The sequence below is a fragment of the Hemibagrus wyckioides genome, linkage group LG18, assembly GCF_019097595.1.
Source record: "Hemibagrus wyckioides isolate EC202008001 linkage group LG18, SWU_Hwy_1.0, whole genome shotgun sequence".
Taxonomy (NCBI): Eukaryota; Metazoa; Chordata; class Actinopteri; order Siluriformes; family Bagridae; genus Hemibagrus; species Hemibagrus wyckioides.
Genome location: NC_080727.1, coordinates 10,272,896 through 10,412,927, shown reverse-complemented (window position 1 = coordinate 10,412,927; position 140,032 = coordinate 10,272,896). Strand labels below are relative to the sequence as shown.

The 140,032-nt window shown below is 38.6% G+C and overlaps 2 protein-coding genes across 3 annotated transcripts; one reads left to right on the top strand and one right to left on the bottom strand.

Annotated features, from left to right (window-relative positions):
* The first annotated feature begins 3,587 nt into the window (after positions 1-3,587).
* Positions 3,588-13,587, top strand: fpgs (folylpolyglutamate synthase). Its single transcript, XM_058415305.1, has 15 exons — positions 3,588-4,174; positions 4,956-5,084; positions 5,328-5,381; positions 6,016-6,080; positions 6,663-6,777; positions 7,140-7,217; positions 7,789-7,850; positions 9,318-9,420; positions 9,513-9,590; positions 10,215-10,359; positions 10,771-10,851; positions 11,344-11,494; positions 11,782-11,857; positions 12,473-12,539; positions 12,640-13,587. The coding sequence occupies exons 1-15, from the start codon at positions 4,028-4,030 to the stop codon at positions 13,023-13,025; spliced, it is 1,737 nt and encodes a 578-aa protein (XP_058271288.1). The 5' UTR covers positions 3,588-4,027; the 3' UTR covers positions 13,026-13,587.
* Positions 13,588-19,629: 6,042 nt separating this feature from the next.
* col5a1 (procollagen, type V, alpha 1) lies at positions 19,630-104,015 on the bottom strand. Of its 2 annotated transcripts, none has more exons than XM_058415303.1 (66): positions 103,565-104,015; positions 82,303-82,470; positions 77,542-77,755; positions 75,758-75,920; positions 71,102-71,233; positions 67,609-67,740; positions 66,709-67,290; positions 66,006-66,422; positions 65,176-65,232; positions 62,920-62,961; positions 62,431-62,493; positions 62,157-62,231; positions 59,323-59,415; positions 59,036-59,092; positions 58,873-58,926; positions 58,730-58,783; positions 47,576-47,629; positions 46,920-46,973; positions 46,695-46,748; positions 46,520-46,564; positions 44,620-44,673; positions 44,409-44,453; positions 44,204-44,257; positions 43,812-43,856; positions 43,632-43,685; positions 42,735-42,779; positions 42,585-42,638; positions 41,878-41,922; positions 41,715-41,768; positions 41,083-41,190; positions 40,723-40,776; positions 40,580-40,633; positions 40,389-40,433; positions 40,213-40,266; positions 39,154-39,198; positions 38,709-38,762; positions 38,564-38,617; positions 38,161-38,214; positions 37,705-37,812; positions 36,546-36,635; positions 35,733-35,786; positions 35,199-35,306; positions 34,769-34,876; positions 34,607-34,660; positions 34,421-34,474; positions 33,222-33,329; positions 33,020-33,073; positions 32,705-32,812; positions 32,487-32,540; positions 32,226-32,333; positions 31,963-32,016; positions 31,805-31,858; positions 31,625-31,678; positions 31,440-31,493; positions 31,228-31,335; positions 30,979-31,032; positions 30,786-30,839; positions 28,858-28,965; positions 28,452-28,505; positions 28,308-28,343; positions 28,128-28,181; positions 27,633-27,894; positions 27,246-27,358; positions 25,692-25,760; positions 23,644-23,877; positions 19,630-22,006 (listed from the first exon to the last, which is right to left on the bottom strand). In XM_058415303.1, exons 1-66 carry the CDS (start codon positions 103,674-103,676, stop codon positions 21,860-21,862), a joined length of 6,111 nt encoding a protein of 2,036 aa, XP_058271286.1. In that variant the 5' UTR covers positions 103,677-104,015; the 3' UTR covers positions 19,630-21,859. The 2 variants fall into 2 exon arrangements, with proteins under 2 accessions (XP_058271286.1, XP_058271287.1); XM_058415304.1 differs by lacking the exon at positions 25,692-25,760 and adding an exon at positions 25,558-25,626.
* Between the last annotated feature and the right edge of the window lie 36,017 nt (positions 104,016-140,032).

Here is a 140,032-nt window from a genome sequence, read left to right as displayed (position 1 = left end):
TGTTCAGATAAACCTACCACTAAAATTATAGACTGATCATTTCTGTAATGATCATGTCAGTGGGCAAATTTTTTCCCTAACTGTAGGTGTAAGAATATGAAAATATAGGTGCAAGTAGATAAATAAATAAATATATATATATACACTATATTGCCAAAAGTATTCGCTCACCTGCCTTGACTCGCATATGAACTTAAGTGACATCCCATTCCTAATCCATAGGGTTCAATATGATGTCGGTCCACCCTTTGCAGCTATAATAGCTTCAACTCTTCTAGGAAGGCTGTCCACAAGGTTTAGGAGTGTGTTTATGGGAATTTTTGACCATTCTTCCAGAAGCGCATTTGTGAGGTCACACACTGATGTTGGACGAGAAGGCCTGGCTCTCAGTCTCCACTCTAATTCATCCCAAAGGTGTTCTATTGGGTTGAGGTCAGGACTCTGTGCAGGCCAGTCAAGTTCATCCACACCAGACTCTGTCATCCATGTCTTTATGGACCTTGCTTTGTGCACTGGTGCACAGTCATGCTGGAAGAGGTAGGGGCCAGCTCCAAACTGTTCCCACAAATACAAAATGTCTTGGTATGCTGAAGCATTCAGAGTTCCTTTCACTGGAACTAAGGGGCCAAGCCCAGCTCCTGAAAAACAACCCCACACCATAATCCCCCCCTCCACCAAACTTTACACTTGGCACAATGCAGTCAGACAAGTACCGTTCTCCTGGCAACTGCCAAACCCAGACTCGTCCATCAGATTGCCAGATGGAGAAGCGTGATTCGTCACTCCAGAGAACGTGTCTCCACTGCTCTAGAGTCCAGTGGCGGCGTGCTTTACACCACTGCATCCGACGCTTTGCATTGCACTTGGTGATGCATGGCTTGGATGCAGCTGCTCGGCCACGGAAACCCATTCCATGAAGCTCCCTGCGCACTGTTCTTGAGCTAATCTGAAGGTCACATGAAGTTTGGAGGTCTGTAGCGATTGACAGAAAGTTGGCGACCTCTTCGCACTATGCGCCTCAGCATCCGCTGACCCCGCTCCGTCAGTTTACGTGGCCTACCACTTCGTGGCTGAGTTGCTGTCGTTCCCAAACACTTCCACGTTCTTATAATACAGCTGACAGTTGACTGTGGAATATTTAGGAGTGAGGAAATTTCACGACTGGATTTGTTGCACAGGTGGCATCCTATCACAGTTCCACGCTGGAATTCACTGAGCTCCTGAGAGCGACCCATTCTTTCACAAATGTTTGTAAAAAACAGTCTGCATGCCTAGGTGCTTGATTTTATACACCTGTGGTCATGGAAGTGATTGGAACACCTGATTCTGATTATTTGGATGGGTGAGCGAATACTTTTGGCAATATAGTGTATATATATACACTAACAAAGTGGTATATACACATATATACACAGAAATGCAGACATGAACATGAAGGGATGTATGTGTATATGGCATATATTGAGGTGATCCAGTGTTTATCATTAAAGTGTCCATGTGCTGGAATAATTGTATAAAGTAACTTGTGCCAGTCCAGTGTCAAAGTGTCAGTTTGTGCAAATGTGCGAGGTTGTGCAAAGTGATGAAAAGTGATGAAAAAAAGCAGACAGAGTCCCCGTATCCGTATCAGGTTCTAGGTGTTTCCTGGTTCAGACTCCGAATGGCCAGCGGGAAGAAGCTCCTCCTCATTCTCTCTGTGTTTGACTTCATGGAGCGGAAGCGCTTCCCTGAACGTAACAGAGAAAAGAGTCCATTGTTGGGATGGCTGAGGTCCTTCACAATCTTCCTGGTTCTGATCCGGCACTGCTTGTTGTAGATGTCCTGCAGGTCAGGGAGCTCGGTGTGGATGGTACGTTCAGCTCCACTCTCTGGAGGGCTCGCCTGTCCTGCATGGTGCTGTTCCCGAACCAGGAAGTGATGCTACCTGTCAGGACACTCTCAATGGTGCAGGTGTAAAAAGTCTTTAGCACCTGAGAGGGAAGTTTAAAGTCCCTAAAGCATCTCAGGTGGTATAGACGCTGCCGGGCCTTCTTCACCAGGGTGTTGGTATGACAGAACCAAGTCAAGTCCTGCGTGATGTGAACACCTAGGTACCGGAAGCTGTCCACTCTCTCCACTGGGGTTCCGCTGATCGTGAACATTGCCTGGAGCATAACACTGCCTCCATGGCTTGCTTTCTTTCCATAGTAAATCTTAGTGCCATCACCTTCCAGTATTCTGCTTAAATTCTGCTGTCCACTGAAAGGCAAAAAGCTTTAGTTATTAACTGTGTTGTGTGGCTCAATAATTTCCATTGCTCAGTTGTACCAGATGTGGCAGTGTGACTGACTCTCTCTGTCTCTCTCTCTCTCTTCTTTTGTTTATCAGATAAACTTTAATATCTATTACAACACAGAGACAGCTCAAGTGTTCTATAGAAAGTTGATTAGAGCAAGTCTCTTGGGCTCAGGTTAATAAGGACAGTATGGGAAGATGCAACACAATATTTTTAATGCAACACTATTGCCCACTGTGTCTGTAATTTCAGTGAGGTTTAAATCAGAAACTGTCAAGTCAAGTTTTTCAAAGTCTTGGAATGGGGGGGATCTAAATAAGTAAATCAGTTAAAACATGTTAAATGTTAATTATATGCTTTTGGTTCTAGAACAGAACTATGTTTTTTGTATGTGTCTTATGTTCTGTAAAGCTGCTTTGAGACAATGTCGATTGTTAAAAGCACTATACAAATAGAATTGAATTGAATGTTTTAGAGCCTTTCTGTAGTGTGCACACTGTGGTATGTCAGGCAGGAGGGGATATGTAGAATAAAGCCTTATAGTCCATTTATATATAATTATGACCCATCGACAGACATAGACTTGTATGTAAAGAAATGCAGAATGTAAGCAAATATATATACTGGATGTTTCATCTGTATATATTTGAAATTGCTAATGAATATTTTTTAACTAATGGAATTAATGAAAGTGCATTATGTTTTCCAATGAGACAAAATTCTTTTAAATATGTCTGAACCTTGCACATTTCTGTGATTTTTGATATTCTGGCATTATTCTGGCTAGCCTGCACTTGTCATCTGCTGCTACCTAGTGGATGGACCAAGGTACAATAGCACAAACATCAGGATCTGAACTCTTACAGAAACAAAAATGTGTTCATTTCAGCAGGTTTTGCTTGTATCTGTTGTCCATAGTAATTACTTCACAGTGCGTTCAAGCTCTGCAAACACAATAGGAATAGGAAATCATTAAAAATAAATCCTACATACATGGAAAAGATGATTTATGGTTGAACATAAATGACTACATCCAAACTTCAGGACTAAATCGTTGCAGTGTTTTGCATTTCAGCTTGTTCCACTATAAGAACAGAGACACGTCCTCCATCTGGTCTCCAAGTATTCACAAAACACCTGAGGAAGGTCAGGTGATGAAGAGCAGCACGGTTAATGATCCTGCATTAACATTAGGGAGAACCTGGCCTGTTTGATACTGTGTAATGAATATCCTGGCCAATAGGTGGCGATGTTGGGCTCGATGTTCGTTTATAAGACGCGATAATAAATAAAGCTGTAGAAGAAGTCATTGGTACGCGTGAGGTAGCATTGCATGTCAGATGCAGACCGTTTTTTAAAAACACAGGGCTTATTTTTGCAAATAATCATTACTATTAGATATAAAACATTATTGATTTGTCGATCTAAAGGGCAACTGCGTAAATGATTAAAGGAATCGCGCTGCACAAAACAGTTAACTTTTCAGGACAAGTTCATTTGCAAATGCTGTGATTATTACACAGCTTTTTTATTTTTATTTATGTTTTGTAAAAGATGAGTGTTATCGGTGATATTTACAACAAAATTAATTTAATGGATTCCAAAACATTTAGGTCTAGGTTCTGTTATGGTGTTTTTTGCTGAAGGAGGCGTGGCATGCCGGTAGCAGACTGTTACTAACAGGAGGACGCCCCCTTCACCAAATTTGGCCATTTCTTCTCCCAGTTTCCGGCGCTCACGCGGCCGTTCGTCATGACGGCGCTGTTGGCGCGAGCGCGCGGGCAACTTACTGCTTTTCGTAGGTTTCCGCAGAGTGCAAAGTGGTCAAATATCACGGAAATCCCCCTGAGGTCATCCAGCACTAAAGCTGCCCCGAGCTACCGGAGAATGGACTATCAGGTAAGTCATTAGCTGGAAAAAAAAAATGGCATAGTCCATCGATGAGTGCTAGAAATTAAGGAGCGCGCGTAAAGCGAGTTTCATGTAGTCGTGCGTGTTTGTAAACCTCTTGTTTATTGATATGCACGGGACATTTTTATTTTTTATTCATTTTTCTTTAGCACGTGAAAATCCAAAGCTAAAATGCCGTAATGTTGCGTCAGCCAAGTATAATTACGCTTTGAACACCATGTGGTGTTAGGTGACAGACTGCTTGCTGAAGATATCGTGAGCCATGAGAAGAATCACTTCACATCACATTTCAGTCCTTAGATAAGTTTAGAGAAAACAATCAGGTCTCACACTTTACCTCAACCACGTGCTTGTCGAGGCTGTGAAATTGGCCAAGCGCCAGCGAATTCAAAACAAGCCAACTTCGTGTAATTGTTAAAGCAAAAGGAAGGAATGCATCAATGAGAAATAACTGAAAGCCTCAGTTATTCATTTTATGGCCAGTGCACCTATATTACTATGTTATCAAGGCAGCTAAGTTGTCTAATTTTGCTGGTGTTTAGTGTACAGTACACTGTAGGTAAAAATACACTGATGGTTGTGTATAGCAGGTTATAATTGGAGAAGAAACAGCACCTTAAAAGTGACTCATTTTTTTCTTTTTAAACTGAAGGCACATTGTACATCTTTTGTGTATTTCTATATATTATGGATATATATTAATGGGGGTGTGATGTTTAGATGATGTACAATGATGTTCTGCCCCCCCCCTTCTCTTTCCCTCCTGAAGGATGCCATTTGCACCCTGAACACACTACAGACCAATGCCAGTGCGCTGGAGCAGGTGCGCCGAGAGCGAGCTCACCCCCAAGTCCAGCTGCAGGCCATGAGGAGCTTCTTGCAGCGTTCAGGCCTTACGGTTTGTGCACTCAATGCATCCCATAAGATCAAATCTTTGTTATGCAGTGTATTGCAACAGTTAACATGCACACTAATTTCAGTGCTTTATTGCATGTTTGCTTAAGTTCCATAAACCTTAAACAACCGTAATTCTTTTTAAAGGCAACACCATAACAGATTGTGAAATGAAAAGGTTATAATCATAAACCCATATACACATGTTCTCATATTAAGACTGCTCTTTATTTATTTTTTTTTCCAGGTGGAGGAACTTGATCATCTCAACATCATACATGTAACTGGAACAAAGGGAAAGGTAAAAAAAAAAAAAAAAAAGTTTGTGCACATTTGTTTTTGTTTCTTCATGAGTTTATCCTTTTGTAAGGACCAAAGTGAATAGCCTTATAGGATTATGTCACAGATGATAGGTGCTGATAAGATGAATATCACTGTCATAAGATGTGGTCATAAACAAATAGTATCCCAGAGTCAGTCCAGGACAGAGCATGCCAGGATCTATTCAGAATATATCAGCCAGAATTTGGTGCCATCAGCATGATTCAATTTGCCTTGTGTGAACACACCAGGCTGATAGAGGTGGTATAGGGAATGTTTTCTTGACACACTTTAAGCCAATGAATACTGATCAATGCCACAGACATTTTGAGTATTGTTGCTGACCATGTGCATTCCTTTTTGGCCACAATTTACCATCTTCTAACGGTTACTTCCAGAAAAGTCATCTCAAACTATTTTCCTGAATGTAACAATAACTTCACTGATCTTCAGTAGCCTTCCCAGCCAGTATTTTAAATCCTAGCCAGTATCTGTATAATTGTTCCTAAAAGTGCTCCATGATTGTTTCATCACACTGTGATGAATGATTAGTGGTAGTGATGAAATGTGCAGATTCTGTGGTAAATAATCGCCCTTCGTGATTGTCTTGTCAGGGTTCAACATGTGCCTTCACAGAGAAGATTCTGAGGAGCTATGGCTTCCGCACTGGATTTTACAGGTATCACAATTATGTGTGTGATTTTTTTGTGTTTGTGTTCTTGTGTTAAATTGAACATGGTCTCCCGTTTTAGTGATTGTTTGATTAGGTAATGTGAGGAGAGGAGATTTGTGATTGTCTATCAGTTTGTAAGCTGCAGTCAGCAAATGGTATTGCTGTATCATTCCAGTGATTGTGTGTGTGTGTGTGTACTTGCTTGTTTGTTTTTGTGTCTGTTGACAAAGGCCAGATTATGGAAGTTTAGAGCACAGTTGTGCAATATAACCCTTTGTAACTCCATTGGACTTCAGACTCGAATGAGCGACACCAGTGTACAGGTGTATGTAGGTGATTTTATTCTAAATTAGTTAAGTGTGAGGAGGTATGTTTATGTCCACAGTATACAGTATGTTCAATAATCTTTGAAACTGAAAGTCAGTGAGATTATTTGGCCTTATTTTTTTTGGCATGCTTTCTGATGTGTGTATAATATATAATAAAATTAGTTGTCATAAAACACATGGATGGAAACACCACTCTTTTATTGAAGTTGCAGTTTTGTTTTCCTGTTTGAACTGATGGTGTGTGTTTGTCCGATTTCAGCTCCCCACACCTAGTACAGGTCAGAGAGAGGATACGTGTGAATGGCTCCCCTATTGGAAGAGACATTTTCACCAAATACTTTTGGCAAGTGTACAGCCGGCTGGAGGAAACTAAGGTATGTGTGTTTATAACTTGATGGGGGGCCAAATGGCCACACAATGATAGAAATATCTGATGATTTTGATGATGTGGGGATATTCGTGGTTAAATTTTAGTTTTAATTAGATACAGTAATCAAAATTGGAAGACATTATAAGGATAGGAAGATGTGTATGTGTAATGTGTATTTGTCTCTCACTCACATAACATACATGCTTCTGTCATTATGGAACAGAAGGTTTCCTATTTTTATCAATTAAAGCAGACAGCACATGGAACACACAGCAGGCTTTATACACACACACAGGCAAAAAGTTATACTGGGAGTTATACTGACAGAAATCGGACTAAATTATTTGATTCCCTGTTGAACTTTAGGATGCACATGGTGGCAGTATGCCAGCATATTTCCGCTTCCTGACTATCCTTGCCTTTCACGTATTCCTGCAGGAGAAGGTGAGTGACTTCATAATCCATACCACTTTAAGTAGTTTGTTGTCTACTGTACCAGTTTATCTTTGTGATTAAGTTCCTGTTTTGTTTTGTTTATAATTTTCTGGAACAGTATAAAAATGTCTGGTGTGGTAAACCGAAAGCAATGTCTTCTCCTTACTTACGTAGCATTTCCTTGTAGCTGTGTAGTTGGTCAGTCATCCTTATTGATGATTCGGTCCTATCCATGTCACATAACTTAGCTAAGCCATAGGTCTATATAACAAGTGTATGCAATTTAATATAGTAAGGATCATAATTATCTTCTAACATTCTAACAATAATTACATGATTTTAACAAAATGCTAGTAAATGAAGTAAAAGAAAAAAATGGGCTGGACAGAATTTTGTGAAATTTTGTACACCCAGCATGTGCATTCTTCATATTGCAACATGTTGGATTGTTATGAACCTTCAACACTGCCTTGGGCCACTGACCAGATTCTTTGCCTTGCAAACATGACCTTTGTCTGTCCCTGTATGCACAGATAACCTTTAATCTGATCATGTGTTTGTGTGCGTGTGCATTGTAAAGGTGGACGTAGCAATCATTGAGGTGGGAATAGGTGGTGCCTATGACTGCACCAACATAATTAGGTAAGAAAACATTCAGTTTAGTGTATAAAATTTTTTTTTTTTTTTACGTCTGCCCCAGTGTGCGCATGTGTGAATGTGGGTATGGTGTCCTTCTAACAACCACAGTACAGCATTTCTGATTTGATCTGCTTCTGTGTCTGCACTTCATTTGGCTTTTATGCTTGCATTAACTCACGTCAATCATTCACTGGTTTTAATCCAATCAAAATTCTTTTCAAGATTCTAAATCCTCTGCTTATACAGTTTAGAATCACAGATGGCATGTTATGATGGTAAGCTATATATTAAACATACAGCATTATGAGGGTTCATATGCAGATGCACTATATTGCAGAAAGTTTTGGGAAACCCCCCTCCAAATAATTGAATTCAGGTGTTGTTTTTCAGGGGTTGGGCTTGGTTCCAGTGAAAAGAACTCTTAATGCTTCAACATACCAAGACATTTTGGACAATTTCATGCTGCCAACTTTGTGGGAACAGTTTGGGGATGACCCCTTCCTGTTCCAACATGACTGCACACCAGTGCACAAAGCAAGGTCCATAAAGACATGGATGAGTGAGTTTGGTATGGAGGAACTTGACTGAGTCCTTTCACTGGAACTAAGGGGCCAAGCCCAACCCCTGAAAAACAACACCTGAATTCACTGATTTTTGGCTAAATGTCTCCTGTTTCTTGAAATAATTTTTTTCCTCTTCCAATAGACTGCATTAGAACTTAAATGAGCCTTTACTTCTGTGTTGTCTTATGTAGCTCTGTGTTTTTATGTAGCATCAGGTTCCTGGAGGAATGTTTCATTTCACTGTGTACTGCACCAGCTATATATGGTTTAAATGACAAAAAAAGCTTCTTCACTTATATTAGTCATAAAAGTAAACAATCCTGAACCATTTTTCAGTTATTAAAGAAAGATAAAAGTCTAATTTATTCTGGATCATGAAACACAATTTAAATGCATTTCTTTTGCAAACCTCTGAAGTCACTTGTCACTGTAGTTTTTAAAATGAAGTCACTGGTTGGAAAATAAGCATTAATAGTCATGGAAACACTTCATGGAATCAGATTAGATAAAAAAGAAATCTTAATATTGCAGTGAATTATTTGTCTGCTGAAATATACTGGAGTAAATAAAGTACAAAAAACCTATCGAAAGTTGACTGAAATTCATGTGTGACTAACAGAAATGTTCTCAAAAGTTACTCGAGTAAATGGACATGTTGAATGGTGTTCTTTGATACAAACATACTGCTTGTAGAGCATGACATGTAAACCATTTAAACTTTAGCCAAGAAACTTTCCTCTATCTTAGAGTTAATAGTTAAGAAACACGTTCTACTAACTAACTAAAGTCATGTTAGCATATGAACATACAAGTATTAAGTAAATGAATAAATTTGTTGTTTTTAAGATACCACTTTATTTTATTGAATTAGAATTTTTTGTGGCCCTGTGTATGTGTATGCCCGCAGGAGGCCATGGGTGTGTGGCATTTCCTCACTGGGCATTGACCACACCAGCATTCTTGGGGATACCATTGAGAAGATTGCCTGGCAGAAGGGAGGAATATTTAAGGTGTGTGTATATGTCGTATACAATAGTGGTTACGTCATTAAGGTTTTGGTACGATGCCTTTTTAAGATGTTTGTGTGCGTGTCTGGTCACAGCCTGGGGTTCCAGCCTTCATCGTCAAGCAAACAGAGGGACCAATGACTGTTCTTCAGGAGAGAGCCGAAGAGATTGGGGTAAGAAGCAAACATTAACATGCACCCCTCATTCGAAAACCATGCACACTACTGCAGTGTTATTCAGACTTTTTTTTAAATAAAAGCTTACAGATCATTCTCTGCAAATAGTTTTTGGGAAATCGTAATGTGTATTCCATAAAAAAAAAATAGCCACTGAACATAGATGGCTTGTCAATGTTTACTCATAGTCGTTTTTATTAATTGGGGAAAGAACTGCAACGGACATGACAGTTGTGAAAGTGCCACATATAAGTTAAGGGAAATTGGCTGTGAAACCTTTTGATGTTCTTATCATTATGTATAAGGACTGCAAAAGGCTGCTTTTTCAAATACTTTTATTTCCTGCATAGATTGGTTCAAACAGCTCTGTACAAGCTTGCGGCGCCATCTAGTGGCTTTCTCGCAGACACGCTTAGCATCTCGGCTACTTAAGTTTGGCAGAATAATTTTTTTTGCAGCTGTACAGAAAATACAGAAAACATGAAACATGTCATGGTAAAAGAGAGATCAGTTGAGAGTAGAGTAAGTAAAGAAGGAAGACCATGTGTTTTATGATTCTTAACATCAAGTCCTCAGAAGTAAAATAAACCATCATTCTCTGGTGGATGTGTGTGTCTGTAGTGCCCATTGTTTTTGTGCCCGGAGTTGGATCAGTACCAGAGCTCTGAGGAGGTGAAATTGGGTTTGGCCGGACAGCACCAGTGCTCCAACGCCTCGCTTGCATTACAGCTCACACACTGCTGGCTCCAGAGGCGCTGCAGCACAGGTAAGTGTCTGGGTGTTCCTGTATTTCTACAAGATGTCATAATATATGAAATATTATTATAACATAGTTAGGTCTAACTTATTGTGAGGTTTTACAGTGTCCAGTGTTAGAATATAGTTTTGGACTGTTTTCTGATATTGATGAAGCTTTAATAAATTATTATTAACACATTAGATCAAAAAGGTTTAAGTTACTATTGTGTGTCTAATTCTGATTTGCCTTATAATTTGTGTGTGCTTTTTCCTGTAAATACAGCTTACTGATGATATTGAGATAAAAATAAATAGATAAATTAGATACTACTTGGGTACTACCATTACAGTATTCATGCTGCTGTGGGCTTTTTTATTGATTGGTATTCTCTCTCTCTCTCTCTCTCTCTCTCTCTCTCTCTCTCTCTCTTTATAAAAGATCCAGCAGTTACTTCTGTGTCAGGTTTTACTGGCCTTCATACGGCTTCGGTTTTTGAGCCAAGTCCTCAGATGCTGAAAGGTGAGAGCAGTCTATTCGTACATATCGATCATTTCTGTTACTAATATGTTTGAGCTTTGTATTAAGATGCTTTGCACTGCTGCTTCCCTTTTTTCTTCTTTCTTCTTCTTGTGTTTGATAATTGAGCATATCTTTGTTTTTTTCCTCATTCTGCTAACTTTATTTTTTTAAACACAGCCTGAAATGCTGAACAGACTTTATTTTGTGCAACAGATCATTTCTATAACATGTAACATGTCTAATATTTACCAATGAAATATAGTGACAGTGTATTTGTACATTTTGAATTAATTCTGATTTACTGGTAGGTGGGCTTATTTTTAAATATCAGGGCACGTTATCAAGTTGTGGAAAACTATTAACATTCAGTGTTTCACCCAGAAATTCAAAACAAGATTTATGTCTTTGACTTTGGGTGCCATTATATACAATGTACTTGCAGTTGATTTTGTGTGTGTGTGTGTGTGTGTGTGTGTGTGTGTGTGTGTGTAGGCCTGGCTGAGACTGAGTGGCTGGGCAGGAATCAGACCCTAAAGCGTGGCAGTGTCACATACTTCCTGGATGGCGCTCACACCACACGCAGCATGCAGGCATGTGTCAACTGGTTCAGTGAGGTGGCCGCACAACACGAGAAAAATGCTACGTATGTTCCCTTTGTTTAATTGTATTTTTAGTTTTCTGATCTCTTTATTGCCATTGAGAGGAAAACAGTATGAAAAAAATGACCGTATAAATAATGAGTGGGCTAAAATTAAATTCCCATCACCTCACACTCTCAACTTGTGAGAGAATAATGAAATGTGTGAGCACTGGCATCATATTGATAGAAATTGTGAAATGCATTGAATTGATGAAATAAGTAAAAGGAATGATGTATAATAGTTGACAGTAATTCTGTTCTTACTGTGAAAATGTATTTGTGTGTGTAAGGGGTTCGGTGGTACGAGTGCTGCTGTTTAATGCTACTGGAGAACGCGATTGTGGTGCTATGCTCAAGTTGCTCGTGGTAAGACTCCAGCATTAGTAATTAGAATGGTATTGGAAAATGTATTATTAGTGTCATATAATATTGAGTTTGATGTACAGTCCCCTCTAAAAGTATTGGAATGGCAAGGTCAACACAGTGTATATTTACACTGTTCTCCTATGGTATTGAGACAACGATAGCCTCCATGGGGCAGAGGCGAAGGTATCACAGCCCACCGTTCGAAGAAGACTGTAAGGACAAATATATAAAAGCCAATACCATAGCATACAAACCATAGCTTTTTAGTAACAATAGGAAGGTCAGATTGGTGTCTAGTAACAGTATTTAGCCTTAACCTTTATATATTTGTCCTGGCAGTCTTTTCCAAATGGTGGATGCCGATACATTCAGACATTCCCTTATATTGTTCACATTTCACAAAAAGAAAAATGACCCCCTCCCCCAAATTTCACATTTTATTTAAAAGAATGAGGAAATATTGAATTGTAAACCCATTATCATGAAACAACCAAACTAGTAGGTTTAATCTGATCGGGCCAATGGTGGGGACTCCTAATAAACAGGCCAATGAATTTGTAGAAGGCTGACAGTTATACAATACTGATTATTCCTTGTATTTTTGTTATTTTGCAGCCGTGTCATTTTGACTTTGCAGTTTTCTGTCCGAACATCACTGAGGCCATTGCTGACTGCAATGCAGGTCAGTAGACACTGACGCAACATTTACATTTTTCTTTTATTTCGGGTTGATTAGCTGCTCAACTGTATTCCCCTTTCCATCCTTTTATCTATTTATTCAGACCAACAGAACTTCAACGTGTCTGTAGAGCACATGCTCATGCGTTGCCTGGATAATCAGCAGAGCTGGCGCGTTCTCAGTGGTATTGAGGAAGAGGGGCCTGAATCAGAGCTTCTAATTGGGGGTGGTGTCCATCTGCCTCGGAGAGTGGAGAGACATGGTGCCTCATTGGTTTTCCCCTGTATCTTGAGTGCTCTTCAGTGGATCACACAGGGACGAGACCCAGTCGTGTCCAATTCCACCAAACACATCATGCCTGTCAAAGCTAGTGTCGATGCTAAAGCAGTGCCACTAAGAGAGGCTGCTAATGTGCATGTGCTGATCACAGGTAGCTTGCACCTGGTAGGAGGAACCCTAAAACACCTGGTACCAGCCCTGTCATCCTAACACAATATTTTGTTTGTGTATGTGACAATACACACCCTGGTGGGAGTGTGTATTCGGTTTGTTTTTGCACGCTCACTGTAATATGAAAATTGGTGCAGCTAAATTAAGCTTTATTTAAGATTTGACAATTTCTGAATATTCCTGCTAAGTACAAAGCAGGAGACTAAAGCACTTACTTTTTCACCTGTGCCTTCCTTCTGTAGGAAAAGTTCACAGAGCCTATTTAAACACAGTTTAACCCTAGTCTTAGGCCCCCTTCAGTTGTCTTAAATTTCAAAGTCTTAAATACCATGGGACTGAGCTTAATCTGTTTAGGATACACAGATGCTGGGATCTTCATATATATTAACACTGAATATTATGAAAGGCCTGCAGCCAAAACTGCATACATTATGCTGTCAAATGTTTATGCATTACATTTCATATACTGCTCTGTTCCCAGTTTACATTATTTATGTGCTACAAATCATGGTATTCATTTTTGAAATACTGTTTGGTTTGACATGATTGACATGAATTCTTTGAGTTACGCACAAAAATTATATAACACACTGTGAATGTACTATGTTGCTATTTCATAAGTACATACAATGCCCTTCAAAATAAGAATGAGTAAAATTTTTAGATAATGTATACAAGTTCAAAGTTTCCTCACCAAATCATCTGAGAAACTGTTAAGCTTTGAAATAAAACATTGTATTAGAATTAGTTTTAAGAATAATGTTAGTTTTTCAATAACACTATTCTTAAGAATAGTTTGCTTCAATTCCTAAAACTCCTTATATTTTGAATATAAACTGTTATATGCTGTTATGGCAATTTTTATTTTTTATTTGCTCTCAAATGAATTGTTTGGTCTTGATCAAGGACTTTGTGCCCTGGGGTATACATACCTGGTGGATTTTACATTTGAAATCCTTTTGCACTCACTTACCTTGGGGAAATAAAAAAATTTAAAAAAAGAGGGAGAGAAAGAAGATTGTTGATCTGCCAAAATCTTGTAATGAATATTAAAATACAACGCTAAACTACAACAGTTGGAAATGTGCCAGTAAATAACATTATCTTGCAACAAATGCACCTGTCAAAGGGTAGGATATATTAGGAATTATCTGAGCTGTCAATTCTCAAAATTACTATATACAAGTGAAAGTGTCTAAGTTACTTGGGACTAGGGTTGCACAATTCTGGGAATTTTCAAGGCTGGAATCTGTCCATGGGAATTAACAGGAATTAATGGGAATAAACTGGGAATTTGCAAAATTGCAGATTAGCCTATAACAGGGAACTTAAATGTAGTTGAAAAATATCTTGCAGCATAATCTTGGTTGAAACAACCAGTATGCAATGCAATTTCAGTTAAAATTTCTACCCTGTATATTGCTCAGTCACATGCCCACAGCACTGCAGGGCTATTGAGGCCACACCTCCACATGCACTGTGCATTCCTCCATAACATGCGCTGGTCATTTCTTGAATCCTGCACACAAAATAATTTCAAAAAATGTCCTTCTTGGTGAGTAGTCATGTAAATTACAGCAATATTACATACATTTATATTTAAACATTTTTTTATATTGACTGAGCAAATATTTTGTTGAGATAAAAAAAAACCTGTCTAAATAAGACCCCCCCACACACACACACACACAATCCCCCTTTTTATGGGGGGATGCTTTCATTCTACAGCAAACATAAGGAAATATGTTTGGGTTTTTTTTTTTACATTCAACATTTATTCATATATTGTGTTGTTCAATGGAAGAATGAATTAAAGTTCTACTTACAATTAAATCAAACTCAAAAAATCTAATTTATGCATTAGTTGTCACCTTATGGCCAAACATTGTTTGTTTGTATATACAGTTTATATAAATTTCCCCACATTTCTGAATAATTTAAATAAGTTCCCATTAATTCCCATAAATTTCTGTTAAGTTTCCAACTTTGAATATTTCCAAAATTCCAAAAGTTCCGATGGAAATTTTCCAGAAATTAACAAGGACCAAATTGTGATGTATAGATGACTGGATCAGAGCATCTTCAAAACATCAGGTCATGTGTTGTGTTCCTGGAATGCAGAGATTAGTACCTACCAAAACGTGTTCAAGGAAAGACATCCAGTGACCATGGCATTGGGCGCAAGGCTCATCACAGCGTACTGCATAGAGTCAAAGTGCCCGTGCTGACACCTACACCTACAATAGGCATGTGAGCTACAAAACCTGATTATGGAGCAATAGAAGAAGCTGGCCTGGTCTGATGAATCACATTCTCTTATAGATCATGTAGATGGCCAGGTGTGTGTCACACTTTCCTGGCGAAGAGATGGTTTCTGGATGATGTTCAGTTATAGTTTTAGGAACAGCACAATGAAGTGAAGCACGTTTTCATGAAAGGTATTGATGATTGTGTGGTACTGTATTAGTAAACAGTTGGGATGGTTGAAGAGATGTGTTTAAATAGGTTATTTAACAGAAAAGTGCTCTTCTTCTTGTCTGTCCATGGAGTTTTAGACTGATGTTATTCGGGTAGTCCATTACCTAGTGAACTAGTGTGGATTTATTCATTGAGGGAGACTTCAAAATAAGTCACTCTGGGTAAGCGTCTCCCAAATGCCATCAAAATGTGTTCTGCGTACCTGTCATTCAGTTTTTTCTAATCCTGTGATGTTAATTCAAAATTTTCTTTGGTTAAGTGACATTTGCCATTAGTGAATTTGATTGACCAAGTGTTAGAACTTTTAGAACTGGATCTCTTAGGTTTCCAGTGTACAAATACTAGCTAGTAAACATATCTTGCACACACAAAGACACAACTTGAGAGAGTTTTCTTGAACTGTCCTCATCTTTCTTAGTTTCTCACTAAAAAAGATGTACTTTAACCAATATAAGCTAAACTGTAGCTTGTATTTGCCCTTCTGTAATCCAGAGCACCTTTAATTTAGGAGTAATACTTGGCTGTTGATTGGAAATGTTGCAATAATCTCAACATGCCTGGGAAATCTATCATCCTAGAAAAAAAAATGCAGTGAGGTTATTCAGCAGAAATGTTGACAACATTGTAAGCAAGCCTTACACTGTGTAGAAAGTTGTGTTTAGGCTCAGGTTTGTACATCTGATCTGCCTTCATTAATAGTGAATTGCTTTTCCCTGTTGATATTTTAAGGCGCCATTAAGAGAATGAAAAACTTTCATCATTTTCATGAATACAGAAAGGCTTTAATGCTTCAGAAGACATACAAGAGTGCGAAAGTTGTACAACTAACAGTTGAGCGTTTTCTATATTTATAAATAACACTGTATTTGCTCATTGGATTTGCCGCTGCATCAAGTGTCCTTAAGAGGTTAAGTGGTGGACGCACCAGCCATCTTGCCCGATTTACTGCACATTTTCTGGCACCAATTTTCGCAAGATGGTGACCCACAAAAAGGTTCCAGAAGTGCACAATGGATGTGACTGAATGTTGTCTACTCATATATACAGTCATTACTGTGGATTAATAAGAATACATTATTTGGAAAGTTTGAACAGAGAATGCATCCTTAACAAATGAGTGGATGTGACAAACTGATTTCAACTTGGAGAATCATCCTTTTACTTTGAATAATTAAGTCTGGAAAATTTGACACTAAGCTCAGGCCTTGCAAAGATGGAATATTGAAAAAAAAAAACTGATTTCTGTAGTTATAAAGATACCAAGCACTCCTTAATATCAGACTGGCTGACTCGGCAGACTTCATCCCTAAAACAGCCACAGCCTACAAATATCCAGCACCCAGAACACGCATGCACTTTCCTATTTATTGTCTCCTTCCTACTGATCACACACCTGTTCACAATCACACAGTAACATGTATGTATTCCTATTCATATCTGTGTATTTTTTCAGTTACTGTATCATTTATTTATTTATTTATTTTTAAATATTTTGACATCTTCCTCTGGCCAATCCACTCGATTTTGCACAGCTAATAGCACTGTACCGTATTTTATTTGATCTCTTTTATTCAGTTACTTTTTCTTTTATTTCTATTTCTATTTTGTTTTAATTTTTAAAATAAAAACATCACTGTAAAAAAAAATAAAAAATCAGTCATACTGTGTACGTTTGTTTATGTGACCAATAAAATGTTGAATTTAGTTACAGCTGAGGCACTAGGGACTGTTTTACCCAGAAAGTCACAAAGTACAGACTACACTTTACTCCTGATGTTACCAAGTCTTTGCATTGTGTTTAATTGCCTAGTTTTGACTTTTTTTTGCCACTGTTTGCTGATCACCTGGCCTGTACTTGTTTCTGACTTTGCCTAACATTTTCAGTGTATGTAATTTCTTCATGACAATGCTGCCTTACCAATGCATCCTCTCAGACTTTCATTATCTGCCCTTTTTCATTCTTTGTCATGATATAAAAGAAATACCATATCATATTACTCTATTGGAAAGTTCCATCCTTAGGACGTGCAAGTTAATTTCACTAATGTGATACTGAATTGAACTTAATTGGCAAATTGATTGAGGTCTCTGGGACAAGCTCCATTGAGCAAAGCTTTGGCCAACTGTCTTCTATATTCTATCTATGAAAACAACATTGTAGATAAATATCATGAATTGATGTGCTGTCTTTATAGCAGATCTTCTTCAGGGATTAGATGGCCATATAAATGTTAATATGGAAGGCTTAGCCCTTTTGAGTCCTTATATTTTTGTAAATGTGCCTTATATACACAATGAGCTTTAAATCCCCAGATAAAGAGCATAGTCTTTCAAACACAGACATTAAAAACAGACTCTGAAATATATAAATGAGTTTACATGTATTTTAGATTTTTAGGGAATAGCTACACCTAGATATATAAAATGACCAGTAATTATATATTTTAATAGAACCTACCTATCCACATAATTATTAAGAGCAATAAATACATTTTTTTTTTTTTCATTTCTTTCTCACATCAAGTGTATCTGCCAAAGAGTAATAAATTCTGAAAAATGGGAGAAGGAAGATAAGGTATGAGAGTGATATACACTCACCTTCGACTTTATTAGGACTACCTGTTCACCTGCCTTTATCCAGTCAGCCACTTGTGCAAGCAACATGGTGCATACAACCCTGCAGATATAAGTAAATACCTTGATATTCACATTAAACATGTTATTTGTGACTTGGAACATGTCAGATGGGCTGGTTTGAGTATTTCAGAATTGCTGGGATTTTCAGGTACATCAATCTGTAGAGTTTGAACAGAAAGATATGAAAATCAACAACAACAACAACAAAACATCTAGTTAGCTGGTCTGTGGGTGGAAACAACGATTTGATGAGAGAGGTCAGATCAACACTACAAAATTGCCAAACTGGTTTAAGTAAAAGAACGCCTTTGGTAACTCAAACAAGCACTCATTACAACTGAGCAAAACATTTTAGAATGCATAACATATTGAACCTTGAGGTTTTAACAAAATGTGAAATGTAAACACTAAAAGTGTTTTTAGGGACATCCAGTCCAGTTCAGAGCGAAATCCAGTACAGCACAATAATGTATACAATAAACACAATAAGCTGCATTAGAAAATGAAAGACACTGTATCATCCTCTACACTACAAAGTTGGAATGGACGTGGCTCTGATGCCCTGAGGATCATTTTCCTTTACTGCATATAGGATGTGTACATTTAAGCATTCAAAAAAATTTCATTCCCTTAAATACATGTGCACCCCCCCCCCCATTTTTAATCTCCATTCCACATGATAAACAATATTACATCAAATTTGTATATCACAAATCTCATCTTCTTTATAGATCTCTCTATATCTCTGTCTTTATAACTCATTATGTGGGGGTGGAAAATACTTTAGTAATTGTACTTTGTTAAATACTTGTTTCTTGAGTGGTATAGAATTTTTTGAATACTTGTAAACAATGACATTTCCTAGCAGAAAAACCTTTTACTCCTTACATATTTATTTAGCACTCTAAAAATCTCAGATGTCTACTAGAATTGGATGTTACATTTCAATTGAATAGGCTTCTCTCAAATTTTTTTTGGTCTAAAAAATCTACTTAACCATGCATAACCAAAACATTTTAAACTTTTTACACTTTAAAATTTGAGGAACATTTAAAAGTAGCAACTTTCTGTCTTTAATCCAAGTAAATTGTTTTGGCTGGACCACATTAATTTAAAGTAAGAGTTCACTTCAATACAATTCCTTAGCACTTTTCCCACCCCTAAAGATGTCATAGATGGATCGCAAGAGAAAGCTGTCATCAGTAACCGAACATGAAAGCAAAATGAACCTTCTGCTAGCTGTGCTAGCAATAAATAATTCTGTGTCAGTGATAAAGAGTGGGGGCCATGGTAACACTAATGGTATCAATTAACATTTATTATTTTTTTTTTAAATAATACAATAAATATACTACAAATGAACATCATCTTTGGTAGAGTTACAACATCCTGGCTCTGTCACCATTTCACAATTAAGGACATGCCTTTATTCATCTGAGCATTCGAAATGTATATCAAGGCAATAAAGAGGCGATTGGAAATCCATTTCAGTTTGGTATAACATTAAGAGAATGAAAAACTTTCATCATTTTCATGCATACAGAAAGGCTTTAATGCTTCAAAAGACATACAAGGGTGCGTGGCCACAGTAAATTTGAATTTATTGACACAAAATAACAATATATCTTCTATCCTCTCTTACACAGGTTTAACAAGACCTTAAAACAGACAAGACAACACAAGACAAATATTACAAAAACCAAACAAAACAGAATTCGTTTATTGGCAGCGTGATGGCTTTTCTTCTTTTTTTTTTTTTCTTTTTGGAAATTTACAAAAATGATTATTTTCCTAAACATGATATTTTTTTAATCTTTGTCATGAATTAGTTTTTAAAAAGAAGTTCAAGTCATATCTCAAATTAATAGAATGCAAAGGTTTGTAGCAAAGTAGCTGGCATAGTGGTGTAAGATGTTGAGTGCATTAGGGACTAGTGGCAAAGAAATGCAGGGAAAACAGGGAAATAAAGACAAGAAAACGGATTTGCTTTCTATACCAAGGATTAAGAATTATAATAAACTGGAAATCTATCTACCCCACAGGTGCACAATCTTATATAAAGTGACTTTTTTTGGTCATTGAACGTATTTGATGAAGCCTAAAGCTGTGAGAATATCTTTGGCCTGAGAATCTGAGGACAGTAGATTAGTTGGTCCTCTGTATTTGGCTCTGGTAACAGAGGTCAAGTTCTTCCCTGTACAAAAAAATAAAAAACAAAAACCAAAAAAAACAAAAAACCAAAAAAAAAACAAAAAAACACACGTCTCGACTAAAGATTTTATGGACTTCTGACTGCTTGAGGTGAACTGATTGCACTCATGTCCACTGTAAAGCTCTAGGTCCACAGACACCGTAAAACATTTACTACCTTTATAAAAATTACTACTACATTTTAAATTGATGGGAATAAATGTGCTATGGAGGACTATGCAAAAGTACATAAATAATCTCCAGGTAAAGAGCCACTTTACAGTTTGCATACTGCACATTCAACAACAGTGTGTAGGGTGACGTCAAAGAGACAAATTTGTTAGGTACTTTTGGTTTATGAATGAATATGATGGATTGGCATGCATAAGAATATTTCCCAACATAAAACACAGGACCCACTACCCAGAAAAATGTGATGAAAGAAATGGAAGATGCATCATCATTGGTGAATCATTTTAAACAAATAAACAAATAAAAATTGGAAAAAATATATGTATATAGCACCACAGGCAGAAGGAAATAGCACCTAGTTTACTGATATAGTGTTTCCTCAATGAAACGGTCTTTCATTATGTGTGCTTTCTGATAGATCTCAAGCACAAGGTTTGATAGAAAAAGGATAAAGGATGGAATCATTCAGATGCCCTGTGATAGTAGCAATCCACAATACCAAAATCAGTTGATATGAACTTGCTGTTATCGCGTATACTAAATATTATTTTCATTCGTTCGCGTGAAATTACACAAAAAGATGTGGGTCACACCTACAACAGGACATAATGATTTCTTCTTGGTGTTTCTGCCACTTTATTTTATTTTATTTATTTATTCATTTATTGCTATCCAATTTTCTCTAGCAGGGCTGTTATTGTTGAAATTAATTTTTTTAATTTACTGTAATAACCACCATCTCTGCGGTCCTTCTTGCTCAATGGTTCACATGCATGTTTTGAAGCACACACAAAAAAAGAAATAGGAAAAAAACAGAGAAATATACAGAAAGTACTTACAAACATACAAAAAATATTTATATATATTTATATATAAGCACCATTCCAGGGAATGGGAAAACAAATATGCACAAAATAGAGTTCATTGAAGTACTGGTCAGAAAGTGAAACACTGAATAAATGCAAGAAGAAACCAGACAGAGCTAAAACCAGGTGGAGTGTGTGAGGAGGTTTCCACCCGCAGGAAGTGCATCAAAGATGGAGGAATACTGTTGCTATTTCCTACACCGATACAGCATGGGTGGTAAGATGCATTAAGAACGTGGCAATTAAAGCACAGGGTTAGCTACCTAGCATTCGGCTAATCCAGTTTCAAAACTTGCATGTGACAGAGACAGGTACACTGAGGTCAAAAAAAATGTGTTTTTATTTCCATTCTTTATTTTATTAAATTTCTTTTATCCTTTCTATGCGAAGTTGGTGTTTTATTTGGGAAACACAAATCTTTATAAAATATGTTGTCCTATTCCTTTCTTTGGTTTCTGAGAAAATGAAAATTGTTTATTATTTATTTTCTGGTGTGCTCAGTGAACAGTCTTAGCCAATAAAGCAGGCTGGGCCAACCTCAAAGCCAAACTTCTGCGTTGCTCCACCAAAATCGTTGAACATGATGTCAACATATGGTATCTGCTCCACTTTTGGTGTGTTGATCTCTAGAATAGTCTTTTCATACCCCTTTTTCAACTGCAAAAAAAAGTGAGGCAAGAGAAAGGGACAAAGGAGAGGGACAAGAAAAAAAAATTGGTGAAATTTTTGCCAAGAATAGAATTCAGCCCCCTCTAAAAGTACTGGAACAACAAGGCTTAAAGATAAATAAAAAAAATTCAGCTTCATTTCCTGATATTTACATCTAGATGTGTTAAACAACTTAGAACATGGTGCCTTTGGTGGCAGACTACTCAATTTTTTTGGATGAAAAAAGTATTGGAACAGTTGTCCTCAAGGACAACGAAGTAACCAACACTTGCTAATATTTGTGCTCTTTGTCATTGTCCTGCTGTATGATGAAGTTTCTCCCAATTTGGCCGGATTCATTTCTTTAGAAATTGCCAGACAGAATGTTTCTGTAGACTTCTTCATTCTGCTGCTACACTCATGAGTTACAACATCAATAAAGATGAGTCTGTTCCAGAAGGAGCCATAAAAACCCAAGCCATGACACTATGCTTGATTGATGAGCTTATATTATGAGCAGAATGTTTCTTTGTCTACACTTTCCAGCAGTGTAGTAAAAGTTAATCTTCGTTCCAGATCTTTTGTGGCTCATCTCTGTATTTCATTGTAAAATCTGATCTGGGTCCCTGTATGATGATGAGAGTTTTTCATCTCTTGGTATTGGTATCTTTTTTGCACCTAGACTGGTAGCATGTACATTATACATGATTTTATACTTGGCCATATCACACAGCAATTGCATGAACATTATTTGGACCATACCAGTAGGAATGCCCTCAGTGTCCATGTAAGAGAGCAGTAACTGCTGAAAGAATTGGGTCCAGCTAGCAGCTCAGGGTATAACACGTTCATTTGTATATTATATATCACAGACTTTTAGTTGGCTGTAAGAATACATTCAAAAGCAATGTGGATTAAAAATTTCTAAACCCTCACGCTCTGGAGAGAATCCATTTCCCATAAGGTGTGTACATTTTAGAAGGGGGTTAAATTTATAAGTGAACAGTGGTTTGTGTATCTTCACTCCTGCCCTGTGAAGGTTTTTGGTGATGTCACTGACTTGTTTTGGGGTTTTTGTTCTCACAAAGTTTCAATCATCCAACCTGTTTAACCTGTAGTTGTTAGTTCAGCATCGGTTCTTTCTTTTTCAGGACATATCAAACTATGCCCACAGGTTGTGCAATGGTTTTGGTGGATTTTCAAAATGGGTGGCTTTTTCTCCTATAGACAGCTCTCTGGTTTTCATGTTGGTTTATCGTTTTTAGGAACAAATGCAGTTTTCAAGGCAAAACACAGGGATCAAACCAAGAGCAGAAAATCACGTACATTCATTATTTAAACAGTAAATCTAACGGGACAGACCTAAACAAAAATGCCTGGCATTTTCAAAATTTTTTATCAAATGGTTCAAATGAAAAGCAACTTGTTGTAACTCATCTAGATGTAAATATCAGGAAATAAAAAATGAATTGCTGATATCTTGTCTGATATTCATTTTCTGAACTTTACCCTAAATATCTTCAGTATACAGCAAAAACTAATGTATTGGTCTTGGTGTTCCAATACTTTTGGATGGTACTACACATAAAATACTACAACAGCTTTTCTAACACTATGTGAGGATTAAGTTTAGCATTTTTGCTCACCGCACATCCATCCATGATGGCACTAATGTATGGATTGTTGTCATGGGACATCTCTTCATCATTGGAGCCCAGGAAGCGGATGGCCTTGTCGTGAGAGTTTAGTTCCTGGTCATGCCAGGCCACAGACTGGTAGCAGTTATATGTGAGGTTCTGCCGTGCTGAGGCACTTAGCAAGCGCATGAACGTCATTTGGACCACACCAATTGGATTGCCCTCAGCATCCATGTAAGAGAGCTGTAAGTGCAGAATGAAACTGAGGGTCCAGCTAGCAAGACAGAATGCCTCTAGTGGTTCATTTCAATATTACACATCACACCTTTATAACTAGTAAATATTTGACAGACTTTCAGAAGCAAAGTGGATTACAGTTTATTGAGGCTAATGAGACTTAGACAACCTTAACCCTCATGTTTTGTTGCCAACCAATTTCCCCAAAGTATGTAAATTTCCAAAAGTGGTTAATAATCCTAAATGTCCAATAAACAGTATTACTACACACAAAAACATTTATAAACTATATTAATTAAACATTTAAAAAACTGAGTCAGGAACAATCAATGGAGAAGTTCAGAATTTCAGTGGAGAACACATCAAAACTGTGTTTATATGGCATTGTCATCAAATTAGGCATCACACCAACAAAACAATGAAAAGTAGGCTGTTAAAGTGGGTCTGAGGATTTTCTGTTCTCTAATCTGCATTGAGAAACATTAATACTTAAAGACAAAGAACAGTAATGATAAATAAAAGCTTATTTATTCTCTCTCTGGTGTGATGTAACATTCGCATTTTAAGAATATGCAAATGTCTGTTTTCTTCATACCAACCCTTGTAAGTTAGAACACGCCATTTCCTCCTTTTACGTCTTACACACACATGACCTTGACTGACAGCAAAGCACAAAAAAATAAACATGCTATGCATGCAAACATACACACTGTACTTACGTGTTGTTCTTATCATACATTCATAAACACTGATCTCACACATGCAAGTTGATATGAACTTCCATACTAACACACAAACACATAGACTGGAGTTATTTATGCACAGGTAAACTAGAATAATTTTCTTTTGTGGTCAAATAGAACTGACTAAAAAAAATCACTACACATCCAGTCAATGTCTGTGTGTGTCTGTATATTGTCCATGGATTTTTCTGCTTTGTGTGGACTACAAGCACATGGAAACATTACCTTGTCCAACAAGATGTTCACAGCCACATAGTGGCTGTACCCAGAAGCTATGCGAGAAGAAGTGACCATGAGCCTCAAAGCCAAAATACTGGGTCTGTTTCCACCAGGCTTGCCAGTAATGATGAGAAACAGCCATTTAATCAACATGCAAGGGTCCAGAACACCCTTAGAACGAGTGTACTGTGAAAGTGTTTATATAGAATGTTTATAGACACTGAGGATGAAGATAGAGCTTTTCAGTCAAAATCAACTACAGACAAACTACAGCTGAATTTAGGCAATTTCACCAATTTCCCAAGATACTATGAGTGTGTTGTTATTTTTAAATTGAGAAACAATGTTGAGCATCACTTCAACCTTCATATCTCAGATTGGCCATAAGCCTGAGGACACTGTTGCTGTCATATTACAGAAATGCTCATGCAATACCATGCACAGACATGACCCCATGAGCTCCATCTGCAGAGCTAGAACCATGCAGAACCACAAGTTTCCAAGAGATGGAACCTCAGAACTACGGCACCTTGGAACCTAGGAACTTAGGACCTTCAGACCTTTGGCTTCTCAGAACATAAGAACTTCAGTACCACACAACTGTGGGAACCTCAGAACTTTTGAACTGAGTAACCTCAGACCTTCAGAACCTTAAGGCCTTGGAAAAGGAACCTCAGAACCAAAGTCCTCTCTCTTGGATCCCATCTTGGGCCTTTCTACTTACCATGGACCCCCGTTTGTAGCGACTATACCAAGTGCCTGGGCTGTCTTTGGGCCAGCGAGCCATTTTGCTCTGTAAAATAACAAGAGTGGTTCAGGAGATGGAAGGTGGATGGAGGGTCACGGAGGTGCTCTTACCAGTTTACCACGTTTGAATTCACTGTACCAGGAGCCTGGAGTCTCCTTCACCCAGGAGGTTAGCCTAGTCTGAGACACCAGAGCAAGAGAAAGAATGGGAGTTTAAAAAACTGGGAACATGACCAAGATAAATAGGGAAAAGTAGAAGAAGAAGAAGAAGAAGAAGAAGAAGAAGAATATGAAGAAGAAGAAGAAGAACCCAAGCAAGAACAAGAAGAGTAACAGTAAGACAAGATATAGAGAGAGGGAGGAATATGAGAGGCAGAGTTTAAGAAAAAATATAAACAGAACAAGAACATGAAATGAAAGAAAAGGCAAAAAAAGTTCAAGGAATTAAAAATGGTTTGTAGAACTGCAACTTATAAACGAAGAAAATACCAATTATACTAGTTAATTAGATCATTTTAAATCAGAACATAGATCCTGAGGCAAATAGACCTATGTTCTCCCAGTCTTCTCTACTAGCTCATAATACAATTGAAGCAAGCAGTCAAGAATATTAAATATATGGTACAGGTGTGTTGGATCTAGGAAAGAGCAAAAAAACGGACCCTGATGAATAGTTTGGCAAACAATGATTCAAGTTATGAAAAAATAATTTGCCTTATTAAATAGTATGATAAGCTATGCCACATGGTTGCGTTATTTATTTATTACACAAAAGTTTGAATAGCTAGATATCACCAACTATCATTTATGATACTATCATTGTTCAGTGCATCAATAGTACTTTAATATTTCAATTGGTTAATCATCATTACCGTCAGCAGTCAGAACACAGCTCCAGTGTGTTAATCATGCTTCTGATGTTTTCAACAAAGCAAATATAAAGCAAAGCATTAATTATTAATTATGATGTTTGACTTCTGCATGTTTGAAATCAAGATTAAATATTAGGGAGAACATTTCAACTCTTTGCACAGAACACTGTATAACTTCGATTATGTAAGTAATGGCCTGAATAGTGTTTAAGGATTTGTATTGTTTCCTGAAAATTTGATTCCAGGGAAGAACGTCTTATTTTTATTTGTTCAAGAGTTATTAAAATCAAAGTGCATTCATATATCTGTATCAAATGCAATGGCAATACATAGCAAATGAAAGAGTGTCACAAAAATATAGAATCTGTGGCTAACGTGGCCAACCACACAAGCTCTCACTTTGCAGAAATTTGACACCTGAACTAACTAAAGACAAATTTATATTCACACAGGTAAATATTAGCCAACAGTAATAATCAGTAAGAAAACAGGCGGAAAGAAGGTACAGTGTGGCTTCACAAACTTCACGTTGACTGGGGAAGGAATGGCTTAATCAGTGCTTCATAAAATGTGGCTTATATAGGACCAGATTTTCCACATGTATGTGACTACTACTCCTAATACAATTAATAATGTTTTTGTTCTGGAGCACATGCAGCACAGCAGTGTTTATGGCTTGATAGTGTGCAGCAGCGCTATTTCCACCCGCAGGCTGTTTTTGTGTTAAATGTTATCTATGTTGTGACCACAGATTTGTGACCACGGCCCAGCGGGTATTGTTGTGAATACTCACCCCTTCACTCTTTTTATCTGGGAAGATACAACTCTCTCCTCCAGCTGTGAAGTTGCAGTAAACCTTGAAAGAATCTCGTGAGCAGCCCTGGTTTGGATCAATCCAGTACTCGCCTTTAAAAAGGAAAGGAAACAAAACAAAGGTTCACAACAATCTTACATTGTTGTTTGCTACTATGGGTTTGCAAATATTCTAGAGAGGTGCAACAATAAAATTTTATAATGGGAAGAATATTATCAATTTTTAAACTAAATCATTCACCCTTCGTACATCTCTTCACTTACATTTTGGACCATGACCTTAGTGGCCCTGTATAATATTGAGATTATTTACATAAAATGGGATTTTAAAAAGTGTGTTTGTGTGTGTGTGTGTGCGCCCACCCACCATCAGGGAAGTCAGGGTGGCAGAGTTGCAGGTCTTTGCAGGTGCGTGCTGGGTTGCCCTTGGTGCCCAGTGGGTGCTTCATCTGTTCAATCTCCTGCTTTAGGGAGTTGAGTGATCCAAAGATCTCCTCCATACCATCCTCATAATCCTTGTAGTTAGCATCAGGTGCATCATCCACCAATTGGCTAGCATCAATGCTTCGCCGTGCTCTTTTTGGGCTTGAATGGATGGGCAGTGGGTGGATGACATCACCTGGTGGACCCTTCAAGTGTGCATTGGGAGGCAGTGTTATTAGTGATCAAGCTATTCACAACTACAAATCCATACAAGCTGTCTTCATAAATGGTACAAGATGGATTTGTGATTTTATTGGTATGAAATAAAGCAAAAACATATAAATTGCAGAAATGTGTTCAGTTTATACGATACTTGAATACATGTCAATTTAAATATTTAATATCTATAAAGTTAGATTTTGTTGATGCCCGCACTGACCGGAGGACCTGGAGTCCCTGGTACTCCTGGTTCTCCCTTTGGTCCTGTTTGACCCTACAGAAGAAGAAAAAGACAGAGACAAATGCCAATTAAAAACACAAAGAAAAACAAGCATTTTTAAAAAAATATGATTTATGGTTGAGAGAGAGAGAGAGAGAGAGAGAGAGAGAGAGAACTTACTGATGATCCTTTAGCTCCTTTTGGACCAGGAGGGCCCTGCATAAGAAACACACAAAAAGAAATCATTCATATGTGAGTACATGTGAAATAAAAACAGTAGGATTGAACAAAATGGTGCTGAATGTTTGTTTGCTGAAAACATACAGGCAATCCTGGAGGTCCAATAGGTCCCAGAGGTCCAGCAGGGCCAGCAATGCCCTGTGCAGTGAGAGAGAGAGAGAGAGAGAGAGAGAGCAGTGTCACTAAATGTTCAGGAAATTCTAAATAACATTGCTAGTCATAACTCTAAACAATTACGAGAGAAACAAAAAAACAAAACAAAATAGAGAGCATTAGTCAATAACATGTTAAGGACTCTGTGGGAATAAGCATGTGCATAATTTTTCTTTATGTCTGTTATTTCCAAATACAATATATGACCAGTATAGCATATATAGTGTACATAGTACTAGTAAAAGGAAATTGTAAAGCATAGTTTAGGGATGGCTCACATATGGATGTGTGTAGTGTTGTGAATGTGTGTATGTGTTTATGTGTGTGTGCATCATACATTGTCTCCTTTAGGTCCAGATGCTCCCTGTGGTCCTGGCAGTCCTCTGTCTCCTTTCTCTCCCTGCTCTCCAGGAGGCCCAATCAAACCAATTAGACCTGGATGACCCTGAAATGCACACAATTCACAGACTAAACAACAAGGAAAACATACATAGACACATCAAAGAAATAATTTGTTGGCATGGTTTGGGTATACCTCTCCTCATGTAATATCAAACTCTTAACAGTGGCTATAAATTAATATAAAGGCACATATTCTGGCTCATCATTTTGATTCAATAACGGAACATTTCTGTCCTGATGGATCAGATGGATCTCTTGCAGAATGGTCCCACCCTCATCCACAGTGCACAGGGGCTGACATATTAATTTAGGATAAAAATTATACAAATCCTAAGCTATGGGCTTCACATACACTATATTGCCAAAAGTATTCGCTCACCTGCCTTGACTCGCATATGAACTTAAGTGACATCCCAATTCCTAATCCATAGGGTTCAATATGACGTCGGTCCACCCTTTGCAGCTATAATAGTTTCAACTCTTCTGGGAAGGCTGTCCACAAGGTTTAGGAGTGTGTTTAGGGGAATTTTTGACCATTCTTCCAGAAGTGCATTTGTGAGGTCACACACTGATGTTGGACGAGAAGGCCTGGCTCTCAGTCTCCGCTCTAATTCATCCCAAAGGTGTTCTATCGGGTTGAGGTCAGGACTCTGTGCAGACCAGTCAAGTTCATCCACACCAGACTCTGTCATCCATGTCTTTATGGACCTTGCTTTGTGCACTGGTGCACAGTCATGTTGGAAGAGGAAGGGGCCAGCTCCAAACTGTTCCCACAAAGTTGGGAGCATGGAATTGTCCAAAATGTCTTGGTATGCTGAAGCATTCAGAGTTCCTTTCACTGGAACTAAGGGGCCAAGCCCAGCTCCTGAAAAATAACCCCACACCATAATCCCCCCTCCACCAAACTTTACACTTGGCACAATGCAGTCAGACAAGTACCGTTCTCCTGGCAACCGCCAAACCCAGACTCGTCCATCAGATTGCCAGATGGAGAAGTGCGATTCGTCACTCCAGAGAACGCGTCTTCACTGCTCTAGAGTCCAGTGGCGGCGTGCTTTACACCACTGCATCCGACGCTTTGCATTGCACTTGGTGATGTATGGCTTGGATGCAGCTGCTCGGCCATGGAAACCCATTCCATGAAGCTCTCTGCGCACTGTTCTTGAGCTAATCTGAAGGTCACATGAAGTTTGGAGGTCTGTAGCGATTGACAGAAAGTTGGCGACCTCTTCGCACTATGCGCCTCAGCATCCACTGACCCCACTCCGTCAGTTTACGTGGCCTACCACTTCGTGGCTGAGTTGCTGTCGTTCCCAAACACTTCCACGTTCTTATAATACAGCTGACAGTTGACTGTGGAATATTTAGGAGCGAGGAAATTTCACGACTGGATTTGTTGCACAGGTGGCATCCTATCACAGTTCCACGCTGGAATTCACTGAGCTCCTGAGAGCGACCCATTCTTTCACAAATGTTTGTAAAAACAGTCTGCATGCCTAGGTGCTTGATTTTATACACCTGTGGCCATGGAAGTGATTGGAACACCTGATTCTGATTATTTGGATGGGTGAGCGAATACTTTTGGCAATATAGTGTATCTCAACCCCGTTTATCATCTATGGGAAATCAATCAGACAGTATTAGTACTGGTGTCCACCGCTGGTCATCTATCCATCAACCGAGGGAATATCATTTGGAAGAATGGCGTTCATCACTCCTGTACTGATCCAGAGACTATACCAGGGTACACAGTTGCTGATCTGGCACATGTTGCAGCTTATGGTGGCCCCAGACATATTATGTTGTTTTTTCCTTTAATTTGTCACCTACTTGAATGGTTCATCCTCAGAAAGGAGACCTTACCTTTTCTCCTTTAACTCCAGTGTCTCCTTTCAGTCCAGGCAGTCCAGGAGGACCCTGAGAGAGAGAGCGAGAGAGAGAGAGAGAGAGAGAGAGAGAGTGAGTGAGTGAGAGGGGAGGGAGAGAATGTCATTTGTTATTTGCAGACTCTTTTGCAGGAATTTAAATGTAATAGTTTGGTGTTTTGACAGGGTACCATAGGTCCTGGGGGTCCATCAGGTCCAGGAGATCCAGGCAGACCTTGTTCTCCCTAAAACAGACAACTGAATTATATTCCTGAAATATACTAGTCCTTTATTTCTGCCTCAGCTTTGCATATACTCTGCCAAACAATGATGTGACTACAACTGTGAGATTGTTGAAATCTGCTGGGATTTCATTAATATAAATATTTGGCAATACTGCACAATCATGTGTGTATGTGTGTGTGTGTTCTGTAACTCACTACTGGGCCAGGGATTCCTCGCAATCCTTCAGAACCAGGCTTGCCAGGAGCACCTTGGGGTCCAACAGGCCCTGTCTTACCCTGTGGACCTTCGAGACCGGGTTCTCCCTAAGAAATAAAAATAAAGACAAAAATAGTTAGGTACCACATCTAGTAAAGCAAATATAATGTTTAAAATTTTAATGTTTTGAGTATGTGTTGCTGTCCTTTACCTTAGCTCCTTTCTCTCCCTGTCGTCCCTCAGGTCCTGCCGCTCCTGGAGGACCCTAAACATAGATAAATGCATTGAAACAGAGAATGAAATATAAATGCTGATACACAGATAGACAGGCAGACAATAACAGATAGATAGATATGATTCATACAGAGAATTACAAATGGGCAGAAGAGAACTTACTCTCTTTCCTGGAGGTCCAGTTGGTCCAGATTCACCAGTTGGTCCTGGAGATCCCTGACACAAACAAATAATCAAATTTTATACAATCAGTACACCATACCTTTCTCCATCACGAATAAATAAAAGAAAAATTAACTAGAATTAGAAATTGAGAAATGAATGATTGACGGGTTAACTCACCGGTTGACCAGGCTCTCCATCATCACCTTTGTCACCAGGAGGACCATCCAAACCCTGAAAAAATACTTTTTGTCATGTCACTTTTCAAATGTTTGTTTACATTAAATTACTAACACATAATAACAAATAAATATACGTATCAATAAAATAAAACATACAGGTGGACCAGGCTCTCCAGGAGGTCCAGGGTCACCAGGAAAACCACTTGGACCCTAAAAAATAAAATAATTGCTTTTAAATCAAATTATAAATTCACAAGATATCAATTTGAATGTGTTTAGTATTAAGTGATGACTGAGTAAAGGTGGCTTATTCTTTTTTAATTCTTTGTTGTTTTTTATGACATTATTAAATAAAAAAATGATTAAATATAAAGAATTTTTAATTGTAATTCTGATATATATTAAGGGTCAGAACTCACTGGACTTCCTTTAGGACCATCATCACCAGGAGGGCCCTTAGGTCCTGGTGGACCAGCAGAGCCAGCAGGACCAGCTTCTCCTTTCTCTCCTCGCTCTCCTCTTGGTCCCTGTGACAAAGCACACACACACACACAGAAAAAGTCAGGCAAATCCTCAAATTAAAGTAATACAGCTTTATGTTCTGATATTTGCCATCATTAGACTATGCAGTGTAATGATGGTACTTTTACAAATAATGGATTTAGATCAGTGTATCTTACCGGGGGACCAACGTCGCCTTGCAGACCGGGCTCTCCAGCCTCACCTGGATCTCCCTAGAGAGAGAGAGACAGAGAGAGAGAGAGAGAGAGAGAGAGAGAAGAGAAGTGTCAGTAAATGTCACAATGTTATTCTAAATAACAGCATTAGTTATAACTCTAAATGAACTTCCATTTAGACGTCTACATTTCCGTTTACAATGGACACTCAGTTTTCAAACCTTCTCTCCCACAGCTCCAGGGTTTCCAATGCCTCCAGGGGGCCCCTGGGGTCCATCGGCTCCTGGAGGTCCAGAGGGGCCTCGGGGACCTGGAGGACCAGGTGGACCCTGTGAGAGAGAGAGAGAAAGAGAGAGAGAGAGATTTCAATTAATTTATGTGTAATAAAAAGGAAATATTTTGTTTTTTCAGCACTCTTGTTGTATTGTACATATCCGCTGCTAAGTATTAAAAAGCATTTAAAATAAATAATCTTAAGATGCTAAACCAATATATACAATATTACAAAATTATCAGAAATTGAGTGCTTCTCTTACCATGTGACCAACATCTCCAGTTTCTCCTTTCTCACCAGGGGGTCCAGGCAAACCCTGTGGACAGAAGAACACAGAAGTTAATAACAAATGCCTTCATTTTTTACTGAAAGTTTGCTCTTATTTATTACAAGCAGTCAGAACGGTAACCAATATTAAGTGTTAGTTGCCACGATACGAATAGTATGTTTGAGTACATTCCCACCTGAAGGCCAACAGGCCCTGGTGGTCCAGGGAATCCTCGTGGCCCCTCATCTCCCTTTTGCCCAAACAAACCCTGCTGTCCTCGCGGACCAGGCTCTCCATCAGCTCCCTAAAGATGACAAGAAGAAGAAAGAGGAAAAATAGGAAATTGGAAAAATTGTAAGATCTGTCAATATAGATCTGGTTTAATGTCAATGAAAAAGAGAAGCAAGGCATTACAAATAAAGGTTTTTTTGGTTAACTAAGCAAGTGTGCGTAAATAGCTACGTAGTGTAGCTATGTAGGATGTTCAAAACATTTTTAAAACCTTTTTGGTTATCTACAATACCAGTTACAGTTTTGGACAACTCTGGACACTAGAATATCTAATCAATAAGACAACTGGTTTATACAATTTGGTATGTTTATATGTATATTTCTAAAATGAATGTAAACATTAAAGTTAGGTACATGCACATATATACATTTCTCAGTCAAAAACCTATTTTTAGTAACTTTTACTATAGTCTATTTGGATCAAATTCTCCCATAAGAAATACTGGGTAGAATTTAAAATATAAAATAGTTCAATCTAAATTCTTTTATATAGTTTTATATTTTTAACATTTTACATGGTCAATGTATAAGCCTATAGGTGTGTACCACATCACATGCTTATGAGCTATTCTACGCAATATTATAGGATATATGACACACTTATTATATTGAAAAACAACAAAATGAATTGTCTGAATTGTTGTTGTGTTTTTGGATTTGTAATTATGTTTTCTAATTTGTAATTGTGTTTTCTAATTTGTAATTGTGTTTTCTAATTTGTAATTGTGTTTTCTGATTTGTAATTGTGTTTTCTAATTTGTAATTGTGTTTTCTGATTTGTAATTGTGTTTTCTGATTTGTAATTGTGTTTTCTAATTTGTAATTGTGTTTTCTGATTTGTAATTGTGTTTTCTGATTTGTAATTGTGTTTTCTAATTTGTAATTGTGTTTTCTAATTTGTAATTGTGTTTTCTGATTTGTAATTGTGTTTTCTAATTTGTAATTGTGTTTTCTAATTTGTAATTGTGTTTTCTGATTTGTTTTTGTGTTTTTGGATTGTTAATAAAAGCATTCTGACTAACATATAACATTCTAAACACATGACATGTACATGATTTTTAAGAAGATGCTGCAATATGTAAGAAATAGATGAATAATACTCACAGCAGGACCAGGTGCACCAATTGGTCCTTGGGGGCCAGTTGGCCCAGGAGGACCCTGAAAAAAAGAGAACGGAAAAACACAAATATGTGTAATTGGAAACAAAGTTTAGGTTTAATCAATATTTTTGATTTGTTTAGGTTGTTTCATTTGCATTCATATTTGTAACCACTCTTCACAAAGACTCACCTGCTCTCCTTTATCTCCTTTGCTACCTTTTTGACCAGGCTCACCAATCTCGCCCTGTCAAATAAAAGATATCTCTACAGTTTACGGCGACCAATGACAATAAATTAAAGAAAGATGTAAAAAGAATAGTAAGTAAATGATTAGTTCTTTAGAGCACCATACCTTATCTCCATCTTCTCCTGGAGGTCCAAGAGGTCCAGCAGGACCAGGTAAACCAACAGGTCCCTGAATTCCATCTCTACCAGCAGGGCCTTGAGGTCCTTTTTCTCCCTGAAAACATAAACAGCGGCATTTAAACATCTACAACTACTAAGGAATTAAATTTTAGGTTTGGGATTATGGTTAGAATCAGGAGTCAGAATCTGTTTTATGATAAGATTTAGAAAATATAAATCCAGAAATAGGAATTAAGCTTTCAGGGCTTATGGATCTGGGAGTAAGGCATCAGGGTAAGGAGTGAGGATTTAGAAATTATGCAGTAGGGATCATAACATCAAGGTAGGAGTATGCCATAAGATAAGGAGTTAACTATTAGACTGGTTAACCGTTAGAAGTTTAATTTGCACAGAAGAATAAGACAAGTGCTACTCACTGGTCCACCTTTCTCTCCAGCAGGCCCCGGGGGTCCTTGAGGTCCTGGACGTCCAGGTGGTCCAGTGGGACCTGTCGGACCAGCAGGACCACGTTCACCGGGTGAACCCTGAGAGAAAAAAGACAAGGATAGAAAGGGAATTGTAACTGGCAATACATATCAGTAAAACAGCAATTGCTAGAAAAGTCTTTGATTATAATTGAACATTATTATGATATAAATGTATAGCTTTTCCACATTAACCAGTGCTTACTGTCCATGGCATATGTGTTGAGTGAAAAATATTGATTTAAAAACAGAAAGAGAGAGAGAGAGAGAGAGAGAAAGATAGAGAGAGAACAACAGACAAACCTGTATATCTACTTACTGAAGAGCCACTGTGTAGCGCAAAAAAGACAAAAAAGGAAACAGGAAATAAAACAAGTGAATATAAAAGAGCCACTGGAAATAGAGAGAAAGACACAGACAGAGAAAGAGGAGCAAAGAGGGAGAGAGAAAACGAAAGATGGATTGAGAGGTATAGATTTTACTCACAGCAGGTCCAGGTGGACCTGGTGGTCCTTCATTTCCTTTCAAACCTGCAGTTCCCTGAAGAAAATAAATAAATATATGCATGTAAGAAATGTTTGTTTGCACTAGTTTAGCATAGTTATAAAAAATGATCAACTGATGCTAATTTGGTGCGTTTGGATTATTTTCTATCATTACTAAAAAATGACACTTCCTTTCAAGTTGAATGTGTGTTTATATACAAATACAAGTTAAGAAATTCTATATTATGAAATAGTTTTAATATTTTTATTAATCATAATTATTATTCCATAATTATTAAGTTGGGGTAATTATTGTGTGGAGGTTCCCTCTGATTGATAATTGCTTACAATGGTATAATATTATTTTAAAAATGCTTTTTTGTTAACAATAAAATTATTATTTTTTTCATCATAAAACTTTGATTTTAGTAACAAACTTCCGAAAAAGGGGTTGCTCAGTGATTAAGGCATTTGGCATACTGATCAGAGGATCCAGCACCTTCAAGCTGTTATATGTCTAATCTGCTTTGGATAAAGGCACCAGAAAAATGATGTAAATTAAAAAATGCCTGGTATTTGAAGATCAAAAACCATTTTTTTCAATGAATGTCACATTTTCTCTATTGTTTACACTCACACACATACAGACACACATCGAATTATCAATGCTACCCAAGCATGTGTGTGTCTATTCCCATTGACACGGTTTATAATGTCTACATAAACTGTACTTATTATAAAAAACTTATGGTGTGTTTAGAATTGCATTTTAGACACTAGCTATTTTAAGATGCTGCTATTGAATGTCACTCACAAGAGGCCCAGGAAGCCCTCTCTCTCCAGGAAAACCTCGCAGTCCTTGAGGTCCATCTTTACCAGCAGGGCCTGCTGGACCTGGATCTCCCTAAATATGCCCAAAACCACACACACACACACAAACACACACACACACACACACACACAGGGAATCAGGTATAAAATGTAAAGCATACAAATTAAAAATAAGATTTATTTGTCTTCTGCTTGACTGAAAAAACCTTGAAAAAACCTCTGGCTTGACTACCAAGAACTATGTCCACACAATCAATCGTTCATTGATTATTTCCTAGTTGTTCATGTAAATTACTTTTAATTTTTTTTATTTAAAAAAAAAATTACACCACTGTTATACTGTTGAACACTGTTAAGGCAAAAAAAAAACCCTGCCCTTGACTGAAATCAGTATTCATGATGGTGTATAGTGTATAGTAAATACGTACTAAATTAGTCAGTACAATATATTATTCACTAATATATATAGTGTTGCCGTAACAGTGTTTAAAGAGTATCTATTTGATTTAAAATATGTGGTGTTAATTATAAGGTAAAATAATATGAATGATGGAAGGAGTATATACTGTTATACTCGATAGCTAAAAGAAAGCTTGTCTAAATGCATAAATTATTATTTTTGATTAGAAAATAACTAGAATGTTGAATTTAAATTTGATTCCAATGAAATAAAATCAGCGCTTGGTGGGAAATCGGAATTTGCAATTACACGGTATGCATTAAATTTGTAACTTGTAAATCTGTAGAAATTTCATTCATTCATTCATCTTCACTAAGTGCTTTTTCAATGTCAGGGTTATGGGGGATCCAGAGTTTATCTGAGGAACACTGGGTATGAGACTGGGAAAAAAACCCTGAATGGGATGCCAATACATTGGAGGGCACTATGCACTTTTAGCCAATCTGGTATAGACAATCCACATACGGCCATTTTTGGAAAGTTTAAAATATACCAGAGAACACAGAGGAAATCTATACAAACATGGAGAAAACAAATTTGTACATCCTAATATTTAGAAAAGGTTATGAGTTGAAGTTATGGTTAGAAATGGGACTAGAATTTATATCTTAATTGTACATCGTATTAAGCATTAATTCTTATGAATGAGTGCAGTTGTACAGATGCAAGTATGTGTTCTCACCTTGGCTCCCTCTTTACCAGCAGGTCCAGGCAAGCCTTGTTCACCTGGTGGTCCTGGAGGTCCGGGATGGCCTCGTTCTCCCATTGGTCCAGTTTCACCTGTTGGTCCCTACACATTGAGAAATGGGTAATGAATGATGTAATTATGGGTAATGTGGTATTAAACATTAGCTTCAGTGCTCACAAAATTGCTCACACTTGACAAATCTCACAAGATTATACCAGATGAACTAGAGGATTAGAGTAATTTTTGGGTACTCATATTTCAATTCATACTATATGTGGTGCTCTGAATAACAAGTTTTTTACTGTAAGATAATGAATAGAGGGGGAGGACTCACTAGCAGGACATGGAAGCTGTACTTGACAGATTTAGTTTTATCAAATGTTATTAAAAAGGTTCCTATAGATCAGAATGCATTTTTGTTTGTGTGTGTTTGTGTGTGTCTACACTCACCTGAGGTCCCAGCACACCTGGGGGTCCAGGAGGTCCAGTCTTTCCTTGGAAACCCTGAGCAGAGAGAACAAGTATATGAGTGAGGAATTAAAAAATTGGCAGTACAGGTGATTGAACAGTGGGGGCACAAATCTTTGGAGAATTATAACGTTTGGAGGACAGGCGGGTGACAAGTGTAGGAATAAACAGAGAGTAGCTCAAGAGAGTAGCTACAAAGACAGGGTGGATGAATGGAATAACTGTCTTGTAAAATGGGTGGGATTTAAGACATGGTTAGGTAAGTTAAATTAAACTTTATTTTAAAAAAAACATCTAAATAATACATCAAAAATAAAGAATACATCTTCTTTTGCTCGTGTGTGTGTGCGTGTGTAAGTGTGTGTATGTGTATAGCATGGCTCACCGTCTCTCCTCTCTGGCCGGGGTGCCCAGGCAGTCCATCTTTTCCAGGTGGTCCCTGAAATACGGAGATAGTGGAAATATGAGAGGAAAAAAAAACAGAAATAGAAATAGAAATAGAAATCATTTCTACTGCAAATGTCACTCACAGGAGGCCCTTTAGGTCCAGGGAATCCAGTTGATCCTTGTGGTCCTGGCAGACCCTGCAGAACACACAGACACACACACACATTTATTAAACCTTATCAATTGTTTTAAGCATCTGGACATGCACAACAGCTGAGTAATCCTCCCCACTAGCAGAGGTCACTATAGATCCAAACAACTATTCATTTCCTGTTTACTTTATGGTTTTGCTCTATGGGGGCATGTGGTCTAAGTCTTGCCAATGTCTTGCCAAACAGCCTCCCTAATATGGCTTGGATTCTGGGTTGTGTTTTAATAGACTCTGATCATGGATGCTCACTCTTCTACAATGCATAATGTAAAATAATTTTGAGTAAACTTATAGGTATAATAATTGGACTAAATGAAGCTTGAGACTAAATGAAGCTATTGTTGATCAAAAATCTGTTAAATCTGTTAAATTCATACCCGTTCACCAGGTGGTCCTGGGGGCCCATCGCTTCCTGAGTTGCCCTATGGAGGAGCAGAAAGGAATGATGAAGGGAACATTGTAAGCCATTTATTTTTGTTTTCTGGTATTTGGTAGCACTACCCATGTTTTCTGTACAACTGTTTCACAAATTCTAAGCAAAGGTTAAAAAAAGCAAAACATTGTGTGATTTCATTAAATACAAGTCTAACATGGAGCCACAAGATCACATAACACAGAACAGAGAGAGTTATATAGGCTCAAGCTCAACCCCTGTACTACTGTACTTCCTAGTATGTAATACTTGTACATGAAAACTAGTATGTTTGACCCCTACAGTACATATGAATCATTAAGCAATGGACAGCACAAAACACTTCACCAGTTACCACCACAACTGTGGCTACATAAAAAAAACTGTGGCTACATAAAAAAAATCATATAATTACATTAAAAAATGCATAAAGCACATTGCCATACATCACCATAATGACAGACTCTCTGAGGTTTTCATATTAGGACACGTCCAAAGTATATCCAGTCAAATATTTCACTACAGCTTTTTCAATGTACTCTAAGCAAGCCTGGCAGGATGTAACCATAACAAACATCACAAAAAAACATCATACAGCTGACCTGTATTCACATGTGGATCTTAACATTGCCTTTAATTAATTTAGAAACGGAAAAAGTAGAATAAGAGGTTGCTCAGTTAGTGCTGTTATGTGCATCACCCTCGGTGTGTAGTCTTTCACCAGCAGTGAAAATTTTATTTAATTTCTATTTGGCTTCTGCTTTGCATGAGCTACGTAGCAACAATGAAAATTAATGTGTACTAGAAAATGCAGAAAATTAAAAAAAAATTCATTTACTGCATGAAGCCTTGTTAAAGTTGCAGTTTAACCAAGACTCACATAAACACAAGATAAACTGAAAAGTGTGAGATATCATTTTCTGCCATTTTTAAATTTTATTCTCTGACTTTTTTATCCGTGTATTGTTCTACCCATACACAATTAGAAAATGGTGAATGAAAATGTTTTACACTTCATTGGTACCTTTGGTCCAGCTTTTCCTGTGGGTCCCCTTGGGCCTCTTTCTCCACGAGGACCCTGAAGAGAAAGAGAGAGAGAGAGAGTCAGAAGGATAAGAATGCTTTTACCAGTTTCCTTGGTTTCATTTATTTTCAACATCCATCTGTATGCGTGTGCTGCTGGAGGAAGAAAAATCTTACGGTTGGTCCTCGCTGTCCTCGTGGTCCAGGCTTTCCAGCTGTTCCCTATAGAAAGATAGACATAAACACAAACAGATAAAAACAGTTATTAATCATTATTAGTCACATTGTTTGTTTTAGTTTATATGATTGCATTGGTTTGGCATTTTAAGAGTGTGTGAGTGTGTAGAGTAATGATCATACTATCATACCCTTGCTCCCTTTTCTCCATTGGCTCCTGGGAAGCCTTGGAATCCTTGAGAACCCTATAAAATAAAGAGAGAGAAAATGAGAAAGAAATGTCTGTTATGATGAAGAAAAAGAGATGAGAGGCAATGAGTGCCATAAAACGTACCTTTGGCCCTTGTCTTCCAGGATAACCTGGCAATCCTGGAACACCAAGCTTGCCCTAAATCAATTTAGAAAGATAAACATTTAAAATCAGGAGTGCAGCCACAGTCAGATTATACACAGGTACATCATGATGTATAATGATATTGTTATGTGAATAGCCTACATTATTATATATACAGTATATTAAATATAGAACTAAGTATATTCGGCCATTCTGATTATCACTGAGAAACTATTCAAGAGAATTGTGGTGCATCTAAAAAGTGATCCCTTATTATTACCTGAAGAGAGAAACAAAGATACTATTTTCTCTCTCTCTCTCTCTCTCTCTCTCTCTCTCCACACACACACACACACACACCTTCTCTCCATTTGGTCCCAGAGGTCCAGCATCTCCAGGTAAACCAGAGCGTCCTTTAGGTCCCTCAGGGCCGTCCTCTCCTCTGGGTCCTGCGGCTCCGATCTCACCCTGAGTCACACACACACACACACACACATTACTGTAGTTGAGTTGATAGAAACATTTAATGTCACTATGATGAAAACCCAAAAATCTAGTAAAGAGATATGCTGTGGTCAAAAAAGTGACACTGATAAAGGGCAAGTTGATCATTAAAATGTGGAGCAAAATATTTTTAGTATTTAGTCATGTCTAGCACATGAACCACTACCTGACATGCTACTATGCCACTGTTACTGGGCAAAATGTTCTACCATCCTAACAATATTTGGTCAGTTAAACCTTTAACTGGTTTAATGTTCATAACTCAAGAAGTCTGGCACTGAGACACACATTTCCAAACCCTATGAGGTTATTTCACCCAATAAAAGAAGCAAACGAATGTAGGTAGGGTACAAGGTAAACTGGATTTCCAATTTATGAGGTTTCAGTTTATTAGGTTCATCTGTCCTGTAAATTTCTGTGTGCTTCGGTACGCTTAATTAAAAGCAACAACATATCAGACATGAACATCATAATAACTAACAACTTACCCGATCACCCTTGATACCCATGTCTCCTTTAAACCCAGGGAAACCATCTTCTCCCTGAAGGGAAGGAGTAAAAGAGGGAAGATATTTTTTTAAATATGAAAAATGACAAATTAATGACCTATTGGATTAACTGCATAAGACCTGACATGAATGTACACTGTACCTTTTCACCCTTGTTTCCTTTTAACCCCCGAACTCCATCAGCACCCTAAACAGAGTGAGAGAGAGAGAGAGAGAGAGAGAGTAAGAGAGAGAGAGAGTGATAGATTAAGATTAAATAATATAGAATATGCAGTTGAAGCTCCTAGTCAATGCAAAAGCCTTACAAACTAATCCATGTCCAGACCCATAGTTTAATTAACTGGTTTTAAATCTTAGGACAAAAGTAATGAGTAAAAAAACACTAAAGATGCTGTTGTAGGAAAAGAATTACAGTGAGGATGGTTTGATGTGATTCTTATGTAATAGAAAACACACAAATTGGACCTTACATAAGTTGAAACTAAATTTTTCCTTACAGAAAACTTCACTAAATTAGCAAGTAACCATCTCATTATTATAATCCTTCGATTGTGTAGACCGTCATACAAGTCACTGTGTGATAAATGTCATCGAAGGCATAAAGTCTTGTTAAAGTAGCAATGAGCCATGATTTATACACATTTGACTAGAAAAAGTGCATTAATATTAATCAGTTCACCTGCTTCCAGCACTACTGTCAGTACTATAATTAATCAACACCTTCTTGTCAATAATTTCAAACATCTACATGGTCGTGCCTGAACAAAAACAAGAATCCTTAGGTTTGTACAGACAGCTCAGTAAAAGTTATTTTTACTGAGCTGGAAGAGAGCACATTGGAGCACTTACCTTCACACCTCTAGGACCAGGATAGCCGATCGGCCCTTGTGCACCAGGTGGTCCCTGAAAAAGAGAGAAAGAAATAATAATAAGCGATCATATCAGACTTTGGTTCACCAAATCACAAAAATATAGCAAAATAAATATCATTTTTCTTACCTGGTGACCTTTCTCTCCAGATGGACCTTCCTTTCCTGGGTGACCCTGTGTGTGTGTAAATGGTGAGAGATTAATGATTAGACAAATAAAATCACTGTGATATATATAAACCATAAACCTTTCAAACATGATATATATGCATCTTATACTGTTAAAATCTTGTAACACATGGTTTATATATTGTATATTGTACAATTGTATATTGTAATATTTATATATCTTCTAATTCCATGGTCTTTCCTGATGTTTATTTCTTTCTACATTGTAAAACAATGCTGAAGGTGGCCGAAATACACAATAATGTCCTTTGAACAGTTGATATTGAGATATGTCTGCTACTGATGCTCTGTAAAGCCTTCATAACGGCTCTAATCTGAGGTGCTGTTAATCTGAGGCACTAAATGATCTTCCCCTCTGCAGCAGAGGTAAATTTTGGTCTTGCTTTACTGGGATGGTCTTCATGTGAGCCAGTTTCATCATGGTGCTTGATGGGTTTTGCAAATGCACTTGACAATACTGTTCTTGCAAGAACTATTCCAGAACACCTGACCTTCGTGTCTTAAAATAACAACTGACTGTTTTTTGTCATTACATATGGATTACATAAATCCATGTGTGTTATTTCATAGTTTTGAAATCTCCAGTATTGTTCTAGATTGTAGAAAATAAGTCACTAAACAAAAAACAGTAAATTAGAAGGTGTGTCCAAACTTTTGACTGGTAGTGTATATAATGTTAAAACATATTCACATTAAAATGTCCATTCTTTTCGTTCTATATTATGTTGTTAATGTTAATTTGTTATAGGTCATCCCCAGCTGTACAGTTGTACATTATGTGACGCTAGACCTTCCTTTCATGGGTGACCCTGACGGTGTGTGTGCGTGTCACACTAACCGGTGGTCCATCGGCTCCTGGCATTCCCGGTAATCCTGGTTTCCCTGTTGGACCCTGTAAAGATGCAGAAATACACCAATGACGATCTGTGCTTATACTCTACATTCATTCTATTCACACAATGTTTATACATGAAAACCCCCACAGACAAATACATAAACACATAAGCACACACTTTACCTTCTCTCCTGGTGGTCCGATGGCTCCTTGAGGTCCTGGAAGTCCCTGTAAAAACAATTCCAAGTTTGATCTCATTTCATTAAAAATTTTTCTATTGCATTTATCACTTTAGAGATGTCAGTTGTAAAACAGAGTTTAGAGACTGTGGGGTATGGATGATCAACTTCTAATAGTGGCCAGTTAGGATATAAAAAGCAACAAACATAAGAGAACATAAGAGTATGAGCTGGGCTGTAAGGATGGAGATGCTTTTAGATATGGATAGGCGAGACCCATTTCCAGTTTAGAGATTACAAATGATACAGCTACTGGATTTCAATCTGGCTAACATGAGACAAAAAGTGAAAATGCATTTTATTAAAACTATTATCTGGTAAGTATCCCATGCTTACCTGAGCACCAGGGTTGCCTTGCTGTCCTGGAGGACCAGGTTCACCTTGAGGTCCCTGAGAGGAAAATAGAGTCAATGTATAATTCTATAAAGATAACTACTATATATTCAGAGACAAAAAGTGTGTTGATGTGAGACATCTAAATTGCTTGGTGGTGCTTCTGCTAGTATGTGTGTGTGTGTTTGTGTATGAGAGACACACTCACAATGTTTCCTTTTGGACCAGGATGGCCATCCATCCCTGTCACGCCCTGTGGACATACAGTTCATCCACATTATAAGAAGCTATAATTAGACCAAGCTGCAATATTCATTGCTTTATCTTCAGTAAGCACTTTATCCTGACCAATGTTGTAGTAGTTATAATTATAATACAGTATACCGTTTAGAAATATATAGAAATAGAAATAGACTTACAGGAGATCCAGGAGGTCCCTGAGGTCCTTTGGGTCCTAACAAGCCACGAGGACCCTGAAATAAACATTTTGATCATTACTAACAGTGTACACTAATCTAAACTGTGTGTTTAAAATAATAACACAATATTGCAAAAAAGGGACATTATTAAACACTGTGGCTTTCCTCTTTCCAGCAAGTTTGACAGGTTCTGTTCTCATGATGAATATTCAACATAACTTTTGCTCAATTTTTTTTTAAACCAAATATCAATGATATAATTCCAAAAGATTTATTTGTTATTGGCAGGGTTAGACATGGCATTATTCACCTAGAGCAACACATAAGTCAACACAGTACAGTGTGTGATGGAGAGAGAGACAGAGAGAGAGAGGGATCATTACAAGCTATACAGTGTGACTGGAGCATCCCCTGCTGGTTGTTACAGAGAATTAGAAATTACTGTTGTAATTAGTTATGGATGTGTATTTCAGCTTATACTAGTGTTGCAATCATGGAACTAGGCCCTGGTCAAGCGCTGGTTTGTAAATGCAGGGAGGTGCTGGATAAGGTAAGGTAAGGATTATACACACCTGCGAGAAATTTTGCTAATGAATGTTCTGTGTTTCAGTAAACAGTCATAGTGTTAAGGAGGGGCGAGACAAGTCTTGTTTTGAGTTTAATGTTTTGAGTTGTCCCTTACTATAGAATCAGACAATGTATTATAAACATGTTATAGTCTTGTGCTTATTCCAGGACTTTTCACAATCTGTTCATAATGAAGATCGTTAGTACTGTCTGACTTCACTGGAATGATTTATAATCACATTGTAATCCAGTGTCACCCAGGAAGGAAGGTGAGTATTTGTAACAAAATATTACTAAAGACTTGCAATTTCTGTCTGCTCTCTACTTTAAACAAGTTTCAGTGATGGCGGAATCTGTCTCTGCTTTGTGTAACTGACATTAAGGACATCACTCACTAGTTAAATGTTTAGCATGCAGACATGGCAGGGAACTCTCTGTATGAGGTGACAACCCATTACAAGGCACAATCACACACACATTGTCACACACAAATCCACACACTAAAAAAAAAATTTGAGATGCCAACCAGCCTATAACATGTGTTTGGATTTGGGGAATGTGGGAGCTTAGTCGAGCGCTGGTTTTTGAATGGAAAGCGAGGGAAGTGAGTGGCAAGGATCAAACACCTGTGCTTTGCCAAACCTTCTGAGCTCGCTACACTGGTGTCAAAACCCTGGAAAGTGCAGAGATACGTTGTCATGGAGTCCTCCCCACTGGGCAAACTAGTCAAGACCCTGGCAGGCATCCACCAGACATAATACTTGCAATGCTTCTGAAGTTGTTGAAATTCCAGGCTCTGATCCAAGTACAGGCAGAAGATCGGCCACACCCCAGAACCCATCTCCGTTTGGGTTACACCAATTTGTGACTCTTCCTTGTGGTTTGTTTGGAGCCCCGGCAATGTTCCAGTGCTGCAGCATCTGGGGGCTTTACTGAGATCACTGAGATAGGTTGGACTCACAGCAAGCCCAGAGAAGTGTGCGATTCAATGAGTGTAAGTATGTAAGTATCTGGGCTTCCAATTGGCCAATGGGCAGGTGCGTTCCAAATTGATAAAACCACAGCAGTTGTGTCCTGCTCTAGACCTAAGACCCAGAAGGGTGTGAGACACTTCCTGGGGCTGGCTGGCTATTATTGTGGGTTTGTGCCTATTTGGTTGTCACCAGCCCTATTGGAGTCTGTTGGAATTTGTTTAGATTATAGCAACCATAATAAATGGGGTACAGTACACTGTAATATTGTAATAACCTATCTTTCCCTTGTTCTTTGTTTTTCTTGTGTGTGTGTGGTTTCTGTGTGTGTGTGGTTTCTGTGTGTTTGGATTGGAACTCACCGGTTCACCGGGCAGACCCCTAGGTCCAACCTCACCATCATCCCCCTGGCAAATAAAAAATGACATGAATTTTAAGAAAATTGCAGCAGTGAGAGATACATGAGTGAATGAAGAAAAGATGCGGTAGAGGGCAGAAAACGAGAAAAAACATGAATCTAAAGCATAAATTTCTCACTCTTTCTCCGTCCTCTCCGGGGGGTCCAGGGGGTCCCTGAGGTCCTGACTCACCCTAAATTACAAACACAAAAACACACTTACAAACTTGTGTGTGATGGAACCTGTTGAGTTTTAGAACAAGTTATTAAAATGTTATAAAATGAGTAAATAATAATAATAATAATAATAATAATAATAATAAAAATGAACACATTATAATATAAAACAATTTCTTGTCACTTACCCTGTGTCCCTTTTCTCCAGGTAATCCAGCCAGGCCATCGAAACCTCTGTCTCCCTGCATAACACAAAGTTACAACATGTAATTCCTCACCTACAACTTGCAATTTCTTGCAACTTGTCAATTTGGAGTAGTTTTCTAAACTACCAGATCCTTGATCATTTAGTTATGTCCCTCTACTCTACTTTAAAATAAAAAAGGGCAATATTGACTTTAGCTTAGTTCATATATGTAGACAGTGTTTGATTAAATCTAACACTGACCAAACTAATCACTGTTATGAAAACATAGTTCTCAACATTACAGGCATCACTAACATTAGCCGACCAGCTTATTGCTAATGCTACTCACTATTGTCTGCTGGCTAACTTTTTATAAGCTCTGAGCGCTCTGATAGAGCATTTCACACATTGAACATATTAAGATGAGACATTTTTTGTAATGTAAATTCATTGTAATGAATTTTATAAATTAGACGTGTGTGTGTGTGTGTGTGTATGACCTGCTTAACACATGTAAATGCATTTGTGTATTTCTATTAAGTTTAAACCTGTGGATTTGCAAGCTGTACATATTATATTGTATTATATGAGATTGTGTGTGTGTAAGTGTATATTAATATGTGTATGTAATGTAAAAATGTAATGGTATGTGTTTACCTTTGGTCCAGTTTGTCCAGGCATGCCTCTGGCTCCATCTGCTCCAGGACGACCCTGAAACCACAAACAGACACACATAAGACACAGACACACACACATACAAACACATATACACTTGGCAACACCCACCCACAGCATACATACATTAAAATGCACCCATTTTAAGCAATGAAGACAATTAATGTGATTTTACTTTCACATCTTAACCAGAACACATACTTGTTTCACTGGCAAAATACAAAAACACATTCACACATCTAAACAAAACACACACATACAGAAACGTATAACACACACAATAAGGTGTACACAGGACACTTCATTAAGTAAACAATTACATCAATCAAAATGGACCAAAATGTACATCATTCTACATTCACATTAGTGTTTGTGTGTGAGGGATATTAGTGTTTGTGTGTGTAAGGGATATTAGTGTTTGTGTGTGAGGGATATTAGTGTTTGTGTGTGTAAGGGATATTAGTGTTTGTGTGTGAGGGATATTAGTGTTTGTGTGTGTGAGGGGTATTAGTGTTTGTGTGTGAGGGATATTAGTGTTTGTGTGTGAGGGATATTAGTGTTTGTGTGTGAGGGATATTAGTGTTTGTGTGTGTAAGGGATATTAGTGTTTGTGTGCGTAAGGGATATTAGTGTTTGTGTGTGAGGGATATTAGTGTTTGTGTGTGAGGGATATTAGTGTTTGTGTGTGTGAGGGGTATTAGTGTTTGTGTGTGAGGGATATTAGTGTTTGTGTGTGAGGGATATTAGTGTTTGTGTGTGAGGGATATTAGTGTTTGTGTGTGTAAGGGATATTAGTGTTTGTGTGTGAGGGATATTAGTGTTTGTGTGTGAGGGATATTAGTGTTTGTGTGTGTAAGGGATATTAGTGTTTGTGTGTGAGGGATATTAGTGTTTGTGTGTGTGAGGGGTATTAGTGTTTGTGTGTGAGGGATATTAGTGTTTGTGTGTGAGGGATATTAGTGTTTGTGTGTGAGGGATATTAGTGTTTGTGTGTGTAAGGGATATTAGTGTTTGTTTGTGAGGGATATTAGTGTTTGTGTGTGTGAGGGGTATTAGTGTTTGTGTGTGAGGGATATTAGTGTTTGTGTGTGAGGGATATTAGTGTTTGTGTGTGAGGGATATTAGTGTTTGTGTGTGTAAGGGATATTAGTGTTTGTGTGTGTGAGGGGTATTAGTGTTTGTGTGTGAGGGATATTAGTGTTTGTGTGTGAGGGATATTAGTGTTTGTGTGTGAGGGATATTAGTGTTTGTGTGTGTAAGGGATATTAGTGTTTGTGTGTGTAAGGGATATTAGTGTTTGTGTGTGAGGGATATTAGTGTTTGTGTGTGAGGGATATTAGTGTTTGTGTGTGAGGGATATTAGTGTTTGTGTGTGTAAGGGATATTAGTGTTTGTGTGTGTAAGGGATATTAGTGTTTGTGTGTGAGGGATATTAGTGTTTGTGTGTGAGGGATATTAGTGTTTGTGTGTGAGGGATATTAGTGTTTGTGTGTGAGGGATATTAGTGTTTGTGTGTGAGGGATATTAGTGTTTGTGTGTGAGGGATATTAGTGTTTGTGTGTGAGGGATATTAGTGTTTGTGTGTGAGGGATATTAGTGTTTGTGTGTGTGAGGGGTATTAGTGTTTGTGTGTGAGGGATATTAGTGTTTGTGTGTGAGGGATATTAGTGTTTGTGTGTGTAAGGGATATTAGTGTTTGTGTGTGAGGGATATTAGTGTTTGTGTGTGTAAGGGATATTAGTGTTTGTGTGTGAGGGATATTAGTGTTTGTGTGTGTGAGGGGTATTAGTGTTTGTGTGTGAGGGATATTAGTGTTTGTGTGTGAGGGATATTAGTGTTTGTGTGTGAGGGATATTAGTGTTTGTGTGTGTAAGGGATATTAGTGTTTGTGTGTGAGGGATATTAGTGTTTGTGTGTGTGAGGGGTATTAGTGTTTGTGTGTGAAGGATATTAGTGTTTGTGTGTGAGGGATATTAGTGTTTGTGTGTGAGGGATATTAGTGTTTGTGTGTGAGGGATATTAGTGTTTGTGTGTGAGGGATATTAGTGTTTGTGTGTGTAAGGGATATTAGTGTTTGTGTGTGTAAGGGATATTAGTGTTTGTGTGTGAGGGATATTAGTGTTTGTGTGTGTGAGGGGTATTAGTGTTTGTGTGTGTAAGGGATATTAGTGTTTGTGTGTGTAAGGGATATTAGTGTTTGTGTGTGAGGGATATTAGTGTTTGTGTGTGTGAGGGGTATTAGTGTTTGTGTGTGTAAGGGATATTAGTGTTTGTGTGTGTAAGGGATATTAGTGTTTGTGTGTGAGGGATATTAGTGTTTGTGTGTGTAAGGGATATTAGTGTTTGTGTGTGTGAGGGATATTAGTGTTTGTGTGTGTGAGGGATATTAGTGTTTGTGTGTGTAAGGGATATTAGTGTTTGTGTGTGTAAGGGATATTAGTGTTTGTGTGTGAGGGATATTAGTGACTGTGTGTGAGGGATATTAGTGACTGTGTGTGAGGGACATTAGTGACTGGGTGTGAGGGACATTAGTGTTTGTGTGTGAGGGATATTAGTGTTTGTGTGTGAAGGATATTAGTGTTTGTGTGTGTGAGGGATATTAGTGTTTGTGTGTGTAAGGGATATTAGTGTTTGTGTGTGAGGGATATTAGTCTTTGTGTGTGTAAGGGATATTTGTGTTTGTGTGTGAGGGATATTAGTGACTGTGTGTGAGGGATATTAGTGTTTGTGTGTGAGGGATATTAGTGTTTGTGTGTGAGGGATATTAGTGTTTGTGTGTGAGGGATATTAGTGTTTGTGTGTGAGGGATATTAGTGTTTGTGTGTGAGGGATATTTGTGTTTGTGTGTGAGGGATATTAGTGTTTGTGTGTGAGGGATATTAGTGTTTGTGTGTGAGGGACATTAGTGTTTGTGTGTGAGGGATATTAGTGACTGTGTGTTAGGGATATTAGTGACTGTGTGTGAGGGATATTAGTGTTTGTGTGTGTGAGGGATATTAGTGTTTGTGTGTGTAAGGGATATTAGTGTTTGTGTGTGTAAGGGATATTAGTGTTTGTGTGTGAGGGATATTAGTGTTTGTGTGTGAGGGATATTAGTGAATGTGTATGAGGGACGTTAGTGTTTGTGTGTGTGAGGGACATTAGTGTTTGTGTGTGTGAGGGATATTAGTGAATGTGTATGAGGGACGTTAGTGTTTGTGTGTGTGAGGGACATTAGTGTTTGTGTGTGAGGGACATTAGTGTTTGTGTGTGAGGGACATTAGTGTTTGTGTGTGTGAGGGATATTAGTGAATGTGTATGAGGGACATTAGTGTTTGTGTGTGAGGGACATTAGTGTTTATGTTTGTGTGAGGGACATTAGTGTCTGTGTGTAAGGGATATTAGTGTTTGTGTGTGAGGGACATTAGTGTTTGTGTGTGTGAGGGAAATTAGTGAATGTGAATGAGGGACATTAGTGTTTGTGTGTGAGGGACATTAGTGTTTGTGTGTGTGAGGGAAATTAGTGAATGTGAATGAGGGACATTAGTGTTTGTGTGTGAGGGACATTAGTGTTTATGTGTGTGTGAGGGACATTAGTGTCTGTGTGTAAGGGATATTAGTGTTTGTGTGTGAGGGACATTAGTGTTTGTGTGTGTGTGAGGGATATTAGTGTTTGTGTGTGTGTGTGTGTGAGGGACATTAGTGTTTGTGTGTTAGGGATATTAGTGTTTGTGTGTATAAGGGATATTAGTGTTTGTGTGTATGAGGTTATATTAGTGAATGTGTGTGTGTGAGGGACATTAGTGTTTGTGTGTGTGAGGGATATTAGTGTTTGTGTGTAAGGGATATATATTAGTGTTTGTGGGTGTGTGAGGGATATTAGTCACTGCGTGTGAGGGACATTAGTGTTTGTGAGTGTGAGGGATATTAGTGTTTTTGTGTGAGGGATATTAGTGTTTGTGTGTGAGGGATATTAGTGGGAGTGTATGGGATATTAATGTTTGTGTGTGAGGGATATTAGTGTTTGTGTGAGTGAGGGATATTAGTGTTTGTGTGTGTGAGGGATATTAGTGTTTGTGTGTGAGGGATATTAGTGGGAGTGTAAGGGATATTAGTGTTTGTGTGTGAGGGATATTAGTGTTTGTGTGTGTGAGGGATATTAGTGTTTGTGTGTGTGAGGGATATTAGTGTTTGTGTGTGAGGGATATTAGTGTTTGTGTGTGAGGGATATTAGTGTGTGTTTGTAAGGGATATTAGTGCTTGTGTGTGAGGGGTATTAGTGTTCGTGTGTAAGGGATATTAGTGTTTGTGTGTGAGGGATATTAGTGTTTGTGTGTGAGGGATATTAGTGTGTGTGTGTAAGGGATATTAGTGTTTGTGTGTAAGGGATATTAGTGTGTGTTTGTAAGGGATATTAGTGCTTGTGTGTGAGGGATATTAGTGTTCGTGTGTAAGGAATATTAGTGTTTGTGTGTAAGGGATATTAGTGTGTGTTTGTAAGGGATATTAGTGTTTGTGTGTAAGGGATATTAGTGTGTGTGTGTGTAAGGGATATTAGTGTTTGTGTGTAAGGGATATTATTGTTTGTGTGTGAGGGATATTAGTGTGTGTGTGTAAGGGATATTAGTGTTTGGGTGTGAGGGATATTAGTGTGTGTGTGTAAGGGATATTATTGATTGTGTGTGTAAGGGATATTAGTGTGTGTTTGTAAGGGATATTAGTGTTTGTGTGTAAGGGATATTAGTGTTTGTGTGTGAGGGATATTAGTGTTTGTGTGTGAGGGATATTAGTGTGTGTGTGTGTAAGGGATATTAGTGTTTGTGTGTAAGGGATATTATTGTTTGTGTATGAGGGATATTAGTGTGTGTGTGTAAGGGATATTAGTGTTTGGGTGTGAGGGATATTAGTGTGTGTGTGTAAGGGATATTACTGATTGTGTGTGTAAGGGATATTAGTGTGTGTGTGTGTGTGTGTGTGTGTAAGGGATATTAGTGATTATGTGCGTAAGGGATATTAGTGTGTGTGTGTGTGTGTGTGTGTGTGTAAGGGATATTAGTGATTATGTGCGTAAGGGATATTAGTGTTTGTGTGTAAGGGATATTAGTGTTTGTGTGTGAGGGATATTAGTGTGTGTGTAAGGGATATTAGTGTGTTTGTAAGGGATATTAGTGTTTGTGTGTAAGGGATATTAGTGTGTGTGTGTAAGGGATAATAGTGTTTGTGTGTGTAAGGGATATTAGTGTTTGTGTGTAAGGGATCTTAGTGTGTGTTTGTAAGGGATATTAGTGTTTGTGTGTAAGGGATATTAGTGTTTGTGTGTAAGGGATATTAGTGTGTGTGTGTAAGGGATAATAGTGTTTGTGTGTGTAAGGGATATTAGTGTTTGTGTGTAAGGGATATTAGTGTTTGTGTGTAAGGGATATTAGTGTTTGTGTGTAAGGGATATTAGTGTGTGTGTGTAAGGGATATTAGTGTTTGTGTGTAAGGGATATTAGTGTTTGTGTGTAAGGGATATTAGTGTGTGTGTGTAAGGGATATTAGTGATTATGTGCGTAAGGGATATTAGTGTGTGTGTGTGTGTAAGGGATATTAGTGATTATGTGCATAAGGGATATTAGTGTTTGTGTGTAAGGGATATTAGTGTTTGTGTGTGAGGGATATTAGTGTGTGTGTAAGGGATATTAGTGTGTTTGTAAGGGATATTAGTGTTTGTGTGTAAGGGATATTAGTGTGTGTGTGTAAGGGATAATAGTGTTTGTGTGTGTAAGGGATATTAGTGTTTGTGTGTAAGGGATATTAGTGTGTGTTTGTAAGGGATATTAGTGTTTGTGTGTAAGGGATATTAGTGTTTGTGTGTAAGGGATATTAGTGTGTGTGTGTAAGGGATAATAGTGTTTGTGTGTGTAAGGGATATTAGTGTTTGTGTGTAAGGGATATTAGTGTTTGTGTGTAAGGGATATTAGTGTTTGTGTGTAAGGGATATTAGTGTGTGTGTGTAAGGGATATTAGTGTTTGTGTGTGTAAGGGATATTAGTGTTTGTGTGTGTAAGGGATATTAGTGTTTGTGTGTAAGGGATATTAGTGTGTGTTTGTAAGGGATATTAGTGTTTGTGTGTAAGGGATATTAGTGTTTGTGTGTGAGGGATATTAGTGTGTGTGTTTAAGGGATATTAGTGTTTGTGTGTGTAAGGGATATTAGTGTTTAAGTGTAAAGGATATTAGTGTTTGTGTGTAAGGGATATTAGTGTTTGTGTGTGAGGGATATTAGTGTGTGTGTTTAAGGGATATTAGTGTTTGTGTGTGAGGGATATTAGTGTGTGTGTTTAAGGGATAATAGTGTTCGTGTGTGTAAGGGATATTAGTGTTTGTGTGTGATGGATATTACTGTGTGTGTAAAGGATATTAGTGTTTATGTGTAAAGGATATTAGTGTTTGTGTGTAAGGGATATTAGTGTTTGTGTGTGAGGGATATTAGTGTGTGTGCTTAAGGGATATTAGTGTTTGTGTGTAAGGGATATTAGTGTTTGTGTGTGAGGGATATTAGTATGTGTGTGTAAGGGATATTAGTGTTTGTGTGTAAGGGATATTATTGTTTGTGTGTGAGGGATATTAGTGTATGTGTGTAAGGGATATTATTGTTTGTGTGTAAGGGATATTAGTATTTGTGTGTAAGGGATATTAGTGTTTATGTGTAAGGGATATTAGTGTTGGTGTGTAAGGGATATTAGTGTGTGTAAGGGATATTAGTGTTTGTGTGTAAGGGATATTAGTGTTGGTGTGTAAGGGATATTAGTGTTTGTGTGTAAGGGATATTAGTGTTTGTGTGTGTAAGGGATATTAGTGTTTGTGTGAGTGATATTAGTGTGTGTGTGTGAGGGATATTAGTGTGTGTGTGTGTAAGGGATATTAGTGTTTGTGTGTAAGGGATATTAGTGTTTGTGTGTGTGTGTGAGGGATATTAGTGTTTGTGTGTGAGGGATATTAGTGTGTGTGTGTAAAGGATATTAGTGTTTGTGTGTAAGGGATATTAGTGTTTGTAAGGGATATTAGTGTGTTTGTAAGGGATATTAGTGTTTGTGTATAAGGGATATTAGTGTTTGTGTGTGAGGGATATTAGTGTTTGTGTGTGAGGGATATTAGTGTTTGTGTGTGTAAGGGATATTAGTGTTTGTGTGTGAGGGATATTAGTGACTGTGTGTGAGGGACATTAGTGTTTGTGTGTGAGGGATATTAGTGTTTGTGTGTGTAAGGGATAGTAGTGTTTGTGTGTGTGTAAGGGATATTAGTGATTGTGTGTGTGTAAGGGATATTAGTGATTGTGTGTGTGTGTGTGTGAGGGATATTAGTGATTGTGTGAGTAAGGGATATTAGTCTTTGTGTGTGAGGGATATTAGTGATTGTGTGAGTAAGGGATATTAGTGTTTGTGTGTGAGGGATATTAGTGTTTGTGTGTAAGGGATATTAGTGTGTGTCAGAGGGATATTAGTGTTTGTGTGTGAGGGACTTTAGTGTGTGTGTGTGAGGGATATTAGTGTTTGTGTGTGAGGGATATTAGTGTGTGTGTGTAAGGGATATTAGTGTTTGTGTGTGAGGGATATTAGTGTGTGTGTGTAAGGGATATTAGTGCTTGTGTGTAAGGGATATTAGTGTGTGTTTGTAAGGGATATTAGTGCTTGTGTGTAAGGGATATTAGTGTTTGTGTGTGAGGGATATTAGTGTTTGTGTGTGAGGGATATTAGTGTTTGTGTGTGAGGGATATTAGTGTGTGTGTGTAAGGGATATTAGTGTTTGTGTGTGAGGGATATTAGTGTTTGTGTGTGAGGGATATTAGTGTTTGTGTGTGAGGGATATTAGTGTTTGTGTGTAAGGGATATTAGTGTGTGTGTGTAAGGGATATTAGTGTTTGTGTGTGAGGGATATTAGTGTGTGTGTGTAAGGGATATTAGTGTTTGTGTGTGAGGGATATTAGTGTGTGTGTGTAAGGGATATTAGTGTTTGTGTGTGAGGGATATTAGTGTGTGTGTGTAAGGGATATTAGTGTTTGTGTGTGAGGGATATTAGTGTTTGTGTGTGAGGGATATTAGTGTGTGTGTGTAAGGGATATTAGTGTTTGTGTGTGAGGGATATTAGTGTGTGTGTGTAAGGGAAATTAGTGTTTGTGTGTAAGGGATATTAGTGTGTGTTTGTAAGTGATATTAGTGCTTGTGTGTGAGGGATATTAGTGTTCGTGTGTAAGGGATATTAGTGTTTGTGTGTGAGGGATATTAGTGTGTGTGTGTGTGTAAGGGATATTAGTGTTTGTGTGTAAGGGATATTAGTGTTTGTGTGTGAGGGATATTAGTGTGTGTTTGTAAGGAATATTAGTGTTTGTGTATAAGGGATATTAGTGTTTGTGTGTGAGGGATATTAGTGTGTGTTTGTAAGGAATATTAGTGTTTGTGTATAAGGAATATTAGTGTTTGTGTATAAGGGATATTAGTGTTTGTGTGTGTAAGGGATATTAGTGTTTGTGTGTGAGGGATATTAGTGACTGTGTGTGAGGGATATTAGTGTTTGTGTGTGAGGGATATTAGTGTTTGTGTGTGTAAGGGATATTAGTGTTTGTGTGTGTGTAAGGGATATTAGTGATTGTGTGTGTGTAAGGGATATTAGTGATTGTGTGAGTAAGGGATATTAGTGTTTGTGTGTGAGGGATATTAGTGTTTGTGTGTAAGGGATATTAGTGTGTGAGAGGGATCTTAGTGTTTGTGTGTGAGGGATATTAGTGTTTGTGTGTGAGGGATATTAGTGTTTGTGTGTGAGGGATATTAGTGTTTGTGTGTGTAAGGGATATTAGTGTTTGTGTGTGAGGGATATTAGTGTGTGTGTGTAAGGGATATTAGTGTTTGTGTGTGAGGGATATTAGTGTGTGTGTGTAAGGGATATTAGTGTTCATGTGTAAGGGATATTAGTGTTTGTGTGTGAGGGATATTAGTGTTTGTGTGTGAGGGATATTAGTGTGTGTGTGTAAGGGATATTAGTGTTTGTGTGTGAGGGATATTAGTGTGTGTGTGTAAGGGAAATTAGTGTTTGTGTGTAAGGGATATTAGTGTGTGTTTGTAAGTGATATTAGTGCTTGTGTGTGAGGGATATTAGTGTTCGTGTGTAAGGGATATTAGTGTTTGTGTGTGAGGGATATTAGTGTGTGTGTGTGTGTAAGGGATATTAGTGTTTGTGTGTAAGGGATATTAGTGTTTGTGTGTGAGGGATATTAGTGTGTGTTTGTAAGGAATATTAGTGTTTGTGTATAAGGGATATTAGTGTTTGTGTGTGAGGGATATTAGTGTGTGTTTGTAAGGAATATTAGTGTTTGTGTATAAGGAATATTAGTGTTTGTGTATAAGGGATATTAGTGTTTGTGTGTGTAAGGGATATTAGTGTTTGTGTGTGAGGGATATTAGTGACTGTGTGTGAGGGATATTAGTGTTTGTGTGTGAGGGATATTAGTGTTTGTGTGTGTAAGGGATATTAGTGTTTGTGTGTGTGTAAGGGATATTAGTGATTGTGTGTGTGTAAGGGATATTAGTGATTGTGTGAGTAAGGGATATTAGTGTTTGTGTGTGAGGGATATTAGTGTTTGTGTGTAAGGGATATTAGTGTGTGAGAGGGATCTTAGTGTTTGTGTGTGAGGGACTTTAGTGTGTGTGAGAGGGATATTAGTGTTTGTGTGTAAGGGATATTAGTGTGTGTGAGAGGGATATTAGTGTTTGTGTATGAGGGATATTAGTGTTTGTGTGTGTAAGGGATATTTGTGTTTGTGTTTAAGGGACATTATTGTCTGTGTGTGAGGGAAATATTTGTTTGTGTGTAAGGGATATTAGTGTTTGTGTGTAAGGGATATTAGTGTGTGTGTGAGGGATATTAGTGTTTGTTTTTAAGGGATATTAGTGTTTGTGTGTGAGGGATATTAGTGTTTGTTTTTAAGGGATATTAGTGTTAGTGTGTGAGGGATATTAGTGTGTGTGTTTAAGGGATATTAGTGTTTATGTGTAAGGGATATTACTGTTTTTGTGTAAGGGATATGAGTGTGTGTGAGAGGGATATTAGTGTTTGTATGCAAGGGATAGTAGTGTTTTTGTGTGAGGGACTTTAGTGTTTGTGTGTAAGGGATATTAGTGTGTGTGAGAGGGATATTAGTGTTTGTGTGTAAGGGATATTAGTGTGTGTGAGAGGGATATTTGTGATTGTGTGTGAGGGATATTAATGTTTGTGTGTGTAAGGGATATTAGTGTTTGTGTGTGTAAGGTATATTAGTGTGTGTGTGAGGGAAATATGTGTTTGTATCTAAGGGATAGTAGTGTTTTTGTGTAAGGGATATTAGTGTGTGTGAGAGGGATATTAGTGTTTGTGTGTGAGGGATATTAGTGTTTGTGTATGAGGGATATTAGTGTTTGTGTGTGTAAGGGATATTTGTGTTTGTGTTTAAGGGACATTATTGTCTGTGTGTGAGGGAAATATTTGTTTGTGTGTAAGGGATATTAGTGTTTGTGTGTAAGGGATATTAGTGTGTGTGTGAGGGATATTAGTGTTTGTTTTTAAGGGATATTAGTGTTTGTGTGTGAGGGATATTAGTGTTTGTTTTTAAGGGATATTAGTGTTAGTGTGTGAGGGATATTAGTGTGTGTTTAAGGGATATTAGTGTTTATGTGTAAGGGATATTAGTGTTTGTGTGTAAGGGATAGTAGTGTTTGTGTTTAAGGAATATTAGTGTTTGTGTGTGTAAGGGATAATAGTGTTTGTGTTTAAGGGATATTTCTGTTTGTGTACAAGGCATATTAGTGTGTGTGTGTAAGGGATATTAGTGTTTGTGTGTGACGGATATTAATGTTTGTTTTTAAGGGATATTAGTGATTGTTTGTGAGGGATATTAGTGTTTGTTTGTAAGGGATATTAGTGTTTGTGTGTGAGGGATATTAGTGTTTGTGTGTGAGACATATTAATGTTTGTGTATAATAATGTAGTAATGTTTCTGTGCCAGATATTACTGAGCATTTGAGGGCATAACTGGATAATATTTATATGTCTAGACAATATTTATGCCTATCAAGAACATACTCCTATACTACCATAATATTGTAATATACCGCAAGACTGATTTTGAAAAGTAAACACACTTACTCTTCTACCAGGCTTTCCAGGAGGGCCAACCGAACCCAAAGGACCACGAGGACCCTGTATACACACACATTCTAGATTTAGAATTCCAAAATACACCAAAAATGGGAGCGTTGGGTAATTATGAGCAGTTTAGTTGATCAGACCTGAGGACCCTGCTCTCCAGATTCACCTTTAAGTCCAATCACACCAGGAGGACCCTAAAAATCAGAAATGAAATATAAAACAATGCAATAGCATAGTAGCTAAACAATAAAAAACAGAAAGAGAGAGACAGAAAGTTGAAAAGGAGACAGGGATCAGCCATACCAAAGGTCCAGGACGACCAGTCAAGCCCATTGGACCAGGTGGACCTCTCATTGCCAGCTATATGGAACACAGACAAGATGCTGATTGTGTGCAGGTATGTGTAAACTGAAGAAAAGCTGGTATTCCAAAGCATGAAAACTGCTGTGATAGAAACTGAATTTCTGTGAAGTTCTGGTGAGCAGCTCTGCACATATGGATTACTCCTTAGTGAAGTACAGAATGTTCTAGCATCGAGCCTTGCTTGGAATTTGCTGATTATGAATCTGATTGAAAGTGTGTGTGCATACCCTGGCCTGCTGCATGATGGCCTGCATCTGAGACTCTTGGGCAGAAACTGCAGGTCCTTTATGTCCAGCATCTCCTCCTGTGCTCATCCGGAACTAGAGAGAGGGCAAGAGAGAGGGAGAGAGAGAAAGAGCGAGCAAGAGAGAGGAGTATTAATAATTTATTGGTGATATTTTTATTAGAAACAACTACCAGCTGAACTGCATGAACAGTGTACATCAGTGCTGCCACCTGGTGGCTGAACAGAGTCACTACTCTTAAGAGAAAGTGAGGCATTAGTCTACAGGGGCAGCAGCTTACAAAGATCTGTATTTTCCTTTTTCTAACATGAAGTTGCACCCACAACGCCCTTACAAATCAGCTCTGAAATGGTTGCATGTAAACAGGTAGAATGTTAATGCTAAGAGTGTTAATGCTTAAAGTGGAATTATAATTTTCTGCCTTGTTCTATTACCTTGTGGAGATAATAAGAGGATGATGATTTAAAAAGGTTATGAAATGTCCACAAAACCCTTTGCAATGTAAAGAAAATGCAGCTAGCATAAATCATGTTAAAACTTTTTTCCATTCGCTTTTTGAAATTACAAAAATGTGGAAGAGATAATTTAAGGAAAAATAGTAAATAATTTTGAATAACCTGGTTAAACAAGTGAGGATTATTCGGTGTTAATCAGTAAAAATTCACTAATACCAGCTGCATGATTATTACATTTGAACAGGATATTGAATGTGCTTTATTTTGAAAAAGGCCACATTCAATCTCATGTTCAAAGTGAATTATCATACAGCTGTCATAAGTGAAAATATTCCGATTATCTCCAAATCAAGATCAGCTGTTTTTGTAGAATGACTAGATTAAAGTGAATTCTCACAAAAAATACCCAAGCTCAACAAATTTGCCCTAAACTTTGTGACAAAATGTGTTATTGTCTGATCAGACCAATTCCAAATGGTATAATAATATATAATATAATAATTCTCTAAATCCAAAATGTATGTTAGCTGCAAAGTCAGAACTGGGGCTTTAATTAAGGTGAAAAGAATCAAAAACAACTACAAATACCAGTCAATTTTAGTGCAAAACCTTCAGGGTTCTGCTAGTAAGCAGCATGACGATGACCCAAAGCATACATCCAAATCCAACCAGAAGTTTTGAATGATCTAACCAGCTCCTGGACCTGAATCAAACTAAAAATCAGTGAAGACCTGAAACCTTAAAGCGACCTGTCCTTATAATTTGATGGATTTAGAATGTTTTTGCAAGCAGTAGTCGGAAACTTTTGCCAAGTCAAGATCTATTACACTGATAGACTCTTTCCCAAAAAGACTGAGTGATGTATTAAAATCCAAATGTGTTCCAACAAAGTTTTAGGTTAGGGGTGTGCAGAGCTATGTCCAGGTTATTGTAAGCTGACATGATTTATATTGGTTTCATTTCTTTTTTCACAGAAACCTGCCATTTGAACAGGGGTAGACTTTTTACATACACTGTAGTAGAGATTAAACTGAAGACAAGAGAAAAAGAGCATAGAGGTTAGATTTTATCTAAAGTAACAGAATGGGAAGACTGTTAGATCACTGCTTACAAAAGCAAAATTGAACATTATTGTACAGTGCCAGAGAATTAATAACTTCCAGTGGTCCAACTGCTAACACTGCTAAACATTCCTGAACTCATATCCCAGAGCTGGAATACTAACTTGATTGAGATTATAACTGTTGTAGTGTTGTAGTTTAAGGTCTAAAGTCTCAGTACACATGACACCACTGGGTTGAGCTAGCTGATTAAATTAGATTATTTATCAAGTTTGTGGATTTTCTCTGGATTAAAATGCTGTAAAACATAATAATAATTATAATAATAATAATAATCATCATCATCATCAGGTGAGTCGGCAGAAGCAGAAACGCAGTTGTCCAATCTAAAACTATGCTGAGCAACAAGCATTTATTTATGTTTTATTTAGTTTATTTAGTAAGATGGATTAACATTCAGAAGTGGTAGCTCAAGTGGTTAAGGCTCTGGGTTGTTGCATGGAAGATGTGTGTTCAAGCCCCAGCACTGCCAAGCTTGCTACTTGAGCAAGGCCCTTAACCCTCCCTGTTCCAGGGATGATTCATCGCTGCACTAGGCTCTGACCCCAACCTCCAAAGGTGAAATATGTTAAGAAAATAATTCCATTGTGCTGTAATGTAATGTGTGGCAAGAAAAAAGCTTATTCCTGTAATTATATTTTGCTAGATATGTTACTCAGGCTGTTCTTCAAGACTTTTGGAAACCTAGCCAAAAACTGATTCTGATTAAACAATTCATAGTAGAATACTATGTATTAACTTTATTCAAAGTAGAATAAAGATGATAAACGCCAAAAAGCTTTTAGTTAAAACAAGCACGTTCACCCTAAAACAATATTTGTCACAGAACCGGCACAGATATGATGACTATGGTTTACTGCTTTAAGACTTGTTTGGTTTTTGGCTTTGTGTGTGTATAATCCCAAATGTGGCTTTTGTCTAGGTGACTGATTGCAAGAGAGAGCATATGAAAGCAAGCAACCAGAAAGCATGGCCAATTTTGCTCTCTTTGACTCAGAGCTATAGATGACTGTGGGAATGAGCACATGAATTCCAGACACCAGAGCAAATGCTTTTCTGTTGCACCACTCAGGAACTGCTCCAGCATTCTTTAATACAAGAGGCTGACATGCCAGGCCTTTACCTAGCTGGCATTCCTCGGAGCCAAGCTGTCTCTCACATATACACACACTCACTAAATAATATAGACACATCTGTCCAAACCTGTCAATCTACTGGGCTGTGATTGTATTTTACGTACAGGCAGCATCAGGACGGTCCCTGGGGGTCCTGGCAGTCCATCAGCTCCTGGAAGACCAGGGCGACCAGGAGGACCCTAGAATGAGTAAAAGATCGTGGGTCATTTAGTGAGTTTGCAAAAGGAAGCTTTAAATCTTTGAATTTAGGGACCACTAACTTTGAAGTTAGTTGGTGGCTATTACTACTATTACAGAAGCAAGTAACATGCTTCATAAAGAGTTGGTAATAATAGATATTATAATCCATACATACAAAATAATGCTGCAGATACTCACCCTCTCTCCAGGATCTCCGGGAGAGCCAGGGGATCCAGATGTTCCTGAAGGACCAGGTAAACCCTACAGAAACATTGGAGAAATGTCATAAATACATAATTACAATGTCATAAACACTACACACACACACACACACAGGTCTACACATGGATCTAGTCATGTGAAGATTAAGCTGCATTTCCCTATCTTTCTCTTTTTGCAGTCAACTCATGATTCAACCCATAAACACTGTGTGTGTGTATGTGTGTGTGTGTGTGTATGTGTGTGTGTGTGTGTGTGTGTGTGTGTGTGCATGTGCATGCTTTACGAATTTACAAAGACAGGCAGAATGTTGCTTTCATAAATTCTCAAAGCATGTGTGTATAATGGTAGAGGAATTGTGATTTGTGATTTGATGTGTAAGCATGCTGAACTTAAACTACACACAAACATGAGCTTGCAAACAAAATCACACATGCACACAGAATTTACAAATTGAGACAGACTTACAATTGGGCCCTCAGCACCAGGGGGGCCCTCCACCAACATTCCCTGAGGAAAGAGAGAGAGAGAGAGAGAGAGAGAGAGAGAGCGTTAGAGAGTGTTGAACAAAAGCCTCTTCGTTACTCTATATTCAGGGCACTGACAAAAAGACAACCCCCAAAATGAACAAAACACCAGACATTAGCACTTTGTAATATTCTTGGTGTGCCATTATGTAGTCTATTTTGATGGAACAAACTGCATATCCAAACTGAGGCATATTTAGAATACGCTACTGTTATTAAGTTTCATCAATATCAAGATTCTCCATATTCCCATCATACTACAAATGTTCAAATTTTTAAAATTCCACATTTGTAGTTTATGCTGCTGAAGCTCGATCCAACCCAATAACAGACCACCCCTTTTACACATTACACCCATCTCCTTCCCATAAAAAAAATCACCAGATATCATGGCTGAAATATGTTACATACAAGGAAGAGGCAATTAAAAAAAAAAAAAAAGATTTACAGTAATAATACGCAAATATATCATATACTAATGATAGGGAAACATGCATCAAATGAATATCTAATAGCAGCCTATTACCATAATGAGAATGCATTAAGGCTGTGTTACAGGAATAGCCTTAGTCATGATAATTAATTTATTTTGCAATCTCTCTACCCCCAAAATTTCCCTGGACAGGTGAAGTCAGCCAACCATAAGGGTGACCTTTAAATTTATGTATGCAGTCCATCCCATCCTCCCATAGTGTTCACTATGAAGTTTAATGGCTTTGTAGAGATTTCAACACACAATCTACTGAAAAATGGGCGAATGCTAAACTCGGCTAATCGGTCTCAAATTCAGCTGTCACCTACACTTACTTCCACCTCCATATTTGGCTGTTAGTACAAAAAGTATAACTTGATATTGTAGCTGTATAGAGTAGATCCTAATAATGACTAAAAAACAACAACAACCAACCAATTCAACTATGAATATGAACACATATTGGCGTGTGCCAACAGATTATGGCTTAAATGGTTCTTCACAGTGTTCAGCTTCTATAAAAATTCATCCAAAGTTGCTGTGTTCTGGGGTTTCTGCCTTTCAGCAAGTATAGAACCTCAGATGCAGGACAACCAGATGGAGAATGGTGCATGGTGAGTTGGCCATCTGGATCTGATTCCAATGCTCTGTGGAACAATGAATCGTGGTCTGTGAGCCAAAAGACGGGACATGCCACTGGGCAAAAGAGGAAATGGCTTTGGTGAGGATGCACATTCCTTGAGAAAGGGGGAATGTGAATCTGTGTGTGTGTGTGTATTTGGACATGGTTGAACACATGTAACTGCATACTGAATTATCATATGCATTGCCAGCACGTTAGAGATGGCTGTGCCTATGGGGATGAAAAAAATTCCAGCCAAAATGTATGTATGGAATAAACACACACAGACAGCTGTTGAGCATCCCCAGTCACACAGGGGAGTCTATCAGACACAACAAAATAAACTCATGACACAGAGATGGTGGAGCTGGGGTGAGAGAGAGAGAGAGAGAGAGAGACAGAGACAGAGAGAGACCAGGGGAAACGAAAGCTGTTAAGAGTCCAAAGGAGGAAAGGATAGATTTCCACTGCATGTAATTAATTACAGTCTACAGTCTGGACTGTTTTATATTCTATCAAACCAGCAGGACTGAACTAACTATAACCATGTTTCCCTGATTGAACTCCACATGGTGTGAATCAAACTCAACAAAAACAAAAACTTTAGGAATTATTTCGATATTAATTTTGCATGCATTTTTTCACTCTCTATGTGTGCAAAGAGAGTAAAAACATCTGTAACCTTTCAAGTCTGAATTGAACAAAATGAGGTTTCACATGCAAACCTATAGTACTAAAAATACACTAAAAGTGTTATGTCCTGTGTCAAATGGAGTATGTCAGAGCTGTCACAATAAAAACCCATGACCTGACCCAAATTTGCCTACTTTGCCTACAGATAGGTAACAAATTAACTGACACAAACTTAGTATCTTAGTAAACCTGCCAGAAGAGCTTCAATGTCTGCAGTCAAAACAGTTACTGAGAGCTTCAAAACCAGCATCAATAAGCTACAATTACAGTTAGTTATTTTTCTCATCTTTGAATTGTGTTTATGGTTGAAAATATACATTAATTATGTTTATTCTTCTTGGATGCACATCCTCAAGTGCCATGTATGGGGGTGTGTAACTGATGGCAGGCATCCACATCATTGAACTTACTGGTTCAATGATAGCTGGCTCTCCTTTTTGCCCCTTCTCTCCTCTGGAACCTTCAACCTGCAAACACAAAAACATATGTTTAAAACACACACACACACACACACCCCTAGCACACACTTATGATACGTACACACAGACACACACACAGTAAGTGGTCCTTACAGACAATTCTGTACACAATATACTCTTCCAAGTTGCTATCTCAACACAATGTTTTCCCAGCAATATTTCGGCATAGTAGTTTGTATTTATCTGGTACACCTGAGATGAGCTGTGTTGTAAAGTTTACAGTGAAGAGTTTGGAGACTGCCTTTTCATCCTCAGCAGTTTATGAATTGTAAATAGAACAGTAGCAGCATTTTATTGACAAAACAAGATATGTGCAGAATGATAAAGTTCATAGTACAGCTTCCTTCTGCCTGTGTTTCAATTTTGCATGCATTAAATCATTTGTTAATAATTCTACAGATCAAATCAAACTTTTGATCAAACTGTTGAATCAAAATCAACAGTCTCCACCTAACTCAGAATAGAGTGACTGAAGAATGTGTGCAATCTGTCTAATAATCTGCTAAATCTAAACTTTTACATCTTACTGCTTTCAAAATCCAAGCATTTGTGTACACTGAAAGTATTCACAAGCTGCTTGTGGTTATAATATTTTGTTATGTAGTTTGGATTGCATTTAATTAATTCTAATGAATTCATACAGATGTATCAAAATCTTTGCATGTAAACATCACCAGTGTTTTGTAGAGTTTACAGTCTAATTCTAAACTGTACTGGATTACTGCTTCTTGAGGGTTATGACACATGCTACTGAGTGCTACCTGGTAATTGTCAGTCTCGGCAGGTAAGACTTTGTCGTCGACTTCGGTGTAGTAGTCTTTGTAGTCACTGTAAATCTGGTCCAGGTCAGAGTCAGTGAGATCCGTGATGGACTCCTCCTTAAATGCATCCAAATCATCCTCACCAGCTCCTGTCTGGGCCGTTCCCACCCCAGTGCTGGCCCCAGCATTGGCAGATCCACCACCAACTCCACCTGAACCACTAACAGAGACTGAACCACCTCCAACAGAAACAGAGCTGCCCCCAACTGAGACTGATCCGCCCCCAACAGAAACAGATCCACCTCCGACAGTACTGCTGGCGCCTCCTCCTCCAATAGAGTCCTCGCCCTCACCAAAACCATCCGTGTACTCCTCTCCATAGCCCACACCATAGCCATAGTCATCATAAGTATCCACCTACAAAAACAGACATACAAACAGTCACACAAATATTACAAATCTGCTCTAGTTTGTAAGGATTTTACAGATTCAAATTAACTACATTGTTTATGATAAACTGGTTTGCTATTGAGCTGAAGGTCTGTTGGACCAATTATTAGTTATGGGACCAACCACAACTTAGTTTATTTCTAATTAGGTAATTTGCTGGAACACTAGGTGGTCTATGTGAACTGAAACAAAATCCAGGCCAAACCAGATCTTCATTTAAAAGCAATATTCTTTTTAGATTACATAAACTTACTGAGCTAGAGCTGGAGCTAGAACTGGTAGCAGATCCTGTACTTGTGGAAACAGATCCAGATCCTGTAATAGAGGTGGACGCAGAGCCAGATCCTGTGCTGGAACCAGAACTGGAGCTGGATCCTGTGCTGGAACCAGAACCGGAGCTGGATCCTGTGCTGGAACCAGAACCGGAGCTGGATCCTGAATTGGTGCTAGAACCCGAAACAATTCTAATGTTTGAACCAGAGCCACCAGTGCTGGATGTGTGGATTCCTTCTCCTCCTTCTCCTACTGAAGTGATAATGTGTTTCTCTGTATCTCCACCCAACCCCAGATCCACTCTACTGCTCAGGTCCAGGTCATGCCCGGTATCTGTGCCTGTGCTTGTGATCGTTATAGAGCCATCAGGCGAGGCAGTCGATTCATCATAGTATGTGGTTTCATACATGGAATCCTCATAGTCGTATGACTCGCCAGCAGCTCCTGTGTTAGAGGTACCAGTTGAAGAACTACTTGAAGAACTACCAGAAGAACTGCTAGCCGAACTGCTAGTAGAGCCACCAGAATGTCCTCCTCCACCAACGACTGTGGTCACGGTTTCCTGTGTCAAAATAAAGAGTACTTAACTATACACTCTCAAAGGACATTTTCTCCTGCCATATGAACACCTACAGTAGGTGTTAATAAACACACATTGATGCTCTATAGCTCTTATTGAAATGAAACAAAAAACTCTTGCTCATAACATATTTGAGCCTACATTTGTAACACACACATCACATTATTTCTTAAATATTATCATTATTAATGCTGTTGTTTACACTGATTTTACTGTCATAATCCATTTATTGATGTTTCATTAAATGACATAATTATCAGATTCCTGAAGCAAAGCATACAAATTGTCCTAAATGTGTACCCTTGGGTTTGTTGTGTCACTTGATCCTGAGTCTGTGACCCTTCTAGAGGTGACTGATGAATCCTCATTCTTCTCTGCATCCATGTCATCATAGTATGGGTACTCATAGTAGTAGGTGTCATCTTCGGTGTTCTGCAACAGCAAAGTGTCCCAATAAAATTTTATATCCTGCTTACTAAACAGATGTTCAAACATTTGTTTCTTTCCATTAAATATCCAATCATCTTGTGTACCATAATTAAACGAAAACATGGTAACTATCTGTAACTATGTGTAATTCTTCATTAGCTATAATCATTTGGATTAATGGATTTATTTGAAAACAATTTAGAAAAATACATTGTCTCCCCACACTATTCTGTATAGTTTCACAACATTCCCAATTAACGAAAACAATCATTTTATAACTGATATATTATTAATATTTTTGATCATGAATTAAATTTTGTTCATGGTGATATATACGGTCCATCCGCACATTTAGAATGTTTATTTAGAATACATAAATATTTAAGTGGAGTTGCCCAACTGATATTAGATATTAGATTAGATTAGATTAGATTAGTGTAATATGTAAGTAATATCTTAAAACTATTGTGTCTTAGACAATACTGCTTTACAATTCTTAGTTACTATATGGTAAATCAATGCACATACACATTTCTAACCTATTTCTAAGGTGATTTTGCATGACAGGGTGCTGCATATGACATACTATTGCATTATTCCATTTAATAATAGTTGATTATTTACACAATTTTTTTCCTGTGAAGCAAATTAAAAACAGAATTTGGGTTTTAGTGGATTAATTTGTGTAAGGAGTGTAAAAAGATTTTAAAGAAAGTATTGTAGTATATTTTTGTTGTATATGGAGGACAAGTTTTGCACATTTATTGCTCTTTGTCATTGCCTGGGATGTTTATTCACTGAAAAAATTAGCCTTAGGGCTAACCATTACGTATTAATCAAGACATATTTTCTTTCTACTACATTCTCACGACAATCTATTCTGTTCCTTTCTGATCTCTCTCTTTCACACACACACACATACACACACAGTTCTCAATCGTTCATGTTTAATCTATTCTCATACCAGATGTTCATTTCAAGTTAACTGAACACTCAAATGCTTGTATGCCTTATTGATTTCAGTACTAGAACCATGTTGGTGGGTGGTATGGCCAAGAATTGTATAGTATAGTGTATAGTATTGTACATAGTTTAAAATGATCAAGGTTTTGGTATATACAGTCCCCTCCAAATATATTGGAACAACAATGACAATTCTTGTGCTTCTGCTATACAGTGAAGACGTTTGTGCTTGAAATCAAGAGATGAATATGAGTTGACGGATCAAATTCCAGCTTTTGTTTTCTGATATTTATTTCTAGATATGTTTAAAAAAAAACTCTGTAAATAAAAGTAAATAACTCTTAATATTTGTTGTCATATCCCTTGCTTGCAATAGCTTAATCAAGCCATTAACCAACTGACATCACAATACTGTAGCATTGTGATGCTTTTCCAGGCTTGTAACACAACTTTTTTTCAGTTGTTTGTTTTGTGAGGGTTTCATCCTTTAGATTCCTCTGACTTGACCACTCTAAAATAAATAAGCCATATTTAAAATAGTTTAATAAATTAATTTAATAATTTATTTTTATTTTTAGTTATTTAGGGGTTGTTTCCCCTCTCCTTTCTCTGTTTCTCTTCTTTTGTAAAGCTGCTTTGAGACAATGTCCATTGTAAAAGGCACTATACAAATAAACTGAATTGAATTGAATTAAAACCTTCCATTTTTCCCTTGATAAAATCCTGTTATATAGTTAATGTGTTGTTGATCACTGTCATGTTACATTTGATTTTGGATGCATTTGTCTGTAAACTGGCAGAAAGAATATCACCTGGCCCTAGCCTGTTTGTTGACCTTGATCTTGATGAATGCTGCTGGATTCCTCTGACTGTCTCTCAGTAAATATCATACACTTAAACTGCACTTGGATCCATATCACCACCTCAGACAGAATACTTTGCCCACACCATGGATGCAGCAGTAAAGTCCATACTATTACTAAATAGCTGAAATGTTCTCAAATTATACTCCAAACTGGAAGGATGGTATTGAAAGTACTGTGAGAATCAGTGATTCTTCTTACCACAGTATCTCAAGAATGAGTGGATGATTTATTAGTTGGATAAATATTATTATTTTAATCATTCTACAGATAACATAACAAGAATCTCAGAGGGACACATCAAAACATAAAAATATACATGTGATTGCATATACATGTATAGACATCAGTATGTTCTTATAAGTAAAAGTGATTAGTAAAGGAAATAATCTAACAAAGCACATAGGGTTTAGCTTTTCCCATTATTATCACTAAAACTGGGTTTGGTTTATTTTAATCTTATAATGGGAAATACGAGACACTGACTTTTTTGCAATTGGGTGACCAGAAAGGCCTTATCCTTATATGATTCAGACATTTTCTTTCTTATCAAGCTATTTGGTGTCCTGTGGACATGGAAGGGTCATTCTGAAAAGACCACTCCCAGCAGGATAGAAAGGTTTGGTCAGAATAACTTATATTATTTATTTGCATTGACTTTACCCCATTTGGAGACACAAGGACCCAAACCATGCCAGCAAAATGCCCATGACTGCAAAATAGAGACAATCCTTTCTTCTTTTGTCACCCATCAATTTGAGTGCATATTTTAATACAAAATAAATAACTTATTTTAACTGTAACTGTACTAGTTTGATGAATGTATATTAAGTTTTTATAAGTAAAATTGCTGGTTAAATAAATGCAGACATACAATGCCGATTTCTCACTACTCAAAAGACACAGAAGCTCCTTAGTATAAAAAAAATAAAAATAAAAAAGTCAGGGAGAGATAATCTTCTATACTTTCATACAAAAGGTAAAGTTTTACTACTATACGAGGACATTGTATTTACAATTTGTATGAAGAGAAACCTTTCATCTGTCAATGTTTACACACTGTATAAAGAAAATCCACCAGTGTTTTAAGTTTGGATATAAAAAGTTGCTTGGAGTGTTTAGAGTGAAACCTTGTGTATTTGTTAATGTTTAAAAAGCTTTACGGCAGATAAGCATCTGTATTTGTCTGTGTTTAGAGGAAACTGGCTTCTTTGGACTGTATGGAACGAATGTCCCAAAGCTCCCCATCTTTAGACACACTGATAACTTGTTTTTAAGGACAATGGACAGAACTCTCAAGTACTTGTTTACTAAAGTAAATTAGAATTAGAAGATTTGTAGGTAAAGTGTATGTGGTGTCGAATGTCTAAAGAAATCTCAAATATTTGTCCCTGTATCTAAGGACTGTTAGGAATGTTTAGAGAATGCATGACAATCATATTCATCACAAATGACGGTGTGTCTGATGAAAACAAATGCATTTTCATTACTACTTTGTAAAAGCGCTTGTGAAAAGTCTGAATGAAGAAAATACTCACATATTCGTCAGTGTTGGGGTCCTGGTTTTGTGGCTGTTCCTGGGCAGGAACCTCACAGTCTGGGCTATAATGTTCACAGTAGTCATATGCAGCACGATGGTCTGCTATAATCATCAGCTGCTGAATATCACCCTGCAAACAAAACAACACAAAAGCAACATTTTAGACAAAATACCAATCTGTGAAACAAACAAACAAACAAACAGTCAGTCAACAAATCCCATTCACTATCGGCTGGCATGAATTCCCAAAACATTAGTATCATTCTGCAAGAATATGCATCAACAGGATTTACAAGACACAGTCATAGTTAGCAACAGTGCATTTAACTTTCTTAACATGAGTCAACGATTAATAAATGCTCAACAATGCTAGCATAGTTACAGTCGACAATGAAATGATGTATGACTTCCTCCTAGCACAGGAAACAGGAAGTAATAATTCCAGCCCAGGACATTAAGTGCAGGAGAGTGATGGTTTGAAACAGTTGGTCAAGATCTCATTCCATCTGAATCTGACACTGAAATGTGGCTCAATAAAATAAATACACACACACACACACACACACAAACTATTACTTCATATTACTCAAAAATGTTACTGAGGGGTCCAAGAGCATTTCTGATGAATGCTGTGGTGGAGTATAGAGATTTACCATGCATTCTCTCTCTCTCTCTAAATGACCCTGTAAATGCACATAAACACATACATACACGCACACACACACACACACACACAATTTTCTCATACACACAGCTGACTAGCGTTCACATCTCTTGATGGTGTGACTTTATTATTCAGTTATAACAGTTTACTGAATCCTGCACACACACATACACACACACACACACACACAATCTGGCATGCTGACATTTGGAAACCCTCCCACATGAAGACATCCCGGCTTAAGTTTATACTCAGCTGTGAAAATGAGTGGAGGCACTGACATGTTTTAAGATTCCAGCATGAACAAACTTGTACACACACACACATACATACACACATACACATCATCTAATGAAGAAAATTTACAAGGGTCACTGAGAGCAAGCGAGAGAGAGAGAGAGAGAGAGAGAAGGCAGGAGGCAGGGAACAGAAGGCTCTCTAGGCTTACTGGAGGTTGGGGTCTGGTGGAAAACCTTCAAGTATTATCGATAAACACAGAGATAGCTCAAGCACACAGTGTACATGGAGCACAGGAGCTAGCAGGGCAATTTGTTAGCATTTGTACCTTATAATTTCTTATGTCTTTATTCGTGTTAAATGCAACAAAATTTCTTTTGTAGAGTAGAATTCATATAAGAGAAAACAAATCACATCTAATCACACTCTGCTGCTTGAACATATTTAAGATGTATAATAAACTCTTGTTGAAGAGTCAGCTAGTTTGCTGTCTAAATCTGAATCTATCTATCTATCTATCTATCTATCTATCTATCTATGTAATAAAGAAGAGAGAGAAAAACAGGGAAAGAGAGATAGGGAGAAACAGAAACAGATCTTATTGGTCCAAACTTCCTGATACCCCTCACACACCAGAGATGAGCAGGTGACATGTATATAAATATGTAATTCATATCCTGTCCACCAGGGGGCAGAGGAGAACGCATAAACCCAAACTGCAGTGAGCCAAAAGGAGAGCAGGTTCCAAAAGGACAGCTCTGTCTCACACACACACACACACACACACACACACACACACACACACACACATAATATACATGCAGAATTGCTCACAGACCACTGTTAACATCTGGGCATTCTTAGAACCACACTGTGGCTCACTTATCTCTCTCTCTCTGTCTCTCTGTCTCTCTCTCTCTCTCTCTCACACACACACACACATATACACACACAGTGTGAGGAGACCTTAAACTGTCTGCCAAAAGTAACAGGAATGCCTACCACTTCTACGCACTCTCTGCATCTCACATTTCCGCCCCCACAGCAGGGGTTTCTGGGTCTTTAGGGATTAGTTCTACTTCCTGCCTGCAGTGTCAACCGGACAGAGATGCATTATGGGAATGCTGAACTTTGCATTTTTGCCAAGAGCTTGCAGAAAGTGCAAACGGCAGGCTCTAAGACACTGGGGCTTCTGGGTCAATATTGGTCCCACATCTGTAACTAATTATTCTAATTCACTTCTTCTGCAGAAAAAAATCCAGCTATCCATCTTTGAATCCAATCTTTTGTCTGTCATCTTTGAACATGGCAAAGTGGTGGTGAGTGGCACATTTATTTCTGCTGGGATTGTTTTCTGTGTGTGGTTAGCATATGCTAAATTACTCTAGCACTCATGACAACATGAAATATGACATGGCACCAAAAATATTATATAGTTATATAAACCCAGTAAAACAGCTAAAAGACAGAAAGAGCAAAAATGCTACAACCTAGCATATTTTTATTTAACTAAATATACAGTTAGACCAAATAACTGTCACACATTTACAGCATTTAGCAGACACCCATATCGAGAGCAACTTACGTTTATTTCATTTAAAATGAGCAAGAGAGGGCATGGTGGTCCTCGGCTTCAAACTCACAATCAACTAATTAGTAGTTCAATGCTTTAACCAGTGAGCTACAACTTCCACCAAATAGGTCACAACATTAACACATGAGAGACTTATGTAAGGTAACAGACTAGCCTTAGCTAGAAAAATACAATACAACTAGACCTGCGAAGCTTACATTGCTTAGTAGAACTTGCTTTCAACCTTGCTTATCAGTTTCCTGCTAGCTTTGATAAGTTGGCTTATCAAAGCTAGCAGGAAACATTGAGCTGAATAGTTAGCATCATAAACTGCACCGAATAGAGCTGTGCTGACTGGCCTCAGCAGTAACTCGTTTACCAAAACAGGTTCCAATGGAAAGTCTGCTGGTCATCTGTCTGTTTGTAGAACACGTGTGGAGTCGGTATCCAAGTACAGTAGAGAGACATCTTGCTGACGATGGACAGAGCAAAAAAACAGACAGCAGAAAAAGAGAAAATGAAAGATAGAGAGCAGAGAAATGTAGCGCACAAAGTGAAGAGCAGAAGTAGAGAGAAGGAACAAGTGACAATCAAATGTCAGTGTGACTAACTGACTGATTGTTAGATGACTGGATCAGAGCATCTCCAAAAGTGTAGGTCTTGCGGTGTGTTGCTGGTATGCAGTGCTTACAAGGATCACTGAAGGCTACCCTGTTTGGTCCTATCTCACAGAAGATCTACTGTAGCACAAATTGATGAAAAAAATGCTGGTTATGATAGAAGAGTTCCCATGCTGACCACTGTCAACTGAAGTAGGCAAGCCTGGGCAAGGGAAGGCAGTCTGATGCTCTGAGCAATGTTCTGTTGGGAAAATCTTGGGCCCTGGCCCCCATGTGGATGTTACTGTCACATGCAAAACCTACCTAAAAATTTTTGGAGAGCACGTACACTTCTTCAAGGCAACAGTATTCCCTAACTGCAGTGGATTTTTCCAGAGGGATATCGCTCCCTGACACACTGCACAAATTGTTCACGAATAGTTTAAGGAACATGACAAAAAGTCCAAGGTGTTGACTTTGATCTGATCAAGCAGCTGTGGGATGTGTCAAATCCATGGAAGCTCCAATCACAATATATATTTCTATAAAGACACCACTCTCACTCCACATGCCTCGTCTAGACCCAGTACTTAAAACCACATGTATACGTGTGCACACACACACACACACACACACACACATACACAGGGTGGGGGATGTGATTTCCACAGAAAACTCCAGATTCCAGATGATGTCATGAAACAAGACTGAAGTTCAAAGCCTAAACATGTCACACTGACCACAACTTTCCATGCAGAACACCTTTAGAGATTTTTCCATTTTATCCCTCCTCCCACTCTTTCTATGTCTATCCCACCTCTCTGTCTCAATCCACCTCTCTCTAATAATGTGTTTTCCCCCTCCACTGTAAAAGTTACTTTCATAATCCAACAACAGAGTTACTACATGGATTAAGCAATAAAACTCATCTCCCGCAATGATATACTGTGTGACTCTGTGCTACTTCAGTCTGCTGATTGTTCAGGGACATTTTTGTGGATGAGTAAAAAAAAAAGACAAGCATTTCTTTCCATGTCTGTGTGTTTCCATGAGTGTGTGTGTGTGTGTGTGTGTTAGGCTGGGTGTGGCAGCACAGCTTCACAGTGCACCTAGAAATCTGAAAAATCTGAAATCTAATCTTGGCTGTTACTGTGATGCAGTTTAATCACACCCTCAAACAATAAGAAACCACTGAGCCACTTATTTCCATTTATTACTTTTATATTATGTTTAAATGTTAATGGTAAGGGTAATAAACATAATACAGAGAGACAGACACAGAGAGAGAGAGAGAGAGAGAGAGAGAGAGAATATAATATATTCATGTGGGAAATATAATTGGAACCATGTATTAACAAAACTATGAGAAACAATTTCACAAGCACACACAAACACCGACATGCAAACTGCAATCACTCTTCCACAGTGTCAGGTAGTGCGAAGCCAAATATGTGTGGTACATTTCCACAACTATGTACTAAACGCCATGTCAAATGTGCAAACACAAATACACACGTACTTGCTAAGAGTATTTGGCATGTGTGTTTTCGTTTGAATGTGTGTGTGTGTAGATTTTCTTACCTCAAACACTTCTTCATCCAGAATGCGTGTACCAAACACCACAATGCCTTTAGTGTCAATTACTGGGTTTGGGCTTCGTGCCAACTTGCGTGTCGTCTGCTTCTTACAGTCCACAATCAGTGTAACACTCTGCTTATGGACGCTGATCGCCACTCGGTGCCACCTACACGCACATACATACACATAAATAAAAGGCCATCTCCAGTATAAGCAGTATTTGAGCATTAACTCAAAATGAATGGGTAAAAAAACACTCAATGTGTCTGTGTGTGTTTTCTGAGGTTCTGGGAGGTTCTGCAGGAGTTTTATTGGCTGGACATGAGAAAAATTGCCTTTATTTCCAAAAATTAAAAGAGCTAAAAGCTTGTACTAAGTGTATGTCAGTACAAAAAAATTACTACAAAAATAAATCCAAGCTTTGTGTGTTTATGTGTATGTGTGTTTTTATTTGTGCCCATAGGTTGTGTTAATGTTTTCTATATGTGTTTTGTGTGTAGTGAAGGTGAAGTGTGTGTCTATAAGTTAAAGTGTTTGAGGTCAATGGATGTGTGTGTGCAGTTTGTGTGCACGAGTCGTGAATGTCACTATTCCAACCAATAAACAAATCTGCATTTTTCTTTGTAATAAAACCGTTACAGTAAAGAAATTGTTTATTATGCAGCACATGGACTTATAGATGGAATAATAGATGTTTTGTGTATTTAGGGTCATATCACACATCATTCATTTAGTATATCTTCTATTTGATACTTGGCGTGGTTAGTCTGAAGAATAATCACCTCCCACACACAGTCACGCTATGTCATGTTCCATAAACTCTACATATTCTTACATATTATTCAATTTAATTCAAAAAGGTCAGATTTCATTACTGAAATTGCATCCTCCTTAATTCTCCAGGCTTTTTCACAGGTGGATTTTATAAGAGCCTGGTCAGGCCACTGCTTAATGCTTGCCTTTGGAGATGCTCTTTAAAATTATGACAGATAAATAAATATTAATGTTAATAAATCTTTACATGGTTTATGGGTAAAATAAATGCTATTCATCAAATTCTCTTGTTCAGAACACAACATTCAGTTTGAACAACTGTTCATTTTATATTCAAAATTCACACAAACATAAAACCTAAATACAAATTAACACAAGATTTTGAGCATGTCTAAATACTGTCAATCAGAGCAAACAGACCACAAACATAAACAAGTCATAGTACAGCAGATGCACTATTTTATGGGAATACTGTTCACTAAATGCACTGTGGGACAAAGCAAAAGGAAAAGTTTGGTTGACTCAGTGCTATAATCTGAGGTAAGTGTGTAGAGTTAGGAGTTAAGTGAAATCGAACACATCAGTATGCACGTGTGTTTTCAGCTGTAAATACACTCACAAATAGCACGGCATGTCATTTGGGGCCAATATTAAATATATAATCGTGAGACTATTTGTTTTTTTTACACAGAGGAATTCAGACGAGACTTAATCTGAGTCATTGGAGGAACAAACAAACAAATGTTTCCTTTTTAAATTTCTTTTAAATTCTAAAAGAATTTTAGAATCAAGCAGTCCAGGAGAACCTAGTTTTAAAAATTTGAATGAGATGGAAATCTAATCGTAAGCATTTCCCTATATTGTCACACACATACTTGTGGAAGTCTCTATGTCTGTAGTCTTTACATGCGTAATTGTCAAAATATGTGCTTGTTTGTATGTATAGATACAGTATGAAGATTTGTAACAGTGTACGTGAGTTTGTATGGTGCATGTGTGCGTATGTGTCTTACTTTCCGTCAGCTAGGTTTACTCCTCTGAAGAGAGGGTAGTCCTCAGGGCCTGGCTTGCCCAGGTGGTCCTCATAGAGGAAGACAGGTGAGCGGCCCACCTCAATACCCAGCTGCTGCATGCCCTGCTCATTATAGATGGAGAGCAGGAATGCCTGGCTGCCCTTATTGGGCCGCACAGTCGCCACAATGGAGAAGTCTTCTGGAAAAACGGAAGCTGAAGGCAAGGAAAAACAGTAAAATAAAATGTAAACGCCAAATTATTAATCAAAAATCCAAAAATAAATGCCACATTTAGGAATGATTCTTGTCCTATGCCATCTATGAGTTTTTATAGTGCTCTGTCTCAATGCTTGACTAACCACCTGCCTAACTGGGCATTTATCTCACCTATTTAATCCTTTATACTTCTGTCTCATCAGTGACTCTCATCTCAATCTTAATCATTTCTTTTGTCTACATACTATAGCAACTATTCCACAGTGCTGTTGAATTCTTGAATCTGATTGGTCAGAGACTGTTGATTAATTTCAGCATGTCTCTGACAGTAGTTATAATCTAAACTTTTTATAGTAATGTGCTATAGTAACACATTTTTTTATAGTAATGTGTTATAGTAACACATTATCATTTTATAGGACAATTCACAGGGACATGTGTGGCAGATGCTCCACTTGATCAAGGTCCAAATAAAAGATTTAAAAAGCAAGGAAAACATTTAGTTGATGGTATGTGAGGTTTTATTTAAGGAGGATTTTATGGAGGGAGTCGAAGTGAGGTCAAAGAAGAGGATTGTCTGATATTAAATGTGCTTTGTCTTAAAAACTTAATAAAAACAGAGGTTTTCTGGTGATAGAATGATTGTTTATAGCTGCTATAATGTATACCAGGAACATGTATGGTTCTTTCAGTGTTTGGTATGGATAAGTAAAAATTAAACAACTTACTGGAATAATGATTCTCTTTTCTGACAGCTAACTCATAAGAATGTTTTCTATGGTTTATTTTTTCGTCTTTTCTACTTAAAATAGTTAATTTTATTTAGAAATTATAATTGATATCAGGTTTTCTAGATTTGAAAAGCCAATATTGCTCATATTTGGTGGTAGGGAAAATGTGGTCCAAAAAGTCTAAATTTTGAAGTGGAAATTGACCATGATTAGATATTACATAGATTTAATATTCATTAATAAAATAATTCTGTTTGAAACTACATAGTGAATAGAAACAATGTTGTGAAAAGAACATAGATAAACTGTTCTTGGCTGAGGGAAACTCAGTTTCCTCAACAGTAACTGAGAAAGAGGGGGATGAGAAAACTGCACGTTCCCATAAGTCAATTTATTATTGTGCTTTGTCTGCAAAGACAGTGAGATGGAGAGGAAAAGTGTTAGGAAGAGAGAGAATGTGTATGAGAAATAGTGAAAGATTGTGTTTTTGTATGAAGTAACAATGAAAAAATGATGAAATAAACCAGATTGGCGCTCAGTGAACAGAAGGCAATAGAACTGAAACCAGACAAACACTTGCCCAAAAGAACGTAGGGTGGAATGAAGCAGTCTGACTCTTTAAAGAGAAAACCAGACATGACTGCAGTTTTAGAATTTTCCTCTGTAAAACACACACACACACACACACACGCACACACACACTTTTGCCAAACAGATGCCGCTAAGACCTCTGGGAAATTTTAAGCTTGTTAAACAGGAAGTTAGTTTTGCTGTCATCATGCAGACACACACACACACACACACACATGAAAATTATAAAAAAGTTGTACAGTCCTTTATTTACAGATGTAGAGCTTACAGTTCCAACAAGACTGGGAGAGAAAATGAGACAGGAGAGGGAGAGAGAGAGAGCGAGAGAGAGAGAGAGAGAGAGAGAGCGAGCAAGAGAGAGAGAGAGAGAGAGAGAGAGAGAGCGAGCGAGAGAGAGAGAGAGAGAGAGAGAGAGAGAAAGAGAGAGAGAGAGAGAGAAAGGGGGAGGGTGAAGGAGTTCTAGGTCCATGTGGAGAGTCTGGATTTCTCATTATCCCTCATTCCTCTCCTCCTTCAGTCTCTCAGTTTACTTCTCTAAAATCACACAGCTTGTTCTCGTAACAGAAAACGCTTGCATTTTTGTCTTATCTTCAAATTAGTTTTTTTTCTTACTTTGGAGGATGCTTGTATGTATGTGTATGTATGTATGTGTGTGTGTGTGTGTGTGTGTGTGTGTGCATGTACCGAGTTCTGTACTGCGATTGTGACATGCAGTGCAGTACTGACTCAGACACACAGGTTTTGTTTTGTTGTTTAGTTTTGGCTCACTGTATCTTACCAGAATCTTATCAGCTCTCAGTCATTTTTCTTTTCTTTTTTTCTTTTTTTTTTTTTTTTTAAGTCTGTGGTTACAGTAAACTACAGTGGTAGCTTAGAGTGATCTGTTAGTGTGTAGGTCTGTAGTCCATTAAAATAGGAGGAATTTTGTTTGTCTGGACCTTGTGGCTCTCTGTTCTCTTTTTAGGTATTTTAGGCATCTTCCAGAAAACCAAAGTGCTGTGTTGGTGAAAAAACTAGAACATGGTCAAAGTCAGGATTAATATTTATTCAATGACCTAAATGCATAAAATGTGTGATTATAGATTTAAAGAAGGGAGACTAGGATAATTGTGCAGAAAATGAGGATGAACAAGGTTATGGTGCATTGTGAGTTCATTTAGAACAGGATTATATGTAGAGATGGTGAATTCAGCTCGTTTATTGAAATATTCTAATAAAACATGCTCTGTCTTATAACTGTATGTCTGCAACTACAGGAATCAATATTTTTGTTTATTTGCTAGCTTTACATACACTGTTCAGACTAAAGAAATAATGAGCATGCAAATAAATTCTTAGAGGTAAAGGCTTAATTAAGTGAATAACACAAGCTTGTAAATCAGGCAGAAGTCCTGATTTCATTTTGCACATAAAATCTAAAAGGAATTGCTTAGTTTGTGCAATTAACTGACCAGTAAACCTCTTCGTTTGTTCACAAAGTGTGATATTTTGTCAATTTAGTAGTACAAAATAACACCTTGACCAAAAAGGTTTATGCACCCTGCACTATGCATTAGCAGTGCAGGTTATAGCACTGTTTTGGTCAAGAGTGCACATGCACTGCTTATGCATAGTACAGGGTGCATAAAACTTTTTGGTCAAGGTTTAAGAAATGGTTATAAATGTCAGTAAAAAAATGTTGAGTAAAAATACCTTCATACCTGGCAGTGTACAAAACCCTAAAATCAGCATATAGCTAGCTTTTTACCCAGAGATAGTGGTAACAGTGGCAGGGTGTGCTTTCTATTTTAAAACTCTGACTGTAGAGCAGTGTTTGGACTTCTGCATTTAGACATGGACTGGGAATAATGTGTTCCTTTGGAACGTTTATTTTGGGATTATGCATGCCGTTTGCTTCATTTGGATTATGGTCAAACTAAATGAGATTTTGGGCTATTAAAATAAATAGACTAATAAAAAGTCTTACAAGGAAACTTCAGATTTTCATTTTTACAACTTAAAATTCATTTCTACAACTTTTTGTGTGTTATAATTTTTGCTTTGAGAATGAATCAGGTTTCTTTTTTTAAAATGTCATTCTAATGCATTAAAAAAGCATCTTAAAGCTCTCTTTTCTAATGGAGGCTAAAAAAGCTCTTAAGGGGCTAAAAGAAGGATTAACCAGCTGCTAAATCACTTCTTCCACAAGCTTCACTTCTGATTAAACACCTAAACTTTTCCATCACAGTTTGTCCGTCTGCCTGGTGTCTATGTTTCACTTGAGGCAAGAATGCTGTCAATTTATTTCAGCATTATAAGTTGTGTCCCTGCATGTGTAAGTCTCTGTGGAAAAGACAGAAAGCATGTCTATATAAAGTGAAAAAAAAGAATGAAAGAGTGACAGAATGACCTCAGTTTGTCTGTGGAAAACATTAGTACGTAATCCCATAGTTGAGTGCTGCTGTCGGAACACACACATACACACACACACACACACACACACACACAGAAACCAGACACTCTAAACTGAGCTGAACAGCCTCTCTGTCTCCCCTCTTCTTCTCTTCTCAGCCTCTCTGCCTTTTTCAGTCTCACTCGTTCATTCCCTTCTTCTCTCTCTCTCTCTTGCCCCTTCCCCCTCATTCAAATTCTTGGGATTGTCTCAGGTGCATTCCTGCTAAATTGAGAGTCTGGGGCAGTTTTATGGCTCACTGTTCTACTGGTGGGCTATAAGCAATAAAAGGGGCTTGCACATGCATCACCCTTATGACCCCCCCATCCTCCGAACACACGCACACACACACACACACTCACACACACAAACACACACACACACACACACACGCACACACACACACACACAGGCACACACACACACACACACACAAACCCCACATGAAAGACTGAAACTTAAAGGGGGTTGGATAAAAAGAGTGTTTGTGTTTGCCACATCAGCAGAAAGTTCTGAAAGTGTGGTTTCACTCTTCTTTCTCTATCTCTTTTCCAGTGCTTGAATTAAGAACACAAGCACATTTGTTTAATACTCAATGACATTATGTTTAATGGCTAATTATTTTTAGCAATCAGTGTCACTAATAATTAACTTATTTCCATCTAATATCAGCTGTTCATCAGTCATCTGCCTCCCTTGTTGAACATTTTTAGTTTCTCACACACAAGTGAGTGTGGAGTGCGTAGATGTTCATGAATGTGTGCAAATATGAATATGTATGTGTCCACTCACAGGGGTAGAGCTGTTTGGTAGGAGCACTGAGCTGAGCATCTTTGGTTACTCTGTAGGCTACATCAGGCCCTTTCGACGACTTCCTGTGTGTGCAGAAGCCTGTAGTTTTCGTTACGCCGTCAGGCAAACTTGGAAAATCTAAAATCTTCAGAAGGTCAGCTGGATCAACTGTAGAGAGAAACACACACAAATATAAACAGTTTACTCTTTCATGTTCAAGAAAGTCATAATTTACATAAAAATACACAAGCGTCTCTGTTTTGCTTAAATATGGGTCTGACTCTTAGTTCTCCATCTCCAGATTTTTCCCACAGAGAGAAAAAACTAACACAGAAATAGATGCAGCAATGATGGGTCCTCGAACCAAAGGTTAGTCAGAAATGTCTTAAAACTAAGTCAGTATGAATGGTTCTTTCTACTCATCTTTTTCTACAAAGAGTTTATCAGTCTCTACGAAACGTTAAAAAAAAAAACAGATTAAGTGGTGGGGCTGAATATGTTCTCAATGTTCTCTGACTTAAAAATATTATGAGCTAAGTAGTGTAGTGACAAATGGTTGCTATTGAATGTGTACACTAAGATAGCTGACTTGCTGCTTAAGTTTAAAATGATCACTGTGCTAATAGTTTCAGCCTTTTGTGGCATATCTAAAAGAATATCGACGAGGAAAACTAAAACGCCAATACCCAGTCTGTGTTGACCTGTGAAAAATGTTGGCTAGTTAATGGACCAGCTGGCTATCTGATTGCAGGAGGGCATGGGGCATTTTCACGTATATGCATATTCACAGAACTTTGCATTCATAATGAGAGGAAAGATTTAGAGCAAGACAGGTTTTTGTTATTTCTAGAACTTTCAAAACATTAAAAACATTAATTTCCTACCTTCTTCTTCTTCTATTTTATAATGACATGCAGTTTTTTAACATCATACTGTGTGCTTATACAGCAATAACTTTAAATGTATACACCTACACACAAATTTGTACATGGACAGCTATTTCCTCTATTGTAAAGTTAAAATTACAATGGAGAAATTCCTTTAAATTGTCTCACATTTAAACCTGTCTAAACTGTGTCGACCTCAGATATGGCTCCAGGCTATTATAAACACAATGCTGAGAAAAGACATGCATGTGATCACACGACTGAAACATGACACATAACAACATAACAGCACCTCTATTCTTTAAATAGAACTAGAGCTCCAAAGTCAGCTAAAATGCCCCCTGCAGCCTCTTTCTCGTGATCTGTAGATTGCAGCGGAACGGGGCTGATGTTGTTTGAGCTCAATTAAATGGTAGTACCATGGCTGTTTAACCATATAACCTATAATGTATGTCACTTCACAAGGGCAGATGAGTGTGCCCTCTGTATATTTTAACTCCTTGGGATGTGTAGATTGGGACCTCTGGTGTTCAAACTGGGCAACAACATATTTCCATTATGTTAATTTCCACAATACACAATATTCCATTTTTTGCAACGTGATGCTCCGTATCATACATTACTGCATCCTTACTTTTAATGTATTCTACAGCATTTATTAGACAAAATGTAACACAAAATGACCTGAAAGATAAGATAGGGATATAGTGATAAAACAGAGATAGTAAAAGTGCTAGAGCTACATATATTTGGAGCTGCAGCACAAAACACAGCTCAATGTGGCCAAAAAAAAATCATATTCTTTTTGAATTTGAAAGTTTTACTGTAGCTCCTCATGCAAAACTGCACCTAGGACTCCCTTCTTAACTCACTCTGTGTGAAGTGCAAATTGTGGTGGAGATGCAAAGATGATTTGAAGTGGTAATAAATGAAGTCTTTATTAAACAAAAACTCATGTCTGTGCCAATAATTCAGCAGAAAAAAAGCAATTTGATTACAAATTGTTTGTAATGAAAAGGCTGCTAAATGCATTATAATCTTTGCTGTAATTAAACTGTATTTCATTTTCATATTGTCGACTGCATCACCAATGTGCTGGTTAATGTAAAATTATGTGGACTCCATCTTAAATTTAGTGTTCCAATTCATCCCATAGGTGCTAAGTGGGGTGGAGGTCAATGCTCGGACCACTCGAATTCTTATACATCACCCTTGGCAAACCCTTTAGAAAGTATAAAAAATAACCTGTACTAGCATTTCAAAAGTAACCCAATTTCTGCCCATGCCACTAGCAACACTGTTTGCACAACTCTGAACAACATGCATGGTACTCATTTTCATTGTACTGCATTATATACAAAACCGGCTGTTGCTAGTTGAGCCAGGTTTAGCACATTAAACAAAATATGTCATACATCTCTTTTCTCCAGCCTTTCCTGCACTAATTGGACAGGCAAATAAAGGTTCCAATACAGTGAGTAGAATGAGGCCTGTTATTGTGCAACATTGCCTATCAGTGATTGGCCAGTTCCAGGTGATATCAAACAATCAGGCAAGAAAGGCCACATCAAAAATGTTAAAAATAGTTAAAATGACCCTTATTACACAACCCACATATAATTCCCCAAAAATGCCCCATCAAGTTGAAATGTTCCATAATGAGGCAACAGGGAGTACTGTACTAAGCATGTGCTTGAATTATATGCTGCTGTGTTAAATTAACCCTTTAGCATACTTAATTCCCTCCTGTAGGGTTTAATTAACTCCCACTGTGTTAAAACCATGGTTTGTACATGCCTATATGGATTACGAGTTACATTAACAGTCATGTCACTGTGATGGATAGCTGGAGCTGTGAGTGAACCAGCACAGTTTTTCAGGGTCTTTCTCACTCACTCTGTCGCATTCACTCTTCCCTGAGGGTTTCAGGTATCCAGACCACACACACTTAATGACTGCTTTGTGACAAGCTTTTTAAAGTAATCCATCTCTGTACTGATAAACACACACACCTACACACACAAAAACACTTTCCCTAACTGTTACACACCACCAGCTGGTTCGTTTTAAACACACACCTAAAGACTCCAAGCAGCATTTCAAAAAGGTCACTGCAGCCACCTTTGTGAGATGCTCTTAATTCTCCTTACCTTTATTAACTCTTATTTACATAGAAGTAGAAAAATACAAGTACAAAAAAGTACAAAAATAAAATAAGGAGAGAGAGAGAGAGAGAGATTAGTGATTAGTTCATATTAAATAGTGAATAATGAAACATTATTTCTCTGAATTTTATATAGCCAGGTAGGGTCGACTGACATCAGGATAAAATATCAATATGTTTGTGATAAACTAGAAAGTTCTTTTGGATATCACAATATATTTTGATATATTTTAGAATTTAAAAAATCTTTTTTGTCATGTATTTTCATTTGTTATGTATTTAAACATATAAAAATAAACACAATAAAAAAATACATTTTTGGACTTTTCAATAAACTACTATACAATTTTGCCGCAGTTTGTGACTAAACCAATATTTAGAACTGCCTTTGAGCATCATGATATAATCTCTTTGTTATAACACTCACTCCTATAATCAGGTGAAAGTTAGAGCCAGGTGAACCTTATCCTTTCTCACAGGCTGGCTCATAGGTACAGTGTGAAGTGAGCTCTGATAACTCTCCATTTAGTTAATTAACTTGTTAGGTTTGTATCTGTGGGGAAAATTGAATGCAAGAATGCATATGAAAAATTGTGCAATTGTGTTTTTTTATTAACATTATTTAAAAGCAACCTTTTAGAAATAAGAAACTTTATGTAAATGTTAGAGAGCTCTGCTGCAGAAAACACTCTTGACTTGAGTCATTCCATGAATCATCATATTTAGATATAGGTGGATAGGATTGGTTTCCCATTCAGGGTGTATTCATGCCCAGTGTTTTTATCAACAGATCCACTATGACCCTGACCAAGATAATGTAGTTACAGGAGATGGAATGAATGAATGAATAAGGTTAACATCCATGAAGAGACATAATATTGTTGTATGTAATTCTGCACAACATGACAAAAAACAAACACGACAAAGTTAAGAACCGTTAAGGTCTCTAAATATTCTTAGAGTGTTCTGTTATGTTGGAAAGTCCCTTTAATTGTAAATCTTAGATTAGTTACTGTCATTTCACTAACCACCACCATATCATTTAGTTCAATATATTCCACATATTTAAATCTTGAGAAAGGACAAGGACAAAGCCCTCATTTACATGTGGTTTCAGACACACACACACACAGACACACACATAAATAAAGTCAGACAAGTGACCATGAGAGGGTTAGGGTTATCCAGCACCCACAAGACATCATGCCAGCTCCCACAAGGTGACACACATCAGAGCAACCACACACACACACACACACACACAATCACACACACACACCCACACACAATTCACAAAGCCATTGATCTCTATTTCTGTTTAAATACATAGCCACATTCGAAGTATGTTTTTAATACATATTTAACAAAATTCTACTTTAATATGTGTGTGTCTTGGATGCACACAGACATACTCACTCACACACACACACACATAATATACACACTTATATACTGAAGTGGAAGGGTGAATGGCTCAGTAAAACTACATACATTTTATGATGTTAATAAAACCATCACAACAGGTTTCCGGAAAAGTCATAATTATCTTGACAATGAGGTCATCAAGCATTAAATAAACTGGACAGCCAATGGAATGAGCAGAACTATCAAAGATCTTATGACTTCACTCTTACAAAATTCAATAAACCTCCTGCACCTGTCTAACCAAGACTTCTTTGCATCTCTCATTTAGGATGTAATATATGTATAATACATTGATTTTTTTGCATTGTTTTACATGTAGTTATGGGATAACCAGCCTTCAGGTTTGCAAAGCAGTTTTAATGAAATAATTGTTGCAGTGTCTATCATTCTATCATTTACCAACATGTTTGGTGTGTTTTTTTTTCTCCAAATGTGGGCACAGCAACAGCGATATAAGAACTTAAGACCTGTCATGGAAATCGATACGGTGTTGCAATCTATTCAGAAGTAACACTAACAAAAAAAACTGAACAGTGGATCTGGAGACTATGTCAGGAATGCTGGGCACAGATATGAGTTGCAGGTAGCTAAGCACACACAAATAATCATCTAAGGCCAGTTTACTGTAGCCAATACATCTACTGGACTGGTTTCTTACAGGGAGGAAATGTTACATACTGTAATCTAAGCTCAGGATAGAAGAGATCCTGTTACTTGCTACACCACCAAACACCCACATATTTCAACTGTTTAACAAATAAATTTTTAAAGCGATCAAAATGGCTGCTGCTTTCTTGCTATGTGATGTTTAGTTCATTTTTATATCATCAAACCATCATGCACAACATCGTTTATTGTACTTAACACAATTACAATGTTTGAGTTCATTTCAATGTGCAGTTTGCATGATAGCTAATTGTTGATCTTTGACCTAACATACAAGCCAAACTAGGTTTATAGACTAGTTTGCCAAATAGAGTAGTTGGATAAAACGTAAAATAAATTAAAGAAAGTCTATATGATTTGGTTATCAAAAATAACATTATTCTTGAATGATAATGATTGGAAACTACAGAAACACAATTTGGCTGCAGAAACATGGCAGAATTCTTGGCTGATATAGATGAGATGAGTGAACATGCTGAGTACATTTTTATTTTCCTGGATAATTAAAGTGTAGGCGAACATTGATGCTTGTAACACACTATGTTTTTTATATCTAGAACTAGAAGTGTGCGCATATGTAAATCATTTGATATATTTTATCTTTTTATCTTTTACAGCTTGCTGTGGTTAAGTAAGATGTATCAGCATGTTCATACAACATCTAAAGCCTCCCAGCATACACACACACACACACCCAAAGAGGGCCTTAATGAGTGCTAAACCACAAAGTGCAGTTCAGGTAAAAGTCTTGTCTTATTACGCTGATGTATTTGCACTTGGTGTGTGTGCGTGCATGTGTGTGTTTACCCTCTTAAAAAGGGGCCACAGAGGAGTGTAAAAACAGCCGTACTGGTTTACTGTGACAACATTTATACAGCTCTGTATTTCCCTCCATAAATACCAAAGGTAAATGTGTGTGTGTGTGTGTGTGTGTGGACAGAAGCAGTTAATTTTTCTGGTTGACATGAATTAATTTGTCTTACTACGACACACAGACACAGACACAGACACACACACACACACACACACACACAATAGACACAAAACCACTTAGCTTTCTGAATTTTGAACTTACACACAGGGAAACCTGAATGTAAAGAAACTCAGGGCTTTATTTTATCTTAGAGCTATGAATTATTCTTACTGGCAAACCTAAACATACTAAACATTTACTAAACATTTCTTGATGACTTGCTGAGAAACTGTAACAATAACTTTCAGTAAAGAATCAGTGAATTTCTTAAGCATGTCTCCATTCATAAAGAAAATCAGAATGCAATAAACAAATGCAATAGTATTAATAATTAATTGATTAATGCATAAACTATACAAATACTTACTGCTGACTGATGTTAAATGTACAGTATGCACGACTACCAAAAACAAAACTGGTTAAACATGAATTTCCTTTCTACTTTCAGGACATTATTATGCTTTTTGAAAGACAAAAGCAAAAAAAAAAAAAACTGAATAAATATTACACCAGTATAATAGATACTGGAGCACTGTAGTTCTTGCATCCAGAGTGTAATGTCTGTGGAAATGCTGCACTCTTATCAGGAGTCCCTGCAGTCCTCACTAACTCCACAACCCTCCATTATGACTTTTTTTAAAAATATGTTCTATCAACAAATCTGTTAAAAACATTAACTTAAATATAAATATCATCATCTCTTTCTGCCTGTCCGTGTCTCTGTCTCTGTCTCTCTCTCTCTTTCTTTTTCTCCTCTACAGCTTTCCACATAAAATGAAGGACTGGCTTTCATTACCAGCTTTTTGTGCTAGATAGACTTCCACAACGGCACCCCCTCCCTTAGCCCACATAATTGCAGGCAACACAAACTCTTTATCCAGTTCATCTGTAGTGCAGGAGCAACATTTTCCTCCACCTGTTTAGTGAAACACTGACTAAAAATGAACAAAAATTAGTTTTTTTCCGAAGTTAATGCAACATATGCCCTTATACGCCATTAATATGTTTCCATTTTTTTCTCAGTACAGTGGAATGTGTTGAAAATGGTTATTCTTTGCAAATTCAGCAGATGCAGATTCACATGCTAACATCATTACATTTACAGATGGAGAAACGTACAAATGCAAATCAGTAAATAGGACCAATTTTATTTCCTTTTGCTGGAAATAACATATAGTGATGTAGAACAAATTGAAACAAAGGAGCAGCAGCAAGAAGAGAAAGATTACTATTACTTAGTAATTATGTATTTCTGCTGATAAGATAAAATTGAACATAAGAGTCCCCCCTCAATACATGACTAACTCTGTTCTGAATCTGGGGCAGGCTTACTGTTAACTAGCGAAAGATGATGATCGGAAGGACTATTTTTAGTAACAGAAAGACAGAGTTAAGGGCAGATCACATCATTCACTTCAGTTCAAATATCTGAATTATTTTTCACACAAGTTGCCCAAGGTTTATTTTTTTATGATAATCATCCATCCATCCATTTTCTATACCCACTTTATTCCTAATTAGGATCACAGGGATCTGCTGGAGCCTATCCCAGCACATATTGTGCAAAAGGCAGGGGTACACCCTGGACAGGTCACCAGTCCTTCACATGGCCACATATAGACAGACAATCAGCCTAATGTACATGTTTTTGAGCTGTGGGAGGAAACCGGAGTACCCAGAGTAAACCCACGCAGGCACAGGGAGAACATACAAACTCCACACAGAAAGGCCCCTGCCTGTTCGAACCCGGCATTCGAACCCAGGACCTTCTTGCTGTGAGGCAACAGTGCTAACCACTTAATTTAAATTATTTACACATTTCAATTTTCCTGTTAAAATGATTCAATTAAAATACTTTGACTCTTACACCTTTTTAACTCACAGCCAGTCAAGCACTTCTCCTGTTTTCAACATCTGCTAAAGCAAAAAAGCAGCAGTAAGTCAAGACAAAGTGCTGACTATGATAGTGCTCTCTCTCTCTCTCTCTCTCAAACACACACACACACACACACAAAACCTAAATGGTCTTCTTTGGCCTGGCATCTGTTGTTGCAAGTAAATTGAACAACTAACTGTTAGAGCATAGCCCCAAACACTAATCATCACACACACACACACAGAGCAGGGAAAGAAACCTGGAGTCTGTGACTTTAGACAATTTACTTGTAAGGATTAACATTCCTTCAGTTTACACACACACACACACACACTATTCTTTCAGGCGAATGCTTGACCGCCAAAACAATTGAAGAGATGTCTGATGATGTTGCCTATCAACTCACAACTCTTGCCTATCATCTTAAAATGTAAAGGCAAGCATACTATAATAATTAAGGTCAAATATTTAGAGTTTTACATATGACAGTGTTCAAATATATATATATATATATATTTATATATATATTTTACACCTCTAACATTTAGATGTAACAATGTGATACTGCCTATTCAATCACTCTGCATTACAGAAGCACAGAAGAATACAACACACCACTGCATGTGTTCAGAAAAGTATATAATGATCTTAATTAATAAAATACCAATTAATACATATGGAATCAGAGTGTACATGCTTAGCAGGGAGTGCATCTGTGTTTGACTGTATACAGACTCCAGGGATCCAGCAATAAAAGAAATTGTTTGAGACCACTCAACTGGCAAGTGGAGGTTAGGATGTGGTTCAGGAAATCATGCTTTTCAGAATTTATGCATTGTTGGAAAACTGGGTTGTTTTTTCACTTACTGTAATATGTATTTAAAGCTAATGCCTCTTTTATCCACAATAGTTAAGCTAAAAACCACAACTCTTATGGAAGGAATTTGATTTGTCAGTGAACTCACTCCTGGAACGCATGAGAAAAGAAAAAAAAAAAAAAACAGAAATGAAAGGAAAGGAAATGAGTGTAAAAATGAAGGAGACAGCAGAAAATGAGTTGGCAGCCAATAATGAAAAAGAGAGAATCCCCAACTCCCTTGTTGCTCTCTGTCACTTTTTTCCCACTGAGAGCCAAACACACACTTCTTCACAAAACAATAGGGAAAAAAGACTGGTCACAAACATGCATGAATAGTAGAGCTGAGCTACATGCTATGCCCTCAGAGGATACAGGCTTTCACTTTTTTCCAACGTTAATGCAACATATGCCCTTATACTCCAAGGAAATGTGTTCAAATTCACTGCCAAGAATAAACATTTTCATGTAGTAATAAGCATAAACATAGTTCACTCACCGTGAACCAACATCTAAACCTAACAATGACTGTTTCATCAACATTATTCTGTTTAAAATTTTCTTAGAACAGAAGCAAGAGGCCATATCGGGCTCTGAGACTGCACAACTTGGCACTCAGACACAGACTAGATGCTTGGAAATCACTTTAAAATTTGTCTGAAATTGTCCAACTATCACAAGAATGAAAATAAATGGTAAAAGATTATACACAAGAACAGAAGGAAATTGTTCAGGAAACAAACACAATCCTCACTGTCTTTACTCAGTGACAATGCAGACTCAGAATCTTAACAGCCATAATAATTTAGAGCAATATTGATGCAGATCATTTCTCATTTTATTTGCTTCTTCCAGTCTTATGATTTGAAGGCAAATAGTATCTGTATCTTACAGTACTCTACAGTGTCTGCAGAGATAGATTAGACATTAGAGAAAGGACATCTTAGGATAAGAGACGAAGAGAAAAGGTAAGTACAGGCTTCTGTGTTGATGAGAACACAATTAAATACCCTGTATAAATATAAGGACAAGATCAAATTATTATGTAGATAAATATTCAGATATGGATGGAATGTAAACAATAGGACTAATGTGTTTCAGCAGCATTGTTACACGCTGTTTTTTCTGTTATCCTTTCATTAAACATAAAATAACATTGAAAGAGTTTGGACAAAGTGCAATAATAATAATAATAATAATAATAATAATAATAATAATAATAATAATAATAATAATAATCCTATACAATCATTGGTCCACTTATTATACCAGGGCAAAAAATGAACCCTTAGACATTTTTCCCTGACATTAGTCATCACCAGGCTCTATAAATACTGTAGCTGATCTGTGGCTGAAGGTGGGATTAAAGCCTGTTCTAACAGCTCCTCTTAATCTTTACTTTCTGTTTGATTAAAGCTGGAACATTTTAAAATTATACTAAAAGTGGAACAATCTTAAAAATGATGTGTCCAATATGAGATATGACATTTCTATCATTTCTACACACACATACACACGCACCTGTAAACCTGGCATCAGGAGGATCGGCGCATGTTTAATATAATAAATAAGATTTAGATTGCTTCTATTCAAGACTGAAATCAGATACACCGAGTCGATTTGATATAGCAGTGGTAAAACTGGGTCAATGAAATGAAATCTGAAGGTTAACATTCACCACCAAAGCTCATTGATGATGTAGGGTTGTTAGACTAGGAGTTCCACATCATGACATCATTAACCAACCCACAAGGCATTATATATTTCATTATGTAATGTGTTTCATATATGTAATTATGTTCTTCAGCTTTCCAAAAGCCTCTATTTTATTTTATATTCAGTTCTAGCAAGAGCAAACCATCCCATACCCCCATGAATACAACTCAAACAGAATATTTTTCTGTTGCTTTGTCATGGTATCTCTCTTTCTTTCTCTGACACAGAACCCTTTGTAGTGCCTTTTCTCTTTTGAGGCGTTTGTGTTTTGGGTTTCTGGTGCTACTCAGGCTTGCTTGCATGGCATGTACACCATTTGCAAAAGAGCCACCATGTAACGCTTCTATATTACTTTTCATGTCTGTCTTTTGACTTTCATTAAGACACACACACTAATAAAACATGTAATAAAGAATAAATAGCAATTTGTTTTGTAGTGTTTAAGAGACCCTTTCACATAAAAATTTCTGCTGAAAATATTTTCACACACAATGTGTGTTCCCGTGGTTGGAAAAGGTGACTCGTTTCAGTGCACAACTAAGAGCTCAAACATGATAACATGATTTAATAGATAACAGAGACAGTGAAAGCACTGGGACAAAGACTTATACTATATACATACTATTTAACATCAAAAGGAATCCTACACCTGATCATCTGCTCTTGTAGGACATCTACTTTAAGGTTAGGCATGCTGTGCATCCTAAGATGCTTTTTTTGCAAACCACAATTGTAAAGAGCAGTTTACTTTGAGTTACTATACCCTTCCTGTCAGCTCAAACCAGTCTGGCCATTCTGCTCTGACATTTCTCATCAACAAGCCATTTCTGTCCACAGAACTGCTACTCAGTGGATGTTTTCTGTTTTCTGTTTTTCTGTTTTCTCATGATTGCCTGGAAAATTGCATGAACTTGACAATGAACAGTTTGCCTGTTGACAAGGTTGTTCAGGTCTCATGTGAATTGTGTATCATTTGTCAAGGATTAAACTAAAAAACTAAACTAATAACTAGGTTTATCCTAAAGTTGTTGTTACAGGAATTAGTTGAATGTTAGGTATGGAGAGTTCACAAAGTACAATTGTTTCAATTTGTTTGAGTGTGTGTGTGTGTGAGAGGGAGAGAGAGGCAAAAAGAGATGTTCCATTGCTAGACAAAGGAGTGCCAGATTTCCATGCTATTGCAGAGCTTTAATAGTTCCTCTCTCCTGTCCAGACCTGTGCGGCATTTTCTCATCATAAGCGTGCACACACACCGTTCATTCATCAAGTATGTTGGTGTGTGCAACAGCCACTGGAACTTTTGACCCATTAAACGCAGCTGTGCTTTTGCCACTAGTCTTATAGTCAAGTCTGTAATTAAATATTCACAGTTTTGAGTCATGACTGTCTGAGCTCTGAATATCATTTTAATCAAAGTAATGTACGCATATGTAGCTAATGTAAGGTACCAACTAAACAGGAGTCAAAATGTATACTATTGTTTGTGAGAAAACAATATCCAAGTCTTTCACCTGAAGTAAGTTACCCATTTTAATGAAGTGCACTATTTTATTTTCCTCTTCCTCTGTGTGTGGAGTACAAAGGAGTGACCGACTAACATTAATGTCAACGTTAATTAATGGGTGTTTGCTAAGGTCATACTGTCAATCATAGATTATGATGATATTTAAGTGCCTTAGTCTATGCCATCTCAGGCTTTGACATAAAAATCAGCAACATGGTGGAAAAATGGCAAAGCTGAGGGTCTGTAACATCAGTTTACAGAACAATAAGACCTTCCTTTTACTTTATCAAGAGCTTTTGGTGTGTGTTAGTAAGTATGTTTGCATTCATGAGAGTTGAGGTCCTTGTACAAAAATGTGAATCACCTCATTACTTCAAATAACTTCTATAAAATGTATTTATCATAAAGAATAATATTGGGGGAGATATCAAGGTCAGTTGAACTTATAAATATGACAGACCACTGTTCACAAGAATAATTTGTGGAGGTGTAACTGTACATGATGCTATATCATGTCAAATGAATTGAGCTGAAATGTAGGAAAATCTATTAGTTTTTGTTAACTGATGATTAACTCTTGGCTATAAATGCAGGTATTAGTATTATTTTTATTATTTCTTCTGTATGAATATGCCTGTATTTCTTCCCCAGTCATACATTTTTTATGAGTGTGCTGGTCACAATAGAACCAATAATGCCCTCTTTCAGACACACACACCAACTATAGCTATGGCAATCAGACTCCAGTCCTCGTCCCAGAATCCCATAATACAAAACAGGCTTTTTACACACTGAGTGTAATCAGATGCAGACTGGTCAAATGGGGCTTTCCCTCTAAGAACTCTAAGAACACACACACACACACATTTTATCTTTCTGTCCCACTCTCTCTCAGCAACAGAGTGGAATAAATGTGACACAACATGGTTCACTCTCCTCTCTCACTTGTTTACTCAACTTCACTGTTAAAAGTCATGCAACTGTGTTTAAGTTTTTTCTCTGGAAACTGTGTGTATGTGAGTTTTAAGTGGAAACTTAATTAGTTGATATAAAAATGCATTACACATTTTCCACACACACAAATAAAAATCCTTATATGGTCACCATTCAACAGAACCTGGTTGTTGCAACATGCAAATTCTCCCTCTTCAAGTGTATAGTCTAGGTCTTAATGACCTTTCATATAAACCAGCTACATAATATCCTCACACACACACACACACACACACACACATACACACCTCCACAACATCATTCTGCTGTTTTATTATCTGTGTGAAATTCACACCCTTACCCCCAGCCTCAGCCCCTCAGGTAGCAAAACTTTCTTTCATTTTTTTCCTTCCTTTTCAGCATAAGAGACATGTTTGTTCTGTAAATGAAACACTATTTCTTCTGCCTCTCCCTCATTCCACCATAAGAGGAATAAAAACATCTGGAACACATTCTTTCTCATTTTTTCACCCTGTTTTTTTCCCTCACTTTCTTTTTCTCCAGTATCCATAGACTGCTTTATGACTCTTTCCAGATGTTATTAGAGGAAAACTGTCCATCACGACACAAACTTTCTTCCTATGGAGCCATATTAGAATTACTGATACTCCTTTGTTTCCCTTGCTCAGCCAAAAGGGTTTGATAATGCTACACTACCACAAGCAGAAGATTTTACTATAAAGAAAGGTGTTCAGTTGGATATAGTTTGATGTAAGGTTTGTGTCCCAGACCCCCCTCATACTTCCTGTTAATCATAATAAAACAGGAGAGGTTCGCACACAGAGCAGTCAAAGAGTCTATTCATAGGGCATACCATCTCCTGAAACACAAAACTCACAAATTTCAGCACTCCAGGTCTGGGAACCTACTACACACACAGCCACATACACACATAGCCATGATCACAGACACTCATTTCTACAAACACATGTTTCCTACATTTCTTATGTCACTTAATGTAGTAAAAACAGCTGATTTGAAGCCATATATACAACATCCATTTTTTTTAATGTGTTTCGTTTTTCTTAACATCTAATCTAATATCCAATATATATATTATCTTATTAAAACTAATTTAAAAAGACTAACTTAAACTAATTTAAAGAATAATTCCAGCAAAAACTTCAGTCAGGATCAGTATATTTCAGTGTCTGAAATGGTGTTTGCATTAAGTGTGCTATGTAAGGTCTGCAGTAGGGTCTACAGCACCATTATATTACAGCCCATGCAGCAAGCACAAAGACAACAGGAAACCATTTGGGATTCTGAACAAACATGTAATAAACATGCTTAAGTTAAATATATTTGTACAGAAGAGGTTGTACTATAGGTGGTCTACAGGGGTGCTTGGTAAACATGTTTAAAAAATGTTTTATTTTGACATGTTAAAATTATTGAATGTAGGTTTTAAACCACTGCCCAGGTAAAAATTGTCTCAATGTATATGTATAACTGAACAAAATGAAAAATATATGTGAACCACTAGCAATCTTGTTCCAGAATAATCCAAAACGTTTTTTTTCAGAAGGCTGACAGCAGAGTTGTTCCATGAAGGTCGGAAATTACAGCATGGAAATGTAATAAAAATTCAACTGAAATTCAGCAGCAAGAAAACATTACAATTAAGACATTTTACAAGCACTTGAATTTATGCAAACACTACAAATATTACAATTAAGCCCTTGTGTTAATGCACACATCTGTGGCAGGATAATGTAGACACATGTTCAAATGCAACCAAATAATAAATATTTCAATTAATTGAACCTGAAAAATCTGAACTCATTTGACAACCCTAATACCAACTTAGTGTTTAACGCAACACAACAATAAGTATTCGAACACACACTGATGCAATCTTACTTTGACCAATCATACAGGAATACCTGGTAAGTAACTACAAATGCATATTATTCAGCATGACCTGAAACAAATACAGATACAAACAGGAAAAACACTACTCATTTAGTTTTGCTTTATTTTTGTTTTGGTTTGTTTTAATTAAAAGCTCTCTCCCTCCTGAATGGTAATGCCAATTCATTTTCTTTTGTTGTAAACTAAGGGCATGATTATTTGAGATCAAAAGAGCTTTCATTTCCTGTTATTTATATGTAGATGTGTTAAACAACAGAGAACATAGCACACATTTTAGGTGAGCAATAGTATTGGAACATGTGACTGCCAGGTGTTTCTTGATACCCAAGTGTGTCCTGTTAGTGTCCTGTTTAAATGATAAACATCAACTCTTGGTTTTTGCCTTCAGTTTTAACTGTTAAGACTACATTTGTTTTAAAAAAGAATAAGCTAAAATGAAGATCAGAGAACTGTCTATGGGATAAAAGAAAGTCATTTTGAGGCATGGTCCATGTAACAATTTAGAATGTCTTGAAAAAAGAAAGAATCCACCAGTTTACTGAGAAACATAGACCATGGAGAACAACAACAGCTCACGACCCAAACAATGTGAGAGTTGCGAAGAAAAAAAAACATCCGCAGTTAAAAGCAGAAGACCAGATTGGAATTGTCACAGAAATACAGAGATGACCCACAAAAGTTCTGGAACCAAGATTCACCTCTACTAAAGCTATTGAGTAAAGAAATAAAGGATCTGTTCATGAACTTAAATTTATAAGCTATTAAAAAAATGGTGGCTGTAGTGTTATTAGTGGCTTTGGCTTTAATTGCTCCTTCTGAAAAAGCCTCTCTAATATTTATTGATGATATAACTTCAGCAGAATGAACAAAATTTTGATGCAGATTTGATGCAATTATTGGAAGTAAGGTATATGCAACTAAGTGTTTGTTATCTGTCTCTATGCATTTGCCTGCCGAAAACTGGCTGTTCTGATACAAAAAAGTTTGCATGTTTTATGTTGTTTAACACATCTATATGTAAATACCAGGAAATAAAAGCTGAAATCCTAAACTCTAGTCTCATATTCATCTACTGATGTCAAACCCAAATGTTTTTTGTGAATTGAATGAACTGGCCTTGCCATTCCAATAGTTTCAAATGAGATTGTAGATGAAGCTGAAGTGACCAACAAGAATTTACAAGCTACATTCGTCCATCATTAATAACTACATATTCAAAGTCTTCATGATGCTAGTTTATATTTTGGGAAATAGAAGTAAATTATTGGAAAACATTTTGGACAGGTACAAACAAAAATAATAACTGCGTAAGCATGATTTAAAACAAACAAAATTAGTTAAGACAAATTATTCAGGGGCCATAGTAATAGATAGATATAGATATTGAGTATAGAAAAAATATTTGGTGCACTGAACATTTATATGTCGATTTATATGTCGATACAGATACAAAATGTCGATACAGATAGAAACAATACAGGATACAGAAATACGTATACACATACACATGTGCTCATATACACACAGCCAAGCAGAAGTCAGCAACAAACAGCAGCACACAGCAACACACACACCTCTTACATACATACCAACACACAAGCCTCACAACATGGCCACAAGCTCTTAGCACACCCACACCTGCACCATGTGTAGATTTTTTTAATCTCTGTGTCTCAGGATAAACAATTATAAATCGCTGGTGTAGTCATCATCTGCTGGGGTCATGATCCTGAACATCTGATCTTTGACCCCTATTCCCATGACTCCTGGCACCTGGACCTCTACCTTCTACACATTCTTACCCACCAAGAGGAATTCCACAGTTTCCATTGTCTTTTTTTGCCTCACCCCATTCTGTCTTTCTTTTCATTCTTTTTTTAAATATTGTTTGAGTTATACTTATTAAGTAGAGTGTGTAGTTTGGCATGCAATATTGTACAGCAGATATAACATTGGATAATATCTGCAGCACAAGCATATTTGAAGTTTGTAGCAAAGAATGGGGGAAATTATATTCAACACTGACCTTAATTATTGTGGTTATAGGAGAATATTAAGTGCTTTATACATGTCTGAAATAAAAGGATATTTGCCCAAGTATTGCCCAACATGTAACACTAACACTGAACTACCGTAAACTCTTTCTTATTCCAGGACTGTTTAATTCAGTACTTAAAATTTTAATCCCTTGTGTAAGGCTACTCTAAACATAAAATAGCCAACATAGTCACACTCTTTCGCACAAATGAATAACGTTCATAACAAGTCAGGAAAAAAGTTAACACTGGGACTGGGCTAGGATTTTAATTAAAATCAGATAAATTCCAATCACACCACCCCCATTTATGTAACTTTGTATAAATTTCTCAGTGAGAGTGAGGGTTGTCTGCCAAATGTTGTAAATGTACATTTGGAATTCATTGAAACAGTCCACCAAGTTAACAATGTGAGAAATCATTCACATCACAGAAACCACTCTAAAACATTGCACTCTTCTGTCCTATCCACACCTCTTCAGTCTCATCAGTCATCACTCATATAAATTAGAATCACTAAGCTGTTGACTGGAAGGAGGCACTGTATCCCAGTTACATCTAACTGGAGCCTGAAGAGGCTCCTGTGCTGTCTAACTGTAATGAGCTAACACAGTTAATTACAGGGAAGCTAACACGAAACCTCAGTCCTGGCTGGAGCATATGATTATTGCTTTGAATGGCCAAATCTTTTATTGGTGGGATTAGAAAGAGGAAAAAGTCTTTGAATTTAGACAAACAACCTTCCAAAGCCCAAAATGCAAATTTGGAATTGGAATTTTTCAGAAAAAACTGAGAAATTAAACAAACAATATGCAAACTATTAAGTGTACAAATATTTCTGTGAAATGTAAGTGTACAGGGTATGAAATGAAACTTTTCACTCTCTTTTAAATTCTGATGGATTCAGATAATGACTCATGTCAAGCAACAATTTTAAAATCAGTGTAAATATGAATCTAAATGTCAAATGAAAACATTAAATGTCAAATATAAATGGTAGGGGTCTCAGTTTTATGCCATATTGCATTAGTTTTGGAACAAGGCTGAGAATGTAAATATCTGCTGGTGCCAGTTCTGGGCTGATATACAAACATTATGCAACTGCAAAGATGTTTTTAAAACCAATAAAAGGAATTCAATTAAACCAATTCAGTAAAATATATTCTATGGCAGATTTAAATACAGACTACTCTGTAGGATTGTCTACAATCCATCACTATTTAGGTACAATTAAGTAGCCCCTGTAGCATTATCTAGTCAGTTAACCAGAATAGCTACTGCTGTTCCACTTTAATTTCACAGTTACCAGTTCTACTGATGGCATCATTGTTCCAAACAATTGTTCTGAACCTACAAAAAAAACACCACCTCCCAAAGACTCTTTAAACTGGCAACCTGTTCCAAAACTAGCACAGTACAGTTAAAAAACTCTCTACCTCCTGGCACCATGTTTACCCAGTGAAGCACACACATAAACAGCAGAGGCAATTAGAATATGAACAAAACAGTATTTTTTTTTCCATTTCCATTTATTTAACATTTTGATTTACACAAACTTCACACTGTAAAATAAACACTGCATTAGTGCTAACTATGTTACTAGCTATGATAGATGCTATGACCTTTTACATTTTTCTATTTTCTGTGGGTTTTTTTTATTTTGTATCTGTATTATTCATAATTTCAGGATTTACTGGTTACACATAACATGGCATTCCCATACAAGTGTCCAAAATTGATCTTTGCTGTATATCTGAAAACAGAAATGGTTCTGTACATTTTAGATAGGCCACTTACTGCATATAAATTATTCTTTGCACACAGTTTGATTGCACATGCTATGGCACATTGGCACCCAGTCCTGGTCCTGCTCAGGAAGGACTGTTAATTATCTGATTAGCTGAAGCAGGTGTGTAAAAGCAGGGAGAAAAATTGCAGACAGGAGGGAAGTCCAGGATCAGGGTCGGGAAGCCACAAGATATGTTAGAAGAAACTGATTTGAATTCATTTTGATTATTTTCTTTAAAACCAAAACTTGGCAACCATGGGCAAAATGTCTTCTTGCTTTTCACATTGTCAACTCTGTTCTAAAACTTTTCACTGTGACAACACATCCAGAGAGGGCAGGGGCAATTAGAATGTGAACCAAACATTTAAGATATTTTACATTTAGATTTCTTTTTAATACTTATTCATATACTGTAGTTAGCATTTATACTCAGCATTTGTCAAATGTCCAAAAAGAGAGAGAATTCAACTTTTTTACATTTGGTCCTCCATATATTGCCAGCTCACACTGTATACTGAAGATTAAATAATGCTGAATGTCACACATTTCAACTTTTAAGCAAAACATGTAGGAATATTTTAAAGAACCATAATAGACACCAGTTTTAGAGGGCTAATGGAAATGTTCATATTCAACTAAAGACAGAAAGGAATTAAGAATGTGTGAGCTATGAACAGACTCCGGAGGAATCACATATGGAAAGAACTCCACCTCCCTTTCGCTTTTCCCCTCATTCTCTCCCCTTATCTGTCCCGCCCTCTATTCCCCGGGACAGATTGGAGAGACTGAGAAAGAAAGGATAAAGAAGGGAAGCCCATTTGACACAACCATGTTCTTACAAAAAAATAAGTTGGAAACAGTTTTACTGTACAAAGATGAGAAAAACACAGGACATTTAAAAAGCTGAGTTTATATGTTTCACAATCTGAAGCTGTAAAAAGTCAAAGCAGTTGAGATTGAAATGGTCGTGCAATTTAAAACCTTCACAGTCGTTACAAATGGCTTCTGAAAGTGTGATTAAATTTCTCAACTTTCTGAGCACAGCAATAAAAAGCACTGACATAAAGTACGTAAAACCCGACCACTTTCGTTCCCGCTTCAGATGTGTCTGTTTCTTGTAAAGGGTATACTGTACTTCAATTATAAATGCTGAGCTTTTAAATGCTGAGCTTTAAAAAACAAAAAAAGACACGTATTTAGACACATGGCCTATATACAAACCCCCAATACACTTAATGTCCAAATAAATTAAGTAAATAAATAAATAAATAGAGAGTCTAAAGGTGAAGGAGATTTACACAATTCTCCAAAATTTCTCAACAGGGTTGTGCTCGTATTATTTACGAATGGTTAGAACCATTCAAAAAGACATTTTATTAAATAGTAAAAAATAAATTAAATAGGGCCTTCTTAGCATCTCTGCGCGAGAGGTGACACGCGGCCACTCCACCCAATATAACGGGCGCACACGAGTCCCAAACTCCGCCCTTCTTCTCCGACTTCAAGACCATTGAGCGTTACAGATTCTTTAACGCACTACTAACTAACACGTTATGCAAATATGGTGTTCTTATCTAGACGAAGAAGAGGAGGTGGTGGAAGAAGAAGAAGAAGAAGAAGAAGAAGAAGAAGAAGAAGAAGAAGAAGTGGAAAAAGAAAAAGAAGGAGGAGAATGATGATAATAATAATAATAATAATAATAATAATAATAATAATAGGAAGAAGAAGAAGAAGAAGAAGAAGAAGAAGAATTAACACAAAACTCTATTCCTCTTGTTTATGAGTGCACATATTTTTCCAATTACGGACGCGGTTCGTGGAAGGGGGAAAATGTTGCGGCTGCCAAAAACCTTAAAAGAGCGCATGGAAACAAGAATAGTGTGGCCAGTAAAAAGTGCTCTGGCTCTGTGGTGATCTAGCTTATTCTAGGAAAACTCCACCACTCGAGCTCGGCCCGTTTAAGACTGTTAAAGACTTATTTATCAACTTTGCCTTTTAATACATTACAAAATCAGCTAGACGTAAAGTATAGCACGCATAGATCGGAATATATATTATTACATTTTGGTTTATTTTGTATATTTTAATTCTATTTTGTTGGATCATGTGCTGATGATGCAACTTAATAACTAGCTCATAAAATCTCATTGAAAGTGTCTGAGACTGGGAAGGATGCTCACAACACATAAAGAGTTTCAAACAAACGGTATTGTGTGGCCCTATCCGAATCATGTAGCAATAGATGGCGCAGTGCATCATCTCCTGTCTCTCTGTATGCTGGGATGAGGGGAAAAAAGTTTCAACCCCTCCTCAACGAACACCCGGTTCTGTTCAGACTAAGCGCATGAGAAAATGACAAAAAAAAGTGTGCACTGATTTCTTTGGAGTCAGCAGGCCTACTTTAATAATCTACACATTCAATTGCCCGCAGTATCTTCCAGGGTGACAGTCCCCTGGTCCTTATTAAAGCCCCACCCCGGTTTAAATGCAAGCGTCACATACCTGGTCCAGCGCGCGACGACGTGGTTGCTGCGGCAAATAGCACGAGCATCGTTAGAGCAAGCCGCGTGCCCTTAAGCCTCCGTTTCGCTTTCCACTTGATTTGGCTATCCATGACCGTCCACACACAGCGCGCGTGCGGAGACGAACTGGTACAGGACTCGCTTTGGATTTTTTACGCCGAGCGCGGCCCGGTACAGAGAGAAAGGACTCGTATGTCCCAAAGGAGAGGGAGAAGAGAAAGAAGATGAGGAGTTGGGGGGACCGAGTCTTTCATACAGCCATTCGGTTAAAAAGAGAAAAGTCCTCGCGAATGACGGTCAGAAATATGGGGCCACGCGCGCTCTCCTTTTCTCTCTTGCCCGGCTGTCCTTTCCTTCCGAGCTGAAATGATGCGCTGCTTCTGCGCGCGCGTAACTCAGAGTGCTCCGAGCCAAAGGCAAAGAGGAGGCATTTCCACATACTGACGGACAAAATGGGATCCACCCCCAGAGAAAAAAGGGGTGTCTCATTGGTTCACAGGGGTTGTTGCGGTGGGGGCCCATTCCCACATTCTGTCAGACGAATGGGAGCCACACACGGAAAAATAGAGGGCATTTCATTGGTCCACAAAAGATGTTGGGGGGGGGGGGGGGGGTTTAAGCTAGTTTTTCCATTCTTTAACTTTTCATTCCGGAAAGTTTCTACATTCGCTTGATATGCAAATATCCTCATGAAATTAGGAAACATTAGTGTGTAACTGTAATAAATACTGTTGCTAATGTCAAAATTGTTAAAGAGATCCTTAAAAATAAACGAATACCAAAAATCTGTCTTAAAACTTTCTAATATCAAAAGTGACAATTAGTTTATTTTGCAACACAGACAGGGATTGGAGAAATTTTAGGTTCTAAGAGAAATTCTCTTAGGTGTCAATGTGTTTGCGTGTGTGTGTGCATGTGTGTGTGTGTGTGTGTGTGTGTGTGCGCGTGTGTGTGTGTGTGCGCGCTTGTGTGTGTGATAACCACCTGCCTGTGACAGTGATGCCTCCCTTCCAGATGCATTGAACAACTTCTATGCTCGGTTCAAGGCACAGAATGACGTGGCAGCAAGGAAGACCACCCCTCCTCCCAACATCCAAGTGCTGTGTCTTACCACAGTTTATATGAAGAAAACTCTAAGCAGTGTCAACCCACGGAAGACTGTTGGCCCAGGCAACCTTACTGGCAGAATGCTCAGAGTATGTGCAGAGCAGCTGGCAGATGTACTTCTGACATCTTCAACATCTCCCTGAGACCTCAGCCTGGATTAGGAGCAGCATCCCTAACAAACCACACTGAGGGCCACACTGGGGCCTCCCAGGGCTGTGTGCTCAGTGTACTGCTTTTCACCTTGCTGACTCATAACTGTGCAGCAATACACAGGTAGAATCGCATCATCATGTTTGCTGAAGACACAACTGTGGTGTGTCTCATCAGCAAGAACTGGAATTTAGCATGCAGAGAGCAGGTGCTGCAGCTAACAAACTGGTGTAGAGCATCAACCTGTCCCTGAATGTGAACAAACAAAACTTCAGGAGAGCATGCAGAACATTCATTGTTCTGTGGAGATCATAAAGTACCAAATTCCATGAGGTTCACCTGGGGGAGAATCTCACCTGGTCCATAGCCAAGAAAGCCTAGCAGAAAAGCATTAGTCCTTTGCCACGTCCCCACCATATTCTACAGAGGGACTATCCTGAGCAGCTGCATCACTGCTTGGTTTAGAATTGTGCCATCGTGGATTGCAAGACCCTGCAGCACATAGTGAGGACAGCTCAGAAACTTAGCTGGGTCTCTCTCTCACCTCCATCACAGACATTTACACCACATGCTAAGCTACCAGCATTGTGAATGTTTTCACGCAGCTCTTACAAACACCCTTCACCTTTCTGCTTACAAGGCACAAGTTATTTGGGCCCTCATGGCCATAGGGTGTAACAGTTGCTTCCCCAAGTCATCAGACTCCTTAATTCCCAGAGATTGGACTGACATCCCCCTTCCCACACACACATACAAGCATGTATGCACACACACTCAAGGTGCTGCACTGTCTGTTACCGTGCCTGTTGACCTGTTTTAGTACTTACTGAATTTGTCTTGTGTTTTGCACTTTATGTAGTCCTGTGTACTGTAGGTCTTATTTAGTACGTTTTATTCTTATGTAATTCTGTGTTGTTTTATATAGCACCCTGGTCCTGGAGGAACATTGTTTTGTTTCACTGTGTAGTGTACCAGAATGTGTGTGTGAATATGTGGGTGCATATGTGAAGTGCGCAGGACAGCTGAGCACTCAGGGCCAAAAGGGGTCGAAGGCTTTTCACACTGGTAAAGATCTATAACTGCCCCCAAAAGGGCACCTGATTTAGGCAGTGAGCCAAAGTTGCTAATTTAATCCTGCCTTACTATTTCTGTAGCTCTAACCATAATCAGTCTAAGGTTCTAAATTCTAACTGTCACACCATCAGCTAATAAAGTTCTTTGTGGGTTTAAACTATACTGGACCAGTATGTGGAAACCTCAATGTATACTAGTATAAATGATAGCTGACGAATCTACCTTTCAGCAACACATAATTACTATTATGAAAACATTGGAGAAGCATCATATGCATAGACATACAAACAAGAACACACACTCACTCAAAGACATATACACACAGAAACACACTCACTCAACTCACTCACTCACTCAGATTTTTTTTATTTTCATTAAGTCTTTTTAATAACCAAATCTTATGTTCAAATGATGAGACACAAAAATTATGGTTCTTTCATTTGTCCCTCTCTGTAATTTGTACTTTTATTGGACAACAAATGCCTAGTCTATTTGCTTCTAGGTTCTCATTCAAATCATGGTAAACCGAATGATCAAAAATTAAATGACCTTATTCATGTTTATTACACCTGCTATAGTATTTCACATGTGCCTTCTCAATCACTGCTTATAATGATGTGTTAGCAAAGCATGCTATAATAAATACCGCAATGGACATCTGGCACAACTGTCATTGATAGGCTAGAAAGAAATCAGCTGTAGTCTTGTTTCTTCATCCCCTTCTTTGTATTTTGTTTCTTACAATACTTAAAAACATTTGTGTACAAAGAAAATACAAAACCTTATTTTTTTTACCTTCAAAAAGAGTGAAGATTAACACATTTATACCAGCTAATCTAGCTAGCTATCATCCAACTTTATCACACAGACACTTTTCAATGGTTCTTACTTAGATAGTTGCTTAGATAATTACTTAGATAGGTTAAAGTGTCTTGCCATTGTAAATTCCTTAAACCATTTTGAACCTAGAATAAAGAAATTTAAGGGTTCCCCCAGATTGCCAACTAAATATGTAATAAAAAGATCAATATAAAGATTGAGAAATACTATTAGGTTATGGGATTAGTAGTATAGTTTAGTTATATATAAGATTAGGAGTGATGCCCTATGCTGGGAATGTGATGAATGTGGCTTGGTTAGTGGATCTCCCTGAATCCTAGAAGTTGGGAGTGCCTCCCTTAAAAAGCATTTTCCAGTATAACACATCTAAATGGTCTTTAAAACAATTTGATTTATTGAAACATTTATAGCTAAATTAACAAGATAGGGTGTTTTCCTACAGTGACACTCCCTACATTTAAGTCTGGTCTAAAAGTCAGCACCCCAGCACAAATGAATAGCCTAAAAATGCAATTGCCATGGTTGATCAAACTTAACTTACTTGCTGACCTAACACTGCCATCTCACCTCCTTATGCCAGGCGTTTGGATGTTCATTTATCTTAATTTTAGCTGTGATAAAAAACAAAACAAAAATGGCTTTGCTGATAATTGCATTACAAAGCTAGTTACATATATAGATAGACAACAGTGTAGATTAAATGCTTTCTAATTAGAGAAAATATGAAACTATAAACTAAAAAGTGTTCATTCTGATTTCATAAACACATGCTGGACAGACCTGCGAGATACACTATATTGCCAAAAGTATTCGCTCACCCATCCAAATAATCAGAATCAGGTGTTCCAATCACTTCCATGGCCACAGGTGTATAAAATCAAGCACCTAGGCATGCAGACTGTTTTTACAAACATTTGTGATAGAATGGGTCGCTCTCAGGAGCTCAGTGAATTCCAGCGTGGAACTGTGATAGGATGCCACCTGTGCAACAAATCCAGTCGTGAAATTTCCTCGCTCATAAATATTCCACAGTCAACTGTCAGCTGTATTATAAGAGTGTGGAAGTGTTTGGGAACGACAGCAACTCAGCCACGAAGTGGTAGGCCACATAAACTGACGGAGCGGGGTCAGCGGATGCTGAGGCGCATAGTGCGAAGAGGTCGCCAACTTTCTGCAGAGTCAATCGCTACAGAACTCCAAACTTCATGTGGCCTTCAGATTAGCTCAAGAACAGTGCGCAGAGAGCTTCATGGAATGGGTTTCCATAGCCGAGCAGCTGCATCCAAGCCATACATCACCAAGTGCAATGCAAAGCGTCGGATGCAGTGGTGTAAAGCACGCCGCCACTGGACTCTAGAGCAGTGGAGACGCGTTCTCTGGAGTGACGAATCGCGCTTCTCCATCTGATGGACGAGTCTGGGTTTGGTGGTTGCCAGGAGAACGGTACAATTCCATGCTCCCAACTTTGTGGGAACAGTTTGGAGCTGGCCCCTTCCTCTTCCAACATGACTGTGCACCAGTGCACAAAGCAAGGTCCATAAAGACATGGATGACAGAGTCTGGTGTGGATGAACTTGACTGGTCCTGACCTCAACCCGATAGAACACCTTTGGGATGAATTAGAGCGGAGACTGAGAGCCAGGCCTTCTCGTCCAACATCAGTGTGTGACCTCACAAATGCGCTTCTGGAAGAATGGTCAAAAATTCCCATAAACACACTCCTAAACCTTGTGGACAGCCTTCCCAGAAGAGTTGAAGCTGTTATAGCTGCAAAGGGTGGACCACCGTCATATTGAACCCTATGGATTAGGAATGGGATGTCACTTAAGTTCATATGCGAGTCAAGGCAGGTGAGCGAATACTTTTGGCAATATAGTGTATATCCTGATGCCCTGCTTAAGGTTAGAGTTCTCATCGACCCTAAGGTAAAAGCTTCATTTGCATATTTTTCTGGACATATCAAGGATGTCTTTGAATACCCAGTGGGGGGTCGGGATATTTCGGTAACGCTCCTTCAGCTACGCCAAGGCACTAAGTCAGCAGCTGACTATGCTGTTAAATTCCACACCCTGGCTGCTCAGAGTGGATTGCGCTCACCTACAGTTATGCTTCTACTCTGGACAATCCAGCTATAGATGTTCCATATGCTCAGAAAAGCCCATAGCCTCTAAGGTGTGGGAATTTTCCTTTACTCATGTCTGACTATACCTGTAAAATTGCATCATGCTCATGACTGTCGTGATATCTCAGCCCTAGTTGACTTGGTAGCAGCTGTCAACTTGACTGACCTGACTGCCATCTTGTCAAGGAGCTTTGTCTGTCCACCCTTCCAAGTGCAACCGCTGTCCGAGCTACTGCCTTAGATAACCGACCCATTGGGAAGGGCTTCATCCCACGCCAAACCTTTCACTGTACATCATCTCTTCTCCTTCTAATCCCATCATTCTGGGCTTCCCCTGGTTGCAACCTCACAACCCACGTATGTAATGGAGAGTGATTTCATATCCTTGTGCATTCTTCTCACGAAAACTGACACAGGTGGAGGAAAATTACGATGTGGATAATCGCAAACTACTATCCGGGAACAAAAAATGGCAAAGCAGATGCTCTCTCTCGACGTCATGACACCATGTCCACCACCATGCCCTGAATCCATCTTTCCACCCTCTATTGTGCTTGCCCCATCAGGTGTGACCTCATGGAGATCCAACAGGCACAACAAACTGACCCTCCACCTAATAACCTCCGTCTAAACAATACTTTTCCACCATGCTCTGTCCATGAGTTTTACAATGGGTTCATGCAGCTCATAACTCAGATCACCCCAGCATCCAACGAACCATGACCCTGGTCCAAAAAAAGTGTTGGTGGCCCTCACTAACCAGATGTGCAGGACTATGTCAGAGCTTGTACAGTCTGTTCTTAGTCAAAGAGAGTCACCAACTTCCTACAGGGCTCTTATACCTCAACAACCATGGTCGCACATGGCAGTGAATTTCATTATGGACCCTCCTTACTCCAATAGCTACAACATGATCTAGGTGGCAATTGACTGATTCTGCAGACTCATTCCCTTGAAAGGCCTACCCACGGCTATGGAAACAGCCACGGCTCTGTTCCACCAGGTATTCAGGACGTATGGTATTCCTGAGGACATTGTGTCAGGCCATGGGACCCAGTTTACCACTTGTGCCTGGAAGGCTTTCTGCAGCCACCTCAGCATCAACGTGAGCCTCAGCTCTAGCTATCACCCTCATTCAAATTCAAAAATCAAATTCAAATTTTATTTGTCACATACATAATTGTACACAGTATGATATGCAGTGAAATGCTTACACGACTATTTGTTCTGACCCTTGAAAAGGAAAAGAATAAGGACAGGAAAAAGACAAAGATAGAATGTAAAATATAAAAATACAAAATATAAAATATAAAAACTACAATTCCAGAGTAGGTAAATAAAAATAAAATATAATATAAATAAAATAAAATATAAGTAAAGTTAGGTAGGGTATATATGTATACAGAATATGTACTGTATATAAAATATAGTATAATATATACAGTGAGGGAAAAAATGTTTTGATCCCCTGCTGATTTTGTACGTTTTCCCACTGACAAAGAAATGATCAGTCTGTAATTTTAATGGTAGGTGTATTTGAACAGTGAGAGGCAGAACAACAACAAAAAAATCCAGAAAAACGCATTTCAGAAAAGTTCTACATTGATTTGCATTTTAATGAGTGAAATAAGTATTTGATCCCCTATCAGTCAGAAAGATTTCTGGCTCCCAGGTGTCTTTTATACAGGTAAGGAGCTCGGGGAGTGCTCTTAATCTCAGCTCGTTACCTGTATGAAAGACACCTGTCCACAGAAGGAAGCAATCAATCAGATTCCAAACTTCATGGCCAAGACCAAAGAGCTGTCCATGGATGTCAGAGACAAGATTGTAGACCTACACAAAGCTGGAATGAGCTACAAGACCATCGCCAAGCAGCTTGGTGAGAAGGTGACAACAGTTGGTGCGATTATTCCCAAATGGAAGAAACACAGAAGGACTGTCAATCTTCCTCAGTCTGGGGCTCCATGTAAGATCTCACCTCATGGAGTTTCAATTATCATGAGAACGGTGAGGAATCAGCCCAGAATTACACTGGAGGATTTTGTCAATGATCTCAAGGCAGCTGGGACCATAGTCACCAAAAAAACAATTGGTAACACACTACCAGACTACTAAGACTGAAATCCAGTAGCGCCTGCAAGGTCCCCCTGCTAAAGAAAGCACATGTACAGGCTCATCTGAAGTTTGCCAGTGAACATCTGAATGATTCAGAGGAGAACTGGGTGAAAGTGTTGTGGTCAAATGAGACCAAAATCCAGCTCTTTGGCATCAACTCAACTCGTGAGAGGCAGACTAGCCAGTCTCCAGACCTTAATCCCATAGAAAATCTGTGGAGGGAGCTGAAGGGTCAGCCACAAAACTTTAATGACTTGGAGAGGATCTGCAAAGAGGAGTGGGCCCAAATTCCTTGAGATGCGAGGTGCAAACCTAGTGGCCAACTACAAGAAATGTCTGACGTCTGTGATTGCCAACAAGGGTTTGCCACCAAAATCATGTTTTGCAAAGGCGTCAAATACTTATTTCACTCAATATAATGCAAATCAATGTATAACTTTTTTGAAATGTGTTTTTCTGGATTTTTTTGTTGTTATTCTGTGTTCTGTATTCTAAAATTACAGACTGATCATTTCTTTGTCAGTGGGCAAACGTACAAAATCAGCAGGGGATCAAATAATTTTTTCCCTCACTGTATAAAGAAATGTAAAATGTAAACAACTGTATTATACAGAACTATATAAAGTGAATAGTGTGCAATAATGTGCAAGGTGCAGACAGCAGCAGTACGGGGTGGTCATGTAGTGAAATAAGGTGATGAGATGATGAGAAGCATTGGTATTGTCCATCTATAAGTGCAGATGTGCAAAAGTCCTCTTTGTATAAACAGGAGCAGAATGTGCCATATATGTTTATGTTTTATTGTGTATTGTGTGCCACAGTCCTGTAATGTGCAAATGTATGGTGTGGTTGGTTTTGGTGTTTTCCAACACGTGTGTAGGAAGCATAGCAAGTCCAATCAGTTGAGTCCTATGTGGAGTTCTGGTTGAGAGACCATATAGCCTGCAGGAAGAAGCTTCTCCTCAGTCTCTCTGTGTTGGCCTTCAGGGAGCGGAAGCGCTTCCCTGACCTCAACAGAGAGAAAAGTCCATTGTTGGGGTGGCTGAGGTCCTTCACGATCTTCCTGGCCTTTGTCCAGCACCGCTTCTTGTAGATTGAGTGCAGGTCAGGGAGCTTGGTTCAGATGATGTGCTCAGCTGATCACACCACCCTCTGAAGAGCTCGTCTGTCCTGCATGGTGCTGTTCCCGAAAAGGTTGTGATGTTTCCCATCAGGATGCTCTCTATGGTGCAGGAGTAAAAGTTCCTTAGCACCTTAGCGGGCAGTCTAAAGTCTCTCAAGCGTCTGAGGTGGAAGAGACACTGCCGGGCCTTCTTCACCACAGTGTTGATGTGACAGGACCATGACAGGTCCTGCGTGATGTGAACACTGAGGTATCTGAAGCTGTCCACTCTCTTCACTGGGCTCTCATTGATCACAGGGGTCTGGTAGTTCTTCTCCTGCTTTTTGCTGAAGTCCACTATCAGCTCCTTAGTCTTGCTGACGTTAAGGTGAAGGTTGTTCCTCTGGCACCAGTTCTCCAGTCTTAATCTCCTCCAGGTAGGCCATCTCATTGTTGTCGGAGATCAATCCAATGCCAGTTACGAAATTGGAGAGCCACTGACAAAGAGATGGGCTGAGTCCCAGGTGCTCCAGCTTGGTGGTGAGTGTGGAGGTATTATAGTGTTAAACGCTAAACTGTAGTCAACAAACATCATTCTAACATAATTCCCATTTCTAGTGTCCAGGTGAGTGAGTGATGCGTGAAGAAGGTGGGAAATGGCATCATCGTTTGAGCGGTTCGGGCAATAGGTGAACTGTAATGGATCCAATGTGTCTGGTAGTGAAGTGATGATAAAGTCTCTGACCAGCCTCTCAAAGCACTTCATCACTACTGAGGTCAGGGCTACAGGGCAGTAGTCATTGAGGAAAACAGGATGGGGTTTCTTCTGGACAGGAACAATGATGGACTCTTTGAAGGATGTGGGGATTGCCGACTGGGTTAAGGAGAGGTTGAATATGTCTGTGAATACTGGTGCTAGCTGGTCAGTGCAGGCTCTGAGGACTCGACCTGAGATTCCATCTGGTCCTGCTGCTTTCCTGGTGTTCACTCTCCTGAAAGCTCTCCTCACATCATGCTTGGAGATGATGAACTCATTTCTGGTGTTGGCAGTCTCTTCCTGTCTGGAGCCATTAGCATTAGCTGTAGCATTAGCTTTAGCATTAGCATCGTTAGCTGCAGCCTCAAAGCGAGCGTAGAAGGTGTTCAGCTTGTCTGCCAGAGACACGTCCGCATTCGTCAAACCAGATGTTGGTGCTTTATAGTCAGTTATTGTCAGTTACTGTATGGATGAGCTGCAACTGTCCATAGTGTAATTTGACCTGACATGCACAGATACCAAGAGGTAGGAATGTATGAGGGAGGGATGTTTATTAATTCAATTCAATTCCATTTATTTGTATAGCGTTTTTAACAATGGACATTGTCTCAAAGCAGCTTTACAGAAATATGAAACATAGAATAAAATTGTAAAAAAAAATAAATTTAAAGTTAAGTTACTATTTATCCCTAACATTTATCCCTAATGAGCAAGCCTGAGGTGGTGGTGGCAGGGAAAAACTCCCTGATATGATATAAGGAAGAAAGTGGTCACACTGGAAACTCAGAACACTGGGAGCTAACAAGTGGGATGGGCATACAGAGAGAGAGAGAAATAGAGAGAGAGAAATAGTAGGTATGCTTGTGATCATGTGATGTTTAAAGACAATTTAGAATATGTGCAAAGTGCAGGCAGGGACTCCGGAAAGACTAACAGCATGCATAACCAAGAGGGAGCCAGAAGGTGACAGACATGAATGCGAAACCATTCAGTGCTTTATAGGTCAGTAATTGTATATTATAATCACTGCAAAATTTTACTAGGAGCCAATGCAGCATGGATAAGATTGGAGTGATGCGTTCATATCTTCTGGTTCTAGTTAGGACTCTAGCAGCTGCGTTCTGGACTAACTGGAGCTTGTTTGTGCTCCTATTTGTTATCCACATGTTTATACGGGAACACCCAGACAGTAAGGCATTTCAATAATCCAACCTAGATGTAACAAAAGCATGAACTAGTTTTTCAGCTTCATGAAGTGATTCATATTTCTTAAAGCCATATTTCTTATCGCAGCAATATTTCTGAGATCAAAGAAGGCTACCCTAGTGATAGGGCTTCAGATGATAGACCGGAGTCAATAATCACACCAAGGTCTTTTACGCTGAACATGATGAAACAGAAAGACCATCCAGAGTTACTCTGTAATCAGAAAGCTTACTTCTGGCTGCATGTGGTCCTAGTACTAACACTTCTTCTCTGTTCTTTCAGAGTTAAGCAGAGTTTACACATTCTTTAATCTTAATAAGCTGGCGTCTCTCATCTGACGAAACTGAAACAAATAGCTGCGTGTCATCAGCATAACAGTGAAAGCTAATACCATGTTTACGAATAATTGCACCAAGGGGTAGCATATATAAGGAGAAAAGCAGCGCACCTAAGACAGAACCTTGTGGAACACCAAACATAAACTAAAATAAAATTTAGGATTACTGTATTCTTGTTATCTTCGATTAGGGCAGAGAGATATACAGATCTAGCAATACTATAAGATTTTTAGCTCAGAAGTCTTTCCTTCCGTGGTAATTGAAATACTTATAATTTAGTTTGACGCCATTTACGTTTTAATTTCCTAGTTGATTGTTTTAAGATTTGTGTGTGGTCATTATACCAGGGTGCTAGTTTCTTCTCTTTAATTATTTTCCTTTTAAATGGAGCTACAATATCTAGGGTGTAGCAAAACACTGACTCCAAGTAATCAGTTGTCTGATCAAGTTCTGTGGGGTCAGACAGTGATCCAATCATGGATGATAATTCTGGGACACTATTAATAAATCTCTCTGCAGTAGCAGATGCAAATGTATGTTTAACACAGACGTGGCAAATTGCGTATCTTGTGTCTAAAATGGATGAAACGAGATAATGGTCTGAGAAAACTATATTTTCTATATTTAATCAATATTAGAATAAGATCCAGAGTGTGACCTCCATTATGAGTGGGTCCTATTACATTCTGATTGAATCTTAGATATAAACAACTTTTTTTGCTAGGTTACTAAAACAAACTTTTTGATTGTTTATACATTTCTGTTTAGCTTGGGGAAAAGACACAGTCTCTATGTTGTGAACCCAAAGTTAGCCTGCTTGTCTGCTCCCTGCCACTGGCTCTAGATTGTTACTGATTAACTAGACCTGTTCTAAGACTATGTGCAATACTGCAAGAAATGAGAGCAGCACCTTCCCAAGTGGGTTAGATGCCATCCTGTACTAACAGGCCAGCCTTGCCCTCAAAAGAGCTCCGAGTAACTATGAAGCCCACATTGTTTTTGGAGCAACACCTGGACATCCAGCATTTCAGCAAACCAGAACTGTGAGTAGGAGATCCACCAAGTTTTATTTTTTTTTATTTCTGGTGTTCCATATCCCAAATCGGTTTAATTTCAAGCCGCATCTTTAATGCATATTTATAATCCCATTGAGGGTCACTTCATTGAGAATTTTAGCTATGTGTAAATCATTCTCTTCAAAATATCCCCCTTGAGGACAGGGATGCCACTGTTTCTGTCCCTCAATCCACTCTGCTAAATTATCAATAAAAAGTTGTACAAAAACAACAAAATTACGATTATACATCCAATTATTGGGAGTTTGCTTAGACTCACCACATCCACCCATTGTTACAATACACACAAAATGCAAAAACAAGACAGCAACAATACAGGCAAAAAAAGACAAAGTTTTAAAAAAAGAATTAACCTGACAGAACCGCTGCAGGTTAAGATTTTAACATGAGGATATACACATGGAGGTAGTTTCTTACACGATTTATGTGCCAATAATTCTAAACAGAATTATCCTATCAGAGAGGTTAAGATTATGAGATCTGTGTAATATTTAAAAAATACAAAATTTTACCTCCCCCTGGCTATCCCAGACGAGTCCCCAAAGAATTTTCTCTTTTTGAGAAGAAATCTGGTTCGCACTGTCTTCCACTGGAAGCTGATACTGTATATCACTGAAAAATAGTGGCAAAAGAACCATACAGTGTCTGAGTTTGAGTAGCAACACTTTTTTTTTGAGACAGACAGGGAGTATTTTTACAAGGGTAACAAATGGTTGTAGAGGTCAGTACAGGAGGGCTGACCAGTGGTGGACTGAGACAATAATTCAGGCTGGGAATTTGACTCCATCCCAAGCCACCTTTGCTGCTGCTGTCACCACCACCCTATTCATGTAATCCACCAGACTGCTAATATTTTAGGCAGAATAGTGGCCAGGTCACTACGTGATGCTGGTGGAGGAAAACGTTTCCTGACTCGCTCCTCCAAAACACCCCAAAGTGGCTCAATAATATTTAGATCTGGTGACTGTGCAGGCCATGGGAGATGTTCAACTTCACTTTCATGTTCATCAAACCACTCTGTTACCAGTCTTGCTATGTGTATTGGTGCATTATCATCCTGATACACGGCACCGCCTTCAGGATACAATGTTTGAACCATTGGGTGCACATGGTCCTCCAGAATGGTTCAGTAGTCCTTGGCAGTGACGCGCCCATCTAGCACAAGTATTGGGCCTAGGGAATGCCATGATATTGCAGCCCAAACCATCACTGATCCACCCCCATGCTTCACTCTGGGCATGCAACAGTCTGGGTGGTACGCTTCTTTGGGGCTTCTCCACACCGTAACTCTCCCAGATGTGGGAAAGACAGATGTGTGATGTGTGAAGGTGGACTCATCAGAGAACAATACATGTTTCACATTGTCCACAGCCCAAGATTTTCGCTGCTGGCACCATTGAAACCGACGTTTGGCATTGGCATGAGTAACCAAAGGTTTGGCTATAGCAGCCCGGCCATGTACATTGACCCTGTGGAGCTCCCGACGGACAGTTTTGGTGGAAACAGGAGAGATGAGGTGCACATTTAATTCTGCAGTGAGTTGGGCAGCTGTGGTTTTATGTTTTTTGGATACAATCCGGGTTAGCACCCGGACATCCCTTTCAGACAGCTTCCTCTTGGGTCCACAGTTACTCCTGTTGGATGTGTTTCGTCCTTCTTGGTGGTATGCTGACATTACCCTGGATACCGTGGCTCTTGATACATCACAAAGACTTGCTGTCTTAGTCACAGATGTGCCAGCGAGACGTGCACCAACAATTTGTCCTCTTTTGAACTCTGATATGTCAGCCATAATGTTGTGTGCATTGCAATATTTTAAGCAAAACTGTGCTATTACTCTGCTAATTAAATCTTCACACTCCGCTCTTACTGGTGGAATGTGCAATCAATGAAGATTGGCCACCAGGCTGGTCAAATTTAGCCATGAAACCTCCAACACTAAATTGACCATATATATACACTATATTGCCAAAAGTATTCGCTCACCTGCCTTGACTTGCATATGAACTTAAGTGACATCCCATTCCTAATCCATAGGGTTCAATATGACGTCGGTCCACCCTTTGCAGCTATAACAGCTTCAACTCTTCTGGGAAGGCTGTCCACAAGGTTTAGGAGTGTGTTTATGGGAATTTTTGACCATTCTCCCAGAAGCGCATTTGTGAGGTCACACACTGATGTTGGACGAGAAGGCCTGGCTCTCAGTCTCCGCTCTAATTCATCCCAAAGGTGTTCTATCGGATTGAGGTCAGGACTCTGTGCAGGCCAGTCAAGTTCATCCACACCAGACTCTGTCATCCATGTCTTTATGGACCTTGCTTTGTGCACTGGTGCAGTCATGTTGGAAGAGGAAGGGGCCAGCTCCAAACTGTTCCCACAAAGTTGGGAGCATGGAATTGTCCAAAATGTCTTGGTATGCTGAAGCATTCAGAGTTCCTTTCACTGGAACTAAGGGGCCAAGCCCAGCTCCTGAAAAACAACCCCACACCATAATCCCCCCTCCACCAAACTTTACACTTGGCACAATGCAGTCAGACAAGTACCGCTCTCCTGGCAACCGCCAAACCCAGACTCGTCCATCAGATTGCCAGATGGAGAAGCGCGATTCGTCACTCCAGAGAACGCGTCTCCACTGCTCTAGAGTCCAGTGGCGGCGTGCTTTACACCACTGCATCCGACGCTTTGCATTGCACTTGGTGATGTATGGCTTGGATGCAGCTGCTCGGCCATGGAAACTCATTCCATGAAGCTCTCTGCGCACTGTTCTTGAGCTAATCTGAAGGCCACATGAAGTGTGGAGGTCTGTAGCGATTGACTCTGCAGAAAGTTGGCGACCTCTTCGCACTATGCGCCTCAGCATCCGCTGACCCCGCTCCGTCAGTTTACGTGGCCTACCACTTCGTGGCTGAGTTGCTGTCGTTCCCAAACACTTCCACGTTCTTATAATACAGCTGACAGTTGACTGTGGAATATTTAGGAGTGAGGAAATTTCACGACTGGATTTGTTGCACAGGTGGCATCCTATCACAGTTCCACGCTGGAATTCACTGAGCTCCTGAGAGCGACCCATTCTTTCACAAATGTTTGAAAAAACAGTCTGCATGCCTAGGTGCTTGATTTTATACACCTGTGGCCATGGAAGTGATTGGAACACCTGATTCTGATTATTTGGATGGGTGAGCGAATACTTTTGGCAATATAGTGTATGTATATATATATATATATATATATATATATATAATGCATTTCCAATGATCAAGTACAGAATATCAAAAGTATCAGAAACACAAACTTAACAAAAGCTATGACAGTGTAAATAACAGATAACAATGTTCACTAAATGGCATATGAACAGACCAGTAAGAGTAAACAGTAAGTAATTAGCACTAGTAAATAAATCAACATCCTTGGCCTGATGATGGGCAAATAATCATGGATTATCAAGCCTTTTATTGTCTCTTTCATCTTTCCCTGAATCTCTCTCTCTCTCACTCTGCACATCTAGTTGCTCTGCAATATAAAATAAACGCATTCAATAATATACAATTATATTAATTGTATACTACAGTCATACTACTAAAGATCTCATAAATCATAAAAGCACATATTGTTCAGAATATAGCCTGCATGCTTAGCATAAAAAGAGGAAGAAGAAATTTATGGTCAAATTTGGCACTAGAAAATACTCCATCCCCATCTCTAAAACAATGTGCTAGTTTGTCATTTTCTAAGATTTTGCAACATGCTCTTTTAAAACTTCTAACGTTATATATTTTTTAACCATTAGCTTGCAGTTAGCCATGCTGTAGGTAATTCATATTTATTTATTTAAAAAAAAAATCTTACACTCTCTATTCTTCTACTAACACTAGCACTCTCTATTCTATCTAATTTTATTCTTTTTATAAAAAAAAAAGAAAAAGCTAAATGTACTGCATTAGACTAAACCAGACTTGTCACAGCACAGCACTTATATGTTGCTCGTTTGTTGGTTTGATTTTATCTATTGTAAGTTGCTTTGCATGAAAGCATTCTTCTGCCAAATGAAGACACCAAAGTAGCGCAAGAGTGATTCTAGAGCATATTCGAGCGCACACTCTTAAGTCACTCTCATGGTACTTTGACCTTATATACCAATCGGTCTATGCAGCACTACTTCAAACACACCTATTACCTGCCTCTGGAAATAGCCATTTAGGCAGTGCGTCGCTGACGTTGGGTAATGTGGCAGTCATTTTCACTCTGTGATTTCCTGATTTGTAGATTAAGTGGTCCGAAGATTCATTCCTAGCAGCGGCAGGCCAGAACAACCGTCAGGCCACTAGGAAATGTCCCGGTGTTTCCGATGGCCAGTCCGCCCCTGGGGCTGATGACAAAAGGTGTTGTCCATGGGTATCATAAGACATTAATGATGGACATCAAAGGTGTCAACAGAGGTGGTGTCAGATATCTCTACAGGTGGACTGACAACAGAGTGTCTGTGCTTGACACATGTTTATTCAATCAAAACAAAGAATTCCTTGGTCTTAAACAAAGGGTATCATGGTCATATACAAAAGACACCATCAAAATGACACAGAGCTCTAACTGATAAAGGTGTATATCATTAGCTCCTACATGGAAAACTACCTTCAGGAACCTATGCTTGTCTAGGACCCTAAGATTACCTGCTATGTCTGGTGCCCTGGCTCCCGGAATACACCTAATGGCTCCCGGAATACACCAATGCTGCTGGACCCCCTAGCTAGCTAATTTCACATGCCTTAAGAAAGAGTCTCCTTTAACCAGAGCTCTTTCAGGTTTCTCAGTGCTTCTGAGCAGAGCAAACCTGTTAGGTTTACTGCAGTAGGCAAGTAAAAAATGACAAACGAAGGTGACTGCATAACATTTTCAGGCAAAAGAGACAATTAGACAGTATAAATTAAAATGCTGCTATGGGCAAGAAACTCATGGTAAATGCTTCAAACACAGGAAGTGATGACCAATTATTATTATTATTATTATTATTATTATTATTATTATTATTATTATTATTATCATCATCATCATCATTATTATTATTATTTATTTATTTATTTATTTTTTATTGATTGATTTTTTCATTGCATGTGAATTAAGTAGTAAGAAATGATACTAATGCTAATTTTATCCCAACACTAATCATTACCTTAATATATTTTATAAATCAGATCATGCAAAATATTTTGATTTCACAAGCCTGAGATGTTTGAAGTTAGAACCATATTTGGCATAAAGCTTAAAAATAATCAGAGAAAACTGCAGTGAATGCAAAAAAAGGGACCAATAGCAGTAGTTTGTGAGAGGGGAATAGAAATAATTGAACCAGGCAAGAGGCTAGAAAAAAAAGAAATAATAAAGTCTATATACATTCCAGCACACATCTATATTGTTTAACCCTAACCCTAACCCTATATTGTATATACACATATGTAAAAATACTTATGTCACCCTCAAACTTCAATGATTTCAGAGAGAAAAAGGTCTTTAAATGAGTCTACTAAATTAAAATGAAGAAAATGAAAATGAGACAACTCTTTCCATGTCTAAATGAAAAAGTGCACATTAACACACTCATACAGGCACACCTGGGTAGAAGCCTAGCAATTAATTTATCAAACATTCTTTTATGACTTTGTGCCCTTTTCTTATTCATTTGCTTCACTTTGAATTCCTTGTTCAGTTTGTATTTAAAGATGCTGGAACCTCATATCACTACACACAGCACACATGCACATCTGTCATTCCTCTGATCCTCCACCACCATAAATGAGAGAGTGATGAAGAGCTTTTACACTGCTGCCTGAGCATGTACGGACACACACACATAGCGCTCACACTGATGCACACACACACAAACACACACACACACACACACAGAGCTGTATGTTTGACAGTCAGGCAAGAGGCCAGGCCAGGGGGGTAAGGCCAATACAATATTTGTATACAAGTTTCTTTCTTTCTTTCTTTCTTTCTTTCTTTCTTTCTTTCTTTCTTTCTCTTATCAGATTATATTTTAGATATTTTAGATACAATTTTCTCTTGCAAAAAAAACAGCTAGCAAATTTTTTTTCTGCTGCTGTTCTGAAAAAAAAAAAAAATACTTGAATGTTCCTGACTTTGGGTGGTTGTCAGAAACACTTCTGATGAAGTCATTCTTAGGAATTGGCCAATAGCTAGCCAGATTCTTAGCACAGTTCATGAGAATGAGCTTACTGACTTACATACTGTAGGCAAAAGTAGATGACAGAATTATCAGTAATAATTCTGCACCATCACTGGTTGTTTGATCGGAGAAGCTCCTATTCAAATGTGTAAACAGTTCTATCTTTATTTTTAATCATTATCACTCAGGATGATAGTCAATTAATATATAGCTATATGCTGAACTTTATTGATAGGTTTGACTTATTTCACAAGATAATTTTCAAATTAGTTAAAGAAGCACATGGAATCATTTCTTCCAAAATGTCTTAAGTAATTAAACAGCCTTGATCCCTCAATGCCAGTTCTGTAAGCAGTGCGACAGCTATGGAATTTGCTTTCCTATATGGGAATAGGAAAAGCATTTAAGCTAGACATTCTTCGTAATGAAACAACACACATATTGTGTTTATCCTTAATAAATTAAATAAAGAAAGCATACTGAGTCAGAAGATCACAGAAATTCTGCCAAGTTGAAACAAAATTGGCCCCCTTGAAACAGGAACTCTTTTTGGGTATGTATTTTCCAGGTGGATTTCTTCATACTCAAGTAAATAAAGTTATAAAAGTTGGAAAAGGATTGTCAAATGAACATTACCCTTGCAACAATTGCTAGGATTACTGATATCCATAGTCAGCTGTGTCTAGACTGTCCAAGCAATCTGCTGCTGTTTGTCCTGCAGAATTCATACCTCTAATTTATACCAAGAGGTTAGTCATCATGAACCACTCTTCGTCCAGAAGCTCCAGCTGATGATGCAGCCCATAAATAAATTATTCTTGAAGGCGTGCTACTGCTATATGAGGTTGCACTTTTATTGTTTGATATGGTGTCATATAGTGTATAAAAATGAATGAAGCTTATTCACAGAAATGGGAATAAAAGTCCTGTTAATGTGAAATCAAAGGCAACTTTGCATCCATGTTATTGTCAAATGTGTTTGAAATTTGCCATGTGATCACAGCAAACAGGAAACATTTAACACTAATCTGACAAGATTACAGACTGAACATGCTAACTGCAACATGCAACAACATTTCTGCAGGCCCACATGTGGTTCTACACTTTCCAGGCAAAGACAGAGCTTTATGGACAATAATTTAAGACTAAGTCTATGGCAACATAAATAAAGAGCAAAAATCTGTATTTTACTCCACCCAAGTGTTTGTAGTGGTCACAGCAATTATCTCAGACTCCTTTCACAATGCAAATCCCAAAGAATGGGTGGATAAACAGTATGTAAAAGCCTATCAAAATCCAAGCAATGGGAAGCAACATGTATTTAACAACTTCTGTTCCAAATAGACAATGTTTCATGGAAGAGTAATCACAGGGGATTGTACAGCTGCACATGCTACAGGAGCCAAGATTAAAGACTTGATATTGTATAAAACCAATGTGATTTTCATGGAAGAGGACCAGATTATGATCCACTAGGTCATTCCCACCCACATTAAAGAGCAAAACCCAAATAGGGCTGGGAGGGTGTCTGATGACTCCAGCCAGGATGGGAGCTCCATCAACAAAAATTCCCAGAGGACGTGCTGACCTTGGGCCCAGCCATGAGTTGGTCCAGGAGATTTACATTTACATAATAGATCATTCATTCTGTCATGCACTGTTAAAAGTAGTGGATACAGATGCAAACATTTATTGAGTAAGGTGCAAAAGGACAACTAAAACTGTACGTACAAAACAAAACCAAAAAAAATGAAAAAGCTACTAAGTATATACATGCTGACTGGGAATAAAACTATGTTGACTATGATGCAGGCTCAATTGATCCTCACCACTAAAAGCTAGTACAAGATTTATCTGTCCTTTGCTCAGAGGCTATTGGGTCTCATGGCAGCAGCAGCCAACATTATCCCCTTGGGTCTTCTGCAAATGAAACTGTTTTACTTCTGGCTCAGGAGCAGAGGCTTTAACATTCAAAACTGTCTGCTCAGTGTTATAAGGGTTATGCGCTGTGGGCTTCATACCCTTGGTTTGTGGAAAAGACCCCAGTTTCCTACCTTGGTTCCCACTCTCTGGGTGTGTTGCCATTGCAAAACACTTTTGACAGGCGCCTCTCTCGTGGGCTGAAGTGTGTTTTTCAATGGCCACCCCCACACAGAATATGGCCCTCAACTTTCATGCAACATAATTTGCCTGGAAATAACAGCTGCATTTCTAGCTTTGAAGCACTTTCTCCTGCCTCTGAAGGGCTAACATGTAGTTTACATGTCCATGTAAAAAAACTATGCTCAAGTGCATATGTTATCACCATCTGTATTGTCCATGCAGGGGATGATTATGTGCAATGTACCATTTATTTGTGGAAGACCCTGATTTTAACCTTGCAGAACACTTCTGACAGGCACCTCTCTCTTTGGCTGGGGTGTGGCTCTCGATTGTTGCCCAGCCCATGGCCTTGGGGAGACCCTCAACTTTCATAGCATATAAGCTGAAGTGAGGGTGGTGTTTGATTGCCTCAGAGGAGTCGACCCATTGGCCCCAATGGTTTGCCTCACTCCTCCAGTTCCTCTGGGGCTGAAGGCCATGGTGCAGACTCCTGGGAAGCTATTTTGCACCCTAGACTGGTGCAAAATAGGTGCCCTCAACCTCATAAGTGTCTGGCTCAAAAAAACATGCACCTACTGTGCCCAGTTAAGGTGCTTAAGTCTGCCATACAACACCTCTCTCACTGGTTTATACCATCACCCCGCCCTACGAAGTGGGGCCCTATGAATGGTTTCATCTCTGGGTACCAGAGCCCACACCACTAGGAGTGTAGTTCACGTGGTTCTACTCAAAGCAGTTCCCTGGGTCACAGGCTGTCCATGCAGATCAATCCCCAGCAGCAGTGAGCACCACCAAGCAACAAGACTCCAACCAGGGGTACAGTGTCTGGATGGATCAAGCAGGTCTAGAAAGAAATGGTCACACTGGTGGCCCAGGAGTGGGACATATAGCTCGACAGACACAGACAGAGAGTGAGAAAAGAAAGAGAGCGAAAAATATTAGGTATGCTTGTGATCATGTGATATTTAAAGACAATGTAGATTATGTGCAAAGTGCAGGCAGGGATTCTGGCAAGACTAGCTATGACAGCATAACTAAAGAAGTTCCAAGATGGCGGCGCAGCAGTAGCATGCAGCGGTCACTCCGGAACCAAAATGGTGCTATCTCTTTGTTTTTGCCCGAATTTCAAGGTGCATGGACACCAAAGACAGTGGTGTTCATGTATATGACCACCAGACAATACTACAGCTCAGAAATCATGCAGTTACTAACCTGCATGATGAAGTACTCGGTAAACTTCGTGACCTCGGCTTACTGCGTAGACCAGGCCTTCAGTCCGCAGTGTCGCCTGATGCCAGTGACCGGGAGAGAGGACGTTGCAAGCGGTGCTCGAAGAAGCAGAAGTGCGGAAAACGGGCGGGTGTCCATGCTAGGCTAATTACAAACCCTAGCTGGCACTGTCTGCTCACTGGACAATAAACTGGACTACATCCGACTCCAGTGAACTACACAGCATGAGTAAAGAGACTGCTGCGTCTTTGTTTTTATGGAGACGTGGCTAACCGACAGAGCTCTGGATGCCGCCATTCACCTAAATGTGTTTAGTGCCGACAGGAATGCAGCTCTGTGCAGTAAGACTGTGTGTGTTTACTTCAACATGGAATGGTGTAAGGACTCTGTGCTTGTGTCTAATTACTGTCCATCGCTAGTGGAGTTTGTGACTGTCAGATGCAGACCTTTCATTTTCGGAGTATACATTCCCCCTAGCGCTAATGCTAAGGAGGCTCTGTGTGAGCTGTACGGAGCTATTAGAGAGCTGCAGAATGCTCACCCTGACAGACTGTTTATTATCGTGGGAGATTTCAATCATGCAAATCTCAAAAGAGTGCTCCCTAAATTCCATCAGCATGTGGACTTTGCGACAAGAGGGGTGAACACACTGGATTTTGTTTACACAAACATTCCCGGCGCATATCGTGCAGAGCCCCGCCCCCAGCTCGGCTACTCAGACCACATCTCTGTTATTTTGATTCCAGCATACAGACCACTCATCAGACACTCTAAACCGGTTCATAAACAGGTTAAAACCTGGCCAGCAGGAGCCATCTCTGCTCTCCAGGACTGTTTTGAGTGCACTGACTGGAACATGTTTAGGGATGCTGCAACCAACGGCGACTCTATCGACTTGGAGAAATACACGGCATCATTGACCGGCTACATCGGGAAGTGCATAGATGACGTGACTGTCACCAAGACCATCACCACACGCTCCAACCAGAAGCCAAGGATGACTGCAAGAGTGCATGCTCTCCTGAAGTTGAGAGACGCTGCCTTCAAAGCAGGGGACAGGGCGGCCTTAAAAACAGCAAGGGCCAAACTATCCTGAGCCATCAGAGAGGCGAAGCACGCACACGCCCAGAGAATCCACGCCCACTTCCAGAACAGCGGAAACTCCCGGAGCATGTGGCAGGACATTCAGGCGATCCCCAACTACAGGACAACATCACCTGCCTGTGACAGTGATGCCTCCCTCCCAGACACGCTGAATGACTTATATGCTCGGTTTGAGGCACTGAACAACATAACAGCGAGGAAGACCATCCCTCCTCCAGATGACCACGTGCTCTGTCTCACCACAGCTGATGTGAAGAGAACTCTATGCAGAGTTAACTCAGGGAAGTCTGCTGGCTCAGACAACATTCCTGGCAGAGTGCACAGGGAGTGTGCAGAGCAGCTAGCAGATGTCTTCACTGACATCTTCAACATCTCGCTGAGCAGCTCCATCGTCCCAACGTGCCTCAAGACAACGACTATCGTCCCTGTGCCTAAGAAGTCTATGGATTCCTCCCTCAATGAATATTGTCCCATCGTACTCACACCAATCGTGATGAAATGCTTTGAGAGGCTCGTCATGAAGCATATCAAGTCACACAGTTTGTGTATCGTCCTAACCGCTCCACGGACGATGCTATCACCACAACCCTCCATCTGGCCCTCACACACCTGGACTGTAAGGACTCATACGTACGAATGCTATTCATAGATTTCAGTTCAGCATTCAACACAATCATCCCTCAGCAGCTGATTGAGAAGCTGAGCCTGCTGGGTCTGAACACCTCTCTCTGCAACTGGATCCTGGATTTCCTGACTGGGTGACCCCAGTCAGTCCAGATCGGGAACAGCATCTCCAGCACCACCACACTGAGCACTGCAGCTCCTCAGGGCTGTGTGCTCAGCCCACTGCTGTTCACTTTGCTGACTCATGACTGTGCAGCAATGCACAGCTACAACCATATCATTAAGTCATTGATGACACGACCGTGGTGGTCTCATCAGCAAGAACAACGAGTCAGCATACAGAGAGGAGGTGCAACAACTAACAGCCTGGTGTAGAGCCAACAACCTGTCTCTGAACGTCGACAAGACTAAAGAGATGTTTGTTGACTTCAGGAGAGCACAGAGTGACCATTCTCCGCAGTTCATTGATGGATTCTCTGTGGAGATTGTCAACAGCACCAAATTCCTTGGTGTTCATCTGGCAGAGAACTTCACCTGGTCACTCAACACCAACTCCATCACCAAGAAAGCCCAGCAGCGCCTCTACTTCCTGAGAAGGCTGAGGAAAGCCCATCTCCCTTCCCCCATCCAGACTGTGTTCTACAGAGGGACCATCAAGAGTGGCCTGAGCAGCTGCATCACTGCCTGGTTTGGGAACTGCCTGGTTTGCAAGACCCTTCAGTGGATAGTGAGGACAGCTGAAAAGATCATCAGAGTCTCTCTCCCCTCTATCACAGACGATTATACTACACGCTGCATCCGCAAAGCCAACAGCATTGTAGATGACCCCACACACCCCTCACACACACTCTTCACCCTCCTGCCATCTGGAAAGAGTTACTGGAGCATTTGGGCCCTCACAACCAGACTGTGTAACAGTTTCTTTTCTCAAGCCATCAGTCTCCCCAACACACCTCTCTCACTCACACACACACACACACACCCAGGACTGAACTGTACAAAACTCTTTGTCTCTCTCTCTCTCTCTCTCTCTCTCTCTCTCACACACACACACACACACTTTTATTGTTTTTGCACTGTCTTGTCTTTGCTCTTTTTGCACCTAGTTGCACACTTTGCACTTTATGTGGCTAGGACAAACTTCGGTCCTAGCTCTGTGTTGTTGTTTTTTGTGTTTGAACTTTATGTTGTATTTTTATGTAGCACCAGGTCCTGGAGAAACGTTGTTTCATTTCACTATGTACTGCATCATCTATATGTGGTTAAAATGACAATAAAGCTTCTTGAATCTTGAACCTTAAAGGGGAGAGCCAGAAGATGACAGACATGAAGGCTTCCCAGGACATAAAGCAACCAACCACTTCACAGTCAGCAAACTTGTGCAACTTGCAAGGGTAGTAAGGTGACATCCAAACATCCTAGTACCAAACACTCTATGCCCATGAACCTTCCAGATCTGCTCCTTTATCTAAGAAAATATATACATTAAAAGCTTCATTAAGCAAATGTATTTTTAGCCTGGACTTAAACACTGAGACTGTCCTGAAAACTAATTGGATGCCATTCCATAACTGTGGGGCTTTGTAAGAAAAAGCTGTATCCTGCTACTTGTGGTACTACCAAATAGCCTGCACCTTTTAAGCGAAGTAGGTGTGGTGCATCATAAAAAAAAAAAAACAATGCTCAGGTGCTGTGGTGCTTTATAGGTCAGTAATAGTATTTATAATCAATGTGAAATTTGAATGGGAGCCAGTGCAGTGTGGATAATATTGCAGGGATGCTTTCATATCTCCTGGTTCTAGTTAGGACTCTAGAAGCTGCATTCTGGACTAACTGGAGATTGTTTATGCTCCCACTGGAACATCCAGACAGTAAGGCATTACAGTAGTCCAACCTAGAAGTAACAAACGCATGAATGAGTATTTCTGACATCATATTTATTGTTTTAGCAATTTTTCTGTAACTGAAAGAAGGCTACTCTAGTGATATTATCTACATGAGCTTCAAATAAAAGACCAGAGTCAATAATCACACTAAGCTATTTTGCTGCTGAACATGAGGAAACAGAAAGACCATCCAGAGTTAGTCTGTAATCAGAAAGCTTACTTCTGGCTACATGTGGTCCTAGTATGAGCTCTTCTGTCTTGTCAGAGTTAAGCAGGAGGAAGTTAGTGAGCAACCACTGTCTACTGTCCTTCACAGATTCTTGAATCTTAATTAGCTGGTGTCTCTCATCTGATTTAGCTAAAACATATAGCTGTGTGTCATCAGCATAACAGTGGAAGCTAATACAATGTTTATGAATAATTGCACCAAGGGGTAGCATATATAAGGAGAAAAGCAGTGTGCCTAAAACAGAACCTTGGCTGGGAACTAGGGCTGGGCAAAGACTAAAATTTTTGATCGCGATTAATCGCATGATTGTCATGAGTTAACGCTCGTTAACCCACTCTCTCTCTCTCTCTCTCTCTCTCTCTCTCTCTCTCTCTCTCTATCCGCCGGTTCTATTTCTTTTCCGGTTCCTGTGAGCACCGTGGCAAGTAATGCGATAATGCGCCCTATTGGGAACATAAGCTTGGCATGCATAAAGTTTATAATTGAATACAATTTAGACTGTATTCAAGTCTACCGGTCTTGTCCACACCTAGCAATTGCCTGTGCCATTTCACACGGCCCTGCGGGGCAAGCAATTTTTCTTGTGTTGCAGTGTTGGTATTGGTGTTCCCATAGAGATTCCTTGAAAGTGAAAACATATGTAACTTGGTTTGCTGAGAAAGGAATGAGATGCTGCAACACTTGCCACACAAAGGGAATACCTGATGTCTTCTATTAGAATCTGGTGATATGTGACGTAGATGCCCTTTTATAGTCTTGCTCATGTGCATTGCTATATCACCTGACCTCTTTTAGCCAATGAAATTGGCGTGTCGTGTGTTCACACAGGTTTCAGACACGTTCTTTGGATTCCCAAAGCCTATTTCTTTGTATTTGCAGTTGCAATATAAAGTTGTCAGCAAAAATAAGATATTAATATATTTAACAATACACCTCACATCCCTCTGCATGCCAACTCCTGACAATCAATAGCTCAGTAGCAACATAACAATTCCAGTGGCCATCAAAGGAGACAAGGCCATCAATATCAAAAACACCTGTGGTGCTAAGAGAAAACCAAAGGGCATAAGTTTAAATTGCAATGTCTGCTCTGAAGGCAGAACATAGCTTTTACCAAAGAAACATTGGATTGGCATAAAAAGCAGCAAACATGGACCACATGTCGAGAGTTTAGAGACTGCTGTGACTTTGTTTTCACAGAGCTAATGATGTGCTCTGTCTCACACAGTGAATGCAGGCAGAGATAAAAGGAGGGAAAAGTGAGCAGAGTGAGGAGAGAGAGCTGAGCATGCAAGGATGTGAGCATTCATATGTGTGTTAAACGCTGAAAAGTGAAAGATTCACACTGTAAAGTGTGATATAGTTTAGCATCCTCAATTCCATCCCCCCTACTCAGGGCTTTTAAATATATGTCAATGTAATAGCCACATGAATGACTGAACCCAAGGTTTCCTAGCAGAACATTGCCCAGAGCATTACACTACCTCTGGTCCCAGCTCGTCCCACAGGTAAATGACACACACATAACTAGCTGTCCATATGTTCTTATACCAGACAGGCTAGCATTCACTTCACATGGGCATCAATGAGCCTTGGGTGCCCATGACCCTGTTGCCAGGTCACAGGTTGTCCTTCCTACCATGGTAGGTACTAATTGTGCCATCACAATTTTTACATGGACCCATCACCAGCCGCAGTGAGCACTACCAATCAACAAGACTCCAACCAGAAGTAAAGCATCAGGATGGATTAGGCAAGTCCGAAGAGAAAGATGGTCACACTTGGAACTCAGAACACTGGGAGCTCAGAAGTAGCAAATGTAGCTCAACACACACAGAGAGAGAGAAAGACAGACAGAGAGAGAGAGAGAGAGAGAGAGAGAGAGAGTTTGATTGATTTTTAAAATACCTTTATTACACATTTTCTGTAAGCACACTGTTCAGACAATAATCAAGATTATTTAATCACATTAAAGCGTCTGCAAAAGCCAACTCTACTCACATAAGACTCCCTTTTGACACCATGCCTTCTCAAAATGTTCATCAATAGCTAGGCCCACGTTCGAGTCGACTTCATTTTTACTGCCTTGGTTGAAATATTAGGTCCAGCTAGTCATACTACGTCCCCTAGTGTAGTCAAATGTGTTTTGAGGAGTACCTGTGTGAGGGCAAGTCCCTTGATGTGACAGTTCCATTCTCAATGTAAGGATCAGTGGTTCCTACAGCAGCCAGTGTAAGGAGGTTGCAGTTCTGTGTATCTTGAAAATTGACCAGACTTTGAACATGTTACGATAAAAAGAAGGCAGTCTTGTGAGTTTGGTTTTTTGAGGGCTCATCCAGAACAAGGACTTGTCAAGGCCCAGCCCCTCAAAGTTCCACAAAATGACAGCAGTGGCAGCCTTCCAGTTTGAGTCTATACAGCCAGAAAGAAATTTCTGTGCAAACTGAAGTCAAAATGCTGCTAATCTACTTTGTACATGTATACGTCTGTGGATGAGTATAAAACACTCTGTCGTACCCAGTGTAAATTATCCCAGAAGAAATCAACTAGATGGACTGAATTTCTCCTAAAAAAACCTGGTGGGGATCCCCCAATACTAATCAGTGTCAGAGAGAAGATTGTATGAAATTATTGATAATCAATATGTGCACTGTATATGACAATTTTGGAATCAAAACATTCCAATTACTAAGACGGCCTTTAAACTTTTCAATTATCCCATCAAAATTATTCTTTATGGTCGAGTCATCCCCTAAAAAAAACACCAAGATATTTAAGCCCCCCTCTGGCCCAGGTTAAGCCAATTGGCAGTCTTGGTCCTCTTTGTGCCCACCCCCCAGCTAAAATGGCTTTAGTTTTTACCAGTTAACCCTTGCAAACTTGTCAAGTATGTTTAACATAACATTAGCATTTCTCTGTCCGCTAATTAGAACAATAACGTCATTGGTGTAAACTAACAACTTAAACACAGTATTACACCCTGGAACGCGCAAACCATCAAGTTCAGTTCTCAGTTTGTTTAACAGAGGTTCAATTGCAATGGTGTACAGTATGCCAGACAATGGACATCCTTGCCGGACCCCCCTTTCCACACTAAAAAGAGCACACAATTCACAATTTACCTTCAACAGACCCTCAACATCACAGTACAGAGCTTTTTATTTTGCCAATAAAATTGGGTGGAAACTAAAAGCTGCTAAAACATCCCACAAATACTGGTGTTCGACACAATCAAAGGCTTTCTCTTGATGTATTGACACTAGGCCTACATTCAGATTTAAAAGTTTGTAAATATGTAACATATCTCTAACAAAAGATACACTATATTGCCAAAAGTATTCGCTCACCTGCCTTGACTCGCATATGAACTTAAGTGACATCCCATTCCTAATCCATAGGGTTCAATATGACGTCGGTCCACCCTTTGCAGCTATAACAGCTTCAACTCTTCTGGGAAGGCTGTCCACAAGGTTTAGGAGTGTGTTTATGGGAATTTTTGACCATTCTTCCAGAAGCGCATTTGTGAGGTCACACACTGATGTTGGACGAGAAGGTCTGGCTCTCAGTCTCTGCTCTAATTCATCCCAAAGGTGTTCTATCGGGTTGAGGTCAGGACTCTGTGCAGGCCAGTCAAGTTCATCCACACCAGACTCTGTCATCCATGTCTTTATGGACCTTGCTTTGGTCACTGGTGCACAGTCATGTTGGAAGAGGAAGGGGCCAGCTCCAAACTGTTCCCACAAAGTTGGGAGCATGGTATTGTCCAAAATGTCTTGGTATGCTGAAGCATTCAGAGTTCCTTTCACTGGAACTAAGGGGCCAAGCCCAGCTCCTGAAACACAACCCCACACCATAATCCCCCCTCCACCAAACTTTACACTTGGCACAATGCAGTCAGACAAGTACCGTTCTCCTGGCAACCGCCAAACCCAGACTCGTCCATCAGATTGCCAGATGGAGAAGCACGATTGGTCACTCCAGAGAACGCGTCTCCACTGCTCTAGAGTCCAGTGGCGGCGTGCTTTACACCACTGCATCCGACGCTTTGCATTGCACTTGGTGATGTATGGCTTGGATGCAGCTGCTCGGCCATGGAAACCCATTCCATGAAGCTCTCTGCGGACTGTTCTTGAGCTAATCTGAAGGCCACATGAAGTTTGGAGGTCTGTAGCGATTGACTCTGCAGAAAGTTGGCGACCTCTTCGCACTATGCGCCTCAGCATCCGCTGACCCCGCTCCGTCAGTTTACGTGGCCTACCACTTCGTGGCTGAGTTGCTGTCGTTCCCAAACACTTCCACGTTCTTATAATACAGCTGACAGTTGACTGTGGAATATTTAGGAGCAAGGAAATTTCACGACTGGATTTGTTGCACAGGTGGCATCCTATCACAGTTCCACGCTGGAACTCACTGAGCTCCTGAGAGCGACCCATTCTTTCACAAATGTTTGTAAAAACAGTCTGCATGCCTAGGTGCTTGATTTTATACACCTGTGGCCATGGAAGTGATTGGAACACCTGATTCTGATTATTTGGATGGGTGAGCGAATACTTTTGGCAATATTGTGTATGTTATCAATAATCTGCCTACCAGGCACACAGTATGACATGTCAGGGTGGATGACCTGTTCTAGCAATTTGTTTAATCTATTGGCTAGTGCTTTGGAGAGCAGTTTATAATCACTGCAGAGTAGCAACACAGGCCTCCAATTCATAATGTCCCTTTGGTCTCCTTTTTTCTGCAACAGAGTGAGGATTGCTCCTTGGCAGCTCAGTGCTAGTCGCCCAATGGGTAACTTTCATTCATTACCGCTAGTGGATCTGCACCCACCTTTGGCCTGAAAAGCTTTTAGAAGTCCACTGGTATCAGTGCTCTGCAGATTTTGTCATTGGCCTCCACAGACACTTGGAGTGAGTGCTGAGGAAAGACTTTGTCTGTGGCCGGCCTGTGTGCTAGTTCACTCTTATACAGCTCTTTGTAAAAACTGCCTGCTTTCCTGTGAACTTCAGCTGGGTCAGACAAAAACTTCAGTACGCCAAGGGTGTATAACTCTTTTTTGGCCATTTTTCTTTTCAGATTTGTTCATCTGTACCACAAAGCAGATGGTGCATGCTATTCGTCATTCCATGGCTACATTGGTTGCCATGGAGAGACAATCTGACAGAAATAAGAGAAAGGGACAAACTATTCTTTTAGATGCTTCCATTTCTCTTGGGCCTGCTCTTCCCTCACCAGAGTGAGGAGCTAGGGCTATCAACCAGTAGCCACTGGCCCCAGCCTGGCCTGCTGAGGCAGAAAAAGAAGCCTAGTGTTGCAGCACAAAGTGTGAAAAAATCTGGGCAGCCAGCACTGGGGCAGGTCTGACAGCTGCAAGTGTCTTTCAATGGATGCCACCTTCTCTGTTTGGGGAGGGTTCCTGTCTCTCATGGCACACAGATTGCCTGAAGATGGGGGCTGTGTTTCTAGAGCAGTCTGTGTTCACGCCCCCTGTTCAGGTTGGCACACCAGATCTTGCCTTAGGTGGAGATAAGATTTCTCTTTCTGAGAGCAATTTACACACCAGAGTGCATATTTGATAAGCAGCTTCCTGCTGAGACAGGGGCTGAGGCCTGGGAAATGACATTTCCACCCATAGGTGGTAGAATGCATATGGCAGTTTTGGCCATGCTGCAAACTATATGCTTTCTCAGATACTGTAGCTCTGCTGACAGGGGTCCTAGCCAGGGTACACCATGACCAAGTCCACCTGTTACTGGTTTGCTTCTCACTGGCCCAACTGAGTCTAGCTTGTGAACCTATAAGTATGGTGCTTTTGTCAGGAGGAACCTCCTCACTCAGGTCTAGGGGCAATTCTCCACCCTGCCCTGAGAATTGGAATCACTTGGTGTGGCCCCTGAGGGAATTTTGATTTCCCACATCTGCCTAATACTCACCACCATGTTTTAGTAGGTAATCTCATCTGGATACTGTAGACTTTCACTTTTTTCTTCTGTCAGTAAAAAAATTACACTTTTTTCTCTACTAGAGGCAATAAAATGACTGCATCTAAATAAGATCCTCTGATTGGTTGTACTTCTGAGGCCATTACTGTGACTGATTACATAGATTTACGAGGATTAGAAAAGGGCAGACTGGAGTGTGCTATGTGGTGTCTAAGTAGGACTGGATGTAAAGAAAAGAAACAGATACAACAATCTGAATCAGAAATTTATTTATTAATTAATCAGTCATACAGAAATGAACAACAGAGCTATAAAAGCGCTGACACCTGATGATGCCTATGATGCTGAGAAATGTGTATTCTGATGTATATGCACTATATAAGGGTTGTGGACACCTGACCATTACACCCACCTGCTCACCTTCCCAGAACAAATTTTGAGTCAATGAAATTGTTACCTTAACCAATCAGATTTTGAGTTGGCATCACTGGGGCCATCTAGCAGGCATACAATTACGTCAGCAATTTCCTGTCCTTTGATTGGATAATTGGAGTAGTCAGAGGCAGCGAACCACACAAATACATTGTTGCTATATTCGCTGAGTCTCATTTCGGATGCTGCGTCCTCTGGAGATTGCAGTTTGCTGCATACGTCATCAAGAATGTCTTTTTTGAGAAAAGTAACCGTAATAAATTGGACTATTCCTTGAGACGTGTGAAATACTGTAGCCTAATTTCTTTTTTACTTTGTTATTTAACGGTTGATCTATTGCTGTGGCGTCCAGGGGCAAGTCTTCATTTAAGGGGGGCTTAGCCCCCAATGAGGGTATAATAGTAAAAAAATAAAATAAAATAAAATAAAATAAAATAAAATAAAATAAAATAAAATAAAAGGTTTGACTAACAGGGTAGGATGGTAAACTTTCCACTGTATTGCATAGATGTGTATAACATTTGAGTACTGAACAAGCGAAATACGTGTCTTCCTGATCACACACACACACACACACTTGTCCTCTGATCCTTACTCTGCGATGATGCGGTCTGTGGATTGAAGAACGCACTGAAAGACAGGGAAGAGCTGAAGTCTGCCACCGTTTTCATATGAAATTTAAAGGGACTGAGGCGATCGCTAATTTGTGTACAGTTTATGGAGAATCGAAGAATTTTAGGAGGGCTGAGTAGAAAATGGCCTAGCAACACTCATGGTGGCATCATAATAATGGTATAGAGGTGGATTAATTCAGGAAGGACACCAGTGAAGGCCTAGGTGTGAAATGCACGGCCCGCCACTGCAAAATGGCACACATTCCCACATACACATTTTAAAATCTAGTGGAAAGCTTTCACAGAAGGCTATTATGTAGGTTCTTATAACATTAAAGCTGTAATGCGATATTCAAAAGGATTCAAATAGTCCAACATCTTAACCACTGAGCTAGCACTTCTGCCAAACTATATGCATCATTTAAATAAGAACCTGTCACTAACAATTTCTGAATAACTGAACTCAAGTGTGTGATTGTTTTTTAATTTACCATTAATGCAATTTAAATACTATAAACATATTAATCATTTCATATTAGTAGCTGAGTTCTTGATTTTATTAATGAATATAGAAAGATGCTGGTAAACACACATGGCTTATCAGGTCCATTATTTAAACAAACAAAATAAATAAATATAACTCATTCCACAATACAGTTATGTATGGACTTTAATGTTCTGGGAGATATTTGTCTTGTGTCACTTTCAGGAATGGTGTATGGAGAATGTCATACATACAGAACATGTAGTTAAACAATATCATTAGGCATTTTTTTTTTTTTAGAAAAGAAGCCATTATTTGTCAGATATACATCACAGCACAGTGGAATTCTTTTCTTTATTCCAGCATATACCAGCTTACTAAGTTGGGTTCAGAGTGCAGGGTCAGCTATGATACAATGCCCCCATATTGTAGGGTTAACGGCCTTGCTCAATGGTTGGTAATTGCAGCAGGGGCAGCTTGGTGGTGAGCCCCCGACCTTCCAATCAATAGGGTTATTGGAGCCTTAACTGTTTGAGTCACCACTGTCCACCAGACATGCGAATGGAGAGTGTTTTCCCAGAGGTAGACAAAAATCTTCTGGAACACAATGAATCTCCTACACAAGACTCTCTTTTTAAAACTAGTCTCAAGATTCAGGAAAAAACTGAATGGAATAGTGCTGACTCAATGTTTCAGTAGACTTCCTATTTCATTCTGGGCACATTAGAAGGCAACTACACTCCTTCTTAACACGCACACACACACACACACACACACACACAAACACACACACACACATATGGGATTCTTGCACCACAGGAAAGCAGACAGAGGAATTCTGCTCATACTCATTGGTGAGACGAACACGTACTTTAACTCACTGTCTCTTTCTTGCACAGACACCCCCCCACCCCCCACCCCCATCCCAACCCCCACCACTGCATTCCCTCCATGAGGAGTGATAAATCTTAACTAGTGCAAAGAATGACTAAGAGGCATTTTTTCCAGCCAGAAGAAATAAAAAGAGAAAGAGAATAAGGAATCAATAAGTCAGGAAAGTAGGAAACTTACAATGTGAGTTGCTGCGTTTATACAATCTGTGGTTATGGATATTCTGAAGTAAAGCAACAAGCTGGTATCATTAAAAGTGCACCAGCAAAACACACTTCATGGTTCACACAGTCATGGGTTATGTCTAAAACTGCTTTCTACTGTGCAGTCTAGTGTGTCAATACTATACCCAATAGAGCATCATTACAATTTGAAGGACTTCATACACCCTGGATGATTTAAATCTTGAAATTAAACAAATCAAATGAAATCTAATGAACTTTTTATAATTTCAAAAAAGTTTGTAAAAATTCAGGATTTTGGCATGTTATCAAGATGACAGTATGCGGTTTTTGATGTCATCATTTAATTGAAATATTGCTTTCCATGAATTCCATTCATAGAATGGAATGGAAACCTTTCCATTTTTTTTTCATATCCTTAATTGATTTATAAACTTTTTCCATTTCATTTCATTTATTAAATGAAATTAAACATTGCATGACACAAGTGGATAGTACTAAAGTGATCCTGAGATCTGCATGAATTTTAATTTAAATCCAGAGACATGCAATATTCATAAAAAGCATATATATATATCTTATTATAACTAGCATAAAACATCTAAGATTTGCAGACCCAACTATAAAACAATGACCTCACTAAATGAATACAAAGATCCAACAAAGATCCCTCTCTCTTTCTATTCCCTTCTTTTTCACCCTCATTTTGTAGATAAGTTCACTGCCAGACAGTCCTGGAGTGTTATGCATGGTTAATGTCTTGTTACTGTTTGGCAGCAAATGCTCGGAAACTCTGAACACAGCTGCCTCAAGCTAATGCAGTGATGACACACAGTCTCTCTAAACATACTCTTGCACACTCTCCATGTAACAAACACTCACATATACACACCCTGACTAAATTAGGTAGTTCTTGAAGTGAAGGGCAAGTTGGAACAGTTGAATAAAAGACCAAAAAAATTAAGAAAGAAGCAATAAGGAAAGAAAGTAAAACATCTAAAAGAATAAAGAGGGAAAGTGAACAATTGGCAAAAGGAAGTGGTGAAGGGGAAAGAGAACATATGGATTCTGCATTAACACAGTCTGAATGTGCAATCATTTGGTGCACACACACACACACACTTCACAAATGTATAATGTGTTGCTTTCATGTGTGGTTCAACCAGCTACATCTAGCAGTAATTTTGAAAAATGTATTTTTTACCCAGTTGCTTCTGGTCTATGTTGCATTTTCGTAAAAATGGTCTTTGTAGAACAAATGAGGGCATCTGAGATATTTGACCCCTGATACCCTACCAGTAACCCTACCAGTGCATCAGTGGTTCATCAATGTTTGATTTACTGGAAAGGCTGTGCATGGTCATATGTGCTAAAATCAACCTCCAGTCTTTTTTTGTCAGCTTTTAGGGAGATGATACTATCCATTTGATGTCCAAGGAAAAAAATTTGCTTACATCTTCTCTGTGAGAAGTTAGATACACTACTTGTCCTGTGTGTGGCCACACAGTTGTGCATGAAGTTCGAGTACAAGTGGTACACAGCTGTGAGAGAATGTTGGTAATGGACTGGGAGGGTAAAAATAAAGGTAAGGACTGGAGTGTGGTTGGTGGATGTAGTTTTTGTAGGAGTGGAAACGAGTAGGTTTCATATTTAAATATCACCAGAATTTGAATTATTAAACCTACTAAACTTATTAAAATCTATCCAACCTACTATATATTCAGTGGTGCTACATTTCACTCACCAGATGCACAATACAAGGTCTGGCAGAACACCACCAGGGAAGGCACCCAGCATCTAATGGTTTATAGGTTACATAATTATTTAGTCATTTGAGGAAATAGCAGTTTCTTTAAAAAAAGCAATTTTATTTAGCATAATTTAGTTTTATTACCACATTTAGAAAAATAGTTTTTTTCTGAGCTCATTCAATAGAAATGTACATACTGTTTAAATTATGTCTTTAATGATGTAATTAAAGATCACATTCTGTCCTAACCGAGTATTTGCTGTTTCATTTTAAATCAAATGTGCTGGAGCTACCAGCCAATTTCACACTGCATGTGAGAGAGAAAAATTGTTAGTCATGTAGTGAGTGCTGGAATGGGAGAGCTTTTGTTAAGCCCAAACAGGGCTGGAGTCCATGTTGTCAGTGTGTTCTGTCCAACAGAACGGAAAAGGAGGAAAGAAAGAGTGAAAAGGCCTCCTTAACAGGATGACGTCAGTGCAAGGAAAGCCAGTTTGGAGCCATGTCACCATAAGCAATTAAACCATGGCTTCCACAGACATCTCTTGCTCTCTTTCTCTCTCTCTCTCTAAGACTGGACTGTACCCAGGATGTTTTTTCTCAGTCTGTGTTCTGTGGGAAACTTCCCCTAACTGAATTGTATTTTATGAATAAAAAGCACATGCAAATTGCAGTAACTGTGCAGAAAAATTACATCCTCTTGATGTAAACACAACTGCAAAATGTAATTAATGTCACTGTTCCTCAGTACAAAAATTCTACATAAGGGCAAGATATAAACTGCAAAAATATGCATAGTGCAACAAATATGAACATAGAATCAATAAAATGCTTAGAACACTTGATTGAAATGAATGAAGACATTGCATGCCAGTCAGCTGATTTTTAAAAATATTTTTTCACCGATAA

Coding starts and splice junctions, on each gene's coding strand:
- col5a1 (XM_058415303.1), bottom strand. CDS start 103,676: ATGGATAGCCAAATCAAGTGGAAAGCGAAACGGAGGCTTAAGGGCACG. Junction 40,634..40,722: donor CTGGAAGACAAGGGCCAAAG/GTACGTTTTATG, acceptor TTTATTTTATAG/GGTTCTCAAGGATTCCAAGG. Junction 33,330..34,420: donor TTGGTGCACCTGGTCCTGCT/GTGAGTATTATT, acceptor TGTCATCTTTAG/GGAGCTGATGGAGAGCCTGG.
- fpgs (XM_058415305.1), top strand. CDS start 4,028: ATGACGGCGCTGTTGGCGCGAGCGCGCGGGCAACTTACTGCTTTTCGT. Junction 6,778..7,139: donor GCCGGCTGGAGGAAACTAAG/GTATGTGTGTTT, acceptor GTTGAACTTTAG/GATGCACATGGTGGCAGTAT. Junction 9,591..10,214: donor AGAGAGCCGAAGAGATTGGG/GTAAGAAGCAAA, acceptor GTGTGTCTGTAG/TGCCCATTGTTTTTGTGCCC.